At 33.3% G+C, this 144,179-nt stretch overlaps 10 protein-coding genes, 1 long non-coding RNA gene and 1 pseudogene across 16 annotated transcripts; 9 read left to right on the top strand and 3 right to left on the bottom strand.

Moving 5' to 3' along the window:
* Nucleotides 1-5,116: 5,116 nt before the first annotated feature.
* On the top strand, nucleotides 5,117-16,370 carry LOC123905788. Its single transcript, XM_045955515.1, has 7 exons — nucleotides 5,117-5,305; nucleotides 9,914-13,276; nucleotides 13,366-13,451; nucleotides 14,367-14,558; nucleotides 14,670-14,891; nucleotides 15,201-15,325; nucleotides 15,792-16,370. The coding sequence occupies exons 1-7, from the start codon at nucleotides 5,303-5,305 to the stop codon at nucleotides 15,863-15,865; spliced, it is 4,065 nt and encodes a 1,354-aa protein (XP_045811471.1). The 5' UTR covers nucleotides 5,117-5,302; the 3' UTR covers nucleotides 15,866-16,370.
* Nucleotides 16,371-18,145: 1,775 nt separating this feature from the next.
* LOC123904124 lies at nucleotides 18,146-21,659 on the top strand. The gene is made up of 2 exons (XM_045953816.1): nucleotides 18,146-18,248; nucleotides 19,008-21,659. Exons 1-2 carry the CDS (start codon nucleotides 18,246-18,248, stop codon nucleotides 21,657-21,659), a joined length of 2,655 nt encoding a protein of 884 aa, XP_045809772.1. The 5' UTR covers nucleotides 18,146-18,245.
* Nucleotides 21,660-22,984: 1,325 nt separating this feature from the next.
* Nucleotides 22,985-27,653, top strand: LOC123905787 (annotated as a pseudogene).
* A 3,320-nt stretch (nucleotides 27,654-30,973) lies between these two features.
* LOC123905786 (ABC transporter C family member 10-like) lies at nucleotides 30,974-36,238 on the bottom strand. Its single transcript, XM_045955514.1, has 11 exons — nucleotides 34,621-36,238; nucleotides 34,221-34,541; nucleotides 34,050-34,136; nucleotides 33,324-33,911; nucleotides 32,870-33,034; nucleotides 32,386-32,680; nucleotides 32,068-32,273; nucleotides 31,672-31,977; nucleotides 31,513-31,585; nucleotides 31,200-31,439; nucleotides 30,974-31,075 (listed from the first exon to the last, which is right to left on the bottom strand). The coding sequence occupies exons 1-11, from the start codon at nucleotides 36,052-36,054 to the stop codon at nucleotides 30,978-30,980; spliced, it is 3,813 nt and encodes a 1,270-aa protein (XP_045811470.1). The 5' UTR covers nucleotides 36,055-36,238; the 3' UTR covers nucleotides 30,974-30,977.
* Nucleotides 36,239-41,141: 4,903 nt separating this feature from the next.
* LOC123905785 (ABC transporter C family member 10-like) lies at nucleotides 41,142-48,540 on the top strand. Its single transcript, XM_045955513.1, has 12 exons — nucleotides 41,142-41,644; nucleotides 41,901-43,972; nucleotides 44,169-44,489; nucleotides 44,574-44,660; nucleotides 44,749-45,324; nucleotides 45,399-45,563; nucleotides 45,664-45,958; nucleotides 46,048-46,262; nucleotides 46,359-46,664; nucleotides 46,736-46,799; nucleotides 46,965-47,204; nucleotides 48,254-48,540. Exons 2-12 carry the CDS (start codon nucleotides 41,933-41,935, stop codon nucleotides 48,364-48,366), a joined length of 4,422 nt encoding a protein of 1,473 aa, XP_045811469.1. The 5' UTR covers nucleotides 41,142-41,644; nucleotides 41,901-41,932; the 3' UTR covers nucleotides 48,367-48,540.
* A 6,367-nt stretch (nucleotides 48,541-54,907) lies between these two features.
* On the top strand, nucleotides 54,908-63,131 carry LOC123905784 (ABC transporter C family member 10-like). Of its 2 annotated transcripts, XM_045955512.1 has the most exons (12): nucleotides 54,908-55,197; nucleotides 57,186-59,179; nucleotides 59,255-59,575; nucleotides 59,657-59,743; nucleotides 59,864-60,439; nucleotides 60,522-60,686; nucleotides 60,761-61,055; nucleotides 61,150-61,364; nucleotides 61,455-61,760; nucleotides 61,834-61,897; nucleotides 62,253-62,492; nucleotides 62,748-63,131. In XM_045955512.1, exons 2-12 carry the CDS (start codon nucleotides 57,218-57,220, stop codon nucleotides 62,858-62,860), a joined length of 4,344 nt encoding a protein of 1,447 aa, XP_045811468.1. In that variant the 5' UTR covers nucleotides 54,908-55,197; nucleotides 57,186-57,217; the 3' UTR covers nucleotides 62,861-63,131. The 2 variants fall into 2 exon arrangements, with proteins under 2 accessions (XP_045811468.1, XP_045811467.1); XM_045955511.1 differs by having other exon boundaries at nucleotides 54,929-55,197; nucleotides 59,255-59,743.
* Nucleotides 63,132-65,325: 2,194 nt separating this feature from the next.
* Nucleotides 65,326-68,212, bottom strand: LOC123905783. Of its 2 annotated transcripts, XR_006808501.1 has the most exons (7): nucleotides 68,149-68,212; nucleotides 67,693-67,791; nucleotides 67,042-67,111; nucleotides 66,627-66,669; nucleotides 66,193-66,287; nucleotides 66,058-66,107; nucleotides 65,326-65,620 (listed from the first exon to the last, which is right to left on the bottom strand). It is a non-coding gene; the product is annotated as an uncharacterized LOC123905783 (long non-coding RNA). The 2 variants fall into 2 exon arrangements; XR_006808502.1 differs by lacking the exon at nucleotides 66,627-66,669.
* Nucleotides 68,213-75,571: 7,359 nt separating this feature from the next.
* On the top strand, nucleotides 75,572-80,869 carry LOC123905782 (ABC transporter C family member 10-like). Its single transcript, XM_045955510.1, has 11 exons — nucleotides 75,572-77,053; nucleotides 77,263-77,583; nucleotides 77,673-77,759; nucleotides 77,838-78,422; nucleotides 78,502-78,666; nucleotides 78,900-79,194; nucleotides 79,307-79,521; nucleotides 79,615-79,920; nucleotides 79,992-80,055; nucleotides 80,136-80,375; nucleotides 80,596-80,869. Exons 1-11 carry the CDS (start codon nucleotides 75,587-75,589, stop codon nucleotides 80,706-80,708), a joined length of 3,858 nt encoding a protein of 1,285 aa, XP_045811466.1. The 5' UTR covers nucleotides 75,572-75,586; the 3' UTR covers nucleotides 80,709-80,869.
* Nucleotides 80,870-84,678: 3,809 nt separating this feature from the next.
* LOC123905780 (ABC transporter C family member 10-like) lies at nucleotides 84,679-93,829 on the top strand. Of its 3 annotated transcripts, none has more exons than XM_045955506.1 (12): nucleotides 84,679-84,879; nucleotides 87,840-89,898; nucleotides 90,072-90,392; nucleotides 90,519-90,605; nucleotides 90,697-91,284; nucleotides 91,366-91,530; nucleotides 91,660-91,954; nucleotides 92,040-92,254; nucleotides 92,349-92,654; nucleotides 92,730-92,793; nucleotides 92,880-93,119; nucleotides 93,369-93,829. In XM_045955506.1, the coding sequence occupies exons 2-12, from the start codon at nucleotides 87,859-87,861 to the stop codon at nucleotides 93,479-93,481; spliced, it is 4,434 nt and encodes a 1,477-aa protein (XP_045811462.1). In that variant the 5' UTR covers nucleotides 84,679-84,879; nucleotides 87,840-87,858; the 3' UTR covers nucleotides 93,482-93,829. The 3 variants fall into 3 exon arrangements, with proteins under 3 accessions (XP_045811462.1, XP_045811461.1, XP_045811463.1); XM_045955505.1 differs by having other exon boundaries at nucleotides 84,679-84,884; XM_045955507.1 differs by lacking the exon at nucleotides 84,679-84,879 and adding an exon at nucleotides 87,442-87,700.
* Nucleotides 93,830-101,815: 7,986 nt separating this feature from the next.
* On the top strand, nucleotides 101,816-107,965 carry LOC123905781 (ABC transporter C family member 10-like). 2 transcript variants are annotated; one of them, XM_045955509.1, is made up of 13 exons: nucleotides 101,856-102,119; nucleotides 102,228-102,406; nucleotides 102,497-103,974; nucleotides 104,164-104,484; nucleotides 104,571-104,657; nucleotides 104,828-105,412; nucleotides 105,495-105,659; nucleotides 105,894-106,188; nucleotides 106,328-106,542; nucleotides 106,645-106,950; nucleotides 107,022-107,085; nucleotides 107,172-107,411; nucleotides 107,694-107,965. In XM_045955509.1, the coding sequence occupies exons 2-13, from the start codon at nucleotides 102,250-102,252 to the stop codon at nucleotides 107,804-107,806; spliced, it is 4,026 nt and encodes a 1,341-aa protein (XP_045811465.1). In that variant the 5' UTR covers nucleotides 101,856-102,119; nucleotides 102,228-102,249; the 3' UTR covers nucleotides 107,807-107,965. The 2 variants fall into 2 exon arrangements, with proteins under 2 accessions (XP_045811464.1, XP_045811465.1); XM_045955508.1 differs by having other exon boundaries at nucleotides 101,816-102,119; nucleotides 102,228-103,974.
* Nucleotides 107,966-126,473: 18,508 nt separating this feature from the next.
* Nucleotides 126,474-129,739, top strand: LOC123905779. The gene is made up of 2 exons (XM_045955504.1): nucleotides 126,474-127,062; nucleotides 129,443-129,739. The coding sequence occupies exons 1-2, from the start codon at nucleotides 126,632-126,634 to the stop codon at nucleotides 129,546-129,548; spliced, it is 537 nt and encodes a 178-aa protein (XP_045811460.1). The 5' UTR covers nucleotides 126,474-126,631; the 3' UTR covers nucleotides 129,549-129,739.
* A 1,464-nt stretch (nucleotides 129,740-131,203) lies between these two features.
* LOC123905778 (plastidial pyruvate kinase 2-like) lies at nucleotides 131,204-139,975 on the bottom strand. Its single transcript, XM_045955503.1, has 12 exons — nucleotides 139,573-139,975; nucleotides 138,160-138,447; nucleotides 136,434-136,599; nucleotides 135,781-135,915; nucleotides 135,589-135,699; nucleotides 135,399-135,487; nucleotides 134,884-134,946; nucleotides 134,622-134,797; nucleotides 133,976-134,078; nucleotides 133,713-133,861; nucleotides 132,097-132,205; nucleotides 131,204-131,431 (listed from the first exon to the last, which is right to left on the bottom strand). The coding sequence occupies exons 1-12, from the start codon at nucleotides 139,795-139,797 to the stop codon at nucleotides 131,324-131,326; spliced, it is 1,722 nt and encodes a 573-aa protein (XP_045811459.1). The 5' UTR covers nucleotides 139,798-139,975; the 3' UTR covers nucleotides 131,204-131,323.
* Between the last annotated feature and the right edge of the window lie 4,204 nt (nucleotides 139,976-144,179).

Below are 144,179 nucleotides of genomic sequence, written 5' to 3'. Positions count from 1 at the left end.
GATGCTGGATCGCGATGCTGTAGCATTATAGTACAGCATACTGAAGCTCTGTTTTCGTGCAGAATTTTTATTTCAAATCTGAGTCAAGATTTGCTTCAATTATATATTCAGGCACGTGCGTCTGGGCAAAACGAGCCTTGCTCAGCAAGTTTTATTGAAGTCGGTTGAAGGAATGTTATTTAAAACAAAAATATAATTATATTATATTTTTAGCGTTTTTTTTGTTTGGTACAACATGAATTATATTTCTGGAAATAATTTAGGGTTGGCCACAATTCCTACAGCTGTATTTGTCTGAAGACCTAACTTGGACATCAAGACAATTGAAGACTATAAATATGTGAAGCCTCAAGCTATTCAACTCATGTATTCTAAACCGTGTTCTTTACAAAGTGTGAGTTTTTAGGGTTTAGAGTTTGTGTCTTTTGTCAGCCTTTCTTGTGTCAATTTGATGCAAGTTTAGGACTGTGTTTTGGTTGTTAATTGTAAGCTACTCCTAAGCTTTGAAGCACGGAGTTAGTGTGTGTGATTCACTCATAAGCTTTTAAGCAAGAGTGTGGTCTAGTTTCTAGGAGAGTGTCTCCATCTTGATTATTATTATTGACAGCAACATGGTACGTGTTGTTAGAGGGAATTTGGGACGGGGTCTCATTATCTAAGAGGTTCTTAGATAGGATTGCACGGGTAGTGTCTAGGTGATAAGTCAAGTACCGGGTGTTGGTCGAGGGCTTTGAACTAGAGCTATTATAGTGGATTCATTCCTGGATTGGTATCCCCCAGAGTAGGTGACGTTGCACTGAACTGGGTTAACAACTATCTGTCTTATTTATTATTCTGCAATTTATTTATTTATTTCCTGTGTTCTGCGACTGTCTTGCTGCAACGTATGCTATAGCATCTTGTGCAGCATTGTGTTCACTGCGTGCCAGATTTCATCGATGAATACTATCAAAATATCAATTTTTCACAATTTTTAATAATACACAACAACAAAAGATATTCATGATTAAAATTGTGCATCGTCAAATGTACAGTGGTAAAATGTGACAATTATTTTGAGACGGAGGGAGTACCTATTTAGGGTCTTTTTTTTGGTACATATTTAGGGGGTTTTTTCTAATCAACCATTTCATAAATTGAGGGTATTTACCCATCAACCAATGAGATTAAACTATATGCAAGTTCACATGTGCAAATTCAAAAGTTTGTTATAAACTTCTTGTGGGTACCACATATAAATCTACTCATGTGACTTGTTTTTATTGGTTGATAGATACATATCATCAAATTATGAAAGGTTAGAGTTAGCCTCATCTTATTTAGGAGGATAACTTATTTTCGCCAAAAAGAAAAACTTGACCAATAAAATAAAAACCAAAAAATGAAGGGCAAAAATAAAGACTAAAGCTATAAGAAACGGAAAAAATCTATAATATGTAAAAAGTCAGACCTATTTATCTTTCTCTTTCTTCAAAAATATTGGCCTCTCAGCAACTCTACTATCTCCTTCATTTGACAATCAATGTCATTATTTCATTTACTTCTTATTAAAATGTCCAGTTTTTTCTCCCTTATTCTCACCGCAAAATTTAAGCTAAAATAAAGTCCCTTATTTTGAATTTCTTTTTTCAATTTTGAATCCCCCTCACAGTGTGTTATCCTCCTTTCTCAAATCACCTCCTTCTCTCGCCATCTTGACATTGAGACCTATTTTTCAAGGTCTGGTCTGGTGTACACATGGCATAAGGAAATTAATTCTCTTCTATGAATGATTTCACATTAAATTCTCATATGCAAATTTATTAAATGGTTGATCAATGTATAGTTGCGACCAAATTTTTCCTCTTCATGATTATATTTATCACATTAATTACATTAATTATTTGACCTTCATTTTTTTTTGTTTTTTGTAACCGGGATAATTTTTTAGCAACTTGAGGGGTACCAATCATTATAGCGTTTTTTTGCATTCACATAAATAAAGGGGATTTTTCTTTTTTTTACACTATAAATAAAGGCATTTTTTTATAAACAAAATAAAGGATAAACGGATGTTAAAAAATTTTTTAAGCAAAAGGGAAGTTAAAACTTAAAACCATGTATAACGAAAAAAAACTTAAAACCTTGTATATATTATAATTATAAAAGAAATTATAATAAAAGAAATAAAACGAATATGTCAAATTCATTGTGAATAAGTAATAAGTAATTAGCCTTTATTAGTTTATTACCATTTATCTCTTACCATTGACATGTGATATGATCCACAAATCACAATTAATTAAATATTAAATAGTTAATTTTTTTATTGTGTTGTTTCCATTATGTCTCTATTAACCTTATTTTGCTATAAATATAGCTTCTAATCTAATCGTAAGCATTTGTTGCAAAATATTGATCTTGCTTTAACCAATTTCATTTTTTCTTGTTCACAAATTTCATTTTTTTTCTTTCTTTTTAATTCTATCTATATTTATTTTTTGCGTATTGATTCTTTGTTTTGAGCTTGTTTGTTTATTTGATATTTTATTAGAATTTTCAAAGTTGCAGGTTAAAATCGGCCAACATGACACAATGAAAGATCTATCATAGGGTAAGTGGTGATAGTTTAGTGTCAATTATTAAGATTATTATATGCATCGGTCATTAAGATCATCACACATGAAATAAACGGTGGTGATAGTTTAGTGTCAATAAGTGGTGATAGTTTTAATCCTTCTAAGAGAAATACCCATGAACTTTTCTTCATTCAAGGATCCCAGGACCACTTGCTCAAGCTAAATGCTTTATGATATATATGTTCCTATAAGTTCAATATTTTCTCTATCAGTGTGTAATCTTCATTTTCAAAGGATTGTTTTAAAAATAATCACCAACGATTTTGACTTTCTCTTTCTTTAAAGAGAAATTTATATTTTCATATAAAAAACTTATGACTAAATTAAGAGAATTTATAAACGGCAATGTAAATTTATAAAATAGCCGTTCAAATAAGGTACTAATTTTAATTTATGAATATATATGTGTAATTTTTTATTTATTTAAAATATAATGACATTGATTGTTAAGGTACTAATTTTAATTTTTAATTCTATTTTATATGCAGATTTGTTTGGTAGAATGTTGACGGTCTCATCTAAGGCACGAGTTCAAGACATTGAATAGTAGTCCTTTGCTTTATTTAGTTGCGTTTGTCTTTTCAATTTGCTACTTATACATTTTAGAGATTTATGTTCGGCTGTTTCAATGTAATGTAACTTGATTAATGATGTAGACATATATATAACTTTTATTTAATTTCAATGCTTTTGTCGAATACATTATTTATGAGAATTTTTTATGGCATAAGGTATATATGCTAAAATCGGAACACACACACCATCCAATAAGGCCATATAATAGAAAACTAAAAGAAAAGGATCCCATCATAGTACACCGTGTTCCTGGAGCTAAACAACAATAACCCCAAATCTCCTAAAAACTCAAAATTAGAAAATTATGTCGTGCAATTAAATAATTGAAGACTATTAATGTGTACGATTAAATAATAAAAAATTATGTCCGCAATTTGTGACTAATTTTTTGGGTCATGTTAACCTTAGAGTACATGTTAAGAATTCAAAGATCAAAATATTCTCTTAACGTTTGTGCATTTCATTTATGAAAATTTAAAAGTTGAATTAATTGCATGAATTTTAATAAAATAATTTTTATTTAAATCATTAACACGTGTTATTACACTAATTTCAAGGGAACAAGTTATAGGGTGCGTTTGATCTGCTAAAAAACAAGGGACTGGACAAGACAACTCCTGCTGTACTGTGTTTGATTTTAAAACTGTTACTGGTACTGGACAAACTGGGGGCCAAGAGACAGAACAAAACTTGGAATTCTTGTCCCCCACAGAACCACGGGACAACTTTTTGTCCTCAGCACAAGTTGTCTAAAATACCAAAATAACCTTTTGTCCACTAAACATCGTACAACACAAATTTTGTTCAATACCTTAAACGTTTGTCTTGTGCTGTTCTGTCTTGTACTGTCCTGTACTGTTCTGTCCAGTATTTATATTTTGCAGATCAAACGGACCCATAGCCTTTTACTATTTTTTTTCATAGTTATTTCACTTTAGATATTATGGAATTAATTTAACCTTTTTGTTTGCTCAGGGGGATTTATTTTAAGACATTTATTCGGGATTTTAAACTTTCATTCATATATTCATACATTGGCCTATTTTTTATGGGGCTGGTGTTAATTTTTTTGTTATTTATATATGACATTTTATGTTGTTGTTGATTTATATGAGTACTATATATTTATATTCATATATTAATACAAAAAAATTCATATATTAATAAGAGAATCTATTTTTATTTTATAATTTACGTGAGAATTTTGTATTTATAATTTATATGGCATGTATTTTTCCACATGTATTATTTTGGGGCTATATTTATCTAGCAGTCGAACTCTAAATTATCAGAGAATTCTTCCATGAAAACAAGAGGATTAATACAAAAAAAAAATATTATTATAAGGATTATACTTTTATTCATATATTAACACAAAAACATATTTTTTTATATGTCTAGCCCTACCTTGATGACTAGATGCTATTAATTTATATATAAAAAAAAACAACATATTTTTTTATAATTTATACGAGGTTCTATATTTATTTTATTTGGAGGATATTGATGTGAAAATTAACTAATATAATATATATTAAGATAATATTTTTAATATATTTTTGTTTCATATTTATTTTATTATGGATATTATGAGATCAATTTAACTTTTATTTGTTTGTTTGGGAGGCTTTTTTTAAAAGTTAAGAGACATACTTTATTTTTTTTAATTTATATGAAACCTACTCTTTTCTGTTTTTCTTTATTTTGTGATTTACACGGGAACTATATTTATATATTAGTACCGAATACTATTTTATTTTATTTTTGACAAATACAGGATCCTACTTTTTTTTATGTTATAATTTTTTATTATTTTTATTTGAAAATTATAAAAATTTTAACATTAAAATATTATCTTTTGTAGTCTCATTTTACCGTGGTTGGCAGAGTCCGGATACTAGTAAATAAAAAGACAGAGCTATAAGAAACGGAAAACCCAAAAATAAATAAAAAGATTGAGCTATTAATTAATGACAAATACTATACTATTTTCCAACGATACTTTCACTCACTCAAACTCAACTCGAACATAATATAGATTTTGCTTCCATACGGCAACATTCTGTCTCTGTTTCTGTCTCTGTACTATCTTCAATCCGACAGACACCATGGTTAGTGTTTTTTTCTTCTTTATTTTTTATTTTTTGTATAGTTGAATAGTTTAATTTGAGTTTCTGCATGTCAAAGTGTAATTATAGATTGTAGTTTTACTTTTTGTTGATTATATAGCTGAATTTTAAGAATCTTGTTTTTTTTTTGTTGATAAATATGTTTTTTGTTGTTGTTTGTAATTGGGGTGTTTTGGCAATATGAATGAATTCTGAATTAGGGTAAGTAATTATGAGTGAATTTTGGTAAAAAAAAAATGCTTTTTTTGAATTGGGGTTTTGGGAAAAAGGTTGAATTTGATTATTTGAAGAAAAGGGTGAATAATGCATGAACGGGTTTGGGAAGGGGTGAAAAAAGTTTTGAGAATCTTGTTTTGTTTTTTTTGTTATTTAAATATATGCTTTTTTCAAATTGGGGGGTTTTGGGAATATGTTTAATATGAATGAATTGTGGATTAGGGTAAATTAACATGAATGATTTAGAGGTTTTGTAAAGGGTTTGAAGAATCGGTGTAATTGAGACGGGAAAATAGATTCTAGGGACGAAACCGATAGAATCAAGTCTCAAAGTAGGAATTCTAACAAATTGAATAAAATTCGGTACAAATGAGATTATGCAAACATAAATGAGAGAATTTTGAGAGAATAAGATAATTGTTCATTGATTGATTTTCAAAGTGAGGCACAATGCCTTTAAATACAACCCTAAAGGATAAAAATGTAAAATGACATAAAATAAACTATTAATCTAATATTATTTCCTGTTACAATATCCTCCCCTTCAAACATCCTTGTCCTCAAGGATGAACAATCCCAAGTGCCATGTTTATGAGGCAAATCTTTCCATTTGATTAGAATTTTAGCATCTCGAACATTCCCCCAGTTGATCATCTTTCTGTGAAAAATAGCCACACAAGTAAACCGGTAAAAAACTAGCTGAGACTGCCTTGGTGAATAGTGTGCAGCAACCACAAATATAGGTGTTGTGAATAGCTTCAGAGCAAGATGCCAATAAACAGAAAACACCATTCTTTTTCCATTAGCCAAGGTAGTATATGTTGGATGACAATTGCAACAGCATACATTAAGAAGAGAGCATTGTTGGAAGCTTGTTATCTGATTAATCACATGTAAGTTCAATATGTGGTTTACCAATAAACCAAGAACAAATGCAACCAACTCTCCAACCTTTACAAAACCAATTTTAGAACTACACCTCATGCTTACATAACACTTTATAGCTAAAAGGTAAATTCCAGATGTTAATTTGAACACATTTCCATGAATTGAGTAGTTCATCATCTTCCAAACAATGTCCAAAGAAATCAAGACATACACCAATTCTATTTCAGCAAGATTAGAATACTCAATTTTGTAACTCATCAGAGCAAAATAAGAAACCAAGGAAACACAATTCAGTAGAGCTATCTCAACTATGATGGCACCATGAGTTTTATTAGAGTCTTCCAAAACCAATATGTCCCTGGCAGTAAAAACTAGATTGAAAGTATGTAGTCTATTGGTTAAATCTTGGCTAGTCAAACTCCCATCATCAACTATTAGGCACTCAACACTAGAAACATATAACATATATGGGAAGTAGAAACAAACTATGCTACATTTTTGCAACAAGAGTAGAAAAAGCAAGTCAACTACATGTATTGCTTCCATTAGCAGGGTTAACGTGATGTTATCTTCATCCACAAGGAGTGAATAAATTTGTTCACTCGAGTTTCTCAATTTCCGACAACAAGAGAATGAAAAGAGAATTGTGAATGACAAACCTTTCATCTCCAGAAGAAACGTTTGCACTTCCCTTTGACACATTTAATTGACAACCATAAATCTATTTTGGAAACTGATAATCCTCGGTACCCATGGCCATCCCGAAGCTGGTCCAGTAGGCTGCTCTACCATTGGTGATTCAACTGTTGCTGTAGCTTTTTGTGATTGAATCCAAGAAAAACCACGTGCATTAGACTTCGGAACTATCGCTCCACCAGGATCGAAATATCTATATCTGTTGAAATCTTTTAGCCGTCGCACCATAACTTGAACAAATGCTGTTTTAGTTGCTTGTTGTTGGTTCTGCGATGTGGGTTTCAACCTCTTTATGGGCATTTGATCAAACACTTGGAGGGTAGGTTGTAGCAAACTATAGGCATCAATACTTGGGTTTGCAGTGAAACCCTCCTTGAGTGACTGCGTCAGAACAATATTACGACCATTTAAGAAAGAGGAGTTGTGTTCAATATTCTTAATCTCCACGTTGGTCTCGAAATTTGAATCTGCGACTACTTCTTGTTCAACACGTGTCTTCTTTGTGTCGTCCTTGTCAGACAACATCAAATTAGAGAATTCTGGAGTTGAATTTGTGAGGGATGGAGATTTTGGTGGAATTGTTGTGGTTGAACTAGGGGTTTTCTGAATTTGCTCTGGTTCATGAACATTTGTGTTGTGATTGAATGTGTCTATACCTTGTGGTTTAGGAAGAAGTATGGTTGGGGTTGCAGTGTGGCAGTCAAGCTTCAATTCAGGAGCTTCATCTTTGTGTACCACGCCATCAAATTTACTGAAATCAATCTGTTGCTGCGTGAAACTTTCACATTTGTTTTCAACTTCTTCTTCATCCATCATTACTATCTGAATACTTTTATGATGCCACAATTGATGTTCAAAATTAAAAGGTTTATCACATATGAAACATAAACCCATTTCCATCTTGTCTTCCACATCAAGTGCATTCAAAACTTTCACCAATTTGTGTTTGGCAGTCATGATGCGCGCGCCAAATTGAAGGCTCTAGATACCAATTGTAACGGGTAAATAGATTCTAGGGATGAAACCGATAGAATCGAGTCTCAAAGTAGGAATTCTAATGAATTGAATAGAATTCGGTACAAATGAGATTATGTAAACATAAATGAGAGAGTTTTGATTTTTGAGAGAAGAAGATAATTGTTCATTCATTGATTGATTTTCAAAGTGAGGCACAATGCCTTTAAATACAACCCTAAAGGATAAAAATGTAAAATGACATAAAATAAACTATTAATCTAATATTATTTCCTGTTACAGTAATTTTAGATTTTTATAAGCCTGTAAATTGCGATGCTGCAAAGGGGGTTTGAAGAATTGTCTAAGATGGGGTTTTGGAGTGCATGAGATGAATGTTGGTTGTTGAATTATTGAAATTTTTTTGTAGATTTGAAAATATTGTTGTGTTCAATTTTATAGTTTACTCAATTCTGTGTAATGGAAGAAAATTTTAGTAAGTTGGTGTGTATAGTAGAAGTCTTGAAAGTTTTAACGTTGACGAAAATTGCTTTGTTTGAAACAAGTTGACTTTGTCTCTTTGTACTGTGAAGTTTTGTTGAAATTTTGCAAAATCTAAATGACAATATCATAAATATCACAATATGTGAATGAAGATGCTTGTAGTAAATTAGTAAATGTCGAAATGCTAGATTCTTTGTTGGGACTTGTGATCGTAGTGAAAATATTCCTGCATATCTAGTTGAATCTGAATGTGAATGCTTCTCAAAATCAAAACTAGGACTAGTCTGGAATTGGAGGTTAATTTCAATGTGGTTTGAGTAGTTTAGTTTGTTTATGAATGGTAGAATCATTTAAATGATTTAGTGTAGGGGTGTACGTGGGCCGGATTGGGTTGGGTTTGACCAAAACCAAAACCCAAACCACATATGGTACTCCGGGTTGGGTTTACTAAAATAACCACCCGTTATAACATTGGGCCGGGTTGGGTAAATCTACTAATTTTTGGGTTGGATTGAGTTGGGTTGTGGGTTACCCAAATTATTTTTCTATTTTTTTATATTAAATATCTAAATGTTGAATCATAATATTTTTTCATAAAAAATAACTCAAATCAATATATTTTCTTGAAAAATAGGGTAACTTTTTTTCACTATAAAAAATAATCATCCATTTTTTTGTGTAAATCTACTAATTTACGGGTTGGATAGCGTGTTATCCAAATGATTTTTTTGCTTTTTTTAATATCAAATGATTAAATCATTAATCACTATATTTGTTTATGAAAGTTATTCAATTTTTTAAAATTTTAAAAAAATAATGCGAAAAATTATTATATTTGTTCATAAAAATTATTCAATCTTTTTATATTTTCGTAAAAAATAGTATAACTTATTTTCAATATAAAAATATTTAATAATCAAATGAAAAAATCTTTAGTATTTTCATAAAAAAATTTCAAAAAACATAGCACTAGTGGGTTAGTGAGTTTTTTGGGTTGGGTCCGGTTTTACCCGAAACCCGATTTTTTTAATGGGTTTTTCATTTTTGAAATCCATATTCACCCACTTGCCCGACCCAACCCACTTTTTGGGTTGGATTGGGTGAGTTTGACCGGGTTGACCGGGTTTGCCCAACCCATGTACACCCCTAATTTAGTGTTTGAACCTTAATGCAAGAGAGTGGAGGTAGTTGTTTCTGAATGTTGTCACGACTCACGATATAATTCTATGCACTGTCATGAATCAATTCTTTCAAATGCTTAAGTTGTTAGGTGAATGACATGATTGGTTTTATATCTAACACATTTCTTCGTGTTTAAATGCTTATTTGCAGAATGGAAATTGTCAGAACAATTATAGTGGTGGTTGGAATGATGCGCCATTCAATGGTTTCAATCAAGGACAGTTTAACTATAATTGCCATCAAACACCGACACAATATGCCGATAACATGAACTTACCACAACAAACACCGGCACACTATGTTGATTACAAGCAGTTGCCACATCAAATGTCGACACAATATATTGATAACATGCAGTTACCGCACCAAATGCCGATGACATATGTTGATAACAGGAAAATACCACATCAGACGCCGATGCAAAATGTTGATAACAGACAGTTACCACATCAGATGCCGATGCAAAATGTTGATAACAAGCAATTACCACATCAGATGCAGATGCAAAATTTTGATAACAGCCAGTTACTACATCAGATGCCATCGCATATGCAAATACAGTATGTTGATAACAGGCAGTTACAACATCAGGCGCCGATGCAAAATGTTGATAACAGACAGTTACCACATCAGATGGTAATACAAAATTTTGATAACAGCCACTTACTACATCAAACGCCGACGCAAATGCAATACGTTGATAATAGGCAGTTACCATATCAGACGCCGATGCAAAATTTTGATAACACTCAGTTACTACATCAGACACCAGCGCAACATGCAGATAACAGGCCGTTACCACCACATCAAATGCCGGCGCAACATGTAGATAAGAGGTCGTTACCACCACATCAAATGCCGGTGCAACATATAGATAACAGGCCGTTACCACCACATCAAATGGCAGAGCAACATGTCGATAACAGGCAGGTTCCACATCAAATGCCGACGCAACATGTTGATAACAGCCAGTTACCACATCATATGCCGATGCAAAATTATGATAACACACTGTTACTACATCAGACGCCGGCGCAGATGCACTATGTTGTTAACATGCAATTATCACCTCAGATGCCGACACAACATGTAGATAATAGGCCGTTACCACCACATCAAATGCCGGAGCAACATGTAGATAACAGGTCGTTACCACCACATCAAATGTCGGCGCAACATATAGATAACAGGCCGTTACCACCACATCAAATGCCGGAGCAACGTGTCGATAACAGGCAGGTTCCACATCAAATGCCGATGCAACATGTTGATAACAGCCAGTTACCATATCATATGCCGATGCAAAATTTTGATAACAGACAGTTACTACATCAGACGCCGGCGCAGATGCAATATGTTGATAACATGCAGTTATCACCTCAGATGCCGACACAGCATGTAGATAACAGGCCGTTACCACCACATCAAATGCTGGCGCAACATGTAGATAACAGGCCGTTACCACCACATCAAATGCCGGCGCAACATATAGATAGCAGGCCGTTACCACCACATCAAATGCCGGAGCAACATGTCGATAACAGGCAGGTTCCACATCAAATGCCGACGCAACATTTTGATAACAGCCAGTTACCGCATCAAATGCCGGCGCAACAAGTAGATAACAGGCCGTTACCACCACATCAAATGCCGGCGCAACATGTAGATAACAGGCCGTTACCACCACATCAAATGCCGGAGCAACATGTCGATAACAGGCAGGTTCCACATCAAATGCCGACGCAACATGTTGATAACAAGCAGTTACCGCATCAAATGCGGGCGCACTTTGCTGTTAACAGAGACTTACCACAACAAACACCTGAAGACCATGCTGATAAGAAGTGCTTACCTCCACTTGTACACTGTGATATTTGTGATATTACGATGATTCCCGAGTGTTTGAAAGAGCATGATAATGGAAGGAGACATCAAAGATTGTTATTAGAACTACGTCAAATGCCAGAAGGCTCTGCTGATAAAAAGTGCTTACCACAACAAATGCCAAAAGTCACTGCTAATAAAAAGCCCTTACCACATGAAAATCGGGAATGCTATGATGATGGATTGTGCTTAACCCCACTACCACCACTTGCACACTGTGAAATTTGTGATATTACAATGATTCCCATGTGTCTGGAACAACATTATAATGGAAAGAAACATAAAAAAGTGTTATTAGAACTACGCAAGCAATCAACAACACATAAAACTTCAAATGAAGAAGAGAGTAGACATATTCAAGATTCTCAAATTAATCCAGTAGTGCAACCAAGGAAAGTTCCAAAATTTACAAGGAATCACATCCGTGCAATGGTTTCCAAGGGCAAGAAATTTCTAGCTGAAAGGTCTAAAAGGAAAGTCAGGGATAACATGAATGCAAAGGATCGTGGCTTCAAGCGCAAGATTGGAGGACCAACAGGAAGTAAGTACATGAAAATGAATAATGGGAAAAGAAGGCGCGTGAAATCATCAAACCCTGAGGTCAATGCTCTGTCAAATTCAGTCGAATCTCTAGTCGAATTACCTGAATTAACACCATCATCAGGATGTGTCGCTTCTCTTAAAACGGCACCAATCCCCGCTGAAGAAACTAGTTTTGAGCTACGGTCACAACATGTCTCAGCCTCACTGTCTCAAGAGTCCAAAGGCAAAGAACATCACAAGTTTCAAAATACTGTGGAAAAGATTGATCAGCCACAATCAACTCCGGTTGAGTTGAGTGCCTCAACAGGGTCTAATAAGATAGAATTTATGAGCAATGATTTTGCAGCAATAGCACCACTACAAGTCCCTGCAACTTCTCAGGTATTCACACCACCAGCGGTGGGATCAAGTTTTAAACCCAAAAATCATATTGATTCAGAGAGAGAAGTAACAGAAGCCAAAGAACATCGTGAGATTCAGAATCGTGCTTTGGAAAGAAGTGATCAGCCAGACACAATCTCAATGGAGTTCAATGCCCCTACTGGTTCTGATATTAATACCTTGATGGAAGATTCATGTTCTGATTCTGGTGCAGTAGTAATAGCGCTACCTCAGTCTCCTATTGCTTCTCAGGTATCCACACCAGTAGCAGTTCATAATGAGATTCAGAATCATATTGTTGATTCAAATGATCAGCAGCATTTAGTATCAATGGAGTTGCAAGACCCTGCTGGTTCTATAACTAACAATCAAACCGAAGTTTTGAATTCTGATTCTACCGCGATTGAAGTAGTTATAGAACCACTTGCATCCGCACCGCCAGATGCATCACGTTCATGTTTTGAAGCCCCAACTGAACATGGTCTACCTACTGAAATTGAACCTGAAGTATCGGAATCCGTAGCATATTTTGACAGCCAACATCCTACCGAGGAAACAAATATTGAACTGCTACCATCACTCTCGATGGAGATTGATGCTCTTTCAGAGGTCAGTGCTGAAACTGAAACTGAAATGGAAGACGGAAGTTCTCAAGTGGAAGTGGATGTTGTCGCTACTGAGTCAGAAACAACTAAGTTGCCTCAGGTATTTCTCATATTCTGGTTTCCATTGGAAGTATCAAATAATACAACTTTTATGAATCATTGCAGTAAAACTTTGCCTACTTGTTGCAGGTATCTGTTTGTCTTACATGTGGTGATGAAGGCTTTGAAGAGGCAATAGTATATTGCAACAAATGTCAAGATTGTGCACGGCATAGGTACTTTTTACTTACACTTTCCATATACTATCATTACATGTACATGTAGCATATTTTAATCATTTTACTTTGCTGCACATGCAAGATACCACCACTTATAACCCATTTGGGGTTGGTCTAGTGGTGTTGGCTTGGGTCCTTGGAGTATGCTTCTCTCAAGGTCTCATGTTCGATTCCCCCTGGTGCCAATTTCGGTGAGCTAAGTCCATACAGAGCAAAAAAAAAACTCTGGCTTTAAATGGGCCCCCCGCAAGTGAGCGGTGGGATTGGTCCCCTTGGATTAGTCGGTGCTAAGGCCGGATACCAAGTTTAAAAAAAAAAAAGATACAACCACTTATATTTCTATCCAGAGATGTGACTCCAAAGAATATTGAAATGAACACATTGCTTCACATCACATCAATACCCTGAACCTCTTTTATTTTTCATCTTAATTGTTAGATAAAGCAGAATTTATATTTTAGTAAAGATGGATGGTAGCAGACACATCTATTGTCTGTATCATTTGCCAATGTTTCTAATGCATCTATTCTATAAGAAAAAATAACTGTGTGAATACCACCGTTCTATATTCATTTTTTGTATAGTTGGTAAAAACTCATTACTCATTTGTATTAATAATACCATGAACTTCCATCTATTTTTTTTGAACAAGCCATGAACTTCCATCTTTGATGCACTGATATGTGAAATTTGGTCTCGCATCATATCTGATATGCCATCCATCGATATGTATTGCGCTGTGTCGGATGCCTTTTTTAAAAATCACTATTCTGTTCCATTTCTGCATCATAAACGTAGAGATTTGTGCATGCTATTTTATTTTTCCCATCATATGTTTCTAAATATTAATCTTTTGCATTTCACATTCTTGAATGCCATTTGGCCTTATAGATTTCAACGTCAACTTTTCAGGTATTGTTTAGATGGGCCTGTGGTTTTTACAGACGAGGTTATTTGGTTTTGTGAGGATTGTGAACAAGAGGTAGTAGACGCGGATTATCCCGATGAAGACACTACAAATTCAGAAAAAGGCGAGGTTGATTCTATTATTGAGGACTGTGTGACTGTTGTTGATCCACAGCCTGTTGCCGATCCAATCTGGAGGTAAGAAATTAATTTTTTGTAACTTCTGTTGCCGTCTTTCGGTATTCAAATGAATTTTTTGTAACTGCTACGGCGAAAGCATTGTCTGAAGTTGAATTTTGTGCATAATAGGGGAAGTTTACAGGTTTTCCATAAAAGCGACGATAAAACCACTAGACTAATGGGCCATTTGTCCACTTTAGCATGCCTTAAAGTTATTGAGGAGACAAGACATCTCCCTAATGTGCTTAATGCAGACTTGCTTCAAAGATCAGCTGTGTGGCCTGCAAGTTTCGCAAAATTTGGAACAAATAATCAGAGCATTGGCCTTTATTTCTTTCCTCAGAATGAAAGGTAACAAGTTTAAGAATATGTTTGATTTGATAATTTTTTTTTTAAAGAAAAATCTTGTTTATAGAATTAAGCTATACGGACAGTTATGTCAATTATTAACGCGTTAACTGTTTTTTATAAATATATTTGAAAATAAGAAACAATGTAGAAATAAGATATTTTTATAAAAGTTAAATTAAAAAAATATAATTTTTTTTACCAAATCATATAGCTCTGATATGATTACTCCATGCTCATATATGATATTGTGTTTATTAAAACAATATTTTGTTTACTAGTATTGAATTAAATGTTAATGTCTTCTCACAGGTTTGAGAGATATTATGATCAACTAGTTGATGAAATGATTTCCCTTGACCTTGCCATACGAGCTAGGGTTGAAAAAGCTGAGCTGTTAATTTTTCCTTCTACAATGCTCCCAAGCCAATATAAGAGTGAGTTACATTACATTTTATTTTTTTGACAGAAACATAATTAACTCATTTCATTCATAACTACAATATGACATATGATGGTGAATTTGGAAACTATCATACAACAATGATGCCCTTGTTCGAGGCATATAACACAAGCGCTTATCATGATAAGCGTTTATGTATAGGCTTATATAAGCTATTTTTATAGCAAGGATAAGATAAAAGTAAAAAAATACTTTTTTATATATGCTACAAGCCATTTTTAGAAGCTATATTGGAGAACTTATGAAAATAAGTTGAAAAAAACTTATGATAATTGTTATAGGCTGTTTTCATAAGTTCTCACGGTCTCACAAATCTTATGTGAGTAGATAAACTCAAATAAGACAATCCAAGCGGACCCAAAGGGTTACTTGTATTAAATTTAGAAAAAAACTTATTGTTGGTTATTTGTGTCTAAATATTTGAGCTACTCAATTTGCAGGATTTCAATCAAAGTATTACTTGTGGGGAGTATTTAAAAGAAAACAAGCAGCAAGCACGATCAAAGATTCATGATACTGGTTCTGGAAATGTTGCCGGTGTCTTAACATGACATTAGTCTTTTGAATAGTTTGAGTGTACTAGTGATGTTCTTTGTAATGTGTACCTAACCATAGTTTATTTATATGCTTGTTAACAGTTTTACTTAGATGTTTTCTCTTCGGGACCCCGTGTTTCTTTTATACCCCTTGCATTTGTACTAAAAAAAATTCGGTTTCTGCGAACCGAAGTTTTTATCAAGGGCAAAATTGGAATATTGGGGGTATAAAAGAAACACGGGGGGCCCGAAGAGAAAACATCTTTTACTTATCATATCAAGACCAATTTAACCATGATATCCTTTTAAAGTCAGGCCAACATTTGACCATCCTGAATGGTTTAGGCCCCAATTAACATTAGCGCCACTTAGCGCAATTAGACAGTGATCAGATAAACATCTATCGAACGTCAACTGTGAGAAATCAGACCAAGATGCCAACAACAATGCTAGTAATAAAAATATATCCAACCTTCTCATTGACGATCCATCTGATCTCGACCATGTGAAGCGATCACCAACTAATGGTAGATTGACAAACTCTGCATCTTCGATGAATATTTGCAAAACTTTTGTTGAATTTCACATCATTAGAGTCCCCATAAATATTTGCACAAAAACTCACTTCCAGTTTAGTTTCATGACAAACATTAGGACTTTTCCCTGTCATCAAAGCTTTTGCTTATTTTTTTGTTCTCTTTTACCATGCGTTTGATCCCCTAAAAAACAGGGGACTGGATCAGACAACTTTTGTTGTATCTTGTTTGATTTGAAACTGTTTATTGGACTGTAGCAAGGGACAAGACAATAACACGAATTTTTGTCCCTCACTGAACCACATGACAAATTTTTGTCCACAATACAACTATAAAAAATACGAACATACTCATTTTATTTTTGAATATAAAAATATTATCGCCCTATCGTTCTTCGGAACAGTTTTGTCTTGTCCTCTATTATCTTGTTTTGTCCTGTACAGTTCTATCCGGTCATTGCTGTTTTACGAATCAAACGCACCCCTAATATTATAACAATGGGTCCCCTTTTGACAAATGATCTTCTTGACAACTCATTCACACTTTTTGACAATATACACCAACTAAAAATTGTCACTCGCTACTTAGAGTGCGAAAAGTACTGCTCGCATCCTAGAAAGCGAGAGGGTTAGTTTGGTCATTTCAGGAAAAGGATATCCAAGGCGTGCGAAAAGATGGATTCTAAACATATTATCACATGTTCAACACCAACTTTTTTTTTGTCGTGGAAAAAGAGGACAAAGCCCAACCAACTAACCAACGTTTGATTCAGATCCCCTTCTACACTAATTGTAACTATTGGATCTCTGTTGTTGTTTTTTTATCCGGACTAATTTATTTTTCTTTATAATCTCAACCATTAGATTAAGGTAGAAGAAATGGTAGAACACATTAAGACAGAAGGGGATACAAACTCACAAACGTTTCACTGTTTTATTTTTGTTTATTTTATTTATTTATTATTAGTTTTTGTTTTATTATAAAGGTTTTTATTTTTTGTTAAAGATATAGTTAGTTAGTAATTAGGAGATTAGTTAGTAGTTTGTTGATCCCTATATATAGGCTTTGATGTAACATTTTACACTTACTTTTCTCATTAGTAATATTTTTCCTCGGTCAATATTACACACTTTTGAGCTATTCTCTTCTTTTCCAATGAATGTCGTGTTTCTTAACATTTTTAAAGTGAGTAGATATGCATCGTCGGTGTAAATTAATTTTATACTAAAAATTCAATTACATGATTTATTATTTTATATCGTATCATTTAAGTGGGACAATTATTTGATTGACTAGGATGATACGATAGAATATAATTTATCGGGAGGGGGCGGGAATCACTTAATGTCAGAACTGACTCCCGAATCAGATTCAACTGGTGGTGAAAGCCAAAAAAATAAAATAATTAGTTGATTGGTAAAATTATTTTACACAATTTGTAAAAAAAAAATTATTCGTTTTTTTCGGATTTTTTTAAGTGTAGAAGCTAAATTTTAAAATACACTGTTGCAATTATATGATCAATGTAAAATTATTTTATATCTTTAATGGAAAGATTGAGAATATTATACTCCAAATCAACAATGTCAAATATTACAAAAAATAATATCTTTAATGCATATGCAATTTTCCTTTTAAATGGAGTACTAATAAATATCCTTAATTACAAAAAATAAAAAAGAATAATTTTTTTAGTCAAACCCTTTCAGTAATGAATGAGTTACCCTCTTAAATTATTGTGTTACCCTCTTTTCTTCTACAACACTCTCACTCTTCATTCTCATCCTTCTTCTTCCAGAAACATACCCTTCGATTCAACACAATGGTTAGTGTTTGTTTCTTTTTTTTGTTTTTTATTTTTTGAAATTTGCCTACCAATGTTTTTTTTTGGTAAATAACGTACGAACAATGAATGAGTTTGTCAACAACATAGTACTAAGGGTCTGTTTGGTTCAAAAGAGTGGGAGGGGAGGGGAGAGATTTTTATAGAGGGGAGGGGAGGGAAGGGGAGGGGAGGGTAAACTTTTAATTACAAGTGTGTTTGGTTCAAAAGAGGGAAGGGGAGGGGAGATGAGGGATTTTAATTATAAACATGTTTGGTTCACGAGAGGAGGGGAGGTATTTTAAAACTAATTTACCTATTTATCCTTATAAACAACATTAAAGAGTCTACAAATCAAACCATATATTCACAACGATTTCTCAAATTTTATGATACATCTAACAAAAGGCTATATAAAATTTTAAAATATTTATAAATACATTAAAATAATTTATTCCTAATTATTAACATAAGTGGCAACTGTACAAAAAAAAATAGTAAAATATAACCGCAAATAATACCAGGAATTTTAAGAATGTTTTTCCTTTTGTCTATTTTCTGTTAACTTTTTTTAAGTTAATTTTGGTAAAAACATGTTTTTTTTTTTTTGTGAATTCTGAATTAGGGTAAATGATGTATGTACTGTATCATGAATCAATTGTTTCGAATGCTTAAGATGTTAACTAAAAGACATGATTGGTTTTATATCTTACACACTGCTTCATGTTTGAATGATTTTTTTTTTTTTTTTTTTTTTTGCAGAATGGAAATTTTCGAAACAGTTATAGAGGTGGTTGGAATGGTACACCATTTGACAATTTCAGGCGGGAACAGTTTAACTACAATTACCAAATTCCTCATGATTGGCGTTTCTACTATGCTCATGATATGCACTTAACATATCAGACGCCGGCACACTACTATCCTGATATGAGGCCTTTACCGTATCAAGTGCCGGCACACTATGCTGGTAACAGTCACTTAACACATCAAAGGCCGCAACACTATGCTGATAAAAGGCACTTATCAAAGCAAAATCCGAAACACTCTGCTGATAAAAAGCCTCTGCCACAACAAACGCCCGAAGACTTTGCTGATAAAACGCTCTCACTGCATAAAAAGCCGGAAGACTTTGCTGATAAAAGGAACTTACCGCATCAAAAGCCAGAAGACTATACTGATAACAAGTGCTTACCGCAACTATGTGAGCAATCAACGAAGCTTAAAACTTCAAAAGAACATCATGTGATTCAGAATTGTGCTTTGAAAAGAAATGATCAGCCGAACTCAAACTCAATGGACTTGCATTCCCTCGCTGGTTCTAATACTAGTGCCTTGACTAAAGATACATGTTCCGGTTCTGATGCAATAGGAATAGCACCCCCACAAGGTCCTGTGACTTCTCAAATTAACTCACAGACCAAAGTAAAAGAAGGGAAACAACATCATGAGGAGGTTCAGAATGGTGGTGTCAAAGACTGTGCTGCTAAAAAGTGCTTACCACGTCAAATGCCAAAACCAACTATTCCTTCTGATAAGAAGTGCTTACCACCTCAAATGCCAAAACCAACTATTCCTTCTGATAAAAAGTGCTCACTACGCTGTGAATTTTGTCATGTTACGATTTCTCCCAATTATTTTGAACAGCATAATAATGGAAGGAAACATCGAAGAAACTTAAAATCAAAGGAATGTAAAATTTCAAAAGGAGAAGTGAGTAGACATATTCAAAATTCTCAGATGAATCCGGTCTTTCAACCTAAGGAAGTTCCAAAATCTATGAACGATGGGCGCCCTGTTGAAAATATGAGTCAATTCAGGTGCAAGGAAGTTCCAGCTGAAGGATGTAAGAAACTCGAGGATCACGCTGTTGCAAAGGATCAAATGCCAAAACTGACTATTCCTTCTGATAAGAAGTGCTTACCACATCAAATGCCAAAACCAACTATTCCTTCTGATAAGAAGTGCTTACCACCTCAAATGCCAAAACCAACTAATCCTTCTAAGAAGAAGCGCAAGAAGCGTGCACCACTCTGTGAAATTTGTCATGTTAGGGTTCCTACCAAGGATATCGAACTGCATAATAATGGAAAGAAACATCGAAGAAACTTAAAATCAAAGGAATGTAAAATTTCAAAAGGAAAAGTGAGTGGACTTGCTCAAAATTCTCAGATGAATGCAGTAGTTCAACCTAAGGAAGTTCCAAAATCTATGAAAGTTGGGCGCCCTGTTGAAAATATGAGTCAGTTCAGGTGCAAGGAAGTTCCAGCTGAAGGATCTAAAAGGAAACTCGGGGATCAGACTGTTGCAAAGGATCACGGTTTCAAGGTAAAGAAATTGAAAAATGAGTCTCCTAGTTTCATGAACAAGAAAGTTCCAGCCGAAAAAAGGAAAGTCAGTGATAACACTGATGCAAAGGATCATGATTCCAACCCTGAGATTGGAGAAACATCAGGAGCTAAGTACATGAAGATGAATAGTGGGATAAGAAGGCCCGTGGAATCATTAAAATCTGAGTCTCCACATGTTTCAGCCTCACTGTCTAAAGAGTCCAAAGGCAAAGAACATCAGAAGTTTCAAAAAACCGTGGAAAAGAATGATCAGCCACAATCAACTCCGGTTGAGTTGAATGCCTCAGAAGGCTCTAATAGGAAAGAATCTACGAGTTGTGATTTTGCTGCAATACCACTACCACAAGTACCTATGAATTGTCCGGTATTCACACCATCACCAGCAGTGGAATCAAGTATTGAACCCTCAATTCAAACTGATTCACAGGTCGAAGTAGAAGAAGGCAAAGAACATCACGGCGTTCAGAATTGTGGTGTCGAAACAAATGATCAGCCACAGTCAATCACAATGGAGCTTCATGCCAATGGAGGATCTGATATTAATACCTTGATCAAAGAAGATACATGTTCTGATTCTGGTGCAATAGTAATAATTCCATCACAATCGCCTATTGCTTCTCAGGTGGCCACACCAGTAGCAGCAGTTGAATCAAGTTATGAACCCGAAAGTCCACAAGTTAAACAGACAGAAATGTCAGACGACAAAGTTCATAATGAGATTCAGGATCATACTGTTGATTCAAATGATCAGCAACAATCAATCTCAATGGAGTTGGACGACCCTGCTGGTTGTATGACTAACACTCAAACAGAAGTTGTGAATTCTGATTCAGCAGTAACAGGAATAGTTATAGACCCACTTGCATATGCACTGCCAGATGCAGTATGGTCAGGTTTTGAACCCCTAACTGATACTGAAATAGAACCTCAAGTATCGGAAGCCGTAGTATATAATGAGAGCCACCAACCTATCGACGAAATAGATATTGAACTGCCACCATCAGTTTCAATGGAGATTGATGCCGCTTCAGAGGTTAAAAGACTTATTTATAAATATATTTAGTGATTTTTTAAAGAAGAGGAAATCATCAAAAGATAAAAAAAAATTAAAAAAAGAGAAAAGAGAAAAGAGAAAATAAGAAAATAAAAGTAAACACAACAAATATTGATATAAATTATGTGAATTTGATTCAATTTAAATCAACTTGATATAATTTGATTTTTTTTTTTTTTTTTTTTTTTTTTTTTTTATTAAAAAGTTGATGGTTTATAAGTACCACCAACTTATTTACAAAGAAAATACTACAATTGCTGCTGCCAAGGATCGAACCCCTGACCAACAGCCTACACCCGCTCAGTCAGCAAATGCCAACTGAGCTACAATGTCTTTCTATTCTAAAATAATAATTGTAAATTCCTTTTTTTAACAATAGAAAAGAAATTCTTTTATATTATAATTAAGATCTTCAAGAGTGTCTTATATTTTTTTTTATATTACCAATTTTTAACAAGTAAATAATATAATTCTTAAATAATATATTGTGGTCGTATCGTATCGAGAATTTTAAAAAATTTCCCGTATCGCCGTTTCGGCATCGTGTCACGTATCCAAGCTTCATAGACTGAAATCCTAATGTCAACCAGAAATTGACCGAATTATTGGCCAGATCGGAATTGACGCAGTTCGACACCGACAATTATTCTCATCCTCTTAGTGTTTAATATCAAATCACCGCTACGATATCATATAAAAACAGCGAAATCGCGTTTTGAGGCACTAAACACGTGTTTGCCTTTGCCCACCGCCAAAACAAACAGACGCGTAGTAATTTGAAAAGCAATTTTAGCAAACGCATAAGCTAAGAATTCTTGCGTCAACTAAACTCACGTCTAGATGTTAGAATTGATTCTACATAAAAATGCCAAACCAATATTTCAACAAGTCTAACTTACGTGAGCTTTTTGCAGTTTAATAATTTTGCACAGTTTAGAACTTTTGCTCATGTACTTAAACTCATTTCCAAATTATGAGTTTGGTGCGGTTTTGGATCTCAGCCGTCTGATCAAGATCGGACATCTGAGATCATTTGATGTTAAAAGTTATTTTCTGACAAAAGCTAATTCATACCATTTCATTATATAAAAGTTGTTCAATACAAATGGGAGAATGGGTTAGAAGGGGTTTAATGGGTTAGAAGGGTATAATTAGGATTCAGGGGTGGCAAAACGGGTTAGACCCGACGGGCCGGCCGTTTAACCCGCCATTTTTGGCGGGCCGGGCATGGGGTATAATAGATAGAAGGGGTTGAGAAGCTAGAAGGGGGTGCGAAGCTAGAAGGGGTATCGCAGTAGAAGGGGTTTTAAATCTAGAAGGTTTAAACTCATTTCCAAATTATGAGTTTGGTGGTTTTAAATCTAGAAGGGGTCTCCCGTTAAACTCATTTTCAAATTATCTCTCGCCCACCAAACTTCCTCTTCCTCTTTAAAATCCTTTCTCTTCAATCACACCTCATTTCAATCTCGAAGAACCACATCACACAATGAACACCAGCCAGTTCAACGGTAACGCAAGCGGCATGCCTTCTCAGACCACTCAGGGCGCCGACGACTCTCCCTCAAAGGTAATCTTTCCATTTTCTTCTTAATAATCACATAACTCGCAGCCTATTAGATTACTTTTCAAAAGATGTATGTGATTTCGAAGAAAAATAAGGCTTAATTTAGTAAATTTATTCATGTTTCATCTTAAATCAAGAAAATTAATTACACTTAACTAAATTTCTTAAACACAGCATAAGTATTTTTTTTTTCCTTATAAATGTGACCGGAGGGAGTAATTCGCAACGCCAATTAAATGTTTTCATAGTTTGCATAGTTTAGTTTGCACAATTGGTAAATTTATATGTTTTGGGTTTTGATATTTTCTGGTTAATTTATATGTTTAGGGTTTTGATGTGAAAATTCATTGGTTCAATGTGTTTCATGTACTTCTTTTCTTCAAATGTTCATCTAGATTTTAATTTTACCTGTTGCGGCCCGTTGCGATCAAAACGTCGTTGCGTTGCAGAAAAACGCCGCTGCGTTGCAGTTTCGTTGCGGCATCGCGTGTGATTTAAGTTCACACCACAATTGCGGTTGCGATGCCTACCGCATCTGCAATATTGCGGCCACATCAGGTGATGCGGTCCGCAATTTAAATTCTTGGTTATATGTCGATTATGTTAATTCTGTTATTGGTTAGTTAGCAAGACTTTTTTCTAGAATTAAGGTTCTTCAAGTTTGTTATAATTATGTTAATTATGTTTGTATAATTGGAAGATTGTTTGATTTGATCTTTCTTTTCTAGGGTCAAAAACCAAAAAAGAAAGCACAGGAAATTAAGCTCACAACAAGCTTAAAAACGATCGCAAGCCTCGAGTTATCCGATGATAAAAAGCTAATTATGGAAAAATCTATTTTTTACAAACTTTTACAGGTGAAAAGTAATAGAGAGAGCTCTGCAACTCTCATATCAGGGTTATGCAATCTATATAACCCTGTGAGTAAAAAATTTGTTATGAACCATAATGCCTCACTCTCTTTCTGCGTAAGAGAGGTAGCTGATGTCCTACGTATAGAAAATACCGGGACCGATTACTTTTTTCCTAAAGAAAAGTCAAGACATGCCGAATTTCTGCAAGAAGTTCGAAATATTGCTAATTTGCACGGTAAGCTATTCACGACAGCAAATCTCAAATCAAAATTGAAAGACATGCTTGTTAATGATGATGAAAGTAGGCTGTGTTTTAGAAAACTTTTATCGTTTTTTATAGTTGATCAATTCTTAGTATGCTCGGGCGACCCCAAGAAGCCCGCTGGTAAGTCATGGGGGCCAGTTCAAGATATAGATGCGTTTGATAAAATCAATTGGGCACAAATTGTCTTTGAACATACTTGTGATTCTATAACACGTCTGAAAAATTTGATGTGTAGTCAACCGACTAAGCAACATTATTTTGCAGGGTTTGCTCCGATTCTGGAGGTATGTTTTGTCCAACTACTTTCACAATTTTAATAATTTCATTTTGGATTATTTTAACAATTTTCTTATATTATGTTAGACAATTGTGTATCAAAGAATCCCGACAATACGGCCACAAGAACTGAATAATTTTTCTGATTTGCCCATCGAGAAGTACGGTCCTCAAAGAAAGGACCTTCGACCAATATTGGTTAACCTTACTGCCAAGGAGGTACACTTGTATAATTTTTGCGTGTGTGTGTGGTTGTTGTCATTAATTATTTAAAGTACATTCATTTATTCAATTTGTTTGTCTTTTTATTTTTTCAGATAGAGCCATGTCAGTGGTGTGCAGATGAAGTACCCGCTGATATGTCGGGGGAGAATGTATATGATCAGCCTTCATCCGATGCTAGCTCTAGCCTTTCAATTCCTGCTAATGTGGCAGATGACATTTTGGCTTCCAAGGCAGGGGATGTTTTAGCTTCCTCTTTGATATCTCTGTCCATCGGTGATGTGGCGGAGGATGTTGTTGAACCTGGTTCTGTGAAGGAGAATGTTGTTGAGCGAACTGCTATGGTGGAGGTTGATGTTGACCATACTGCTGAGTATGATGTGGCGGGGGACGTTTTAGCTTCCTCTTTGATATCTCCGTCCATTGGTGATGCATCTGCTGTGCCTCCACATCAACCTAAGGATGGTGAGGTGGCGGAGCAAGCTGAAGTGGAGATGGATGTTCTCGCTGATGAGTTGGGGATAATTCAGTTGCCTCAGGTGTCTGTTTGTCTTACATGTGGTGATGAAGGCTTTGAAGAGGCAATATTATATTGCTACAAATGTAAAGGTTATGCCATCCATAGGTACTTGTTACTTGCTCTTTTCTTTGCTGCAAATTTATGATGCCATTTTATGAAGTTGTAGTTTCACGATCGTAAATACATTTTGACCTTATACACCTCAATGTGTCATTTTCAGGTATTGTTTAGACGGGCCTGTGATTTTTACAGACGAAGTTATTTGGTTTTGTGTGGATTGTGAAGAAGCGGTAATAGACACAGATTATCCTGATCAAGTCACTTCAGATTCAGAAAAAGGTGAAGTTGATTGCAGCGACAGATGTGTGACGGTTGTTGATCCACAACCTATTGCTGATCCAACCTGGAGGTAAGAAACTTGTTTTGTAACTTCTGTTACCGACTTTTCGGTATTCAATGAATTCAATGAATTTTTTGTAGCTTTAGGTCGAAAGCGTTGTCTGAATTTGAATTTTGTGGATAATAGGGGAAGTTTGCAGGTTTGCCACAAAAGCGATGATAAAATCACTAGACTAATGGCCCATTTGTCCACTTTAGCATGCCCTAAAGTTCTTGAGGAGACAAGACATTTCCCTAACGTGCTTTATGGAAACTTGCTTCAAAGATCAGCTGTGTGGCCCGCAAGCTTCACGAAATTTGGAACAAATAATCTGAGCATTGACCTTTATTTATTTCCTCAGAATGAAAGGTGAATTTTGCACAAACTTTTGAACATGTTTGATTTGATAAAAGTTTTGTTTTTATTTCTTGTTTATAGAAATTTTACTTTTATATTCATTTTCAAGTATTTGTATAATTAAGACATCAAAAACAATATTTTTATGCACCGTCAGTGTGAACTAGATCCATACTGACATTCGATAATAATTCTCTATTTTGCCTCATCAATCCACTTTTGTAACTGTTTTTTAAAATTGATGGATGTCAGTGTAAAATTAAGTTACACTGACAGTTATGTTATGTCCACTATATGATAGCCTCTATATGATATATCCATGCTCATATTTAAACTGAGTATTGAATTTAATATTATGTTTTTTTACAGCGCTGAGAGATATTATGACCAACTAGTTGATGAAATTATTTCCAACGACCTTGCCATAAGTGCTCGGCTTGAAAATTCTGAGCTTTTAATTTTTGCTTCTACAATGCTTCCAAGCCAATATAAGAGTGAGTTACATTACATTACATATATATACTGTTTCTTCATTTAAACTTTGTTGTTGGTTAATTGTGTCTAAATTTGAGTTACTAATTTTGCAGGATTTCAATCAAAGTATTACTTGTGGGGAATATTTAAAAGAAAACAAGCAGCAAGCACCATCAAAGATTCATGATTCTGGTTCTGTAAATGATGCTAGTGTCTTAACATGACATTAGTCTTTTGAGATATTCTTACTTAGTGGTGTTCTTTGTAATGTGTTATCTAACGAGGATGGGCTCAAACACAAAAGAGAAGGGCAAACTTTAAAATGTTAAATCTTTGCATATTGCATCTGTTCTGGTTTTTGCATTGTAATAAGGTCGGTATAAGAATTGCAGCGATGTTCCAAAAGCGCGGTGGTTGGGAAGCGGGAAGTGTTATAGGATTGATTCACAGTTGCAGAATGTTGTGTGTGCTGTTTTCTTGTCAAGTATCGTCGTAGTGGTTGTATCTCATAATGCCTTGTCCAGAAGTCTCGGGTCTGAAGCTAGTTATGCTTCTCGCGCCCTTGATTTGTTAGTGGCATTGGCGAGAGATCCCATTGCCGGCGCGTAGTTGGTTCGAAAGTGGTGTGTTCTCGTTTCAGGCTGCGTGTAAATGGGTGCTTTAGTATCTGCTTGGCTGCTTCGCAAGTAGTGTTCAAATCGTTTGCGACACGGCAAGGGATCCCAATGTGCTGCATAGAGTGGATGGGTTCACTGAGTGCTCTGCTTCAGGGCCTTCTGGTGTGGAGCTGTTTGTCATTTTTTCATATGCAGGCATGGCTAATTGGTGTGCAGCTACTGTCTAATGAGTCTTAATATAATAGTGTTGCTTCATACCTTCTGTGTAATTGTACTGGTGTGGTGCATATAGCTTTTTGTGTCATGAGCTTCAATGAAATTATTAAAACTTGTGGTGCATATAGCTTTATCAATGAATTAATTAAAACTTGTCAATGAAGTCTGCATCTTCAATGAAATTATTAAAACTTGTCATTTTCTCTTCAATAAAATTATTTAAAAGAAAACAAGCAGCAAGCACCATCAAACAAGGTTGTTAGAATAGAGTATTTACGTCAACTCATTTAGTTTAGGTGGAATCGAAACGTAAACTCAACTCATAAACTCGTAGAGTTTATGTCACATATATCTCTGATATTAAGAATTTTATTTTTAGTCTAGAAATTTAAGTGTGATGAATATTAATTAAAGAAAATATAAAAAAAAATTAATATATTATTTATTTTCAATTAAAAAATCTATTTTAAATATTAGATAATTCACATTCAATTGATTTTCTCTAATTCTCATGAATTAATTATGACTATAGTCATGCATTTCAATATTAAATATTGTTGGTGTTGTTTGAAAATATACATGTCGAAAAGTCCTGATTTTCTCAACAAAAAGCACTAACAACTATATACCCATCAATATATCTTGTAAAGAATAATATCTCTCTTTATTTTTTTCATGTATTAAATATGTCTCTTTAAATCATGCATGTGTCATGTAAGAATGACTATTATATATATGATAGAAATATAAAGTGATTGTATTGTAAATTTTAACTCCTGTTATTTTATTTTTACGAAACCCCTATTACATTTATGTATCCATTATTTATTAAATAACTTATTATATTTAGATTGCATAAAATTTTGTACTCTCCCTCCGTCGCTAATTATAAGCAACCTTTCAAGTAAAAAATTTGTCCCTAAATATAAGTCCCTTTTCGATTTCCTAGACACATTTATTATTACTTTTCCAAACATAACCCTACTTTACATTGAAATACATAAAATTAACTACAAACACATCTTTTTACAAAGGACAATATAGTAATTGTAATACCCAAAAAGTACACATTTATTACACTACGAACTTTTCTTAATAAGCGTGAAAAATTGCAAATGAGGCTTATATTAAGGGACAAAGGGAGTAATATTCTATTATTTTATCAAAATATAGTTACTGATCTAACATGTTGATCATAGTAGGTTGATGGTCAGCAATTCGTCGTCAAGCAAGCAGTTGATCCACCCGGGGGGGTGTTGTATATGCAGACGCTCCGATGTTTAAGTCAGTAAAGAGCTCAAGAGATACAAGAGAGAAAAAGAATAGAATGAATAGAATATCCGGCTCTCCTATGTAGGAGAGCTTATATAGTTACCCCCAACGCTGAACCAAAGGTCACCTTAATGGGCTGTGTGGAGCATGCCCATTAAGAGCGACTGCCAGGACTTGTCCTTAGATCATGGGGAGAGAGGTTACTTGCTCCTATCATGGTGACCGTTCCACGATGCAAGGATAGTGGATATACTCTAAAGAGCATGTGTCCTTAAGAGGAGGAGCACGTGTTATGCCAACGTGTCGGGGAGGCCATATTTTGTTGGGCCGTCCTCTTGTGATCCGAGCAGGAGTAGATTTGGGCCAGCCCTTGGTCCAATCCAGAACAATTAATTATATGTTTCGTGTGTCATATGTTTTCATCTATTCTTTTGTATTTTTTTCAATTTCTTATTTTGGCACACATGCATAAAAATAAGGCATATTGTTGAAAACACACGAGTACTCAAAATTCTTATTTTTCTAACGAATGTACTCCCTCCATTCCCTGGGAAAATTCACATTTAGAATAATTTATGTATTATTAATATATTATATACATTAATGGTTATTCATTGAACCTTATAAGAAAGAAACGGATGAAGTATATTATTATAAAAAGTATGTGTCAAAAATTGTTACTCCTCTAATTATTAACATGTATTATTATTAAAAAATGTCTTTTGAGATTTTGAATCATTAGGTAAAAACATGCGAATTTAAATGATTTTACTATAGGTGAAAACATGTGAGTTTAGATGATTTTCCTGATTTTACACAGAGTGAAATCATTTAAACTCGTTTTGACTTGTAATTTCATTCAAAACTTGTTTAGCTTTGATTTAACACGCAAGTCATGCATAAAAACATAGAATCGATAGAGTTTGTGTTTTAAAACGAGATTTTAACGACCTTGCCGTCAAAGATTCATGATGCTGGTTATGGAAATGTTGTTAGTGTTTTAACATGACATTATTCTTTTGAATAGTTTGAGGACTAGTGGTGTTCTTTGTTTCAATGCATAGTTAGTAGTAATATGTACCTAACCATAGTTTATTATGCATCCTAAGAGTTTTAGGAGTTTATAGAAACAGATTAAGTTAGTCAGAGAGAAAGCTAGTTTGATTTTGAAAAGTTTACAAATATTGACTTAGGTAGTTTGAAATGAGTGAGCCGTAACTATTTTGTATAATAACTCTATTAATGTCTATGATGATATGATCATGTTATTTATCAATGTAATTTTTGAGCAAATTTTGTTTGATATGGTTAGGTTGTTATTTGAGCTAGAGTCAATTTTGTTTAAAAATTCCATTGATACTCGCTCCGTTCTCAAATATAAGTAAAGATTCTCATTTTAGGTTCATTATATGATTGATGTATTTGGTAAAAAAATATAGATTAGATACATCAATTGTTTGGTAAACTTGAAAAAATAAATCTTTGCTTATATTTGAAACCGAAGTGAGTAACTTATAAGGCGAGGACGTATTTTTTACTAACCTTGGCTTAATGTCCTTTCCTCAAAGTGAGGAGTGGACTCGGTCCCTGCTAATAGAAAATTGGTGAACAAGTTAGGTGATTAGTTTGTACAAATTTATGGTCCTTTAATCTCATGGAATCACTTAACTCACATAACCATGCTAGAATGAAAGGCATCTTTTGTAAAAAGAAAAAGAAAAGAAATAAAAGGCATATTCTTTGTACTTTCATTATCAAGATTCAAAATGTCAGTACAAGATAAAAAAGATTGTAATATATTGAGTAATTGTTTGTTTGTACATATTGTGAATCCATGACATCATGGACAATCACAATCAAATGTGGCCGAAATCACAATCGTGTTGCAGTTATGTCGATGTCAAAGGCCAAGTAGCCACATACTAGTCGTTGACCTTTTTTAGAAGCGAGCAACTTTTTTAGTATTAACCCTCTGGTTCTCAAAGAAAGGGGCTCTGATAATTTATAGTTCGGTCCACATTCTATAAACCACACATGATTCCAGAAGTGTACTTCCGGACGGAAAAAAAAACTGTGTTTTTGTCCAGTTATATACGTATCTTCAGCAATCTTCATTAGATAAGCATTGGTACAATTTCACTTTTCATCCAATTTGGTAATGCAGCCACAAAAGATGAACATGTAAGAGGACTGTTATTTATTGCTGAAGTGTAACATTATTATACTTTGATTTGATTCAAAGAGTTTAGATCATGATAAATAGATAGAAATAAATTATACACTTTAGATCATCTACAATAATCATTCTCCACTACTGAAAATGAGACCAATATTCCTTAACAAGTTGTCCAAACAATGATTTTTCTCTCTTCATTAACTTCATTGGCTCATCATACTCAACCAATTTTCCTGTAAAATAATCAAATTAATCTTCACATTATTATATTTATAATTACTCAAGAACACATATGAAAATGTTCGTACTGTTTAATTACTAATCCAATGATTTACTCGACATTCAATATGAACGTACCGTCGCTTATCGAAAGAACCATATTGCAATTCATCACAGTCGGTATCCTGTGTGCTACTGTGATCACTGTACAATCAGCAAACTCTTTTCTAATGGTATTCTGAAGAATCAAATCAGTTGCATTATCGATTGACGCAGTTGCTTCGTCAAGCACCAATATCTTACTTCGCCTCAAAAGAGCACGCCCTAAACAGAATAGTTGCCTTTGTCCAATGCTCCAGTTTGATCCATCTTCGACAACTGTATAACATTTTAATCGATTCTCAGTAGATGTTCTTGCAGAAACTTAAGTAGCTTTACTGAAACGTTGAACAAGACAGCGTAACTGAGGAATCTAAGCCGCCTTTATCTTTGACAGACTCTCGCAACTGACACTTTTGAAGAACCTTCACATGCAAGCAACTATTAATCCATATTTGCTATGATAAAATAAGTTAAATTTTTTTATAAATTAAATATAATTAGTAATTACCTCCCATATTTCTTGATCAGAATGTTGAGATAAAGGGTCTAAGTTATATCTAACTGTCCCAATGAAAAGGGTAGGATCCTGAGGTATAATACCAAAACTTGACCTCAAATCATTAAGGCCAATAGACGAGATGTCTATGCCATCAACTATAATTTTGCCACCCGCCGGCTCCACAAGACGAAACAAAGCACCTATCAGAGTGGATTTTCCGCTGCCTGTTCTACCAACAATACCAATCTTGTGCCCTCCTTCAAATGTGCAAGTGATACCGTGAAGTACAAGTGGTTCTTTCGGCCTGTATCGTATCTGACATTGTATAAAAACAAACAAATTATTTGGTTTTTTTATCTAACATTTTAAATGTAATAACGAAACGTATAAAATACTAATGAATACCTGTAAATCGCGTATTTCTACTTTGCCTACAACTGGCCAATTAACTGGAGGACAATTTCCTTCTTGATCCTCATTTGGTATATGAGTATACTGGTTTATCCTTTCTACAGATACTATATAATTTGCCATAATGCATTGGCTTTGAATTGAATATACTAAAGAACCATTTAGAGAAAGGCCATAAGAAAGAGCCATACCGATAAATCCTGAAATAATCGAGGCTGGAAATAAGAAACTTGCATAACAAAGATAACACTGTTAGAGATGAAAACATATAGTTTTCATGATAATTAGAAAACTCAAACAATGATGTCTCACCAGATGTTAAGGTCCCAAATGGAAGCATAGCAATGCAAAGTGCCGCAGAGGTAAGAACAACGGCATACACTGTTTCTACACGTTGGATAAACCACTCATTTGAGGCAAAACTGTGAAACAAAGCACTGGCATTGACATCAATTAGATTAAAATTGTTTTCGCAAAAACGATCTTCCTGCTCAAAAGCCCTTATTGTCATAGCTCCAGCAAAAGTTTCAGCTACATGATTAGCTACAGAGGATTTTGTTGTTCCATTCATCCGCATAAGTTGTTTTGCACAGGCATAGTAGTGTCTCTAGTAAAAAAAAATCATATGAAAGTTGATAAAAAAGAAGATACCCTTTTGCATTGCGAAAAGAAGATACTACTAAGATCTAGAGCAAATGGTTGGTGCGTAGCGGGTGTGAGTATTGTAAACTTTGAAATACCAGTTCGATTCCTAATCATAAAGAAAATAAAATAAAATTAGAGAAAAGTGAATTACCTGTAACTTTACAATAACATAAGCCATTGGTATAGTGACAAACAAGACTTGCCAAGTGAAGGATGTTAAAACTATAAGATCCATGTAACAACTTATAGTTGATCCGACGACATAAGTGAGGTTAAATGAGATATCAAGATCCACAATGCTTAAATCAGATGAAACCTAAATAAAGAAACAAGTTAAATTATAGACAAAACACTAATTCATCGATTATATTTAGGGTAACCAAGTGGTTAGCGAGCTCTAGTTAAAGACGAAATCATTCAGGAGAATCCGAGTTCGAATCTTGACTACAATCATTAGCCAGACTTTACATACCTCCCGACTGAACTCCGATTACTAGGAGCCATCCTCTTAGGAATCGAAGTGTTGAAGAATAAAATGTACCAGAAATGCTTTTAAAAAAAAAAGATTTTTAACATAAGATTGAAAAAGTGTTTAATATGCTTACCCTACTAAGTATCCTTCCCAAAGGTGTAGAGTCATAAAAAGACATCGGTGCTCGAAAAAGAGAGTTCATTAGCTGTGAGAATATATGTTTTGATGATTGAAAACCCAATAGAGCAGCAAGAAGACTTCTGATTATCATGAAAAAATTAGAGGTAACTCCAATCAACAAGTAAACTACAACCAATTGTAATGTGTTGACTTGAGGATCGTCAACACGGGAAGCCATCCACGAGTTTTGCAATATCTGACAAATCACAAACATCAGGTGAGAAAGAGAACCGAGAAAGAAGTATAGATAGCCTCTTTTTTGATTGAGATATTGTAAGTAAGGCTTCAACCCTGCGTCTCCTCGTTCCCTCTCTTCTTGCATAATTAATTGATCTCCGTTTAAAGCTTTAAACGGCTTCTCCGTAAAAGTTTTCTGAATCTCTCTATCAGAACTTGAATGTCTTTGCGATGAAGTAACATCTACAAGTCGACCAGAACCAGCAGTCTCTTTGTGAGCATTGACAAGGTCCGTAAATTCTCGGCTAGAGGTCAGTAGATCATGGTAAGGAGCAGCTTGCAGGATTTGTCCATTTGACATCAACTGTAAAGAATTGTCCATCAATCAAAGTTACATAAAGATAACTTCAAATTTGTTAAATATTTACAATTATTAGTTTCATGTAGAAGAATGATTAAATAAAAAGGAAAAAAACTATTGCCTTAAGATAAAAGTAACTACCAAAACAGAATCAAATGCAGGGAGAAAGTCAACTTGATGAGTCACAAGAAGGACTGTCTTTCCGGCAAGTCCTTCCAATACGTATTCCTATAAAGTTTCAAAGCAATCTTTCAGTAAAAAATGATTCTTAAGATATAACTGATGTTTTCGAAGAAAGGAAAAAGTCGTTACATTGAATAAATTAGTGGCAGTGTGCGCGTCAACAGCACTGAATGGATCATCCAAGAGATATATATCGGCATTCTGATAAAAAGCTCGAGCAAGTTGAATTCGCTGCTTTTGACCCCCGCTTAGATTTACACCTCTCTCTCCTATCTCGGTTAGATTACCATATGGAAACAACTCAAGGTCCTTCATCAGTGAAGACCTATGAAGTGTTTCTTGATACCTTTGAACATCCATAGCTGATCCAAACAAAATATTTTCTTGTATTGTTCCTGTTTGTATCCATGCTGTTTGAGAAACATAAGCAAACGTGCCATAAACTTCGATCTGTAAATTACAAAAGCGAATATGATATCTAGGTTTGTGAGTGTTCTCCATAAGTATAAAAGGTAAAAAAAAAACTTACATTTCCGTTAGTATTAGGAATTTCTCCGAGAATTGCTGCTAAGAGAGTTGATTTACCTGAGCCAACTTCACCACAAATGGCTATCTTTTGTCCAACACTAGCCTTTAAATCTATGTTACTTATTGTCGGCTTCAATATATTATATTCCCATGAAAAGTCCGCAGATTTGATTAAAATTGAGCCCTTTAACTTCTCATCGAAGCAACTCTTACTAAAATTTGAACTCTGCAGCTCAGGCGCGTCAAGGAATCTCACAATCCGAGAAAATGCAATATTTGCTTGAATGATCACTCCAATAACATCTGGAATGGTTGAAATCGGATCTTGCAAAAGGAGTATTGTTGCAACAAAGGTGAAAATATTATTTGCATGTAAAGGAACTTTCAAAAAGTAACATGCCCCGAATGTTGCAGCAGAGATGAAAAACGGCGAAAACCAAAACAAAATGACATTGTATGCTTTTTGTAGTAACACTGAAGATAACCATTTGAGTTCAACGTATCTTAAGCCTTCGATAGCATTTTTAAAATGCATTTCCCATGCATATAACTTCAACACTTTAACATTCACTAGAGCTTCGGAACTAGCCTTCAACCTTTCATCTTGCGCCACAAGAAGATTGCTTAGAAACTTATGTTGTAACTTTGCCAATGGAGTATTTAAAATCACAGTCAAAACTATCACTACAAATGATGCAATTGTCGCGAGCCCAACTGCACGAAAAATAATTACTAATGCGATACATAGTTGGAGGGTTGTTGTCCATGTATGGTGAAACCAAAATGGAAATTCTCCAATTCTATAAGCATCCACATTCACATAATTCATTATCTCACCACCGGAGTGAACCGATCTAGCAGCATTGGATAACCTCATTTGTTTCTTATAAACGGCTGCAATGAGTAATGATTTAATTTTCATACCAATAAGTCTAGTGCGAAAATACCACTGCCTTTGGGATAGAGATTCTAAAATCTTCGTAAACAAAAGCGAGATGGCTAATACATAACTTTCATATTTCGAACTTTTATTACCCTCGGCCACCAAAATAAAGGCATTCAAAATCACAGGACAAGAAGAGATTGCGAGTACCTTGAGTAATGCAAAGAATGCCGATATCAAAATCTCTCTACGATGGCACAAGATTATTGTCCATAAAACCAATGACCGTGATGATTTGTCCTGCTGCTTCTGTCTATTCAGTTGATCTATAAACAATGCATAACATTTTTCTGTTCGGTCAGACTCTCGCAACTTTGGCATATCTTCGTCCTGAAGTGTTTTCTCTTGACCCGTTTTCATCAACGGATTCAACCACCAAAATGACATCAAACTAAAGAATCCAACTTTGGCAAATGGGGTTACATGATTAACATGGTCAACTTCATTTAGCTGGTAATTTAAAGGGGTATATAAACTTTCATCAATTTCCATGTAAGTTTCTTCATATTTTCTTGCTTTGTATGTGCAAAAAATCAGCAAAAATGCTCCGAAAAAAGATAAAACATCTAATGCTACCTTAATGCAAAATTCTCTTACTATAAATGCATAAGGTAACGAAAAAACACAGAAAATACCCGAAACAAAGAATATAAGAAAAGAACACAGCCACAACCATGCTTTTGGAAGTTGTTTTAGTACAAGACTTGTAGTCGAAGTAACTAAAATCCATGTGAATCCATGAAGAAGTTCTAAAAGCACAAATTAAGAGGAAAAACAATCAGATTTTTTCTTAACTTTTCTTCTAAAATCCAAATTCCTAAGCACAAATGCAACAAACCAATGCAGCCATTGGTTATGGAAGAAACTAGCTGCAACTTTGAATGTCCTTCCTCTCTTATGAAACCGCAAAATTGTCCCGACAAGGACTTGTTCTTGATCAAAACAGCTGATAGCATGATCAACAACAACAAATCAAAGCAAATTATCATCAAATTGTTGGTGCATGATGAAGGATTCTTCAGAACCTCGAAATCGAAATGGATCAAAGGGTTTCTTCCACAAATCATGTTCCAAAAGTCCTCCATTTTATCTTGTCAAACTCTGTAAGAAAATCATTTCTTTATGGTAAAATCTGTCTTTAAACATGTAACATACTAAACCAACATCCATCAATATAAAGCTTTATGAATCATTTAACTTTAAGAAATACACACTAAAACAAATATGCCAAGTGCACCATTGAACATTAATTGAAGAAAAAAACACAACAAGCGTATTTTTTGAGTACGTAGACAGAGTGACAAACACCACCTGAAAACTCACACATATACAAAGGAAAGATTATGAGTTTGAACTCCGGTAACAACATAATATAAAATGTCAAGCATCACAATCTCTTCATTTTTAGTTGAGCCAGGTCTTACGAACAAACATACCAAATATTTAACACTACAAGAATAATAATATGAAAAAATGAGATGATAAAAATAGTAACAATGCATGCAACAAAAGAAGAGGAAAAAAACATAGAAAATTTAAATGGATTTCCAGTAACTTACTTGTTATTGATACTTTGAAGTGTGTGCTTATGAACGAGACAACAATCTGTGTATATGTAATGTAAGTGAAAACGTGTCTTTGTTGTCATGTGGGAACATATACATTAAAGCTATCAATAAATTGTTTTGGTGGATTTTTTAATGACATGTGCTAAACCATATATCCTTATCCTTATATGGTAGTACATATTTTAATAAACTCATTGACTTTGGACAATTTTTTTTTATATAATAATAACCATGTGAATATCTTTGATTAAATCACTATTTTTAATGAAAATTCTAAATGAACATTTAAAATCTTAATTTTGAACACATCGAACTTGGTTATTTTGTTAATTTGTAAGGACAAATTTTACAGTAAATAATATAATTTAGAGACTAATTTAAAGGTAAATTAGGTAGTACAAGTTAACAGAAGGATTAAGGCATTAAGCATCAGTGTAATTCAAAATTAAGATAATTTTGTTTGTTTGCAAATTTCATGAAAGTAAATATACAATATTTTTGTCAAGTAGTCTGATGGACAGAATTCCACTTTCTAATTGTGACACTTGACACACATACTATTTTTTAGGTTACCAACTGTCTAATTCCCTTCCGATCATAGTTCTGGGGATCGAACCGTGGTGCATCCTATCAAATTCAGCGTCAATCACCACTAAACCAACTAATGATTATTAATTGATAACAGAACCATGACAACACCTCTCACATAATTGCCGGTTGTCGCGTTATTAATGAATTCAACACCTCTCACATAATTGACACCAGAACCATGACAATCCCTCTTTCTCCGAGATTTCCTGTTTGTGGGAATTTGCCACAGTTTCCACGGTAATCAATTTTAGTTATTAGATTCAAATTGGACGGTCCAGATTAAATATATATAAAGTTACAACAATAAATTAATCTTGTTCGTTGATTCAGATGGGACGGTCCACAATAAGGCATTTCATTAATAATAATAGAGGCAATATAAATAGGAATTACATCAAGTATTGCGAGAAGCATGAGATAGAGCTGCTCGTGCAAGAGCATGAGCGCTTCCGTTTGCTTGTCGCATAGCAAAGACAACTACGTAGTCTAAAAAATTTGAGAGAAAAGTACGACACTTATTAATGATAGAACCATACTCCGATCTATTTGGTTTGTGACGTTTTACATCCTCCACAACCATTTTACAATCCATCTTAACAATCACTTTGTCATAGCCTAACATTGCAATCCATTCGAGGTCTTGAAGTAAACCCCAAGCTTCTGCTTCAGCTGGTGTAAGAACAACATTATGGTAACATGAAAAAGCTTTTAGAAATTCACCTTTTTCGTTACGCAGACACGCTCCCTTTCTCTTCCGGTGTAAATACTGCAACATCAATGTTACATTTACAAACGATGTCGTTGGTGGTTTCCATGATGCTGGCTGCATACGGTTACTGTGATCAGTGTTGTTGCGCTGTCCATGATGCAGGCTGCATCCTCAACAAACTATAATATAAACCTTAGACAAAATTATTCTTGACTGGTCCTTAGATATCTTAACAGATATTTTCTATTCTAACAATGTGTCTCAAAGATCCTTCCTCATGCGCCTTGTGCAGGACCCTATTTCAACCATCGCAAATGTTATTAGCGTGATCATTCAAGCCAATACATGAAAAAATGTGAGATGATGAACTGCATAATTTGTTTCCACCATGCAGATTAAAGAAATGCACATTTGAAGGAGGGCACGAGATAGATTGGTATCTTTGGTAGAACAAGGGGAAAATCAACTCGATCTGATTGGTGTTTTGCTTCTTCTTGTCAAGCCAATAGGAGGAAAAAATTTAGTTGATGGAATAGACAAAATTCGAGATATTTATAGGGATGAAAAATTTATTTAACCATTTATTCAACTATATCTAGACTTCACTATTCTTACGTCAAACAGAATTTTTCCCAAGCCATTAGGTTTGGTCTGATGGTGAGGAATTTGAGTAGTATGCTATAGGTTCCGGGTTTGATCCCCGATTCATTGTAAAGCGAAAAAAAAAAAAGAGAATTTTTCCCAAAACATTGATGCATTGCAAGACATTAAAAGGAGGGAATTCTCTTTGACGTTCATTGTCATTTTGTGTGACTTTAACATCATTTGATTGTAGTTTAACTCTTGGCAATACCACTACTTTAGGGTGCGTTTTATCTGCTAAAAAACAGGGGATTGGACAACTTTTTTGTATCTTGTTTGATTTGAAACTGGTTATGAGACCAGACAAATTAGGTAGCAAGGGACATGACAAAAACAAGATTTGTTTTCCCTCACTAAACCACATGACAACTTTTTGTCCGTAATACAACTATAAAAAATACGAAATACCCATTTTATTTTCGAATATAAAGATATTATCGTCCTATATCTCTACGGTACAGTTTTATCATGTCCTGTATTATCTTGTTATGTCCTGTATTATTTTATTCTGTCATGTTCTGTCCAGTCCTTACTATTTTACGAATCAAACATTCCTTTAGTATCATTTAGTGTGAGATCCAACATGGGTCTTTGTGCACGACTATTTTTATTTATTTATTTATTTAAAAAAATTGCAAAACCAAAAGGTACACATATTTTACAATTTGTTCTGTTAAGAAATATCAAATTTAATATTAAATTCTTAAAATCTTAGATATCGATTGAGGTGAAATATATTTTATAAAGCATTGTAAAAAATTTAATCTGACTTAGCAAGTAGTGTTTGTTCTTTGGAAAATTTGGCGCCATGTTTTCGGATTTGGTGGGTCATATTCAAGTATAGCATTTTCGTTGAAAGAGTCATCTTCATCGTTTCGTGAGAGATTAGGTTTTCTGACTCTCTTAATGTTATCTAATTGATCTTGGATATCTTGAATGTACACCATTGTTATGGAAATTTGATTTTTGATATGAAGAGATTATTGCTAAAGAATTGGAATGTGTATTTGCCATATTTTTCGGCGAAGAAAATCTAGAGACTAATTTTTAGCTAAGAAAATGAGGTGACACTTGCTGCAATAATCTCCTTTGTTGATAAAAATAGCATATATATATATATATATATATATATATATATATATATATATATATATATATATATATATATATATATATATATATATATATATACGCCTTAAATACATCGCTTTTTAGTTACCATGTTATAGGTTTGAAATTTTCACCACCGTTAAATGATGACTATTCTTTATCTGAGGATTACATAAGGTGAATTCTTTCCCTTTCAACTGAATTTTCTTCATGCACAAATCAGGGATTGAATCCATGACTACTTATTTAAAAAGTTCAAATATTTTACCACTTAAATAAATTCATTGCTGATTTACAATTAAAAAATGAATGGTGCTGTTCCACACAAAAAAAATGATAGTGCGTACAAAATTTAAATAATGAGTACCCTTTGTGTCATCTTAAGAAAAAGTAGAAAATGACAACAGATTTTGTCGTAGAATCTTAATGCAAGAAACAGGAAACAGACAAATATAACATATAAACAACATTAAAAGGATGTTTGAACAATATAACATATATTTTGTGTATTTCAGTTCAAGCTAGGTTATAAATATAATAAAAAAAAACACAAAGTCGTCGTCCGATCTAACAATTTCAACATTCATAAAAGGGTGACAGCCAAATAGATTAGTGAAAATTAACCATCAACAATGGATATTTTGCACCTATCAATCAATCTATCATCTACAAAGTACATACACATATTCTGAATACAATATCAACGTTGACATGCCGATACCGATAATAATTTGAAAAAAATGAAATAATTAAATGTAATCATGTGTATGTAGGTATCAGACATTGCCGTATCAAACATTGCCACATATCAGACATTAAACATTTAAACACATATTTGATCAGAGATGTCAGTGCTACAGAGTCTATCACGTAATAACAAATAAAAATATCAATCAAACTTTAAGTAAATTATTAATATGAGCATGGTTAAATGAATGATGCTCTTTTCACTAGCTTCCAAGCACTTTCATTTTCACCACTTTCAACAAAAGTAGAAGAAAAGTACTAATATCCAACTTTATAGTATTATTTTCTAAGAAGCTGAAAACACAAATTTGATTGGTAAAGCAACAGTACAAGTCCTACCTATCATTCTTCATTCATATTCATTTCACATTACATATCCATTCTTGTAGTTTTTTCCCTACTGTTTTGAGGTCACTACACTGATTTTTAAGAATATTCTGTACTATTATGCAAAGTTTTCAAACTTGACTGAAAAGCTGAAAACCGATCTTGTTGGATAGATTGAAAGGTTTTCTAATATTTATGATCGGACGGCTATGATCGATTATAGCATCCTGCTGTAACTGCGTTTAATCCTTATCCTTACTTACATAAGCAAAATGCTGTTTGCAAAACTTTTTCACTGTAGTAGATACACATGAAACCTTCCACAAACTAAAAACTGTTCTCTTTGCAACTTTATCAGTGTAGCAGAACAAACTGTTCACATTCTAAGGTATACTATTTGTTTTAGAATTTTTGTGTTCTTATGAAAATCAACATAGTGGTGTTTTTTGATACTATTAAACATATGATGATTTTTTAGCTTACTCTCTACTTACCGTATAACTCAAGCTTTGACAAGAAGAATTGTTCCTTTCAGAACATTTTTGCCTATGGCAGTTTCAATCATTTGAATAAGTTAAATTTTACCACAAGAGGTTGTTTTAATATTTCAAGCATTGAAGATTTTGTTTCCATTTATGTTACAGGTTTTGAAAAGCAAAGAAAATTTAAAAAGAAGATGAAGGATTTTCGGAGCCTAATTGGCGGGGACTCTAGCTGTTCTGAGACTAGAGGAAATCCTTTCTGTTATGATTTCAAGAGTTTGAAAGATCCTTCTTCATGCAATAACTATTTCTTGGTAATTTTCTTTGATTTGTTCTTGCTGATTATGCTGTCATTCACGATGTTCCTGAAGTCTTCCTTGAGACCCTTTTGGAGTCAAGTAAGATATTCAAACTTGCAGCTAGTTTCTGCTATAGCCAATGGCTCTCTTGGTTTGTTGCATTTATGCTTAGGAATTTGGGTTTTAGAGGAGACATTAAGGAAAACTCACAAAACATTTCCTCTTAATTTGTGGTTGGTAGAATTCTTTCATGGACTCACATGGTTGTTAGTAGGTTTAACTATAAGTCTTCGGAAAAAACAACTTCGAAGAGCATGGTTGTGGCTATTTTCTATTCTCGCATTCTTTGCTTCTGGTATATTATGTGTTTTATCCATGTCTTATGCAATTGAAAGAAGAGACTTGTCCCTCAAGGAAGCTTTAGATGTTATAACTTTTCCGGGATCAACTTTGCTTTTGTTATGTACTTACAAAGTATGTAAACGTGAAGATTGCGATGCAGACCGAGAAACTTCTGAAAGGCTTTATGTTCCCTTAAATAGCGACTTCGATGATGTTTCTCAATGTCATGTCACGCCATTTGCCAAAGCTGGATTCTTTAGTAAGATATCATTTTGGTGGTTGAATCCATTGATTAAAAAGGGACAAGAAAAAACACTTCAAGATGAGGATATCCCGAAGTTAGGAGAGTGTGAACGAGCAGAAAGTTGTTATTTGTCATTTGTAGAACAATTAAGGATACAAAGAGAAAAAGAATCATCATCACATTCATCGGTATTGTGGACGATCATAATGTGCCACCGAAGAGAGATTTTGATAACAGGATTCTTTGCTTTGCTCAAGATACTTGCTATATCTTGCGGCCCTCTACTTCTGAATGCTTTTATATTGGTTTCTGAGGGTAATGAAAGTTTCAAATATGAAGGTTATATATTGGCTATATCACTCTTCTTCATAAAGATCATAGAATCCTTAGCACAAAGACAATGGTATTTTCGCAGTAGAATTGTTGGGATGAAAGTTAGGTCACTACTTACGGCAAACATTTATAAAAAAACATTAACGCTATCCAATTCTGCTAGATTGATTCACTCTGGTGGTGAGATAATGAATTATATAACCGTGGATGCATATAGAATTGGAGAATTTCCATTCTGGTTTCACCAAACATGGACAACGATCCTCCAACTGTGTATTGCGTTAGTAATTCTTTTCCGAGCAATTGGACTAGCAACAATAGCTTCAATGGTTGTGATAGTTCTCACAGTGCTTTGCAACACTCCACTAGCAAAGTTACAACACAAGTTTCAGAGCGAACTTATGGTGGCACAAGATGAGAGATTGAAGGCGAGTTCTGAGGCTCTTGTGAATATGAAAGTGCTAAAGTTATATGCATGGGAAAACCATTTTAAAAATGCTATAGAAAAGTTAAGAAATGCGGAACTCAAATTGATATCTGCAGTGCAATTAAGTAAGGCGTACCTTCTCTTTCTCTTTTGGACCTCGCCGGTGTTGGTGTCTGCTGCTTCTTTTCTAGCATGTTACTTCCTTAAAGTTCCTTTGCATGCAAGTAATGTTTTCACTTTTGTAGCAACTCTACGCCTAGTTCAAGAGCCAATTACAGGTATCCCGGATGTAATTACGGTGATCATTCAAGCAAAAGTTGCATTTGCTCGGATTAGTAATTTCCTTGAGGCACCAGAACTACAGAATGCAAATTTAAAGAACAGGCGCTTTAATGACAACCACAAAGGCTCAGTTTTAATAAAATCAGCCGACTTTTCATGGGAAGGTAATGTATCAAAGCCAACACTAAGAAACATAAATTTGGACATTAGACGCGGACAAAAGGTGGCTATTTGTGGAGAAGTTGGCTCCGGAAAATCAACACTTTTAGCAACAATTCTAGGAGAAGTTCCTAATACAAAGGGAACTGTAAGTTTTTATTTCCTTTATATTCATATAATACACTTGTAATTCATGTGATACTCTAATTGGTTATAGCTTCAATGATATTCCTATTTTTCTTTCAGAAATTTGAACTTATTACAATAAGTCTTATCATATACCAGAATGTCTTATCATATAAATTCAGCTTGCTGAAGTGAGTTTTACCTGTCCATGATTACAGATTGGTGTATATGGGAAGTTTGCATATGTTTCTCAAACTGCATGGATCCAAACCGGTACAATACGAGAAAATATTTTGTTTGGATCTGAGTTGGATGATCAAAGATATCAAGAAACACTTCAAAGATCTTCATTGGTAACGGACCTTGAGTTGCTTCCATATGGTGACCTCACTGAAATAGGCGAGAGAGGAGTTAATTTAAGTGGAGGTCAGAAGCAGCGAATTCAACTAGCTCGAGCTCTTTATGAGAATGCTGATATATATCTCTTGGATGATCCATTCAGTGCCGTTGATGCACATACTGCAAAAAGTTTATTTAATGTAATGATATTTTTTCTTTACATTCTACATGTACATGTCAACTGCGCCATCTTTTTACTGAAAGATTGCTTTGAAGCTTAACAGGAATATATCATGGACGGACTCAAAGGAAAAACTGTCTTACTCGTGACTCATCAAGTTGACTTCCTCCCAGCATTTGATACTGTTTTGGTAACTACTAATTACATTCATCTCAAAGCAATGATTATGTCATCGTTCATCTTGTTGTCAGTGTTTGACTATTTTATTTTCTTTACAGTTGATGTCAGACGGGGTAATCCTACAAGCCGATCCATATAACCAGCTATTAACCACAAGCCGAGAATTCCAAGATCTTGTCAATGCTCACAAGGAGACTGCTGGTTCAAACCAGCCTGTGAATTTTACTTTTACACAAACTTCTAAAAAGGTTACACAAACTTTCGTGGAAAAGCAGATTATAGAAACAAATGGAAATCAATTAATTAAGCAAGAAGAAAGAGAGAAAGGAGACACAGGATTGAAGCCTTACTTACAATATATGAATCAGATGAAAGGCTATATATTCTTCATTGTGGCTTCACTTGGTCACCTTATTTTTGTGGTTTGTCAGATATTGCAAAACTCATGGATGGCTGCTAATGTTGACAATCCCCGCATCAGCACGTTGCAGTTGATTTTAGTTTACTTCCTACTTGGAGTTTCATCAGCATTTTTCATGTTAACCAGAAGTCTCTTTGTAGTTGCTTTGGGTCTTCAATCTTCAAAGTACTTATTTTTACAGTTGATGAACTCTCTCTTTCGAGCACCGATGTCTTTTTATGACTCTACACCATTGGGAAGGATACTTAGTAGGGTAAGAATAATACACAATTTAACTGTTAAATGCAATAGCAAAAATAATAATTTAACTGTTATTTTCTTGATTAGGTTTCATCTGATCTGAGCATTATGGATGTTGACGTCCCATTTAGCCTCACATTTGTGGTGGGAGCAACTATGAATGTTTGTTCTAGTCTCGGAGTTTTAGCAGTTGTCACTTGGCAAGTATTGATTGTGGCTATACCAATGGTTTGTGTTACAATTCGCTTGCAGGTAATAGTGAACTTGTTCTTCTTTGAATAACACTGACAAAACTCATAACTTCAAGAGAAAGCAAATATCGATAAAACATATGTTTTTGTGTTTTAAGCAGAGATACTACTTTGCCTCAGCAAAAGAAGTGATGCGGATGAATGGCACAACAAAATCCTACTTAGCTAATCACATAGCTGAAACTGTTGCCGGATCTGTGACAATAAGGGCTTTTGAGGAGGAAGATCGTTTTTTTGAGAAGAATCTTGATCTAATCAACATTAATGCTAGTGCATTTTTTCATAATTTTGCCTCAAATGAGTGGTTGATCCTACGGTTGGAAACAATAAGTGCAGGTCTTCTTGCCTCAGCAGCGCTATGCATGGTCATACTTCCAACAGGGACTTTCACCTCTGGTGAGAATTCGGTTATTTTCTTCTATCTTCAAACAATATAATTAACTCTCCTTATGAAAATTACTAAATTTCAATATCCTTCATTCTAGGATTCATTGGTATGGCTCTATCTTATGGCCTTACACTAAATTCTTCCTTAGTATTTTCAATTCAAAGTCAATGCACTATTGCAAGTCAGATAATATCAGTAGAGAGGCTAAATCAATATATGCATATACAAAGTGAGGCCGAAGAAATAGTCGAAGTAAATCGTCCTCCTCTGAATTGGCCAGTTGCAGGCAAAGTAGAAATACAAGACTTGAAGGTAATTGGTACTTTATTTAAAAAATTTGAAGCATAATGTTCAGAAAAAATAGGAGTTGAAATGAAGTGCATAATCTGTTCTTTCCTACCATTTTAGATACGATACAGGCCCGATGGACCACTTGTTCTTCATGGAATCACATGCATATTTGAAGCAACTCACAAGATTGGTATCGTTGGCAGAACAGGCAGTGGGAAATCCACTCTTATTAGCGCTTTATTTCGTCTTGTGGAACCGGAAGGAGGAAAAATTGTAGTTGATGGAATAGACATCTCATCTATTGGCCTTCATGATTTGAGGTCACGATTTGGGATTATACCTCAAGATCCTACCCTTTTTCACGGGACAGTAAGATATAACTTAGACCCTTTATCTCAACACACTGATAAAGAGATATGGGAGGTAAGATATACTACATTCTATTTAACTTTGCTTTGGATAGAATTGTGGAATAATTCTTATACAATATGAAGGTTCTCGGAAAGTGTCAATTGCGAGAAGTTGTCCAAGAGAAAGACGAGGGCTTAAACTCGTCAGGTACGTACACTTTCATGTTTAATTGTTAGACTTATGCTGGAAGCACTTATTTGATACTGCCATTTAGTTTTTAAGTGTATTAACTATTGAAATTCTATTTATACCACTATTTTAATAGGACTAGAGAGTGTAATTAGTAATGATTAGTGAAAAATTGTTGAGCAGTTGTTGAAGATGGATCAAACTGGAGCATGGGACAAAGGCAGTTATTCTGTTTGGGGCGTGCTCTTTTGCGAAGAAGTAGGATATTGGTGTTGGACGAAGCAACTGCTTCAATTGACAATTCAACTGATATGATTCTACAGAAAACCATTAGAACCGAGTTTGCGGATTGTACAGTGATCACAGTAGCACACAGGATACCGACCGTGATGGATTGCACTATGGTTCTTGCAATCAGTGATGGTAAGTGTTTTCTTTTTTCCAGTTTTATTGTTCTTAATCTTATTTAACAAACACTTTCCAGTTTAATCCATAACTCCATAGCAGTTTTGTCAATGGTCGTTAGTGGAATATGGTGGAAGCCTAAAAATCTGGTATATAAACACGCCATTGCAGCCTATGGCACTGCCACGGTGGGCATCCGCCACACCATTCCACCATGGCTGCCATTTGACAACACTGTTCCATAGGGATTATTTCACATTTATGACAAACACCAAACATAAATGATAACCTGTTGTTGTGAATTTGAACCGAAAACCACACCAATAACCAATAGTAGAACTAACTATCTATAGTGTGTGGGACAAATGGATTGAAGCAACCAAATCAAACATGGATGGGCAATTTAAACAAACATGCTAAAACTACCGAAAACGATAAAGAACACGATAATTTGTTTACCCAATTCGGTTAAAACCAACCTACTCTGGGGGAGAGAGAGCTCTCCGTTCCACTATCAATAGAATATTTGATTACAATGAGATTCACCAGAAGAGTTATAAGATTTAGAGTTTTTCCTAAACCTACCATTTTCCCGAATCTCTCCCCGTGACCAAGAGATTCAATCAATAAGTGTTTACAAGATGAAAGAACGAGTTCCCAACCCTAGAGATTACCCAAGAGAAACCCTCTTAACCCTAGCCTTGATGTTGGTGAAAAATCCCTTTTCAAAACCCTCATTTTCTCTCTCATCCGCTCCCTCTCATTTTGCTGCAAAATGAACACAGCAGCATATATATGCAGATCTGCACACCATGCGCCATTGGCAGCAGCTGAAGCTGCTTCTGCGCCTCATGCGCAAAAAACATGCGCCTCATGCGCAAATGGCAGCAGCAACCATACCTTCTGTTTTCTGCATCATTCGATTTCCAAGGCAAATTCCAACACATGTAAAATGTGGGGTGTACTTGATTTTAAGACATGAAATCAGAAAATAGAAAAGTTAAGAACATGCTTAATAACTTACTTGATTTCTTCAAAGAAAGGAAAGCCTCTAACTATATTTCCAGGAAAATTGGCGGAGTATGACGAGCCAATGAGCTTAATGAAGAGAGAAGAATCGTTGTTCGGGAAGCTTGTCAAGGAATACTGGTCTCATTTTCAGTCTGCAGAATCGCATTAATGTTCACAATGATTTTTTATTCCAGCACTATTGTACTTGCAATAAGTCAAGAAATTGAGTAGATGTAAAATCTGTTCTGTTAGGAGACCTGTGAAATGGTTAAGGATTTAGCAGAATGTATGAACTTTATTGAAAGATTGTTGTTTTACAAAGTTTGAGTTCTTGATAATGAAATTGGACTATTATACTAACAATCTAACATAATCATAAGAGACGATATCACATCACAGTAAACAAGATTATTAGCATTAATCAGAGTCCTTTGACACCTTTTCTCAAGGAATCAAGAACCGAATTCATCGAGCAGTACACATATCTAGAAGCCAAATACGCCCACAAGTTAAATTACTCGTGAAACTACAAACGCTAGAGCTAATTCAATGCTGATTTGCTGCCTCATTCTCATCGAGCGTTCACAATCATTGGTGCAACTTGCAGCAGTTTTATAGTTCATATATCTTATATGGCCCTCATTTATTTTACATCAATGCTTATTACTTGACGACAAATTATAATTGAGATTTAACTAAACTTATTTTACCATATTTGTTAAAATCTCGTTTATCGAAAGGTTGCATAACTAAACTAGTTGATTCTCTTTCGCCTATCGGCCGGCTTTAAGCAACCTTCGCATTTCCTGCTGAGATCCTAAGTCTCCAGTATTAAGCTCGTGATCGTGAATTAAAATACTATGGATGATGGCCTCAGCAAATAAAAGCCAATATTACTCTCACAATACAACTGAGATTGAAGTACTTTAGTATTAAGGTTGGAACCTCAAGTTTAGGGTAACCTACTTAAGATTTACACCTACGAGTTTAGGTAGCCGTTGCAGTCCCCAAAACTCAGTTTGAACAAAAGCAACACGACACACTCTTTTCTTGAAAATTAAGTTTGGGCCTTTCCAACGGCTGCCCAAACATGCACGTCAATTATTCGTAAATGCGCATTAGCTTAACATCATCTAATCTTTTTTTGAAAACTTTGAATGCAGTTCTAGGACCGACTAATCCAAGAGGACCAACCCATCGCACACTTGCGGGGCCCATTTAAAGCAAGAGTTTTTTTTTTGTTTTGTATGGACCAGCTAGCCCACCGAAATTTGCACCAGCGGGAATCGAACCTGAAACCTTGAGAGGAGCATACTTCATGGACCCAATCCATTACAACTAGACCAATCCAAGTGGGTTAACAACTTAACATTATCTAATCTTACAAATGGGAGATCAGTTGAGTTATTACCAGTTTCTGTTATGCTATGAATCCATTTGAGTGGATAACAGATGATGGAATATAAACACTGGAAGGCCCAAATCCACAATATAAGCCTTTCACTGCGGCCTACAACAATGTCATGGGGTCATCCCACCACAAAATTCCTTCCAGCTGAATCTTTCTGAAGGGATGGTTCTTTCGAGGAGGTGGTAAGGGGTAGTGGTTCCCTTTTTTTTTTCTGAAAAGAAAGGTTATTTCTTTTTGTGAAAGATTTGGTGCTGATTTTTCTAACTAAATCAAGTCACAGACGGCGCCACTGAACTGGTTGCTCAGAAATGATGTGAGCTGGCAACGTCGACTTCTTAACGGCGACATCTCAGCTAGAGGTAGAGAATTGGTAGTGATGATGAGCTCGATGATTCTGACCTTTGTGTTGGAGGGGAAAGGGTACCTGCAATTCATGTTAGCACTCCGACGCTCAAGTCAGTAAATGAAAGATGTTTTAAAAGAGTGTAAATGGAGGCGTACCTAAGGATTGATGTATGATATTTATATGGGAGAATATTAGGGTTTACAATACCGTGGGGTCCCCCATGTGAAGTGGATCGGCCACTGATAACACATGTATTGTCCTTTCGTACGGGCACTTGAGGACGGTATTAGGCTCTTCACCTTTAGTTCGTGTTCGTTTGTATTCTTTCCGTGGTCATTCGCCACTGCATAGTTTTATCCCATTTTGGTAGGCCTTCTCGTAAGTTGGGCTTTTAGCCGATCCATAACAATATTCATGTTCGTAGCAGGGAACAATATATTATGGATACACGCAATGTACATCAAAGGCAAATGAATAAAGTAGTAGAATAACAAAATATCTAGCAGTCCAATTCTTAAATAGAATTAAAACTGGGAATCGAATGTCTTGGGTCATCAAGAGGGAACAGCCGGGGGATCATCCACATTTGGCATAAGAACAACTTCACAAGTGAGTTAGACACGACACTCTTACCCAAAATCTTAAGGTGTTAGGTTTATGAGTCATCTCACTTATAAAGAACACACAAAACCTTAAGGTTTTAGGTTTATGAGTCCTCTCACATATATAGTGTTCAACCTCTACTTTCTAAGCAATGTATGACTTAACTCACATTTGTCACAACAATTATATATGGAACTCGCGTTCTTTGGATTGTGAATGTGGTGCGGGTATGGTTGTTTTTTGTTGGATCTTTATCTATTTGATTGATTTTAACACTTTTTGGTATAGTTTGTTTTTACTGTATCTCGTTGATGTCCCTATAATATTTTGTATCTTTTGTTTTTATTTTTTAATCGAATCCAGGAATTGTAGATGGTTCACCATCTGCCTACTATTTGCTTAAAACAACACAAATAATATATAAATACAAAATTTATCTCTATTGATTTTTTTAACTAATATTTCCGAGGTACTATTTAGCATTACCTTGTTGTCATTAAATATATGACTGTTGTTGTCATGCATATCAATCATCATATACACCACCAACCATCTACATGTTCATGAATCCATTCTTCTTAATTCTTCATGCACTTAATATATATTTTAGAATTATACATATCATATCATCGTGATAATAAATATTACATACGTTAGTTAAAAATTTGTAATTTTCCATTTTTTCTAGATAAATTATAATTTTTGCAGTTGTCACTTTGAACATAAACATAAATTAATTATTTCTCTTATTATTTATCTTCGTATTTTCTTTTATACTCACTCTAGTCCTAATTATAAGAAAATATTCACTTTTTAATACATTTAAAATTTGATGTATCTAAAAAATAATATAACCTAAATACATCAAATTTTTAATATATCTAAAAAGTGAATCACTTCTTATAATTAGGACCGGAGCGAGTATTTACCTTTTATATTTACCGCTTTTTCCTTTCTTTCAAGTTTTTTCATATATGGCGTCCCCAACAAACCATTACTGAATTATTTGGATTTGCCTTCTTTTTTTTTTAATTTTTTTTTTTGCTACAAGGATTTGCTTTTTTTTTTTTTTATCTTATGCAAAATAAATAAACTACCATTATTAAATTGTTTAGATTAACTAATTTTTTTATCTTATGCAAATAAATAAACTTTTATGTATTAGTCATAAGCTTCTCAAGATAATTTATGTAAAAACAAGTTATGAAGATATAATTTTCGTTAGTAAAAACTTAAGAATTGTACATAACAACTTACATTTAATAACAACTAATTTTCATAAAATAAAAAATAAGTCAATTCAAGCAGACTTTAAAGCAAAAATCAAGTCTCTAACTATTTACATATATTGTTAATAAAATTAATAAGTCCTCATGAGCTTAACTCAATTGGTAGAGATATTGTATTATATATGCAGAGATTGAAGTTTAAACCCCAAACAAATCATTAAAAAGAGAATTTATATAGTCACTGAATTACTTGATTAAAAAAAATAAAAAAATAAAATAAATAATTAATAAAAAGTGGTAGATAATCTTTTACTCCCTATAAAGTCGAATCATGTCATGATAAGGCCCCAAATTTGGGAGACAATTCTCTCCATTGAAATATCGTTATCATTGCCTCAAAAGAATTGTTTAACATGATCCTATCTTTAAATATAAAAAATAAAAAATACAATTTATCTTTCAGTACCTACCAAAAAAATTTTATGGACAAGTTTTTACACTTAGATTATTTTAAGTTTAAATTTTCAATACTATTTTATATTTATCTCACACACGACTTTCTAAAATATGTTCAAAAATTGGTTAGAAAAATATGTTCAAGAAAACTACTTAAGTAGTTGATTCATGTATAATTAGGGATCTTATTGGAATAATTCAGCTAACAACTAACCGTTCAAGAGAATTTAAATTTAAATAGTTGGTTAGAATAATTTTTATTAGACTTTACTTAAATTCCGACTATTTTTTTTTTCAAAAAATTCCGACTATTTATAAATTATTATTTTCTTCGGTCCTTTTTATAAGAAATAATTTGAAAAAAAATTTCTTATATATAGGACCGGAGAGAGTAAACTCTAACAATAACAACATTTCAATCATACCTGTTGGGAGAAAAATAGAACCGTTAATTAGTTTTTTTTATTTTTTATGGAAGAAGTGTTAATTAGTTGGTTAATTTGAATTTTTTTAAAATATTTTAATATCTATGTTATGGAGACTCCTCCTCTAGTAAATTTTAAGTTTTTTTTTAATGATTTTTCCAAAATTTGAATGCCTAAGAACATTCATATAGTTGAGTAGATATTTTTCGTTATCGTACTCTTTTATTTTTATTTTTTTGAAAATGCCCCTGTTTTGTTTTTTATAAAAAGAATATATTTGTTTTCCGTCTTGCCCAGTGCCCACAATGGAAAGGAAATTGTGAAATGACTCATTAAACATATAAAATATCCATGATGCACTAATATTAATTAACAACCATACACTTTGTCAAAAAAAAAATTAACAACGATACACAAGATATGCAACTCACACACGACTCATAGTATTTGATTGCACCACCTCATAGTATTTGTCAATATCACATTTTTCATTTTATATAGACACACACATAGTCATGTTCATGGAAAGGTGATTGAAATTCAAAAGTATCTGTTACCAAAAAAAATAAATTCAAGAGAATCTGTTTCCACATTAAAAATTATCATAACATCACATTTTTTATTTTATTTTTATATTAGATCTAATCGATTTTTATGAAATTAATTGTACGTAAGCTAATAATCAGAGTCGTCCTAAATAGTTTAGAAGTTTTGATCAAATATTAAAAATAAATCTCTATTAAAAAAGAAGGACACAAACTTCAAAAGAGTAATGTTTTATTTATAATGTTAAATATTCTACAATGTATGAATCAAATCAAGGACGTTTTTTTATTCAACCGCTGGAACACTAATACAATTATTAACAATATATATATCCAAAGACGTTTTTTTATTCTTGAAAAAAAATTATAAAAAAAAAAAAAATCTTAATTATTAGAGAGATTTGATTGGTTAAAAAACTTTTTTTTTTATAAAAATGATTTAATAAAAACAAATCTTTTTTTGTAAAGATTACCTACATCACCTCCCCTCCCCTCCATCTACCTCGAACCAATCGGGCCCTTAAAGTTTTGGGTGAAAGGGTGGTATCAAAGTCACCGTTGTGGTTGTTCAAGGACCAATGTGTTGATCCAACCTCGTGGTGTCAAAAACTCAAAAGTCACTTTTGTTTGCTCAAAGCTCAATGTGTTGATCCAACCCAGTGAAACAATTTTCATTTTATAAGTCACTTTTGTAAAATTGAGTTAAACTCAACTCAAATTTCTAAAATGATATTAGAGTCAATTCAAGATCTATTGAATCACCTACTATCAAGTTATCGGGATCAATCATATCATGCTCCAAATGTCGAATCTTAACTTGAAACTATATTTATAAATACGATAATCTTCGCTTTACAAGTCTTAGATTTATGAGATTGAGTTAAAGACAACTTAAAAATTTTAACACATATATAATCATGCCATGAATAGCCATATCAAACCAATGTACTAATTAAAGGGCAAAATTCATGCCCACCGAACAAAAAAATCATGGGCCTCAATTACTATTACTTTTGTTATTTTAATAAGACATTTGATCTCACACACAACAAATACATGAACGAAAATCTACCATTTCATGGAAAACAATTCAGAATCATGGAGCAAAATTACAAACAATAAAAAATCTGATGGGGGAGACCATAGAATTTTTGTTTTTTATTTATATTAAAAGGCAAACTAATATATTTCTCAGATATTTTAGCCCTTTATATATATATATTCTATTTTAGCCCTTTATATTATTTTCCTTGGTAATTTAGTAGTCTCTCTCAAAGTTTTCCAAAATTTATATTGATGAACAATTATTGATGTGACATTTAAGTAACTCTTATAGCTAATACAACAATTTGTTTTACAATTAAACATTAAAACCCTAAAAAAAATTATATAAACCAATCATTACTAGGGACCACGGTTCTATCCCCCGCAACTGCGATCAAGAGGGTTGAAACCAAATGATATATATGCATAACTGACCTCCAAACCAGATTACAAAGTCCAATGGACTGGACACTTGTGTAGAAAAAAGAATCATAAGATTTCAAACTTTAATCAAAGGTCTTCTTCATTTGAGATATTAATTCTTCTTTTACTGACTATTTAATTTATTCAAGTTGCCAGTTTCCTTAATTAATTAATTAGATTCACCCTTTCACTCATCTTATTTAAGTAATCAAATAAAAAATTGACACTATATTAACCATTGTAAAAACAATCAAACACATGATTAACCATGTTCAAATTGTTACTATATTAACCATTGCAGGACTAAAACATATGTTTTTGAACAAGACTAAAACATATGATCTCTTGATTGTTTCATTCTCCACCATTAAAAATCATGCTTGCTTATATAATATGTAACTTGCCCTCATTAGGTGAAACATTTTCAATGCCCAAACAACAAAATGAAAACAAACATGGAGACATGTCCCTAAAGATTCTCCAATTCAACAATACTCAATTTTCACAGTTGTCACTAGGTAATTAAGCTTCCTTTTGTTGTTTTTAATAATATTGCTTTTTATTCTCAATGGTCTCTATTAATTATAATTTTTATTTTATCATAAGTACTAGAACAAGTATATACTTGAGTGAAGCCACTAGGTTTGGTCTAGTGGTGAGGGGTTTGGGTAGTATGTTATAGGTCCTGGGTTCGATCCCCAACTCATTGTAAACAAAAAAAAAGTATATATACTTGAGTGTGTATAAGATCAATGGGAGTATGGGACGTACCGTGGAAGCCCTAGTTACTGAGATTAAGCTTATTTGAGATACTATGTATTTATGTATATTTTTTGTAATTTCGTTTTGGTCTATATTTTCTTTGTTTGTATGTGATATGGACTATGTAGTTATTTCAATAGATTTATTCCAATATTGCTTTGAAAAAATAGTGTAAATTAACAAGTTATGTATACAATTATTCAACAAGTTAAAATATTTTGGGTAAAAATGTTTCTTAATAAACATTTTGGTATTTAATAAAAGCAAAAAATTGATATCTGCCAAAAATAAATCGAATGAAAAAAAAAAAACATCTACTGCGGAATTTCCTGCTGATTTAGTGTCTGTTTGATTTATTTTTTATTTTGACATTTAAACGTGCATCTGATCTATTTGACAATTGAAAATAATGAAATCTCTTATATTTAACAAAAAATAAGGTAATTTTTTTATCACAGTGTCAGACATTTACTTGAGATTAGAGTACAAGGATGTTGTCTTCTATTCTTTTTTTTTAAAAAGAATACAAGACAAAACATCTTGTACTCTTGCATTCTTTTAATAATTATGTTATGAAGATTTTTTTTTGGGAGGCTTCGAGTTTCATCTTTAATGATATTTTTGGAACTTACATATCTAAAAATATCTATGTATCTATGTTGTTTTTTTCCGTTTGTTAGGTGTTAACCCTCTTTTCTACGAAAAAAACAAGTCTAAAAGAATGGGTTTAATTATAATTTAAATCAGTGATATGCTCAAACAAACGGGTGGTTAAGTGTTAAGTGTTATTGGTAGTTAAGGTATGATAATATGAAATTAGAATACCTAAAATTATAATTATTATAATCATCGTTATTGAAATCGAAAATATTGAAATCACCGATATGTTAGATTAGGTCTTCCTGCTTTAGTATTTGGGGTTCTCAATGGAGAAAACATCAAATGAAAGTATTTCGACGTGATAGTAATTAAAGCGAATAATAGAGTCAATTTATTTATAAGATCGCAACCTTAGTGCTACTCATAATGTACCCTAGAGGTTGGACTTCCACTTTGTTCTACACAAATTAGAATTAGTGTCACGAAGCCTATTATTATTGATCATAATTATTGAGCCTAAACACCGTCAAATGGATCACACTAACATCAATCCGCTTTTATTACAACCAAAACCCATAATTAATTATAGCCCACAAAATATTAAATAATATCCTAACAGTTAATTATTTTCATTTGTTTTGATTGGGTGTCAAGGTTTTTCAAGACAAACCAAATTGCTTTAGCCTTTATTTTTATACAAAAAAATAATCATACAAAACTATTCACAGTTAAAGATTATCATTATAAATGTGTAACAACTTAATTTAAATTTTTTTTTTACTAACTTAATTTTAATTATATAGTCATCATATCATATATGTCATAAAAATTGGAGACAGGCTAAAAATGCACCTTAAGGACTCCTTATACTTTCAAATTTACATAGTAGGTAGTTAGTCATTATAAAATGCATGTATTTGATCATTTATCATCTTTTATTAATCAATATGAATTCTACTAATTTTTTCTCTCTATCAGACTTATTTTTCTATGACATGAATCTTCATCTCTTTGATCCTATGACTTGTAACATGGTATCAAAGCGATATCATGCTTAGGCCTACTAGGGGATTCGAGATTCTTGTTCGAATGAGTTAAACTTTAATAAAAGAGGTTTCATATTCGGTTTCTTCTTTTGTTACAGATTTTCATCAGTAAAAAGAAGCTAAAAAGAAGATGGAAGATTATTGGAACATGATTTGTGGAGACTATGGTTATGATTTCAAGTTTATAAAAGATCCTTCTTCATGCATTAACCATTTGTTGCTCATTTTCTTTGATTTGTTCATGTTAATGATGATGTTGTTCATCATCATGTTCCGAAAGTTTTCCTCGAGACCCATTTGCGGTCAAGTAAGATATTCAAACTTGCAGCTAGTTTCTGCCATAACCAATGGCTCTCTTGGACTGTTGCATTTATGCTTAGGAATTTGGGTTTTAGAGGAAACATTGAAGAAAACTCACAAAGCCTTTCCTCTTAACTGGTGGTTGCTAGAACTCTTTCATGGCCTCACTTGGTTGTTTGTAACTTGTGCTGCAAGTCTTCAGATAAAACAACTCTCAAAAGCATGGATATGGTTATTCTCCATTCTCATCAGTTTTGTTTCTGGTTTATTATGTGCTTTATCCATATCCTATACAATTGGTAGCAGAGAACTATCCCTTAAGGCAACTTTAGATATCATATCTTTTTTAGGAGCATCTTTGCTTCTGTTATGCACATACAAAACATGTAAAAGCGATGATGCTCGCAGAGACACATTCAATAGCCGGTTAACCCCATTTGCAAAAGCTGGATTCTTTAGTAAGATGTCATTTTGGTGGTTGAATCCATTGATGAAAAAGGGTCAAGAAAAAACACTTCAAGATGAGGATATCCCAAAGTTAAGAGCGTCCGAACGAGCAGAAAGTTGTTATTTGTCATTTGTAGAAAAATTAAACAGACAACGACAGAATGAACCGTCGTCGCATTCAACAATTTTTTGGACAATAGTTTCATGCCACCAGAGAGAGATTTTGATAACAGGATTGTTTGCTTTGCTCAAGGTACTTGCTATATCTTGCGGCCCTCTACTGCTAAATGCCTTTATATTGGTTTCTGAGGGTAATGAAAGTTTCAAACATGAAGGTTATGTATTGGCCATATCCCTCTTCTTCATAAAGATCGTAGAATCCTTAGCACAAAGACAATGGTATTTCCGCAGTAGAGTTGTTGGGATGAAAGTTAGATCACTACTTACCGCAAAAATTTATAAGAAAATATTAAGGCTATCCAATTCTGCTAGATTGATTCACTCTAGTGGCGAGATAATGAATTATATGACAGTGGATGCTTATAGAATTGGAGAATTTCCATTTTGGTTTCATAGGACTTGGACAACAATTCTCCAATTGTCTATTGCTTTAATAATTCTTTTCCGCGCAATTGGACTAGCAACACTAGCATCATTACCAGTGCTAGTTCTAACCGTGTTCTGCAATGCCCCACTGGCAAAGTTGCATCACAAGTTTCATAGCAAACTTATGGGGGCACAAGATGAGAGATTGAAGGCTAGTTCTGAGGCTCTAGTGAACATGAAAGTGCTAAAGCTATATGCATGGGAAACACACTTTAAAAACGCAATAGAAAAGTTAAGAAATGTGGAACTCAAATTGCTTTTTGCGGTGCTATTAAGAAAGACGTATGTTGTCTTTCTCTTTTGGACCTCACCAGTTATGGTATCTGCTGCTTCTTTCCTAGCATGTTACTTGCTGAAAATTCCTTTGCATGCAAGTAATGTTTTCACTTTCGTAGCAACTTTACGCGTTGTTCAAGAGCTAATTACAGGCATCCCGGATGTTATTGCGGTAATCATTCAAGCAAAAGTTTCATTTGCTCGGATTCGTAAGTTTCTTGAGACACCAGAACTGCGTAGTTCAAATTTCAATAATAGGGGCATCAATGACAACCTCAAAGGCTCAGTTTTAATAAAATCAGCCGACTTTTCATGGGAAGGTAATGAATCAAAGCCAACACTAAGAAACATCAATTTGGACGTTAAACACGGGCAAAAGGTGGCGATTTGTGGAGAAGTTGGCTCAGGAAAATCAACCCTCTTAGCAACAATTCTTGGAGAAGTTCCGAATACAAAGGGAACGGTAAGCTTTTGAATTACTTTTCCTTCAATTCAGTCGTAATATTGCTGGTGTCTGATTCTCTTTTCTGAACTGCAGATTGATGTTTATGGGAAGTTTGCATATGTTTCACAAACAGCGTGGATACAAACAGGTACAATACGGGGAAATATTTTGTTTGGATCTGAGTTCAATGATCAAAGATATCAAGAAACACTTCAAATGTCTTCACTGATAAAGGATCTTGAGTTGCTTCCCTGCGGTGACCTCACCGAAATAGGTGAGAGAGGAGTTAATTTAAGTGGAGGTCAAAAACAGCGAATTCAACTTGCTCGAGCTCTTTATGAGAATGCTGATTTATATCTCTTGGATGATCCATTTAGTGCTGTTGATGCACATACTGCAAAAAGTTTGTTTAATGTAATGTTAACTTTTCTTTACGATCTACATGTATACGCCAACTGTCATTTTTTACTGAAAAATGTCTTTGAAACTTCGCAGGATTACATCATGGAAGGACTCAAAGGGAAAACTGTCTTACTCGTGACTCATCAAGTTGACTTTCTCCCAGCATTTGATACTGTTTTGGTAATTTCATTCATTTTGTGTAACCACTTGACTATAATAGAGCTCTCATATTTGCAACACTTTGTTCTATACAACATACTAGGTTAAGGTTTTATAGTTGTCATAAATATTTCATTACAGTTAATGTCAGATGGTGTAATCCTACAAGCTGGTCCGTATCACCGCCTAATGACCGAAAGCAAAGAATTCCAAGACCTTGTCAATGCTCACAAGCTTACTGCGGGTTCAAACCAGCTCGTGAATCTTACTTTTTCTCAGGCTTCTAGAAATATTACTCAATCTTTTGTGAAAAAGCAGTGTGAAGAAACAAATGGAAATCAATTAATTAAGCAAGAAGAAAGAGAGATAGGAGACACAGGGTTCAAGCCTTACTTACAATATCTGAATAACACGAAAGGCTATATTTTCTTCTCCGTGGCTACATTCTGTCACATTGTTTTTGTGGTTTCTCAGATTTTGCAAAATACATGGATGGCTGCTAATGTCGACAATCCCCATGTCACCACGTTGCAATTGGTTTTTGTTTATTTCTGGATTGGAGCTTCTTCAATACTTTTCATGGTGATCAGAAGTCTTCTCGTAGTTTTGTTAGGTCTTCATTCTTCAAAATATTTATTTTTGCAATTGATGAACTCTCTCTTTCGAGCACCGATGTCTTTTTACGACTCTACGCCATTAGGAAGGATACTAAGTAGGGTAAGCTTATGAAACAATCATTTTCCTTGCTATGAAATGCAATAGAAAACAAAAAGATTCTAACCATTTTTTCCCTGTTTAGGTCTCATCTGATCTGAGCATTATGGATCTTGACATGCCATTTAGCCTCCTTTTTTCCGTCGGATCCGCTATAAGCTTTTATGCTTGTCTTATAGTTTTATCAGTCGTCACTTGGCAAGTGTTGATTATTGTTATACCATTGGTATATGCTACAATTCTATTACAGGTAATGCTAACTCTTCGATTTATTTTATCAAAAAGTTATAGCAAATACTTCAATTCAATTTTTCTGTCAAGCAGAAATACTACTTAGTCTCAGAAAAACAAATGATGCGGATGAGCGGCACAACAAAATCTTATTTAGCTAATCATGTAGCTGAAACTGTTGCTGGCGCCGTGACAATAAGGGCTTTTGAGGAAGAAGATCGTTTTTTTAAGAAGAATCTTGATCTAATTGATATGAATGCTAGTACATTTTTCCACTGTTTTGCCTCAAATGAATGGTTGACGCAACGACTTGAAACAATAAGCGCACTTGTTCTTTCCTCTGCAGCACTTTGCATGGTTATACTTCCACCAGGGACTTTCACCTCTGGTGAGAATTTCGTTATTTTAACCACTGAAATATCATTGTTCATAGCGTCAATCTTCTTGTGCAAATTACTAAATTTCAATATCTTTCATTGCAGGATTTATCGGTCTAGCTCTATCTTATGGCCTTTCATTAAACAATGCCTTAGTATTTTCAATTGGAATTCAATGCCGTCTCGCAGATAATATAATATCAGTAGAGAGGCTAAATCAATATATGCATATACAAAGTGAGGCAAAAGAAATAATAAAAGGTAATCGTCCTCCTTTGAATTGGCCAGTTGCAGGCAAAGTCGAAATAAATGACTTGAAGGTAATTCTTACTTATTTTCAAAATACGAAGCCTCATTTTCAGGTAAAATGGGAGTTGAAATACATAATTTTTTTGTTTACACAATGTCAGATACGATACAGACCCGATGGACCACTTGTACTACATGGAATCACATGCACATTTGAAGCTGGTCACAAGATTGGTATTGTTGGAAGAACGGGCTGTGGAAAGTCCACTCTTATTGGTGCTTTATTTCGTCTGGTGGAACCAGAAGGAGGAAAAGTTGTAGTTGACGGAATAGACATCTCGTCTATTGGTCTTCATGATTTGAGGTCACGTTTTGGGATTATACCTCAGGATCCTACTCTTTTTAATGGAACAGTGAGATTTAATATGGACCCTTTATCTCAACACACTGATCAAGAGATATGGGAGGTAAAATATTCAACATTCTATTATTTTGTTGCATTGCATAGCAAATGTGAACTAATAATTGGTCAATCTGAAGGTTCTCGGGAAATGCCAACTTCGAGAAGTTGTCCGAAAGAAAGAAGAGGGTTTAAACTCCTCAGGTACATTTTCAAGATTGATTGTTATAGCTATATGCTAGAAGCACTTCTTTCATACTACATTCGAATCTATTTATATGAGACATTTAGGTTATTTTTTTGTTCCTAATGTGAAAAATTTAGTATACATTTTAAGTCTATTAATTATTGAAATTTCATTTATACCCCTCTATTTTAATTTGAGCTATAACTTAACTAGAAATCATCTTCCCCGTGCAAATAAGCATTAACGATATTTTCGGTAAACATGTTGGTAATAACTCTTTTGAATGTGTTTTCTTGGTCTTGGTAACTTTGTTTTTATCTTATAGGACCGGAGATAATAGTTAGTATTGACTAACGAAAAATTGTTGTACAGTTGTTGACGATGGATCAAACTGGAGCATGGGACAAAGGCAGTTATTTTGTTTGGGGCGAGCTCTTTTAAGGAGAAGTAGGATATTGGTACTGGATGAAGCAACTGCATCAATCGATAACTCAACTGATTTGATTCTACAGAAAACCATTAGAACCGAGTTTGCGGCTTGTACAGTGATCACAGTAGCACACAGGATACCGACTGTGATGGATTGTACTATGGTTCTCTCAATCAGTGATGGTATGTTTCTTTTACTATCCCTCTATCTCATTTAACAAAAACTTTTAAGACTAATTCATAACTCGATAGACATTTTTTAATGTTGATGATAAATACTGTAATCTTTTATATAATTATGTGCACAAGTTAAGAGTGAAAACTTCAAACAATAGTTTAAATGATAGCATGTAAATTCATGAAAAAGAAAAGATTTAGAATATGTTTTCACTTACTTGTTTTCTTCAAAGAAAGGAAAGCCGCTAACTGTATTTTCAGGAAAATTGGTGGAGTATGATAAACCGATGAGCTTGATGAAGAGAGAAGAATCGTTGTTCAGGAAGCTTGTCAAAGAATACTGGTCTCATTTTCAGTCTGCAGAATCGCATTGATGTAAAATGTGTTCTATTCCGCGACCTGAGAGTAGAAAACCAAACCTGAACTTAGCTGATCAACTGGAAAACAATTTGAGTAAACCAAACCGAACTGTCTCTACTTCACTCCAAAACGGACCAAACTGAATTTACAGTTCGGTGCACGACAGTTCAAGTTTCTCAACTGAACCAAACTGAATTGTACCATCTGTAGAATGATGTATGAACTTTATTGAAAGAATCTTGTGTGTTTTACAAAGCTTGGGTTCTTGCTAATGAAATTGAACTATAATCTTGAGAAATATAAGGATTTACACTTGCTAATCCACTTTGTTTTTTAAAAATATGATCCACTGAAAAAGCAGAAATGAGAGTAAGCACTTAGCAGGTTCATGTGTGGAGCTTCATGTTTTGGTTAAACTACTTACGATTTACACTCATGTGTGGTAGTCGTCGGGATATCCTAAATTCAATTTGCACCACAACTTGTTGGTGCAAATTGAAATTGAGGCCCTCCCAGCGGCCGCACAAACACAAATATGTTGCTCATTGCCTCATTCGCTAAACATCGTATATTCTTACAATTTTGAGTGATCAGTTAGAGTCCATTCGAGCAGTGTTGTTGTTGGAGGATTGTGGAAGACCAAATATACAATGCAGCCTATGGCGCTTCAATGGTAGACAGGAAATTCAGAATCCTTGGTTGCCGCAGTGGTCGCTACAATGCAACACCCACTCTCCACTTCCTCTCACGCACATATTCTCAAACATCTTATAAGCAATCTTTTTATTTGAAGAAATTGGTATTAGCTTTGACATAAACAAGCTCTTGCTCTATTCCATTAGATTCATTGTGTTATGGAGAGATTAATTGTGTTAATTTCTATTTATTTCCTCTTAGTTATTTTTCTTGCTCTATTCCATCGAATTTTATAATCCAAACTATACCTGTAAATAGAACAAGAGTTCTATTATAATAAATAAATTGGAAAATCATTAAATTATCATGAAACACATTTGTTATTATTAATGTTGAAATATCTATCTAAAATGTCAATTTAAAATAGTAATACAAAATTATCAATGTAAATGTCAACTTACAATAGTAAATCTAAGTTATGTTATTCATAGATTTAGTAGTATAAATACTATCCTTTGGATCATGAGGAATTTCGCTACCTTAGGACCGTTATAGTTACGGCCGCCGTTCACCGGGGCTTCGGTCGCCAGCTTCCCTGTCATCAGGTCACCAACTTCCTTAACCTTCCAGCATTGGGCTAGCGTCAGCCCCCATACATGGTCTTACGACTTTGCGGAGACCTGTGTTTTTGGTAAACAGTCGCCCGGGCCTCGTGACTGCGACCTCCTTAGGCAACGTTTTTAGTGGTTCTGACAACAATTTTCAACGGTTGTCAGAGGCAATAAATGGTGTAGTGTATGTGTGCCTAAATGTATTTTATTTGGGTTTGTGCCCATCTAAGAGTTCCTCTAGCTGATGATGATGATGTTGGTCTACAACAAAGGAAATCATTTGATTTGATGTGTAAAGAAATGGGAGGCAGAACTAACTTGAGATATACTCGCCTTGATCGCTCCTCTATTTATAATATATATTTATAGTATTATAACTAGATTAATAAATTGTATCATTAAAGAATACTTAAATATCTGATTTTCTTAACAGTTAGCACGACGGAAGTGATTTACCACCACTAGGTATATATCATCTATCTTTATTACTTTAATCTTATGATGATTATTATTCGCCTCGGTTATAAAAAACTGACAATTTGTCAAGTGATTTATAACTAGAATGACTATTATTATTATCACTATTTTACCCACTTATTATAGAAAACTGACATCTTGCCAAGTGCTCTATAATAAGCGTGAGTGTTATTATTTAAATTTTGTGTGGAGGTCTAAAATCCTCATAATATCACAAAAGATTATTTTTTATTATTAATACTAATTTTTATACTTAATGGAGGTGTTCAAAACTAGAGCTGTCAAAGGGGCCGGGGGCCAGGTCATATAAAGGGTTCGGCCCGGTCTAGCCCGTTAAACTTCATGGCCCGATCTGATAAGCAAAAACCTACATGGTTCGATGGGCCGACCACTAGTAGAAAAAAGCTTTTTTACATCTGGCGAAAACCACTTTTTACATCTGAACAATTTCAGATGTAGGCGCACAAGACTTAGTAAGTATACACGTTTTACATCTGGCGTAGTCAGATGTAAAAAAACACTTTTTACCTCTGACCAAGGCGAAAATCAAATATTATTTTTTTAAAATTAAATTGGACTTTTTACATCTGACCAAGTCCACCAGATGTGAAATCTTAACTTTTTTTTTTGTTAAAAACCTGCGTTTTTTTTTTTATATATTTTAAATCTTTTTTTTTATTAAAAAAATCTAACCCACAATGCCAACAATATAACATAACTTGCATCAAGAACATAATACTAAAATTCAACATCCATAGCCAAATTCAACATATATATATATATAGTAATAATATCATTAAAGTACAACCACATTGTAATCCAAAATACAAAACATCATAATAATTAATACTAATCCATCCAAAGTACAAATTAAAACATCATCATAACTAGTCAATTGTAACTTCACACAAACCTAACTAGCTCCTAATCTTTCTCGTCGGCATCATCATAATCTACCTCAGGATTATATAGTTCAAGAAAACAAGTTGCCCAGCGGTCTCGCAAATCATACAGCTCATCCTCTGTTAATGCCGTGGGATCATTGAACACCTACAATATGTAAATAACTTAATTCATATGTAAACTACAATATGTTAATTAATGTATGGTAAATGAATCAGCATAGCCATTTAGTGAACCAGCATAGCACAAAAATTGTGAACGCTATAGCACAAAAATTGTGAACCAGCATAGCACAAAAATACACCAGCTGCTGGAGCCAAAAAAGGTGCCCAAATAGAAATGCACAGCAGGAAAAAAACAAGCACAGCAGCAAAACAACAAGCACAACAATGACCAGCAACCAAAATAGAAATGCACAGCAACCTATATATCATCATTCATTCACTACTAAGTATACAAATGTCTTCCTATCATCATTCATTCACTATACTAAAGTATACAACTGTCATTAACTACTTAGCTAAATGCACTAAACTATGAGTCTCATAGAAAAATACAAATTCATTACATAGAAAAATACTCACAGTCATGATGTCGCCAGCATACATAGCCAAAGGATCATTTTTCTTTTCACCTGCAAATGTCAAAGACAATGAAACAATTACTACTACAGGTAGTAACATGCAATAATGCAAAAGGAAAGATATGCAGATGCTTACAAATTTTATAAGCAACTGAAGGAAGGTGCAGGGGAAATCAAGATATCATATTGATCCAATGTCTCCTTAATGCTATTCCTTATAATGGTTCTCACCTGTAAACATACAACACACATAAAACGTCTTCTTGTAGATCCCAAACCTCTAAACAAAAAATGAAATTCAGATTATTGATAAGATAACCTACGAAAAGAAGCAAGAGTCTAACTATCACAACAATATCTATGTAACATTATATTCTAAGAGACACAAAAAGAACAAGAGTGGATGTATATTGTGTAAGGATGAAATCTTGAAACATTATAAATTTCTCTAAGCATTTGTGTATTTATCTGAGTCCTGTGATACTGAATTCATCGTCATTGGTTGAAGACTGAAGACTCGAGAGGTAGATCAGATACACCAAGAAATACATAAAATAAAGTTAGCAGTACCTATTGTAAAGTTAGCAGTACCCATCAAAATTCCCATTTTCACCTGAAATGTATTAAACATAGAAAAGTCGTGCTTCAAGTAAGCATTTAGAATGTCCACCAAAAAGAACTGAAAAAGCTAAGTCGTGCTTCTGTTTTAATTTATTTTCTTTTTCCCCTCTATACAAATTAAATCCAACCAATATATACAAATTTCTTAACACAAATCACAAAACCTATATACCAGTTTTCAGAAAATAGATAGTCATCACTCTCTTATTACTTTGCAGACCACAAAATATACAAATTTTGCAGTCTCCGCAGCAACATCGCGCAACAACATTGACAGTGTGACCGCGACTGTCTTATGAATTGACTAATATTCACTTACTAATCACAATGAGAAATAGTTATACATGTTGCAATGAAAACTAACCTCATCAGTCTCTAGGCCAGTTGGGTGATTGGTTGCTTCAACAAGAAACTTCTCAGCTCCATCTTCAAATCTATATATGGAAGAAAAAAAAAATGGTATTGTATTAGTTATAAAAGTCTTTAATTTGGAGAAACTGAAAAGGTATTAACCACATCAAATACAAAGACTAAACTGCTAGCTCGTTCTTCCGATCTATGGAGAAAAAAAAAGAATATTATGTTTCCAATTTAGTCTATCATCACAATTTTTTGCATAAAAAGTATTAAACACAACACATACACAAGTGTATCCAACACTCAATTTGCAATAAACTCCTATCATAATATTAATTTATCAATCTCAAGTGTGAGACAAAAATTAAAAAGGTGCAATCCCTAACGACACACTATGTCTTTGTACTAGTTCATGACAACGAGAGCACAAAGGAAAAGGAAAATTAATGTAACTTCAAGCTAGGAAATCCTTAATGTCTTTCTACTAGTTCATGACATCCTTTAATTTATTATAGTTTGAAACAATGAGACAACAAACAAAGGAACTGTCAAGAACATAATACAAAACTGACAAGACAAATATGGAGATAAACCAGAAAGTGCAGTTGGTTTACAAGGGTTATTGCGATATGGAGATAAACCATAATAATATCTCAACCTTTTAGTTAAGAATCCATTTGTACTTCCCATCGATACTTCCATAGCAACACTTTCTCCACACTTACACCAATTAACTTCAGGAACCTTGGCTCCACTCCTAGTTTCAAAAATAAATCACATCAACAGATATGCATATACCCACATGATTAAGACATTGTTTATTTGGATATAAACAGCTTCATAAAGCACTCATCATATAAGCTATTTCTATCATAAAAGATAAAATAAACTCAAACCAAAAATAATTATATAACTTCAATACTAGACAAAAAAATCATATAATTATGAAAAAAATCACTATCATATAATTTACCTTCATAATTTCCACTATACCAGACAAAAAATCACTTGAAACTTTAAATGAAATAAAACTAAGAAAACATAAACAGATCTGACAGAGTTCCAAACTAAGAACATAATTTTAAGAATAAAAATTGAGAAATAGAATCAGTACCTGTTTGCGTTTTCAGTCGGAGAGCTTCGATTCGTGACGAGAGAGAGCTTCAATTCGTGTATACGTACAGAAAAAGAAATTGATGAATATACAGAAAAGGAAAATATTTAAAAAGGAATAAAAAAGAAAGAAGAGTACCTGAATCGATGAAGGTTTGACAATAGTGAAAGAGAAAGACAAGCTTCGATTCGTGAGAGCAAAGGCTTCGATTCGTTTCAATTTGTTTCAATTCGTGAGAGCGGAGAGAGGCTTCGATTTGGAGTTAGGGTTCAAGTGAGAAGCTTCGATTTGACGAGTGAGAGAGACAGAGGACGACTGCGAGTGATAAGGCGGTGGTGGTGAGTTGTTTTGAGGTTGCTGAGGGTTCAATCGATGGTGGTGGTGGACGACTGCGAGGGTTTGTTCATGGCTGAAGGTTGTTCATCGAGACTCGAGAGAGAGATTGCGTTGATTTGTTTTATTTTTTTGTATCAGATTGCGTTTTTGTTTAGTCTATATCTAAATTCACTTATTGGTTCCAATAATTTTTTTTTTTTTTTATTCAACCTGACTTTTTACTTCTGTGGGTAAATATGGCCAGATATATATATATATTTTAGATAATTTTCGCCATAATTACAGGATTGCCACCGCGTTCACTTATGTTTCTGGTACATTGACACCAGATGTAAAAAGTCTTGTCTATATATTTTTTACTTCTGTGGGTATTGAAATCAGATGAAAAGACTACTCCATATAGCTTTTCACATCTGACATATGTTCCTCAGATGTAAAATGTTTATGTAATATGTCATTTTTCTACTAGTGGACCCACTAATTTTCATTATATTTTTTTTAAAAAAAAGAAAAAGAAAAACACATTTAACTTAATTTATGTTATATTTCTCAACTAAATATCCAAGAAGATAATTCGTATCCTATATTTTCTCTCACGATCTCCCAAACAACAATATCTTCCTCTTTATTTATATCTATATCTATACTATATATAAAGAGAATACACGAGTTTTGGTGTGGATTTTTCATAATACCAACAATATCCTTAGTTTTTTTAGTAGCAACAAAAATCTTTTATTAACAAACTCACTATAACATAAGACATATCTTTTTTTTTTTTACATAAGTTAGACACAAACGTGTCTGCCTGGCCCGCTAGTCCTCATAAAAAACAAACAAATCTCTAGACATAAGTTTTTTGTTAATAAAAGATTTTTGCTGCTAAAAAAAAATCTGTCTTATGTTATATTGTGAGTTTGTTAATAAAAGATTTTTGTTACTAAAAAAAAGGTATTGTTGGTATTATCAAAAGTCCGCACCAAAAAAATGTATCCTCTTTATATTATATATAGATATAGATTATTATTATTATTTCCACCTCGTATCTCGGTATAAAATCTACTTCTAACATAATAAAATTAATTACTACCAAATTTATTAATTTATCCTTAGTAGGTTTAACCATATTCCAAGTTTTATATTCTTCATTGTAATTTAACTAAAAACAATATAAAAAGAATATAAAATAAATACAATAAAAAGATGATATGCTTAAAATAATCATATTTCAAGTTTTATATCCTTCATTGTAATTTGACTAAAAAAATTTTTAAAAAAAATATAGAAAGAATATAAGATAAATACAATAAAAGTATGATAGTCTTAAAAATAGGAATAAAATATATTATAGATAGGAACAAAACAGAAATAATAACAATAAAACGATAAAAATAATAAAAAAAGATTATATATGAATATATACATAAAAATAAAAACAAAATATAACAATAAAAAAATTATAGAATTTTTTAAAATATTTTTTAAATTCTTTGAGGGGCCGGCCCAAAAGCCAGTGAGGCCGGCCCATGACGTCCCATGAAAAAGTCTGATCCGCTTAGCTCAGCCCGATATGGGCCGACCCCTTTTTTTGAAGCCCGCCCGTGTAAAAGTATAGGATTAATGGGCCGACCCAATAGTCCGACCTATTTTTACATCTCTATTCAAATCCCCATCTATATTACCAACTTTCATACTTAATGCAGGATTAAAATCCCCATATGTATGAGTAACTTTTTACACTTAATGGGGATATACAAAAACCTCATCTATAATATTAAATGAAGGACTAAAATCCTCATCTATGATATTACTAACTTTAATTCTTATTGAAAGATTAAATAATATTGTTTCACAAAAGACTTATAATTAAGTTGTGATATTTGATATTATTTAAATTATCAATATGATTTATGTTCATTAATTATATATGTTATTCTCTTCATTTGTGCATATTAAGAGCTAGATGATTTTTAACACACTTAAAATATTTTTACTCATTCTTTTTTTTTGTTTTTTTATAAGGCGAAGAGCATCTTGACATCATGGAAAATGCAAGCATCGCTCCCGTCCTGTGTCAATATCTCTTTATTATATTAAAAAAAGAAAAAAATATATATACACAAAAACTGGGGGGACATAGGCCTAACACAGTGAGTCCACACCAAAGCGCGTAGGACAACGAAGCAGACAAACTTCTAGATAATCCTAAAAGACTAAATAAAAGTTCTAAAAGTTTAAGGCGAATGAACCGACTGTCAACATGGAAATGGTCCACGTACCGCTACTCCCTGCTACCAAGTATCAAGCAATGGTGGTTTTTTCAAGCTAAATCGTTCGAAATCAAGGAATGATACGGATATTGAGATAGATAGACAATATGAAAATTTTTCTATCAACCAGTGACGAAATCTTGATGAAGGCAACTCAGAACCAATCGAAAGCCAGATTGAGGAATGGTCACTCAACGAATCTGAGCACCACGAGCAAAAAAAACCATTGGCACGGCGAACGACTACGACCGTCAACACGCAATATCTACGCACCGAGCCATTTCGAACGATATAGGTCCATTTAGCTCGCGGAAGCTTCCAGCAAAATCAATTCCTCCAATAACCAATGTTTATTTGTCATGTGTATGCTGTAAAGAGAAATACATATGTTGTAGTATTAAAACACCATTACCAACAGTTCAATATCAACTGACGAAACAAAGTTGAACTGCCCAAGCTGATTTATGGCAAGAAGGGTGAAGCAAAAACCATCAAACAAACCAGAACCGTGAACTGATTTTTCACCGTTTTCAAGTCTGTTACTTCGATGGCTATTGTCGGTCCACAAACAAGAAATCAAGAGATGAATACATGCGAGCAACAAAATTACAATTATAGATAGAAATCCATAGAAATCCAATGATCCCAGATTCCCAAAGCAACTTTGGAATCCCTTTGTCATGCTAGTACACTCGGGACGTCTCTGAATTTTAGGAGGCTTTGTGCAAAATATGAAAGTAGTCCTTTAATAAAAAATATAATTTTTTTTAAAAAATTGTCGATTTAAATTGCATATAATAAAAAAAAATCATTCTTGTAAACCTATAAATTATCAATATTAAATCAATTGCATTAAATTAAATGGAACAAGAAATACAAAATAATTATCTTTGTGTGTGTGTACACACACACGAGTATAAATATACTTACGAGTATAGATAACTAATCTATTGATACTCATATGATATTTTAAGAACATTAACAATATATAACTATTATTTTAGAACTTAAAAATTAATCTATTAATGTACATATAATTTTTATAGATATAAATAATATATAAGTAATATTATAGGACCTCAAAATTTTGAGTTAACAGCTCTTAAAATTTTGAGTCTCAATATCATCGCACACCTCGCACATGGGTGCAAGACGCCTCTGAGTACAATCACCCTGCGTTGTAAAAAATATAAGTACCGCAATGGCGAAAACACCCTTGAGAACTATCAGAAGTTCAAAACCATCAAGACATGGCTATTTGCAAATTGCAAGAACACAGACCTACCTCCACCACCAACTGTCAGAAGTTTATTTTAATTGATGTAACAAATATTATACGTGTTTGATTTTTACAAGAGAACAATATTTATTATTAAACATCATCATTTATGAATGAAATGTCATGTCATAATTTTATTGCCGTAAAAAAATAAAAAGTTACAACCTGCATAATATTGCAAGGAAAAGAAACTCAAGGCCACTAACAAAATATCAGCAAAAGAATAGAAACTAAATCCACCATAAGCCAACAAACTTATTAGAAGAATTGAATGTTCATACCTGGAAAGATTCAACATTGAAATTTTACCGCTAATTAAGGCACTTTGTCACAAGAACCTGCCTCATTTTTTCTCCAAATTCTGAAGTTGTTAGGAACAATATTACTTTGATCGAAATCAACTGGTGTCTTTACACCATTGTAATGTAAACTCATCTATTTCATTCGTGTGCCACGTCTACACCTCTTTTTTGTAGGCTGAATATCATTCTCACTTAGTAAAAACAGTAACGGAGTACATATGGTACTACACATAAGTTTTGTCTATTTATTATTAAACATCATCATTTATGAATGAAATGTCATGTCATAATTTTATTGCCGTAAAAAAATAAAATTAAAAGTTGTCATTGTGTAAAAAATAATGTAATATTGTACTCCCTGCCACATTATATATGACCATATTTTTTTATTAATAGATAAAAAGAAATATTATTCCCTCTGTACCGCAATATATGTCGTTTTGATATTTTTACACATATTAAGAAAGATAATTAATGTTGTATGGAAAAAAAAGAGATTATGAGTTGATTTACAAAATTGTCCTTCATTTATAGTTAGGGTTGGGAATAGGCCAGGCGGCCTACAGGGGTCTTCGGCCTGGCCTGTATAAGTCTGGCATAGCCTGGCCTGGTTATTAAAAATGTCAGGCTTAGGCTTTGAAAACGGTCTGTTTACATAAATAGGCCAGACTTAGGCTTCTAAAAAGGCCTACGAAGCCTGATAGGCCGGCCTGTTTATAATAATTATTATTTATATAATATTATTATTTATATCTTATAAAAATATATTATTTATATAAACATTATTAGCTTTTAATTGTTGCGACTTTTCGTAATCGTATTTGTTATTTTATTAGTTTTTAATTATTGTGTTAATCATATTATTAGCTTTTTATTAATGTTGTAGAAATTATAAAAATTTAAATGTGAACTTTTTAAGGCCTGTTTAGCCTATTTAAAAAAACTATATAGAGTAGCTTTAATGTAACACAGACTTTTAAACAGGCTACAAGGCCAGGCCAGACTTTTAAAAGGCTCAGGCCAGGCCAAAAAAAATAACATTTGATAGGCCACAGGTAAGGTTCAGGCCCGAAAAAAAATCGTAGGCCAGGCTCAGGCTTGTCAAGGCCTGGCCTGGCCTGGCCTGTTCCCAAGCCTATTTATAGTATGGAAAGAATAAATTGAAAAATTAAAAGAAGAGAAAGTAATAAATAGTTAAGGGTATAATAGGAAAAATAACATTAAATACTTTATTGGTATTATAAAGCGACATATATTGTGGTACAATTTTTTTCCCCAAAGTCACATATATTATGGTACGGAGGGAGTAGCATATAAGATGTTATTGTATTGTATTCGTTTCGATAGGTATTTTTAAAAGGGTCGTGTCAAACAGTGCTCCCGGGGCACTTGTTAAGCATACCTAAAAAGAAAATAAAAAATAAAATTTATATTGAAAAGACAACTTTTTGTACTTTTGAGGCATTAAATGCACGCATTTCAAGACAAATATTTTAACATGGGGCACTGTTTAGCATTTTCTTTTTTAAAATATCAAATTTTTATAATTTTTACTATTATATAATAAAAAAATATTAATCGTCAAATTTATGCATTGATATGCATGAAACAATTAACTATAAATCACTCATTATGAGACGGACCCAATAGCCTACATGTGATACAGCAGGTCCCTGCAGTTAAATACAACTGCAGGCAATCCATTTCCGTTGTTTATAAATAGCAACTAACACATAGTATTCTTTTAGACGATTTTCAGCACAGGTTTCTCACTAATTCATATTAATTTAAAGGTTTCTCATGAAACTTGCTTTGATTATTTTATTATCATCACATTACACTTTCATTCCTTTTGTTATTATAATGATGAATTCAACACATTGATTTTTGTTCATCTTAATGGCTCTTTGTCCTTTATGTTTTCTTTCCAAATCTCCTTTTCTTCTCTCTATCTTCTTATTTGTTCCTATACTAATCAAATGGTTTTTAGAGTATCATTTAGTATCTGAAATTCCTTGTTGTATACACCGAATGATATGTAAATATTTACTTTACTTAAGTACATTGTTTTTTTAAAGCACTTGTGAGTTGTTTCCATTTGATGTTTGCAGAAATCATCTACTTCTCCTTGCAGTGATACACACAGTCACCTGTTCACATTTTAATAAGGTATAATAACTTTTCTTCTTCTTTTTTCTTTGTTTTTTGTTTCACGTTTATAACATCGATTCTTTAAGTTTTTTAGGTAATAAGTATGTCTTTTTAAAGCATAAAACATTTGTATTGTTATTTGTTATCCTTTTTCATGCGTCTGCGATAAAAGGTGCATATGTGGGCGTTTTGGTGATTATGTGGCCATTTTGGCGCTTATGTGGCAACTCCAAATTAGTAATTTACATTTTTTTAATTTATTTTTGTTAAAAGTAAAATTTCCAAAAAAAAATATTAATAAAAAAAATCTTATGTGTTTCATCATCTTCAACCTGACATCATCAAAGAGATACCTAGTTTTGTCATTGGTGTAGATTCAAAGCTGAATTTCTTAGACTTTGCAACTGACATTGTTAACATTTAAAAACAAAAATTTAAAGTAATAAACAATCACCAAAAACATAAAATAAAATAAAATAAAATAAAATAGAAATGAACCTTTTATCGGAGATAGATGGAAAAGGACAACGATGCAAACATTATGACTTAAGGGATCTATTTGTAATTTAAAAAACTTAGAGAACCAATTTGATACAAAATTTAAAGGACATTTGATTGCATTTGACCTTTGGATTATTTTCTATGTTTAAGAATCTTTTTCTTCTTAAAATCAACTTTTTTTTATATATTTAAAATTTATTGGTGATCTAATTTAAAATCAACTTATTGGTGTTTCCTATACTGTTAGATACCACTCCCTCCGTTCCAAAATATAAGTTACTTTGGCCTTTTTACTCATATTAAGGAATTGTTAACTTTTGTGAATGTTGTCAAAAATTATAATGTTTTTCCTCTTTTACCCTTAACATAATATTTAAAGCTTTGTAAAAGAAAAAAAGACTTAATAACTTCTCCCTTCTCTCTCATTTAAAGCATGACATGGGAAAACTAAAACAAAATATGGAAAAAGAGAATAAAAAGGGTAATTTAGGAAGATCAACAATAATTATACATTGATATTGTAAAACGATTTACGTTTTAATACAATTTTTTTTCCAAAGTGACTTACATTTTGGAACGGAGACTATGCTAAAAAGAAGATGAAGGATTTTTGGAGCATAATTTGTGGGAACTCTTCAAATGGTGAAAGCCTTTATGATCCTTTAAATGGCCAGTTAAATGAAGTTGATACTGTTAGCAATGTAACACCATTTTCCAAAGCTGGATTCTTTAGTAAGATTTCATTTTGGTGGTTGAATACGTTGCTGAAAAGAGGTCAAGAAAAGACACTTCTCGATGAGGATATCCCCGAGTTAAGAGAGTCTGACCGAGCAAAAAGTTGTTATTTTTCGTTTGTAGAACAATTAAACAAACAAAATCAACACGAGCCACCATCACATTCTTCGATTTCATGGACAATAATTTTGTGCCACCGAAGAGAGATTTTGATAACAGGATTGTTTGCTTTGCTCAAGGTACTCGCTATATCTTGTGGCCCTCTACTTCTAAATGCTTTTATATTGTTTTCCGAGGGTAATGAAAGTTTCGAATATGAAGGATATATATTGGCCATATCACTCTTCTTCATAAAGATCATAGAATCCCTATCACAAAGACAATGGTATTTTCGCAGTAGACTTGTTGGGATGAAAGTTCGATCACTACTTACTGCCGCCATTTATAAAAAAATATTAAGGCTATCGAATTCTGCTAGACTGGTTCACTCTAGTGGTGAGATAATGAATTATATAACTGTAGATGCTTATAGAATTGGAGAATTTCTATTTTGGTTTCACAAGACTTGGACAACAATTCTTCAACTGTGTATTGCATTAGTAATTCTTTTCCGCGCAATTGGACTAGCAACAATAGCCTCATTGGCGGTGATAGTTCTCACCGTGCTTTGCAACACTCCACTAGCAAAGTTACAACACAAGTTTCAGAGAAAACTAATGGTGGCACAAGATGAGAGATTAAAAGCTAGTTCTGAGGCACTTATGAATATGAAAGTGTTGAAGTTATATGCATGGGAAACCCATTTTAAAAACGCCATAGATTACTTACGAAACACGGAACTCAAATTGTTATCTGCAGTGCAATTAAGAAGAACGTACCTTGTCTTTCTTTTTTGGACATCGCCGATGTTGGTGTCTTCTGCTTCCTTTTTGGCATGTTACTTCTTGAAAGTTCCTTTGCATGCAAGTAATGTTTTCACCTTCGTGGCAACTTTGCGCCTTGTTCAAGATCCAATTACAGGCATCCCAGATGTTATTGCAGTGGTTATTCAAGCAAAAGTTGCATTTGCTAGGATTGTTAATTTTCTCGAGGCACCAGAACTGCAAAGTGAAAATTTTAACAACAGATGCTTAAATGATAACATTAAAGGCTCAGTTTTGATCAAATCGGCTGACTTTTCATGGGAAGGTAATTTATCAAAGCCAACACTAAGAAACATAAATTTGGACGTTAGACGCGGACAAAAGGTGGCTATCTGTGGAGAAGTTGGCTCAGGAAAATCAACCCTCTTAGCAACAATTCTAGGAGAAGTTTCAAAGACACAGGGAACTGTAAGTTTTTATTCCCTATCTGTTCATACAATACACTGATAAATCATGTGATAGTCTAATTGGTTATAGTTCGGATAATATTCCCATTGTTTTTCCGCAAATTCAACGTACTATAATAACAAAAAAACAAATGTCTTTTCCCACAATGTAATATAAGCTAAATGGATACACAATAATGTCCTATCATATGTTTCCTTTTTGAATTACAGATTGATGTTTATGGGAAGTTTGCATATGTTTCTCAAACAGCGTGGATACAAACAGGTACAATCCGGGAAAATATTTTGTTTGGGTCGGTGTTTGATGATCACAGATATCACGAAACACTTCAAAGGTCTTCACTGATAAAGGACCTTGAGTTGCTTCCCTATGGTGACCTCACCGAAATAGGTGAGAGGGGAGTAAATTTAAGTGGAGGTCAAAAGCAGCGAATTCAACTTGCTCGAGCTCTTTATCAGAATGCAGATATATATCTATTAGATGATCCATTTAGTGCTGTTGATGCGCATACTGCAAAAAAATTGTTTAATGTAATGACATCTTTTCACATAATACTTTTACATGTCTAGTGTGATGTTTTTTAATTTTTTTTATTGAAGACAACTTTGATACTTTGCAGGAATATATCATGGAAGGACTCAAAGGGAAAACAGTCTTACTCGTGACACATCAAGTCGACTTCCTCCCAACGTTTGATTCTATTTTGGTAAATTTCATTTTGCAGCACTCATATTAATTTGACTGATTTCAAACTAAATTATGGTTGATTATTATTCATTTATAGTTGATGTCAGATGGGGGAATTCAACAAGCTGGTCCATATAACCATCTACTAACATCCAGTCAAGAATTCCATGACCTTGTCAATGCTCACAAAGAGACTTCGGGTTCTGACCAACTTGCGAGTACTACTTTTCCGCAGAGACATTCAACTTCTACAAAGATTACGCAGGCTTTCGTGTTGAAGCAATTTAAAGAACCAAATGGAAATCAATTCATTAAGCAAGAAGAAAGAGAGAAAGGAGACACAGGATTGAAGCCTTACTTACAATATTTGAATCAGATGAAAGGCTATATATTCTTCTTCGCGGCTTCCCTTTGTCACCTTATTTTCGTTGTCTGTCAAATATTGCAAAACTCATGGATGGCTGCTAATGTTGATAATCCTCGTGTCAGCACGTTGCGATTGATTTTAGTTTATTTACTCATTGGTGTTTCTTCAGTATTTTTCTTGTTGATCAGAAGTCTACTTTTAGTTGCTTTGGGTCTTCAATCATCGAAGTATTTATTTCTACAACTGATGAACTCCCTCTTTCGTGCACCGATGTCCTTTTACGACTCTACACCATCAGGAAGGATACTTAGTAGGGTGAGTTTAATAAACATTTATTTTCCTTCCTCTAACACGGAACGAGTAAAATAGTATTTTAACCGTTATCATTGTTTAGGTTTCGTCTGATCTGAGCATTATGGATAATGACATCCCATTCAGCCTCACTTTTGCAGTGGCAGGAACTCTAGTTTTTTATTCCAGTCTTACAGTTTTGGCAGTTGTTACTTGGCAAGTCTTAATTGTGGTTATTCCGATGGTTTATGTTGCTGTTCGATTGCAGGTAATGAACAGATTCTTCTTTGAATAACATTGTAATTTTTCATAAAATAACAGTTAGAAAGGCGTCATGCTTAACTAAATAATGTTCAATCCTTCATAAGTATATGGGCATGTTTAAAACTTTTAACCATTTTTCAACTTTTATTTTGGGTAAATTTTTAATAACTTTTTATATAATCTAAATTTTTGCTTAATTTTGTATATTAAGTAAGGTATATTGTGTCTTTTAAGCAGAGATACTACTTTTCCTCAGCAAAAGAAGTAATGAGGATGAATGGCACAACAAAATCATTTTTAGCTAACCATGTAGCTGAAACTGTTGCTGGAGCTGTGACAATAAGAGCTTTTAAGGAGGAGGTTCGGTCTTTTGAGAAGAACCTCGGTTTAATTGATATTAATGCTGGTGCTTTTTTCCATAGTTTTGCCGCAAATGAGTGGTTAATCCAACGGTTAGAAACAATCAGTGCAGTTGTACTCACCGCTGCGGCACTTTGCATGGTTATGCTCCCCACTGGAACATTCTCCTCGGGTGAGAATTTTTTCGTAATAGTCTTTACGATATTATTTGTTTTTATCCTAAAACAGTAACATCAGTTATCTTGATGCAAGTTTCTAAATATCAACATAGACTTTCATAACAGGAATTATTGGCATGGCTCTATCTTATGGCCTGTCACTAAATGCTTCCTTAGTATTTTCAATTCAAAATCAATGCACTCTTGCAAATCACATAATATCAGTAGAGAGGCTAAATCAATATATGCATATACAAAGTGAGGCAGAAGAAATAGTAGAAGAAAATCGTCCCCCTTCGAATTGGCCAGTTACAGGAAAAGTAGAAATAAATGATTTGAAGGTAAATGGTACTTAATTAAAAAAAGCGCAGCATAATGGTCAGAAAAAATACAGCTCGAATGAACCTAAAAAAATTTTGTTTTTACCATGTCAGATACGATACAGGTCCGATGGACCATTTGTACTTCATGGGATTACATGCACATTTAAAGCACGACACAAGATCGGTATTGTTGGAAGAACAGGCAGCGGGAAATCAACACTTATTAGTGCTTTGTTTCGTCTTGTGGAGCCAGCAGACGGAAAGATTATTGTTGACGGAATTGACATATCATCCATCGGCCTTCATGACTTGAGGTCATGTTTTGGGGTTATACCTCAGGATCCTACACTTTTTAATGGGACAGTAAGATATAACTTGGACCCTGTATCGCAGCATACTGATCACGAGATATGGGAGGTAAAACATGCTTAAATTTTTTATCTTTGATATGCATAGAATATGTGGACTAATTGTTGATCAATATGAAGGTTCTTCGGAAGTGTCAATTGCGAGAAGTTGTTCAAGGGAAGGAAGAGGGTTTAAACTCCTCAGGTACACTTCAAATTTGATTGTTATAACTCTGCTACAAGTTCATTAATATTAGTAATGACTAGTGAGAAATGGTTATCTAGTTGTTGAGAATGGATCAAACTGGAGTATGGGACAAAGGCAGTTATTCTGTTTGGGGCGTGCACTTTTGCAAAGAAGTAGGATATTGGTGTTGAACGAAGCAACTGCTTCAATTGATAATTCAACTGATATGATTCTTCAGAAAACCATTAGAACCGAGTTTGCGGATTGTACAGTGATCACAGTAGCACACAGGATACCAACTGTGATGGATTGCAGTATGGTTCTTTCAATCAGTGATGGTAAGATTTTTTTCTATGTTGATGAAAAATTTTATTTTTCTAATATGTGGACAAGCTAAGAGTGAAAAAAATTTAAGTTTTACCGACACATACTTGATTGGACACACACCAAACACGATGTTGTTGAGGAGAGGATACACTTGCATTCAGCTAGTTGGAGTGTAATAAACAATGAGGTTATTTGTTTTCTTGAAAGAAAAGCCTCTGACCGTGTTAACAGGAAAATTGGCGGAGTATGATGAGCCGATGATCTTGATGAAGAGAGAAGAATCATTGTTCAGGCAACTTGTCAAAGAATACTGGTCTCACTCTCAGTCTGCAGATTCGCATTGACGCTACCAGAATTATATTGCACAATTCACTATTGTTCAGCAATACACTATTTTAGTATAGAATGTTATCAAATAACGCCTATTATGGTGTTATAACGCTTTAGCGTAGTGTCTGTTGTGGTGCTATAGCAATTTAGCAGAGCAGAATTTGAACAAACTATTATTTTCCACGACCTAAGTTAATTGTTTTGGTGACAAATGTGATATGTGATTAATAACACTACTTTTTTTTTAGCACACATTATACTTTTCCAACACATGCCTCCAACTTAGGTCACAAGCTAGCGTTACCAATCTCGACATTAATATAACACTACTTATGAGTTATTAAATGAGTTATCTTCTAACTTGTGTCACTTTCTATGTTTCTCCTATGAGTTGTATCTTTAATAATGAAACCTTGTTAATTGTTTAGAGTTCCACACACTCTCAATAAAGCTGTTTGTTACTTTTTTGCCAGTAAATGAAGTGGCAAGCACCACTAAAAGTCTAAGACTCACACACAACTACAAAGTCTCGGGTTTGAGCCTGGGTAAGGTGTCCAGCTAAACAATATCGGCCGGCATTATCAATTTAGTTAGGCTTTATGGACAAGTTCTTTGAGTTTTTGTTACCTCTCCTCAGTATCCGTCAAGGACCTACTAGTCCGGGATAATCCCACCGTCCACTAACAGAGCCCAATTGAATTCAAAGCGAAGTTCTGTATGGACTGACTCAACACAGAAATCAGCACCGAACCTAAAACCTGAAGAGGAGCACACTTTTAGTCCCAAGCCTACAACTCTTACCTTTTGTTACGCTAAGAATGATTACAAAAATTCTTGATTATGTAAAATTGTCATTCTCCAACATTATGAATTGTTACAAATAGGAACAATGAGTTTAAGAAAATAGTAATAATGCTTAAAAAAAATTGAGAACAAGCAACAGAAAAACAGAGAAATGAGTTTGTCGCTGAGGTCGGAGAAGAAATCGTCAGTCATCTGAAGAGGGAAGAATTATCCATTTGAAATGAATAAAACAAAACAAATTTTCTTTATTTAAAAATATCAATTTGAAAAGGGCTAACTTGAAACCTAAAAATAAACGTAAGAGACCAAATAAACGTAAGGACCAAATATATAGTTAAGCCGAAACAAAATAAGTTTAGACTTTTAATTTTTCTTTTAATAAAAAAAAACTAAAATACAAGCAAAATTCATGTGATACCTAACCCCATCGAAGATACCCGAACCTCGTCGGGGATACCTTATTCCTATTGAGTATGGGTTTTGAGTTATATTTTTTATCCCCGCTTGAAATTGAGATGGGTTTGGGAAAACCTGAACTTTATAGATTTAAGGAGGACAAAATCTGCCCTGCCCCATGGCCAAGTTGGATTTAACCTACATTGTTTCTCAATGAGATTCGAATCAAATACATCATCCGTCCCAAAATGAGTGACACATTTGACTGTTTCACGTATGTCGATGCATAATTTTGACGATTAATATTTTTAATTGTATAATAGTCAAAATTATAAAAACTTGATACTTTAAAAATATTCATCACAACGAATCCAATAACATCTTATATGCTAATATTTATTTTTAAAAATATAGTCAAAACAAGTTATATGCATAGTATATATAGTCAAAATGTTCACTCATTTTGAGGTGGAGGGAGTAATGGATAATAATGTTTTTATGGTGGACCAGTCACGAATAACATTATAACGAATACAAATTTTACAAAATTCACCGTTGGATTGAAAGTTTAGATCATATAGATCATCCATAGAAAAATTTAGAAAAATTAAAAATTATTTTATATGTTATTGAGATTTGAGACACATCAAGATTAACGGTTTATTAAATAACGTAAATCTTGACGAGTCTCAATAACATATCAAATTATTTTCAAAAAAATTTAAAAAATTTATGAATGATCTATACAATATAAATTTTCAATCCAATATTAAATTTTTTAAAATTCATATTCGGCAGATCACTTGTCCACGGTGGACCCGTAGTATTAGCCATCTGCCATGTTTTCAATACTAGGGAAGATGTTACTTTACATGATGAATATGGTTGTCCATATGTTGGTTAAAACGTCCTTATTATGTTCACCCCCTAGTACTCTTTTAAAACATTATTAGGAGGCATGTGTGATGTAAGAGACAAAGGTCACATTATAATGATGATGTCCACAATTCTGAAAAAGAATTCATTGGACAAGTGTATTTAGATCCCTCTCTAATTTTGAAGTGTATCAATTGCAAATCTTCAGGACAAAGTGTAGTTTTAGAATTAGGTGAATGTTTCTGGAAAAGCTAAGGTGAACTTCTATGATAAACTCAATAAGCTACAAAGTGTAGTTTTAACTATTTTGTAAATTTCATCCTTCATCTAAATATTTATTTCTTCCGGTCACTATTATAAATAAAAAACTTAACTTTTAAGTTTATGAAAAAATAATGTAATATCTAGTCAATAATATAAATTAAATATATTATTTTTCAATGAACTTAAAAAATAATTTTTTACTTATAATAATAACCGAAGGATGTATTAAATCAACTTTCAAAGTTTTTCTATTCAAAATCTAACCTTCCTACCCTACTTGTTCTAAGTACTAAGTGCTCCCTCCGTCCCAAATTATAAGAGAAAATAAAAAAATCACACTTATTAAGAAAAAGTAAAATATGAGAATTTGAAATATGTTTTTGTGGGTTTTTCTGGGAATAAGTTGCATAGGAAGATGTAAAAACAATTTTTATTGGTTGTTGTTTATTGAGAAAATGGTAGAGAGAGAAAATTAAATGCAATTTGCATTTAATTTTATGAGAATAAGGAAAAAACATTCTTAAAAATGACTTTCTCCCTTATAATTTGGGACAAAAAAAATGGATTTTTTTTCTTATAATTTGGGACGGAGGAAGTACTAACTATGCAATAACTAGACATGTATTTAATATGCTTTTAAATCTAACATTCCTACCCCACTTGTACTAGCACGCTATACGTTGTTGTTTGCGAGTATAATTAATTAATGATTTTTCTTTATTTTAGAATTAAAATAATTATTTAACGGATATCAATTTGATTAAAATAGAATTGCGAATTTTTTATTTTTAAATGATATTGTTGACAATTATTAAGATTTTTAATAATTTTAAGGGTCATGCTAACTAATGTCCCTGGACACTAGTTAAGGAACTAAAAAGGGAAAGAAAAGAAAAAAATTGCATTGAAAAAACAAAAATTTAAACTTTTAAATGTTGACTTCACAAATTTCAAGATAATAATACTATCTTTTTTTTTTGGTACATATAATAATACTATCTTTAGTTGCCTTAACCAGTGCCCCTGGAGCACCGGTTAACATTTTCGTAATTTTAAATACGATCCACATTGGACCACATCGTAACATTAATTTTATGTATAAATTTTTTTTTTTACAAAACTTTTGTGTATAAAAATAACATATCCCAAAATGCTAAAATATCATGATTTTACCAACATTTTAAGTATTTATTGACCTGTTTTTCTGATATAAAAACTTCAACTATTTGTAAATGTTAGTTTTTATCGGTAATTAGCCAATTTAGCTATTTTCACCTATTTTCCCTTATTTTTGTAGGTTTTATCAGTTTATTGGAAAAATGGAAGCAAACAGAATTACATACTTCCAAGAAATTATTATTGAATCCAAGAAATGATGAGGCAAACTTTTGTCCTATTGTTTAAGAGATAAGAGAGTTTCTATTGGATCAAAGAAAGCTTACTGCAGCACTTTTTTTACTATGAAGAATATATTATCATAGGTAACTAAGCACCGCATTATCACCGAGAGCTTAACTCAATTATTAGGGACATCATACTATATGTGCAAAAGTCGGAGATCGAACCCCAAACACTCAATTTATTCACTTTTAAGGTGAAATTTCTAGCCTCTAAATTACTTAATAAAAACAAAAAAAAACTAAGCACCGCCTTGTTCAAGTTGTCTAAGCACTACCTAGTTACTTCCCAAGCCTATAAAAGGAATGCAAGACCACTCCATTTGGGGCATTCATTCTTACAAGCAGAAGCCACAAACAGTGGGGGAAGGAAGAAAATTACTAAGAGATAGAGATCAAGAGGAGCGTCAGAATCATTGATGTTATATTTCCATCTCTTTCTCGTATCGTAAGGTTATCATACTTATATATAACTAATTCTATTTGTTATTGGGATTAGGTTGAGTTAGCTATGAATAGGGGTGCTCAAATCCAAACCAATCCAAATAAAAACCGAAAACCGATCCAAAAAAACCGAAAACCGCAAAAAACCGAAGTTTTTTGGATGTGTTTGGATGTTCTTTTGTAAAAACCGCTGGATCGGATCGGATTTCGGATTGATTTCTTAAAACCGATCCAAACCGAACTAAACCGCATACATATATTTTAATGTTTATTTATCTTTTCATTAGTATAAATATATATATTGCATTAACCTTTTTTTTCATTTTAAATTTTGTTAATACTATATGTTAGTTTAATTTAATCTATTTTTTTTTCTTTTTATATGTTTCGAATATAATTGGTAATTGTCATTCCAAAATATTAATTTTCAATATATTATATGTTATATTTTACATCAAACTTAATATTTATTTTGTCAAAAATGTCAAACTATTATTTTGTAACGTTTTTTATAATATTTATATTTATTAAAAAAAATTACAATTTATAATTTGGATATCCAAAAACCGATCCAAATTAAACCGCATAATATTGGATCGGATTGGATCGGATTTTTTTTATTTGTCATCCAAAACCGAACCAAACCGCAAATGAATTTATTTTTGGATCGGATGAGTTTTTGCCTCAAAACCGATCCAAACCGAACCGCGAGCACCCCTAGCTATGAATCTATTTGTAATCTTTTATTACGGATGGTTATATATAATCTCTATTTCGTTTATATTGACGGTTTAATCCTATGCTTAATGTTTTTTCGACGAAAAACTCTGAAATTGATTATTTGACTCATAAAGTTCTAGACATAGACTTTTTGCTTAAAAGACCTGAAATAAATTCATCCGTGAATGCTAATTGCTAGACATAGTGTTAGATTCACATTCACGTACACTATTGGATCTTAATGCTAGTGTATTGATTAATCGCTCGAGGAATTAGGGGTTGATAGGTAAATTAGATCTTTCGTCGTGATCCAGGAACGAAAACGTATGATGAACGATAGGTGAAAATATAGTTGAAATTTGGAAAATATATAATAGATTAAGAGATTGCATTGGAAGAGTAGTTAACAAACACAACTCTTTCTCTATACTTAAAACAATATTAATTGTTGAACAACATTGATATCACACTAATCCATGTAGATACATATACAAAAATACTTACTTTTGATATTACATCAGAAAAATAATTACACTCGAATTTACTCGAACTATTCATCTTAAAAAACTATTAATCTCCTGAGTTCAATTTTTATTTCATGTGAAACTTTGGTTTCAATATTTTTCTATTATCACTTCACATGTTCAAAGTTTATTGAATACTCCTACTTTTTTTCCTTTCTTTATTATAATAATACATACATTGATTTCTTCATTTTCTTTTTGGTCAAAGGATTTAGGCCCTCAATAAGATGCATCAAATGCAAACTAGTAACAATAGAATGCTGTGATCAATCACAACCATTCAATTATAAACCAACACCAAAATAATTTTATATAAAAAGATACGATTTTTAATTTAAGCTGTCTGATCTCAAATCAACGGTTAAAATTAAAAATAATATAAAGCTACATGTAACTGTTAATGGAGTGAATTCATGTCCCCTAATTATCCACGTTTAAATTTAATGGTCCTACAGCAACCATATTATGTAAAGCCTTCAAATTATAGTTGCAAATTTAATAGTAAATCTAAATGATAGTGATTCACTACCCAACCACTTAAAATATCAATAAATACAACTATATAATAAAAATGTACTATTCACAGAAATAGTCAAAGGATTTTTGACCATCTGATTAGAATCAGATGGTCCAAACCTCGAGCTCAATAATTTTTTAGAATGTTTAATCAAAATCTACTTAATATTAATGACACTATAATAGTGGCTAAAAATTTCACTAAATGAATTATCCGATGTTCGAACTCCAACCTGTATATATAATACAACGTTCCTACCAACCAACCAACCAACTGAGCTAAAAAAAACTCACGTGACCAAATTTTAACTATCTTTGTTCCTTAAGATTAAAATGTTGAGCTTTGGGTGCGTTTGATTTGCTAAAAAACAGGGGACTGGACAGGACAACTTTTGTTGTACTCTGTTTGATTTGAAATTTGTTATGGGACTGGACAAATTAGATAGCAAGGGACAGGACAAAAACAAGATTTTTTGTCCCTCACTAAACCACGGGACAACTTTTTGTCCACAGTACAAATATAAAAAATACGAAAATACCCATTTTATTTTCGAATATAAAAATATTATCGTCCTATATCTTTCCGGTACAGGTTTGTCCTGTCCTGTATTATCTTGTTCTGTCCTGTACTGTTCTGTCCAGTCCTTGCTGTTTTACGAATCAAACGCACCCTTAAGGTGACAAGTAGATATGAAACATTATTAAATTTATCCGTGCATTACGGGTCAATACTTGATATTTAGGATTCATGTGTAACTTGCTATGATTATTTTTCTATTATGACTTCTCACGTTCATTCTTTTCTTATATTTTATTGAATTATTTTTTCATCATAATTATATTGAAGTCTATATACACACTCATTTCTTCTTTTTCTTTTCAGATAAGTTACATTATTTTATTTCCATGAGAATTCAACTATATTAAGGGTCTCATATGTATCCTTAAACTTTTCTATTCCAACTCTCATTTTCTTTCTAAGAAATAAAAACAAGTTGCATGTAATTGTTGGTTGTTTCCATTTTATGTTTTTCATTCACAGGAGAAAACTGTTCACATTCTAAGGTTTTTATTTTACCTTTTATTTTATTTTCTATGTTTTAGAATTCAAATTAGTAATGAACTTTTTTTCTATCATTTTCAATATGTATCTGACAAAATATTCAATACAAAAGACATGATATTTTTTCCATTTTTGTAACAGATTTTGAGCTAAAAAGAAGATGGATGATTTTTGGAGCATGATTTGTGGAGACTATGATTGTTCTAAGAATGAAGAAAAGTCTTTATGTTATGATTTAACTCTTTTGAAAGATCCTTCTTCATGTATCAACCATGTCTTAGTTATTTTCTTTGATGTTTTAGTGTTGATATTGATATTCATCATGATCTTAAAGTCTTCTTTGAGACCCTATTGGAGGAATCAAGTAAGATATTCAAACTTGCAGCTAGTTTCTGCCATAACCAATGGATTTCTTGGGATATTGCATTTATCTTTAGGAGTATGGTTTTTAGAGGAGAGTTTAAGAAAAACTCACAAAGCATTTCCTCTTCATTGGTGGTTGCTAGAACTCTTTCATGGTTTCACTTGGTTAGTTGTAAGTTTAACCATTAGTCTTCGGATAAAACAAATCGCAAAAGCATCGATGTGGTTTTTTTCTATGCTTATATTCTTTGTTTCTGGTATATTATGTGCATTATCCATGTCTTATGCAATTGAAAGTAGAGAATTGTCACTCAAGGTAGCTTTTGATATTATATCATTTCCAGGAGCAGCTTTGTTGCTTTTGTGCACATACAAACGATGTAAATGTAACGATACTGACAGAGAAATTGATGATGATAGTCTTTGTACTCCTTTGAATGGCGAGTTCAATGAAACTAATCTTACTAGCCATGTTACTCCATTTGACAAAGCTGGATTCTTTAATAAGATTTGGTTTTGGTGGTTGAATCCGTTGATGAAAACGAGTCAGGAGAAAACACTTCAAGACGAGGATATTCCAAACTTGAGAGAGTCTGACCGTGCAGAAATTTGTTATGTGTCGTTTATGGAACAGTTAAACAAAGAAAGACAATGTGAAACATCGTATCAGTCATCGGTTTTATGGACAATCATTTCGTGCCACCGAAGAGAGATTTTGGTAACCGGATTCTTTGCATTGCTTAAGGTACTCGCTATATCTTCTACTCCTTTACTTCTGAATGCCTTTATATTGGTTGCTGAGGGTAATGAAAGTTTCAAATATGAAGGTTATGTGTTGTCTGTATCACTCTTTCTTATAAAAATCATAGAATCACTATCACAAAGACAATGGTATTTCAACACTAGACTTGTTGGGATGAAAGTTAGATCACTACTTAATGCAGCCATTTATAAGAAAATATTAAGGCTATCCAATTCTGCAAGAATGATTCATTCTGGTGGCGAGATAATGAATTATATGATCGTTGATGCATATAGAATTGGAGAATTTCCGTTCTGGTTTCACCAGACATGGACAACAATCCTCCAATTGTGTATTGCATTAGTAATTCTTTTCCGCACAATTGGATTAGCGACACTAGCATCATTGGCAGTAATAGTTTTTACCGTGATTTGCAATTATCCACTAGCAAAGTTACAACATAAGTATCAGAGCAAACTTATGGTGGCACAAGATGAGAGATTAAAGGCGAGTTCTGAAGCTCTTGTGAATATGAAAGTGCTGAAGTTGTATGCATGGGAAAAACATTTTAAGAATGTTGTAGATTTCTTAAGAAATGCGGAACTCAAATTGTTATATGCAGTGCAATTAAGAAGAACATACAATACCTTTCTCTTTTGGACCTCTCCAATGTTGGTGTCTACTGCTTCTTTTCTAGCATGTTACTTCTTGAATGTTCCTTTGAATGCAAGTAATGTTTTCACTTTTGTGGCAACTGTGCGCCTTGTTCAAGAGCCAATTACCAGTATCCCAGATGTTATTGCGGTGGTCATTCAGGCAAAAGTTGCATTTGCTCGAATTGTTAATTTCCTTGATGCACCAGAACTGCAGGGTGAAAAATTGAAGAACAGATGCTTCAATGATGACCTCAAAGGCTCCATTTCAATAAAATCTGCTAACTTTTCATGGGAAGGTAATGTATCAAAGCCGACACTAAGGAGCATAAATTTAGAGGTTCGACATGGCCAAAAAGTGGCTATTTGTGGAGAAGTTGGCTCAGGCAAATCAACCCTCTTAGCAACAATTCTTGGAGAAGTACCTAAAACACAGGGAAATGTAAGCTTTCTACTCCTATACAAAGTATTTTTCCAATATGTCGTATCCGATAAATGGATACACTAAAGTGTATAGTGTCTGATCATATAAATTTAGCTTGATGTATGGAATTTTTCTGTCCTTCATTTCAGGTGTATTATTATTGACTTCTGAATCTCCATTTTGAATTACAGATTGATGTTTATGGGAGGTTTGCATATGTTTCTCAAACAGCATGGATACAAACAGGTACAATACGGGAAAATATTTTGTTCGGATCTGAATTGGAAGATCAAAGATATCAAGAAACACTTCAGAGGTCTTCACTGGTAAAGGACTTTGAGTTGCTTCCCTACGGTGACCTAACCCAAATAGGTGAAAGAGGAGTTAATTTAAGTGGAGGTCAAAAGCAGCGAATCCAACTTGCTCGAGCTCTTTATCAGAATGCTGATATATATCTATTAGATGATCCATTTAGTGCTGTTGATGCGCATACTGCAAAAAATTTGTTTAATGTAATGACATCTTTTTTCACATACTACTTTTTTTTTTTTTTTTGATAGGAAACAAACTTTCACATACTACTTTTATATATCTAGCTAGTGTCATATTTTACTAAAGATTGCTTTGAAACTTTATAGGAATATATCATGGAAGGTCTCAAAGGGAAAACAGTCTTACTTGTGACTCATCAAGTCGACTTCCTCCCTGCGTTTGATTCTGTTTTGGTAATTTCTTTCATCTGAAAGCAACAGTTATGGCACTGTGGCCGATTTATAGGTAAATTATTGTTGATCAAGTTTTTTTATTTATTTCCAGTTGATGTCAGACGGGGTAATCCTACAAGCTGGTCCATATAACGAGCTATTGACGTCAAGCAAAGAATTCAATGACCTTGTCAATGCTCACAAGGAGACTGCTGGTTCTAACCAGCAGCTTGTCGATGTTACTTCTTCTAAGCAATATTCAACTACTAGAAACGTTAAACAAGATCTCGTGGAAAAACAGTTTAAAGAAACAAATGGAAATCAATTAATTAAGCAAGAAGAAAGAGAGAAAGGAGATGCAGGGTTGAAGCCTTACTTACAATATTTGAATCAGATGAAAGGCTATATATTCTTCTCGATGGCTTCGCTTTGTCATATTCTTTTTGTTACTTGTCAGATATTGCAAAACTCGTGGATGGCTGCTAATGTTGACAATCCGCTTGTCAGCACATTGAAATTGATTTTAGTTTATTTCCTTATCGGTGCTATTTCGACAGTTTTCTTGTTCACCAGAAGTCTACTTGTAGTAGCTTTAGGTCTTCAATCATCAAAATATTTATTTTCACAGTTGATGAACTCCCTCTTTCGTGCACCTATGTCATTTTACGACTCGACACCATTGGGAAGGATACTTAGTAGGGTGAGCAAAATAAACAAATTTTTCCTTCCTATGAAATCAAAGAGAAGAAATAACATTCTAACTGTTATTTCAAATGTTTAGGTCTCATCGGATATGAGCATTACGGATCTTGACATTCCATTTAGTCTCACATTTGCTGTCGGAGGAACCATAGTTTTTTACTCTAGTCTTACAGTTTTGGCAGTTGTCACATGGCAAGTCTTGATTGTGGCTATACCAATGGTTTATGTTGCTATCCGCATGCAGGTAAATGAACTTCAAATTATATTGCAATGGCGAAATAGTGTTCACTCTATTTTAAGTATATATGGACAAGTTTAAAACTTTTAACCGTGCTTCATCTTGTTTTTGGTATATTTTGTGTGTTATGAGCAGAGATACTATTTTACCTTAGCGAAAGAAGTGATGCGGATAAATGGCACAACAAAATCATCATTAGCTAATCATGTAGCTGAAACTGTTGCGGGAGCTACAACAATAAGGGCTTTTGAGGAGGAAGATCGTTCTTTTGAGAAGAACCTTGGTCTAATTGATATTAATGCAAGTGCTTTTTTCCATAGTTTTGCCTCAAATGAGTGGTTGATCCAGCGGTTAGAAACAATCAGTGCGGTTGTTCTTACCGCTGCAGCACTTTGCATGGTTATGCTCCCTCCTGGAACTTTTACCTCAGGTGATAATTTGGTCATTATTTTCTCTGAAATATCATCAAATTATTTGTTTTTATCCTAAAACAATAACATCATCCTTTATTCCAGGAATTATTGGGATGGCACTATCGTATGGCCTCTCATTAAACAATGCCTTAGTATTTTCAATTCAAAATCAATGCACTCTTGCAAATTACATAATATCAGTAGAGAGGCTAAATCAATATATGCATATACAAAGTGAGGCCGAAGAAATAGTAGAAGGAAATCGTCCTCCTATGAATTGGCCCGATGCAGGCAAAGTAGAAATAAATGACTTGAAGGTAATTGGTACTTATTTTGAAACTGTGAAGTATAATGTTGAGGAAAAAAGAAGTTTAAATGAACTGCATAATTAGTTTATTTTTATCATTTCAGATACGATACAGATCCGATGGACCACTCGTACTTCATGGGATCACGTGCACATTTAAAGCAGGTCACAAGATTGGTATTGTTGGCAGAACAGGCAGTGGGAAATCGACTCTTATCAGTGCATTATTTCGTCTTGTGGAACCAGCAGGAGGAAAAATTGTAGTTGATGGAATAGACATATCATCTATTGGCCTTCATGATTTGAGGTCGCGTTTTGGGGTTATACCTCAGGATCCTACCCTCTTTGATGGGACAGTAAGATATAATTTGGACCCTTTATCTCAACACACTGATCAAGAGATATGGGAGGTAAAATTTGATACAATCTATAATATATCTTGATTTTACCGAGAAAATATGGACTAATTTTTTTTCAATACGAAGGTTCTTGGGAAGTGTCAGTTGCGAGAAGTTGTCCAAGGAAAAGAAGAGGGTTTAAATTCTTCAGGTACACTTTTAAGATTCAATGTTATAGCTATGGTGAAAGTACCTTGTATTGCAAGTTAGTAATGACTAATGAAAACTGTTATCCAGTTGTCGAAGATGGATCAAATTGGAGCATGGGACAAAGGCAGTTATTCTGTTTGGGGCGTGCTCTTTTGAGGAGAAGTAGGATATTGGTGTTGGACGAAGCAACTGCTTCGATTGATAATTCTACTGATCTGATTCTGCAAAAAATCATTAGGGCTGAGTTTGCAGATTGTACGGTGATCACAGTAGCTCATAGGATACCAACTGTGATGGATTGCAGTATGGTTCTTGCTATAAGTGATGGTAAGTTTCGTTTTAGTTTTGCTGTCCCTAGCTACCTCAACTAATCAATAGATCCATATCCATTTTATTATGTTGATGATACATAATCCATTGCCAACAAAAGTTGGTTTTTCTTAAGTGTGCAAACAAACAAAGGTATTTTATTTAAGATTTCGGCCTTGTATAACACATAGATAGCATGTAATATATAAGGCACATGACTGTGATAAATTTAAGTGAAGAATATGATACCACTGACTGTGTTTTCAGGAAAACTGGCGGAGTATGACGAGCCAATGAGCTTGATGAAGAGAGAAGAATCGTTGTTCAGGAAACTCGTCAAGGAATACTGGTCTCATTTTCAGTCTGCAGAATCACATTGATCCTTTTCTGTTGTACTGGCAATATATCAAGAATGTGAGCAGGATGCAAAATGTGTTTCTAGATTTGGTTGGAAAAATAACAGAAAAGTGTCATATAGTGAGTTTGAAGGAAGATTCTAGAGTAAGGTAAGTAGGAGAAAAATTCTAAATTTTTAGAGTGAGACCAAGTGAAGGAGTTGCTCCATCGGTGGCGGTTTATTATTTTTGTATCTATTTTTTTGTTTACTCATTTTACATAGTTTTATTCTTGTATGTAGTTTTTCAATTGAATATTGTAACAATATCACTTCATCTGATATAGATCAGATATCAGTATCAATATTAATATTAATTTCGTTTTGTTTTATAGATTTTGGCCGTTATCAGATTAAATTGATGGTTTATTCATTATAAAACTTCTTGATAAAAAAATTCATCATAAAACTCATAAACTGCTCACCCTAAACGACACTTACTTCCGAAAACGAATGATTATATTGGTGTTCTTGTGCATATTTAAGGACGACAGTGGTGTGGTGACCCCGCGGTAGCCAGGGTTGCTTGCCTTTCTTTTATATTTAATTTTAAAAACACGTTAACAAAGCTTGTGCGCGGTGCAAGATTATGTTATTTGTGCATGTTAGATAAAGCCATTTAAAAAACAAACGAACCGTTAACATCATTGTATGATGTTTTATTCTTAAAACACACAAGGCTTTAACAAGATACAAAGTGAAACAATATAATTATAAACTACACTACCAACTGCATACACAAACATACACAAAAACAAACACAAACAAACAAGTTGATGTGAAAAAAATATTAAATTTAAGGATTCATGTGCAACTTGCTCTAATTATTTTTCTATTATCACTTCACACGTTCATCCCCTTCTTATAGTTTATTGAATTGTTTTTTCTTTATTATAATGAAGTCTTCATACACACTTCACATAAGTGTGCATTACCAACTTCAATGTGAGCAAATTAATATTTTATAGACAGTATTGGTAGGTAAATCAATTCTGCAGATATGATCTAGATCTCGTTTGCTTTGATTATTTCTTATAGACTTTATTATAATGAAGTCTGCATACACACTCTGATTTCTTTTTTCTTTTTTTTTACTATGATATAGAGACGAACTTTCTATGACTAATCTAACGTTTATTCAAGTATACACTTGAGATCAATTTTGTAGAGTGCAGGATTAATTTTAAAAGGGTCACAATTCAAACCCCCCTTTCTTGTGACTATTTCTTCCACTTCAAACATTTTTACGGCCGGACTCCGAGTTACATAGATCTATTCTTATTCTCGTTTGATGATCAAACTTCGAATTTTGATGATCATTTGTTTATTAGTCCAATTAGGTGATATTGAACGGTGAAATTGATAAAATTCGGAATCTTCTATAAAAATCGATAGTTTTAGACAAACTTCATGACCCTTTAGTTAAAACTAGGTTTTCGATGGAACTATTATAATGATCTGTCTATACATTTGGAGTCCGATGATCAAATTCTTTTTCTCATTTGTTTCCAATTAGGTTATACTTATATTGAACAGTCGGATTGATAAAATTCAAAATCGGTAATTTTAGTAAAACTTTATGACCTTTTTATTATAACTAGGTTTTAGTGAGACTCTTATTATGATCTGTCTATACATTTGGAATCCGATGATCAAAATTGTTTTTCTCATTTGTTTATTAGTACAATTAAGTGATATTGATTTAATTAATAAACATAGATAAATATTGGAAAAATTCTTACCTAGACACAATATTTAGGCACACATACATCAATAAAAAAATTAAAATGAAAATAAAATAATCACATCAATTTATATAATTTTAATCATTTTTTCTTTAATTTTTTTTTCTTGTGTGTGTTCCTAACACCTCTATTTTATTATTGTGTGTGCCTAAGCAAATATTTTCCTAAATATTGATAGATGGCTTTTTTTATTCAATTTAATTAATTTAAATTGAAAAAATATAAAAAAAAACTCCTAACATCATGAACATCAACGACACTAATAGCAACAACAACAACAACAACAACAAAATCATCACCAACAACGTCATCAACATCCACATCATCCTCAAGACCAAGAACTAGAGCTGTCAAAACGGGCGGCCCAGACAATTTCGGGCCGGCCCGGTCGGGCTTCGGGCTTATAATTATCGCGCGTCCTATTTTTTACTCATCCGCTATATATATATATATATATATATATATATATATATATATATATATATATATATATAGAGTTAGGATCCGTTGACACCAGGTGTCAAACTTTATTTTGACACCAAATCTAATCCATTAATTCATTTTAATCTGAGGGTTTAAATTAGGCAACTTAAAAAATCGTATAAGCACTATTTTTCTTTTTCCACCGAATCCCTAGTTTTGTGTTTGGTATCTCGGATCAATATATGCAACAAACGTTATCTCGTTTCTTTCTCCTTTTTTTTTTTTTGACAAATCGTTTCTTTCTCTTTGGTAAATCACTATATGGACATTCACCATCCAAAAACATTGGTTCTATTTACTGTTCATAGGTTTTATATTTGGTTAATCACTGTTTTTAATTTTAAGCAAATTTATTATGATGTTCAGCTATTATTTCTGGGTCTATCACTCAAGGCAGGTTAGCTATTATTGTTCAGCTGCTTAACTTCAAAATTGGTACTCTTCCTTTCTATTATCTTGGAGTTCCAATTTTCAAAGGGAAGCCAAAAGTTTGTCATTTACAACCAATTGCAGACAAGATTAAAATGAAGCTATCAGCTTGGAAGGCCTCTCTTCTATCTATGGCTGGAAGGGTGCAATTGGTTAGGTCAGTGATACAAAGTATGATGATGTATAGTATATCCCTCTATTCTTGGCCTGTTTCTTTGATCAAAGAAGTGGAGAGATGTATCCGGAATTTTTTGTGGAGTGGAGATATTGAAATGAAAAAACTTGTAACTGTTTCATGGAAGAAAGTTTGCAGGCCTCTTTCTCAAGGGGGTTTGAATTTAAGATCTCTCTCAAGCTTGAATAAAGCAACAAATTTGAATCTCTGTTGGAACCTTATCAACTCTCAAAATTCATGGGCAAATCTACTAAAAGATAGAGTCATCAGGAAAAGGAATATTATCCATCATCATATCTCTTCTTCCATCTGGAGTAGTATAAAAGAAGAGTTTTCAGTAATCACAGATAATACAATTTGGCTTCTTGGCAATGGTGAAGAAATCAATTTTTGGAATGATAACTGGTGTGGTACAATTCTTGCTGAGCAATTTAATGTTCCAGTTCACATCAGACAGTCTCTTACCTCCACTGTCAGTGATTACATCCTCAATGGCCAATGGATTTTCCCTCCTCAGATGCATCAACATTTCAGCAATCTTGTCTGCATGGTTCAGCAAGAGACTATTCCTTCGGAGACTTCTCAAGATAAGCTTATATGGAAACATTCAGATACAGGTGACTTACAACTAAAGGAAGCTTATAATTTTAAGCTGCAGCAGCTTCAAGACCTTGATTGGGCCAAAGCTATTTGGAACTCAGATATTCCACCATCTAAATCCCTTTTAGTTTGGAGGCTCATGCACAACAAAATTCCAACAGATGAGAATTTAAAGGTAAGAGGTTGTTTTATCCCCTCTATGTGCAATTTGTGCAGTTGTCATGAAGAATCCACTTTCCATATCTTTTTTGAATGTGATTATGCAATCAAAATTTGGTCATGGTTTGGTAGTTGTCTTAATTTAGTGCCGCATTTCACTTCTATGGACGACATATGGAAAATTTGTGATTTGAATTGGTCTCCACAATGTAAGATTGCAGTCACTGCTGCACTGATCAATTTACTCAATATTTTATGGTTTGTTAGAAACCAGGCCAGGTTTAACAACAAATTTATTAGTTGGCGCTCTGCTATCTCAATGCTAATTGCTAGTACTTCTTTGTCTGGCAACAATACTAGCAAAGTATCTTCCAATTCCGTTAGAGACTTTACTATTCTTAAGCATTTTAAAGTCACAATTCATCATCCTAGAATACCCGTGATCAAAGAAATTTTATGGAACCCCCCTCTACCTACCTGGATCAAATGCAATATTGATGGAGCTTCCAAAGGTAATCCTGGTCTTTCCTCTTGTGGTGGCATATTCAGAAACAATGCAGCTGATTTTATTCTTGGTTTTGCCGAACCTTTAGGAATTTCTACTTCCTATCAAGCTGAATTATGTGGTGTTATTAGAGCTATAGAAATTGCCCATCAGTTCAATTGGCATAATCTGTGGCTAGAGTCAGACTCTGCAGCAGTGGTCTCGGCTGTTAGTAATGTTGCTGATACTATACCTTGGTCATTAAAAAATAGATGGCACAATGCAATGGTTCTCTTCAGGCAAATGAATTGTATTGTCACTCATATTTGCCGAGAAGGAAACCAAGTTGCTGATACACTTGCTAATCAAGGTCTTACTTTACATTCTATTACTTACTGGCATGAAGCACCTATGTTTATTAGGGATAGTTATGTAAAAAACAAGTTTGGCGTACCTGTTTTCAGGTTTTGTGTTTCTTAAATGGAGTCTTGGTCTAGTCCCCTCCATTTATATCTACTTGTTATTATATATTTATATATTTTGGGATGCCTAGCATTTAGCTAGCATCTTTTTGGTTTAAAAAAAAAAAAAATTATGATGTTTTTAAATTTTCAAGTGGACCATTTTAATTATTTGTGTCAAGTTTTAACCGGTGAAAAAAAAAATCCATTCTTTAATGTTGCCGATGTTCAGGAATTTGTCAAAGAATTTCAAGCGATCCATTGCACTTTGTTGCAATTAGCTTCCTTTAATTCTAACTGTAATATTTTGATTGAAAGTGAAATAAATAGAAGAAAGAGGAGGAACCAGAAGAGGGGAAAAGAAACAGAACTGGTTTTCAGAGAGAAAGAACGAGGAAGAAGATGGAAGAGAGATGAAAGGGGAGAGATGTAGGTGCAGACCAAACACAAAATAGGGATTTAGTGTATAAAGAAAATATTGCGCTCAAGTGATTTTTTAAGTGGCCTAATTTAAACCCTCGGATTAAAAAGAATCAACGGGTTAGATTTGGTGTTAAAGTAAAGTTTGACACCTGGTGTCAACGGATCCTGACTCATATATATATATATATATATATATATATATATATATATATATATAATAATTCTCGCGCGCCTTATTTTTACTCATCCCCTATCTACGAGTTTCTCGCGCGCCATATTTTTACTCATCCACTACCTACAAGTTTCTCGCGCGTCATATTTTTACTCACCCGCTACCTACGACTTTCTCGCGCGCCCTATTTTTACTCTTCCGCTACGTACGAGTTTCTCGCGCACCCTATTTTTATTCATCCACTACGTACGAGTTTCTCGCGCGCCCTATTTTTACTCATCCACTACCTACGAGTTTCTCGCGCTCTATTTTTACGCATCCGCTACTTACGAGTTTCTCGTGCGTCATATTTTTACTCATCCGCTACGTACGACTTTCTCGCGCGCCCTATTTTTACTCATCCGCTACGTACGAGTTTCTCGCGCGTCCTATTTTTACTCATCCGCTACCTACGAGTTTCTTGGGTGCCCTATTTTTACTCCTCAGCTACTTAAGTAATGAACGGTGTTTTATAATTTATATTACAAACTAATTTCAAATCATGCAAAACAAATTATTTATATTTATATTTTATTTTATTTTTTTAATTTTAATTTTTTCGGACTTGCGGGCCGCCCGCGGCCCATTCGGGCTAGCCCATATTTTAATCGGGCTTTGTCGGACCGGGTTAAAAAGCCCGGAAATAATTCGGGCTAAGATTTTCAATGTCCGAGCCCGAAAAAAAAATCGGGCTTGGCGGGCCGGCCCATTCGGGCTAGCCCATTTTGACAGCTCTTCCAAGAACAACAACATCCTCTTGACAAGAACAAGACCCAAAACAACAACATATTCTTCACTTTCTAAATACCCAAACCGAGATCGAGAGAGAGATGGCACCAACATAGATTTCTTCACTTTCTGTTGAAATTTCTAGTAGCACCCAAATTTTACTATCTTCTTCACTTTCTAAAAAAAAAAACTATTTTCTTCACTTTCAAAATAATCAAAACGTGCTTGTCAAAAAAATATATAAATAATCAAAATGTGAAATTTCTAGTGGCACCAACATGGATTTGGCGATTCTTCATCTCTTTTCCGGTGCCGGAGAGTTCTAGAAACAACGGCGGCGACTGTGGTGGTTGTTGTGGTGGTGGTGGTGATAGTGAAGAAATGGTGGTATTGAGGTGGTTGTGGTGGAGGTCGAAAAATGGTGGTGGCAGTGAAGAAATGGTGGTTCTGTTTATGGTGATGAATTTGAATTTATGGATTGTAGATGAAGTTGAAGAATCGAAGAAGAAGAAGATGAGAGCATGTTCTTCATTGTTGTGCAAAGAAGATGAAGTTGTAGATCTAGTTAAAGGGGCAAAAACGTAATCAACCACTCCCCTCTTTAAAAAATCTGTTTTTCTTTTATTACAAATTTCATGGGCCCCACTCATCAATAAGAACATCCACAATGGTCTCTACGCTCAACACCACATTTTTCATTCCACATTATCTTCTCTTTCTTCCATCTCTTCATTCAACACTCATTCAATTTTTACCCTCTTCAATAGTTTTTTCATTCAACACTCTACCCCACAATTTTTTATTTCATATTCTTATTTAAATTTATATTTTTGTTTTTATGATTACATAAAATTACAATTATCGATTAAAATTAAATTAAAATAATTAACACTTAACGATTTATTTTTTAGTTTTTTGTAATAAAATCAAAATTTATTTAAATAATTTATACGATACAAATCATCTTAACTTAATTTAAAATACAACACACAAGTAACATAATTAGTGCGATACAAATAATTTAAAATGCAATGCAACACACAAGCAACATAATTAGTACGATACAAATAATTTAAAATGCAATGCAACACACAAACAACGTAATAATTAGTACGATACAAATTAGAAGAATTAGAATAATTTTGGCTGTTGAAATGGTTACTGGGATCTATTTCACCAAAAAAAGACTAAGGGCCCGTTTGGTGCGCATGATAGCATAGTGACAGGATAGGATATGAAACAGGATAAGGATATGATATGATAACAGCAGGATAACAGTTATACTCAGTTATCATATCCTATGTTTGGTGCACACAGGATAACAAACATGATAACTATTATATTTTGTTTTTAATACATACTTGCTCATAATAATATGATAAGATATATAACATATTTAATTGACAAAATTACTCTTGTAAAACAATTGTTATTTTTTTAAAATTATTTTGTAATACTTTGAATTTTATAAATAAAAAATATAAATATGTAATCAAATAACTTTATATAATTTAAAATAAAAATCATGAGAAAATAATCAAGTTTAATTTTTTATATGAATCATGATCAAATAAATAACTCAATAATATATACATGTTAGATAAGCCAAATAAATATATGATATATCTCATACGTAAATAATAAAACTATTATTGCAAAAAAATTATATTTAATTTTTTATAAAATTTAAATTAATATCCCTATTTGTCAATTTTTTAATAATCATTTTACTTTAAAATATTGTAATTTTAGTAAAATTTTGATTTTTTAGAATATATAAATTACAAAATTACCCCTGTGAGAAAATCACATATATATTTAAAAATTAATTATTTAATTATTTATATTTTATTAATTTTATTTTATGTATTTTAAATATACTTTATAAAATAAATCAGTAATTTTTTTTTCTTCTTATCCTATTCTGCTGGTAACCCAGCTCAAATTCAGGATAAGAATTATAACTAGAGAGACAAGATAGGATAAGCTTCAGGATTAACTTATCATATCCTGCTGTATCACCAAACACTGAATTGCGGCAGAATATGATACAGTTATCCTATCCTGTCTCTTATCCTGTGCACCAAACGGGCTCTAATACTTCAAGATTAACACTAATAGATAGATAATAATAAGATTAATATAGTGAAAAAATCAAATTTTTTTCTGTGTCCAAATCAAATGAACCAAGTCTCTATTTATATACAAAAAAAATCATGAATTTTAGTAAAAAAAAAAAAAATAAAAAAAATTTGCAACGAAATAATTGAGTTCAAAGTATTAAATGAATAAAAATCCAGCCAGCCAATAGCAGCCAGCCACGTGGCCGGATCTTATCAACTTTACAATCTCTCTGCGTGTGACACCGGTCACTCTCACATCCATCTCATCTTCAACACTTAATTAAACACTCATTGGAGCATGTTTGGTAGTTGAACCCCACTTTCAACACTAAAAGGAGCAACCTGCTATAGCAAGTAAAATAGAGGGGTTCATGGTTGGACCTCTTTTTTGGGGTTCATATTTGGGAGACCACAATATAAACTATGATTTCCAATTGTAACCTCTAATTAGTGTTATATGCCTCTCTCTTAAATCAATATCTTCCACTTTGTATTTATAATAATATTGGCAAACAGATCAACACTTGATGAAGTTATTTTGGTAAAATATTCCTTTTGGTCAAAGGAAGTCACAACCTCCACAAGAGCTTAAGTTACAACATGTATGAGAGGAAGTTAACTCTAATTAGTGATGAACATTGTTTTATCAACATGGATGAGAGGAAGTTTTCAATAAAAAATACATGATTTTGTTTCCCTTTTTGTTACAGAGTTTAAGCAGAAGCAGTAAAGATGGATAATTTTTGGAGCATAATTTCTAGGGTCTGTGGTTTTGTTGATAATGGAGGAAAACCTTGGTTGTTGCATGGACTCACTTGGTTGGTTGTAAGTTTAACTATAAGTCTTCAGATAAAACAAATCACAAAAGCACTCATATTCTTAGTTTCTGGTATATTATTAAGTGCTTTATCCATGTCTTTTACAGTAGGAAGTAGCGAACTGTCATTCGAGGCAGTTTTAAATGTTCTATCTTTTTCAGGAGCAACTTTACTTCTGTTATGCACATACAAAGCATGTAAATGTAAAGATGCTGACAGAGAAATTAATGAAACCCTATATGCTCCTTTAAAGGAAGTTGATCCTATAATCAATGTAACCCCATTTTCCAAGGCTGGATTCTTTAGTAAGATTTCGTTTTGGTGGTTGAATCCATTGATGAAAAGTGGTCAAGAGAAAACACTTCTAGACGAGGATATTCCAAAGTTAAGAGAGTTTGACCGAGCAAAAAGTTGTTATTTATCATTTGTGGAACAGTTAAACAAACAAAAACAAAATGAACCATCATCACATTCGTCGGTGTTTTGGACAATAATTTTGTGCCATCAGAGAGAGATTTTGATAACAGGACTATTTGCTTTGCTCAAGGTACTCACGCTATCTTGTGCTCCTCTACTTTTGAATGAATTTATATTGGTTGCTGAAGGTAAAAAAAGTTTCAAATATCAAGGTTACGTATTGGCCGTATCACTCTTGTTTATAAAGATCATAGGATCCCTATCGCAAAGACAATGGTATTTCCGCAGTAGACTTGTTGGGATGAAAGTTAGATCACTACTTACTGCAGCCATTTATAAAAAAATGTTAAGGCTATCAAATTCTGCTAGATTGATTCACTCTAGTGGCGAGATAATGAATTATATGATTGTGGATGCTTATAGAATTGGAGAATTTCCATTTTGGTTTCATAGGACTTGGACAACAAGCCTCCAATTGTGTATTACATTGGTAATTCTTTTCCGCACAATTGGACTAGCAACACTAGCATCATTGACAGTGATAATTATCACGGTACTTTACGATGTTCCCCTAACAAAGTTAGAGAACAAGTTTAAAAGTCATCTTAGGGTGGCACAAGATGAGAGATTAAAGGCTAGTTCTGAGGCTCTCGTAAATATGAAAGTGCTGAAGCTATATGCATGGGAAACACATTTTAAAAATGTTATAGATAACTTACGAAATGTGGAACTCAAATTGTTATCTGTTGTGCAAGTAAGAAAGGCGTACATTGTCTTTCTCTTTTGGATATCACCGCTGTTGGTATCTGCTGCTTCTTTTCTAGCATGTTACTTCCTGAAAGTTCCTTTGCATGCAAGTAATGTTTTCACCTTTCTGGCAACTTTGCGCCTCGTTCAAGAACCAATTTCAAGCATTCCAGATGTTATTTCGGTGATCATTGAGGCAAAAGTTGCATTCGCTCGGATTGTTAATTTTCTTGAGGCACCCGAACTGCAGAGAGAAAATATCAGGAAAAAGTGCTTCAATCATAACCTCAAAGACTTAATTTCAATAAAATGTGCTGACTTTTCATGGGAAGGTAATGCAGAAAAACCAACCCTAAGGAACATAAATTTAGACGTTAGACATGGGCAAAAGGTGGCTATTTGTGGAGAAGTTGGCTCAGGAAAATCAACCCTCATAGGAACAATTCTCGGAGAAGTTTCTAAAACAAATGGAACGGTAAACTTTTATCCCCAATACACTCCTAAATCATGTGATACTCAATAACTTGGATAGTATTCGTATATTTATTAACTGAACTGAATAGTTCAGATTGCATATTGACTGAAAATGAATTCACTGAACTCAATAGTTCAGACTGCATATTACATAATTAATCAGTGTCTGATTATATATTTTGAATTACAGATTGATGTTCATGGTAAATTTGCATATGTTTCACAAACAGCATGGATACAAACAGGCACAATACGTGAAAATATTTTGTTTGGATCTGAATTGGATGATCAAATATATCAAGAAACACTTCAAAAGTCTTCACTGGTAAAGGACCTTGAGTTGCTTCCCTACGGTGACCTCACTGAAATAGGTGAGAGAGGAGTTAATTTAAGTGGAGGTCAAAAACAGCGAATTCAACTAGCTCGCGCTCTTTATCAGAATGCTGATATATATCTATTAGATGATCCATTTAGCTCAGTTGATGCACATACTGCAAAAAAATTGTTTAATGTAATGACATCTTCTCTTCACATACTACTTGTACATGTCTACTATCATTTATTACTAAAGATGGCTTTGAATTTGAACCTTGGCAGGAATACATCATGGAAGGACTCAAAGAGAAAACAGTCATACTTGTGACTCATCAAGTTGAATTCCTCCCAGCCTTTGATTCTATTTTGGTAAATTCAATCATCTTAAGGCCTAGATGTAACCCTTAATTATAATTTTTTAATAATTTGAAGTACAATTTACATCCATAAAATTTGATATATTTTACCTCTTGTGCAACATTCATTAATGTGACAGATTTAGAACAAATACTATGGTTGAACAATTATATTATTTACAGTTGATGTCTAATGGGGAAATCCTACAAGTTGGTCCATATCACCAGCTATTGACCTCGAGCCAAGAATTCAATGACCTTGTCAATGCTCACAAAGAGACTAATGGTTCTGAACAACTTGCAAGTGCTACTTTATCCCAGAGACATTCAACTTCCAGAAAGAGTATGCAACCTTCTGTGTCGAAGAAGTATAAAGCACAATATGGAAATCAATTAATTCAGAAAGAAGAGAGAGAGAAAGGAGACACAGGATTGAAGCCTTACTTACAATATCTAAATCAGATGAAAGGCTACATATTATTCTTTACGGCTTTTCTATCTCACCTAATTTTTGTGGTTTGTCAGATACTGCAAAACTCATGGATGGCTGCTAATGTTGACAATCCCCTTGTCAGCACATTGCAGTTGATTTTAGTTTATTTCCTTATCGGTGGTTTATCAACCGTTTTTTTGCTCAGCAGATGTCTACTCGTAGTTACTTTGGGTCTTCAATCGTCAAAACATTTATTTTCACAGTTGATGAACTCCCTCTTTCGTGCACCGATGTCATTTTATGACTCTACACCATTAGGAAGGGTACTTAGTAGGGTGAGCATAATACACAGTTATTTTCCTTCCTATGAAATGCAATAGAAAAAAATAATATTCTAACTGTCATTTCAATGTGTAGGTCTCATCTGATCTGAGCATTATGGATCTTGATTTGCCCTTTAGCCTCAGTTATTCAGTGGGAGCCACTATAAATTTGTATTCTACTCTTACAGTTTTAGCAGTTTTCACATGGCAAGTCTTAATTGTGGCTATACCAATGATTTATGTTGCTATTCGCATGCAGGTAAGAAACAGATTCATCTTTAAATTATACTGCAATGGTGAAATTATAGTGGTCATTCTTTTTTAAGTTTGAACAAACAACCAAGCCTTATCCCACGAAGTAGGATCCGCAACATGGATCAAACGATGCCATAATGTTTTAAACTTTTAACTATTCTTCATCTATTTTTTGGTAACTTTTTAATAATTTTTTTATATATTTTAAATAATTCTTGCTTGTGTGTATTTTAAGCAGAAATACTACTTTGCTTCAGCAAAAGAAGTAATGAGGATGAATGGCACAACAAAGTCCTCATTAGCTAATCATGTAAATGAAACTGTTGCTGGAGCTGCAACAATAAGGGCTTTTGATGAGGAAGATCATTCTTTTGAGAAGAACCTTGATCTAATTGATATTAATGCTAGTGCTTTATTCCATAGTTTTGCCTCAAATGAGTGGTTAATCCAACGGTTAGAAACAATCAGTGCAGTTGTTCTTACCGCGGCAGCACTTTGCATAGTTATGTGCCCCCCTGGAACTTTCACCTCAGGTGAAAATTTGGTCATTATTTTATCTAAAATGTCATAGTTTGAACAATGTAATTATCCTCAAATTATTTGATTTTATCCTAAAACTATAACATCATCTATCTTGATGAAATGTCTAAATTTCAACATCCTTTATTTCAGGAATTATTGCCATGGCTTTATCTTATGGCCTTTCACTAAACAATTCCTTAATATATTCAATTAAAAATCAATGCACTCTTGCAAATCACGTAATATCAGTGGAGAGACTAAATCAATATATGCATATAGAAAGTGAGGCCGAAGAAATAGTAGAAGGAAATCGCCCTCCTCTGAATTGGCCAGTTGCAGGCAAAGTAGAAATATATGACTTGAAGGTAATTGGTACTTAGTTTAAAAATGTGAATCATAATGTTCAGGAAAGGCGCAGCTTAAATGAACTTATGAACCACACTACTTGTTTGTTTATACCATGTCAGATTCGATACAGACCCGACGGACCACTAGTACTTAATGGGATCACATGCACATTTAAAGAAGGGCACAAGATTGGTATTGTTGGAAGAACAGGCAGTGGGAAATCGACTCTAATTAGCGCTTTATTTCGTCTTGTGGAACCAGCAGGAGGAAAAATTATAGTTGATGGACTAGATATATCATCTATTGGCCTTCATGATTTGAGGCTAAGTTTTGGGATTATACCTCAGGATCCTACTCTCTTTAATGGGACTGTAAAATATAATTTGGACCCTTTATCACAACACACAGATCAAGAGATATGGGAGGTAAATCATGCTCATTTTATTTATCTTTGTTTTGCATTGCAAATGTGGATTAATTCTTGATTAATATGAAGGTTCTTGGGAAGTGTCAGTTGCAAGAAGTTGTCCAAGGGAAAGAAGAGGGTTTAAACTCCTCAGGTACATTTTCAAGTTTCGTTGTTTTAGCTATGCTGGAAGTACATTTTTTCTGAAGTTAGTATTGACTAGTGAAAAATTGTTACTAGTTTGTGAAGATGGGTCAAATTGGAGCATGGGACAAAGACAGTTATTTTGTTTGGCGCGTGCTCTTTTGAGGAAAAGTAGGATATTAGTGTTAGACGAAGCAACTGCATCAATTGATAATTCTACTGATCTGGTTATGCAGAAAACCATTAGAACTGAGTTTGCAGATTGTACCGTGATCACAGTAGCGCACAGGATACCAACTGTGATGGATTGCAGTATGGTTCTTGCTATAAGTGATGGTAAGTTTTGTTTTAGTTTACTGTCCCTCACTACCTCGACTAATCAATAGATCCATATCCATTTTCTTATGTTGATGATACATAATCCTTTGCTAATACACGGACAAGGTAAGAGTGCAAACAATAGAGTTTATCTGACACGCTCCAAACTAGGTTATTTATTTAAGATTTAGACCTTGTATAACACAGATAGCATGCATGTAATATGTAGGGCACATGATTTTTACACTTGAAATATGATAAATTTAAGTGAAGATATGATGCCACTGACTGTATTTTCAGGAAAACTGGCGGAGTATGACGAGCCAATGAACTTGATGAAGAGAGAAGAATCGTTGTTCAGGAAACTTGTCAAGGAATACTGGTCTCATTTTCAGTCTGCAGAATCGCATTGATCTTTTTCTCTAGCACTAGCAATATATCAAGAAAGTGAGCAGGATGCAAAATGTGTTTCTACATTCTAGAGTTGGTTCGACTGGGAAGAGAGCACATGTGACAAAGACTGAGTGGGAAGGAAGATTCTAGAATTAGGTAAATAGAGGGTGAGGCAGTGGGAAGGATTATGACCGAAAAAGCACAAGCGGCTTTGTTTTCTACATTGGAAACACAGCTTTCACATGGATGTCAAAGAAACAACCGATTGTCACTCTTTCCACATGTGAGGCGGAATACGTGGCGGCCACTTCATGTGTTTGTCATGCAATCTGGTTGAGAAACCTATTAAAGGAGTTAAGTCTGCCGCAAAAGGAGCCGACCAAGATATTCGTGGACAACAAGTCAGCAATAGCTTTGGCAAAGAACCCAGTCTTCCATGATCGAAGTAAGCACATTGATACACGCTATCACTATATTAGAGAGTGTGTCTCTAACAATGATGTGAAGTTGGAGTACGTGAAGACAGATGACCAAGTAGCTGATATCTTCACCAAGCCTCTCAAGCGTGAACACTTTGTCAAGTTAAGATATTTACTTGGAGTAGCAAAATCAAGTTTAAGGGGGGGTGTTGAATATGTAAATTGATTTTGGGTTTGTTAATTTTGGGCCTTAGGAATTTTAAGCCCAAACTTAGTAATAAGTAGTAAGTCTAAAGAATGTTCTAGAGATATGTAGAAATAACTAGTAGAAGTAATATGTAGTAGTAGAGAGAAGTGTGTAGAACTCTCTCATAGAATTATGTAGAACTCTCTCTTAGAAGTATGTAGAAGAGTCTCTAGGAGTATGTAGAACTCTCCCTTGAAGACTATAAATAGGGGAGAGGTAGTCATTTGTAAACCTAGCCAAAAATTACAAACACTCAATAATATAAGTAGCATTCCCTTCCAACAAGTTTCATATCCTCTCTCAAATACTTAAACACTTTCTCCACCTATTAAAGCTTCCTTCCAACAAAGTGGTATCAAGAGCTTGAAGGTCCTCTTAAAGATGGCGAATAGTGGTGTTCCTCTCCAAGTCCCGATGCTCACAAAGAGCAACTACGACAATTGGAGTCTGAGAATGGTGGCTCTCCTTGGCGCACACGACGTGTGGGAGATAGTCGAGAAAGGCCTTGTAATCCCGGAGAATGAAGGTACTTTATCTCAAACTCAAAAGGATGGTTTGAGAGACTCAAGGAAGAGAGACAAGAAGGCTCTCTGTCTAATCTATCAAGGATTAGATGAAGACACGTTCGAGAAGGTCTCGGGAGCAACGACGGCTAAAGAAGCATGGGAGAAACTTCGAACTTCTTACAAGGGAGCCGATCAAGTAAAGAAGGTACGTCTTCAAACACTAAGAGGAGAGTTTGAAGCTTTGCATATGAAAGAAGGTGAACTTATCTCTGATTACTTCTCAAGAGTTTTGACGGTTACTAATAATCTAAAAAGAAACGGAGAGAAGTATGATGATGTAAGAATCATGGAGAAAGTTCTTAGATCGGTAGATCCAAAGTTTGAGCATATTGTCACCGTCATCGAAGAGACAAAAGATTTAGAGGACATGACAATGGAGCAACTTCTTGGGTCGTTGCAAGCTTATGAGGAAAAGAAGAAGAAGAAGAAGGAAGATATCGAGGAGCAAGTACTCAAGACACGACTCGATTCACCTAGAGAAGAACATGGTCGGAGCAACCAAAGACGAGGTGGCGCTCGAGAACGTGGACGTGGTCGTGGATATGGAGGCGGACGAGGTTGGAGGCCTAATGATGACAACAACCAAAGAGGAGAAATCTCATCAAGAGGTCGTGGGAGAGGATCTCCAAAACCAAGGTACGATAAGTCACGGGTTAAATGCTATAATTGTGAGAAGTTTGGGCATTATGCTTTCGAATGTAGAGCTCCTAGCAATCATAGAGTTGAAGAGAAGGCCAACTATGTTGAAGAAATAAACCAAGAAGATGGAACATTATTGTTGGCACACAAAGATAATGAAAGAGGTGGAGATAATCAATGGTACCTTGATAGCGGTGCAAGCAACCATATGTGTGGGCGAAGAAGCATGTTCGTAGAGTTAGACGAATCAGTGAACGGGAACGTGGCTTTCGGAGATGAATCAAAAGTGGCAGTGAAAGGTAAAGGAAACGTTCTCATCCGTTTGAAAAATGGGGATCATCAATTTATTTCCAATGTTTACTATGTGCCAAACATGAAGAGCAACATCTTGAGTCTAGGACAACTCTTAGAGAAAGGTTATGACATTCAATTGAAGAATAATAATCTTTCTATAAGAGATCATTCAAACAAGTTCATTGCTAAGGTGCCAATGTCGAGAAATAGAATGTTCGTGCTCAACATACAAAATGATGTTGCGCAATGTCTCAAAATGTGCTACAAAGAAAAGTCATGGCTTTGGCATCTTCGCTTTGGGCATCTTAATTTTGGAGGATTAGAGTTGCTCTCTAAGAAGGAAATGGTCAGAGGATTGCCTTACATCAACCACCCCAATCAAGTATGTGAAGGATGTTTACTTGGAAAGCAGTTCAAAATGAGCTTCCCTAAGGAGTCAAGCTCAAGAGCGCAAAAGCCGTTGGAGCTCATACATACAGATGTGTGCGGTCCGATCAAGCCAAGATCACTCGGTAAGAGTAACTACTTCCTTCTCTTTATTGACGATTTTTCAAGAAAAACATGGGTATACTTTTTGAAGGAGAAATCAGAAGTGTTTGAAAACTTCAAAAAGTTTAAAGCCCTGGTTGAGAAGGAAAGTGGCCTCGTGATTAAAGCCATAAGATCCGACCGAGGAGGAGAGTTCACTTCAAACGAATTCCTTAAGTATTGTGAAGACAATGGCATTCGACGACAACTGACGGTACCAAGATCCCCTCAACAAAATGGAGTGGCAGAGAGAAAGAACAGGACAATCCTTGAGATGGCGAGGAGCATGCTAAAAAGCAAGAGACTACCAAAGGAACTGTGGGCAGAAGCTGTTGCGTGCGCTGTTTATCTATCAAACCGTTCTCCGACAAGAAGCGTGTTGGGAAAAACACCACAAGAAGCATGGAGTGGAAGAAAGCCTGGAATTTCCCATCTAAGAGTCTTTGGAAGCATAGCTCACGCTCATATACCGGACGAGAAAAGAAGCAAACTAGATGACAAAAGTGAAAAGTACATCTTCATTGGTTACGACGCCAACTCCAAAGGCTATAAGCTCTATAATCCTGATACGAGGAAGACTATCATTAGTCGAAATGTCGTTTTCGATGAAGAAGGAGAGTGGGATTGGAAAACAAGTAATGTGGACTACAACTTCTTTCCACAATTTGAAGAAGATGATGTGGAACCAGAGGAACCAAGAGTAGATCCCGCTACCCCTCCGGCTTCACCAACTCTGAGTTCTGAAGAAGGAGAAAGCTCTAGTGAAAAGACTCCTCACTTTAGAAGTTTGCAAGAGATTTACGAGGTAACCGAAAATCAAGACAATCTTACTCTTTTTTGTCTATTTGCGGATTGCGAGCCCATGAATTTCCAAGAAGCATTTGAGAAGAAGACTTGGAGAACTGCCATGGACGAAGAGATCAAGGCGATAAAGAAGAATGAAACATGGGAGTTGGTCTCACTTCCAAAAGGGCACAAGGCGATAGGTGTAAAGTGGGTGTATAAAGCAAAGAAAAACTCCAAAGGAGAAGTTGAAAGATACAAGGCAAGATTGGTGGCAAAAGGATACGGTCAAAGAGCCGACATCGACTATGACGAGGTATTCGCTCCAGTTGCTCGATTAGAAACTGTTAGACTAATCATTTCATTGGCAGCTCAAAACAAGTGGAAGATACATCAAATGGATGTCAAGTCGGCCTTCTTAAATGGGGTCCTTGACGAAGAAGTCTACATTGAGCAACCACAAGGCTACGAAGTCAAGGGAGAAGAAGAAAAGGTCTTGAAGCTAAAGAAGGCACTCTACGGGTTGAAACAAGCCCCAAGAGCTTGGAATGCTCGAATTGACAAGTATTTCCAAGATAAGAACTTCATCAAATGCCCATATGAGCATGCACTCTATATCAAAGCGCAAGACGGAGATATTTTGATTGTGTGCTTATATGTAGATGACTTGATCTTCACGGGGAACAATCCAACCATGTTTGAAGAGTTCAAGAAAGAGATGACAAAGGAGTTCGAGATGACCGATATTGGATTAATGTCTTACTATCTCGGCATTGAAGTGAAACAAGAGGATCATGGAATCCTAATCACTCAGGAAGGTTACGCTAAGGAGGTACTCAAGAAGTTCAAGATGGATGATGCAAACCCAGTTAGCACGCCAATGGAATGTGGAATCAAGCTATCAAAGCACGAGGAAGGTGAAACAGTGGATCCATCACTCTTTAAGAGCTTGGTTGGAAGCTTACGATATTTAGCATGCACGAGGCCTGACATCTTGTATGCGGTCGGAGTTGTAAGTCGATACATGGAGCATCCAACAACAACTCATCTGAAGGCAGCAAAGAGGATTCTTCGCTACATTAAAGGTACAACAAACTTAGGCTTGTACTACTCTGTTTCTGATGATTACAAGCTCGTAGGATATAGCTATAGTGACTGGGGAGGAGACGTGGATGACCGAAAAAGCACAAGCGGCTTTGTTTTCTACATTGGAAACACAGCTTTCACATGGATGTCAAAGAAACAACCGATTGTCACTCTTTCCACATGTGAGGCGGAATACGTGGCGGCCACTTCATGTGTTTGTCATGCAATCTGGTTGAGAAACCTATTAAAGGAGTTAAGTCTGCCGCAAAAGGAGCCGACCAAGATATTCGTGGACAACAAGTCAGCAATAGCTTTGGCAAAGAACCCAGTCTTCCATGATCGAAGTAAGCACATTGATACACGCTATCACTATATTAGAGAGTGTGTCTCTAACAATGATGTGAAGTTGGAGTACGTGAAGACAGATGACCAAGTAGCTGATATCTTCACCAAGCCTCTCAAGCGTGAACACTTTGTCAAGTTAAGATATTTACTTGGAGTAGCAAAATCAAGTTTAAGGGGGGGTGTTGAATATGTAAATTGATTTTGGGTTTGTTAATTTTGGGCCTTAGGAATTTTAAGCCCAAACTTAGTAATAAGTAGTAAGTCTAAAGAATGTTCTAGAGATATGTAGAAATAACTAGTAGAAGTAATATGTAGTAGTAGAGAGAAGTGTGTAGAACTCTCTCATAGAATTATGTAGAACTCTCTCTTAGAAGTATGTAGAAGAGTCTCTAGGAGTATGTAGAACTCTCCCTTGAAGACTATAAATAGGGGAGAGGTAGTCATTTGTAAACCTAGCCAAAAATTACAAACACTCAATAATATAAGTAGCATTCCCTTCCAACAAGTTTCATATCCTCTCTCAAATACTTAAACACTTTCTCCACCTATTAAAGCTTCCTTCCAACAAGGAGTTGCAAGAAGCAGTGCTCCAGTCATTATCAGATATGCCCTCATTGGATGCATGCGTAAAAACGTTTTAGACTGTCAATGTATAGCAATTAATCTCTTTTTTAAAGGATTTAATTCATAAAAACGACGGTGTAAAATTATTTTTCACATCTATTCTATCAAATCATGACATGTAGACATTTGAGCCTATATCTTAGGAACAAACCAATAAAGTGACCCTATAATGTGATTTCATTGGAAGCATGTGTAAGTGTAAAAATGTTTTACACTGTCAGTGTATAGAAATTAATCTCTTTTTTAAATCCCATCAGTAGTCAAGTATTAAAAACCTACATAAATCCCATCAGTAGTAACCTAATCATCAGTAGTAATATATATATATATATATATCATTTTAGATAGTTAAAAAAAAAAATACATGAAAACAAGTTCATTTGTGTCAAAGCCAGACTAAAATGACATTTGGTCCTGTTACCCTACCGAAATTTCATCTTGGTTTAGTTTTTCTTGTTGGCTCATCATGGTGGCGGATAGTACAATATCATTTCAAATTGTTATATGACTCTGGAAATCAATGGCACATTGTTGGCATCAACGCCTGTCATTTCTATATTTCTTTTTTGCTTAGTGTACGTGTGTGTATTTGAAAACTCTTTAAAATTATAGTAATGAAAAGAAAAAATGGAAAGAACAAATGAAAAGAATCTCAACTCGATCTTCAGCCATTGAGTATATTTGATTTGAGAATTACTCATATGATTTTTTAATGATTTTGAAATTAATCAGCCGTATGACTCGAAAATTAATTTAGTATAGGTTCATTTTGACACTATCTCTAATCTCATCCAAAATACAGAGTGAATTCGTTTGCTTGATACTTATTCTCAAGTCTCAGTTTTCCAATTAGAGTGCAAGTACAAGGAATGGCTAATCATGATATGCAACTTAATGTTATAAGTCATTCTAAACTATCAACTTAATTTATATATTTAATTATGTTCTTAACCACATGAACTTGTATATATCATGCATGCATTCAAGTTTTGTTTTAATTCATATCGTTTTTTTTTCTTCATTTCTCATGTGGGGCGGCATCTTCCTATATTGAAGAGGAGGGTACTGTTTCTAGGAAGTTATTTCACAAATTTGTAGATTGCTTCGGCTCCAATAAATTGAACATCAAGACTCATTACGATCATGACTCCATGGATGTTTGCGTGTGTCGCTATGGTATAATAATCCTCATAAATGCATATTTATTGCTCATAACCTTTATATGTTCGTTTATTGGATGCATGACTGTCATAATCCAATGGGATGTCAATTTCATAGGTTTCATTCTTGTGGTGTTTTTTTTTTGTTTGTTGCCATATTTTTGTTCGGCTATAAACTGGATAGTTTAATAGAGCAACAACATATAGGGTTCATTGAGTGAATGATATTGTGATTTTTTTAATTGAAAGTTTTACTTTTACTCTTGTGATTGGTTTTAAGGTCTACATGTGTCGAACATTTAAGATCTTCAAAAGACTTAAAGACATGTGGACTGATTTAAGGGGCCGTTAGCAAGATGAGCACCACAATCTCTTAAGAAATGCAGGAGTTTCAAATTTATATATCGGTGTACAAAAAGTTCATATACGTTAGAAAATAATTATTAAGAAATGAAGTATATGATTGAAACTAGAAAAAGAAAAAGAAAAAAAAATAGAAATTTCAATCATATATTTCATTTCTAAATAATTATTTTCTTACATACTAGAACATCGACCCCTGCGGTGCACGGGTCTAATTAACTGTAAGGTATGTAATTATAAATTAGATATGATAATTGCAATAATATAAGGTATATGAAATTTTTTGAGTAACATTAAACGATAGTTCAACAATAATTTTGGGTAAATATTCATACAAAGGAAGGTATATTATAGAAGACTTCCTTATAGACCACATTCGAAGTCTTAGTCGTATCTTCGCGTCATCGTCGATGATCAATATTTTTAATTCTTCTCTAGAAGTAACTCTTGAAATCGCAACATACAACTGACCATGTGAAAACACTGGCGACAGAAGATATATCCTTACATGCTTTAAAGATTGTCCCTGGCTCTTATTAATAGTAATCGCAAAAGAAATCATTAAAGGAAATTGTCTCCGTTGAAATTTAAAAGGAATTCTTACGTCAGATGGTGTCAGGAAAAAATCTAGGTATGAAAACCTGATCACCAATATTACTTTCTGAAATAATTTTTCCTTCAAGAGCACGTTTTCCCAATCTTGTAATAAGAAGTCTTGTTCCGTTGCATAATCCTAATATTTGATTCAAATTCCTTAATAGCATAACAGGAACTCCAACTTTAAGTATCAACTCGTGATTTCGGAGTCTCGACGTAGAAATCATTTATTGTGTCGACTATTGAATTTTTAGGAGCTAATATAGCTCTATTTTGGAAACACGTTATATCGTTCATGTTTTGTAAAAGTTGGGGATATGTGCTTTCAACGATAGAAGCAAAAGGATCACCTGAATTTGGAATCAAAAAATCTGATGAAATGCCAAGTTCTAAATGATCGTTGTTGTCATCTTCAATTTTTCCATCGCCAACACCCAAAACACATTCAGAAAACAACCTTCTTTGATCCGGAAAGGTTAAGATACATTGTTAGCAAAAGAAACAAATGTGAATCAGTGATTTTTTTTGTAATTAATAATATAGTCACGTTGATATATACCTGAAGTCAACTACTATTTGCATAAATATCACCTTGATATATATATATATATATATATATATATATATATATATATATATATATATATATTTGCAGTAATACGATCAACCATACTCCTCAACATGAACAAACTTTTAAGTTCAGAAAGACATAAAAAGAAATATTTTTCTTAGCATGTTTAGTTAAAAAAAAGTAACTTTTAAGTCCAATGATTTTTTCCTTTCTGTAAAAAGAAACACTAAGAAAATGGTTAACATGGTTAGTTAATTAGTAAAAAATATTGAATTAGGATAAAAAAAATGTAAATTTTTTCAAAAAATAAAACACTAAGAAAATGTATGATTTGATCATTTGCTAGATTTCTAATTATCGATTTTTAATTGTTTAAACTGTGCAATGTAATTTGATGGTGTTTAATTGTTGTATGAAATTTTTCCTATGAAAATTGATGCTGCTTATTAATTATTGCACATAATTTTAATCACATTTGGTATACTTGCCATAATGGTTGAAAATATTGTCTTAATTGTATTAGTTTTTAATAAAAATTGCAAGATAAAAGTGGAGGAAAAACAAATTAAGTTTAGGGTTTGCTTGTGTATACAAGCTTATAATATAAGTGGAATTTCGCTGAAAATATTTTGTGATGAATAATATAGTCAACAATAATTTTGATATGATATCCTTCAAAAAAAAATAATTTTGATATGATATACTTTTAAAATTGATGATGTTTATCAATTATTGCACATAATTTTAATTACAATATATATACTTGCCATAATGGTTGAAAATATTGTCTTGCAATGAAATGTTGCGGGTTCGAATCTTAGTCGAGACAAAATTGTATTATTTTTTAATAAAAATTGCAAGATAAAATGGAGGGAAAACGGGAAAAGCAAATTAGGGTTTAGAGTTTGCTTGTGTATACAAGCTTATAATATAAAAGATATGAAATTTTTATACACTAATTAATATATAAATTTAGAACCCGTACATTTCTTAAGTCATTGTGGTGGCTTATCTTGCTAATGGACCCTTAAATCAGTCCATATATCTTTAAGTCTCTTGAAGATATCAACTTTTGAAACATGTAGGCATTAAAATCGATGACAAGAGTGAAAATAAAGCTTCATATTAGAAAAAGTACAACACCACTCATTATTCCATGAACATTATTTTCCGTTGCTCTAATAAACCATTGAATTAAGCCGGAAAAAAATACCCCAACAAAAAACAAAGGCGCGAGCATGAAAACTATGAAATTCACATCATGTTGGATTAATACAATCATGCATCCAACAAATGAACATGTAAAAGATACGAGCCATGAATATGCATGTGTGAGGATTATATATAATCGCTTTTCCCCACGAGATTGATTTGGCATCAGTCTCTTGAAATACCATGGCTGCACACACAAACATCCATGCAGTCATGATCGTAAGCATATCCAAACGAATCTCAACGCTCAATTTATCGGGTCTGAAGCAATCTACAAATCTGTGATAAAACTTCCTAGAAACACCCTCCTCTTCAATAGGAATATGTTGCGCAACATTTAATTAAAATGAAGAAAATAAACGGTCTGAGGTAAAAAAAAAATTAAATGCATACATGATACATACAAACTCATGTGATTTAAGAAAATATAATAAAATATATAGATTACGTAAATAGTTTGGAATGACTTACAACATTAAGTTGTCCCTCATGATTAGTCATTCCTTTGCACTTGCTCTCTAATTGGAAAATTGAGACTTGAGAATTAAGTATGAAGCAAACGAAGTCACTATTTTGTTTTCGAGGAGAGTAAGGAAAATGTCAAAAAGAACATACGAGTGAATGGTTTTATACTAAATTAATTTTAGATTTAAGCGACTGATTTCAAAACCGCGAAAAAAATCATATGATTAATCTCTCTTGTCTTTTCCAATGTTAAAAAAATAAATAAAGCAAAAAAGTTGTCTTGGACCAAGGAGTGGACAATGGTCGCTGGTATATCTCAACTCCTGTTTTCTATTCAAACTTTTCTAACCAAACCTGCTAACAATGAAAACAGGAAAGGATCCGTCAAATATAATTCGGAGCCATCAAATATCACATTGTTGTATTTATATTCCTAAAATATTAGTAATGGTAAAAATGGAGAGGATAAAAAATGAAAAGGATTGGCACTTGAAGATCCTCCGTAGGCAAACCAAATCCTTTCAAGAAAATTTAAATTTTCAACAATGCATCTAATGTAGGTACATACGTCCAATGACAACAAAATATAAATGTAGACGAAAATGATAGTGCGTTGCCACATCATTTAATGAATGTGACACATCACGTGTTTTTAAATACCATGCATGATGTGTCGGTATATTATTGGATGCATGTGTAAAATAATTTTACACTGACGATGCATATAAATTAAATTCAAAATATAAATGTAGACGAAAAAAAAACTATAATATTAAAGAAACTTGTCTTGGTCATAACTTCTTTTTTTACATAGAGATGGCTAAACGCCCAAGAAGAGAGAACTACATGGGGACCAATCGAGGAATCAAAAATCATATAACTTCAGTTGTTAACAAATAGTTAATATGAGTTAGACAAGACTCATAATACACAATATCATCATCCAAAGTAGAGCTGTCAAAATGGGCTAGCCCGAATGGGCCGGCCCGCCAAGCCCGATTTTTTCCCGGGCTCGGGCCTTGAAAATCCTAGCCCGAATTATTTCCGGGCTTTTTAGCCCGGCCCGACAAAGCCCGATTAAAATATGGGCTAGCCCGAATGGGCCGCGGGCGGCCCGCAAGCCCGAAAAAATTAAAAATAAAAATAAAAATAAAATAAAATAAAATATAAATATAAATAATTTGTTTCGGATGATTTGAAATTAGTTTGTAATATAAATTATAAAATACCGTCCACTACTTAAGTAGCAGGAGTAAAAATAGGGCACCCAAGAAACTCGTAGGTAGCGGATGAGTAAAAATAGGACGCGCGAGAAACTCGTACGTAGGGGATGAATAAAAATAGGGCGCGCAAGAAACTCGTACGTAGCGGATGGGTAAAAATAGGGCGCGCGAGAAAGTCGTAGGTAGCGGATGAGTAAAAATATGACGCGCGAGAAACTCGTAAGTAGCGGATGCGTAAAAATAGGGCGCGAGAAACTCGTAGGTAGTGGATGAGTAAAAATAGGGCGCGCGAGAAACTCGTACATAGTGGATGAATAAAAATAGGGCGCGCGAGAAACTCATAGTAGCGGATGAGTAAAAATAGGGCGCGCGAGAAACTCGTATGTAGCGGATGTGTAAAAATAGGGCGCGAGAAACTCGTAGGTAGTGGATGATTAAAAATAGGGCGCGCGAGAAACTCGTACATAGTGGATGAATAAAAATAGGGCGCGCGAGAAACTCGTAGTAGCGGATGAGTAAAAATAGGGCGCGCGAGAAAGTCCTAGGTAGCGGATGAGTAAAAATATGACGCGCGAGAAACTCGTAAGTAGCGGATGCGTAAAAATAGGGCGCGAGAAACTCGTAGGTAGTGGATGAGTAAAAATAGGGCGCACGAGAAACTCGTAGATAGGGGATGAGTAAAAATACGGCACGCGCGAATTATATAATATTTATAGCGGATGAATAAAAAATAGGACGCGCGAGAATTATTAATGCTATTTATATAGTTGAGTTTGAGCACTAAAAGTAAAAAAAAAAAAAAAAAAAAAAGATAAACCGGGCCGCCCGAAAGCCCGACTACCCGTACCGGGCCGGGCTCGGGCACTAATTTTGATAGCCCGTTTTTTATCCGGGCTTTTTAGCCCGGCCCGACGAAGCCGGGCCGCCCGTTTTGACAGCTCTAATCCAAAGAACATCCAAGATTGGCTAACGTGTCAACACTTTTTATTTTTAATAATAAATACATGTGTGTGAAAAGAAAATAACAACAACATTGCCAAATTTGTACCGTATCAATATTTAATAAGGTTAATTTAGTAAAAATGTCATTAACAAGACAAAAATGACATATAGTCACGTGAGCATACAAGTATTTCTCCATAAATCAAGCTTTCCTCAATAAGACATCATAATATGCATATGCATTCATTTCTTCATATTCCAACTTCCAACCAATAAGTCCTAAAAATACAAAAAATAAAATAAAATAAATAAATTAATAATAAAAGAAGTAAATAGTTCTAATAAGTTTAATTAAATATTTTCTCAAGATGCTCAATTCCTCTTATATTCCATTAAAGAAGATTCATTGAGAGAATATGGAGGTGGAGGACCCTTGAAACAGATGTTATAGTTCCCATCGCTTCTTGCCAATCTTATTTGCTTCTTTCTTGTCTTCTTTGACAAGTAAAGGTGTAAAAGGATCTTCCAATGATCGTCTCGATTTTCCTGATTATCCTGGTCATCCTGATGAGAAGCAATGGAAATATGGTCTTCAACACACGCATTCTCCTTATCGTGTTTTTTTACCATTTATCATTACTCATTAGTGTCATTTGCCTCGACTTCATGAATAGAATATTCCCCCATCTATAGAGTGTTTGTTCCATGATTGGTGTTCCCTTGAACCTTCTCTTGTTGATTGGGTTGCTCATTATTAATTCTCACGTTGATATCTCTAACAAGAGAAGGTTCACAATAACACAATAACACAATAACACCAATCTTTGAACAAGCACTCTTCGTGGGGAACATTTTGTTCATGAAAACAAATGACCCTAAGGAGATTAATATGAACGTGTTGAAGAACATATTTTGATTGATTCTCATCAAGATGATCAACATAATCAAGAAAACTGAGACGATCAAGAAAAAGGAGAGAAAGAAACAAAAACAAACAAGTAACAAAACAAAAAAGTAAATATAGAGAGGAGTTATTTTGTGGCATAATGAAATGATGAGTATGACTTTGGTTTTATAATGAATTTTTTAGATTAGATTGAAAACAATGACATGCATAAACACTTAAAATGAGGATAGATTCATAAGTGCTTATAAATTTCGTTCTCCCTCTTGCATGTGAAAGTGGAAAGAGGGACTGATTTGACAAATTAATTTGAATATATGTGATCTAAATTTAAAAAATGATAATTTTGAAGGGTCTCATTTTCTAAGTTGTTGAAAAAAAGTGAAAAGTTGTTTTTCTTTTAGGTGGCAATAAATGGAAATTTTTGTAGATGGAAGGAGAAAATAAAATATAGAAATAACCAAATTAATGCTAGAGTTGGTAATTCATTCATAAATATCGATTTTATAATGCTTTTATATTTAGAATATAGTAAATATAGAATTTTGTTTATAATACATGTACCAAAAAAAGAATTTTGTTTATAATACTACTTTAAAAATGAGAGAAAAATAAAATATAAGAAAATTAAATAAATATTGGAAATGGGTAACTCATTCATGAACATAAATTTTTAAAGCTTTTATTTTAGGATATTTAATAAATATAGTTTTTTTTACGTCAAGTATATAGATTTATATTTATAAGAATAGTGACAAGATATCTCCGTGAGTTTAGCTCAGTTATTTACTTTTAAGATGGATTTTCTAGCCACTAAATTACTTGACAAAAAAAGAATAATTCAAACCTTGATATACATAGTTCAAACCTCCGCAACAATATTAAAAAGTGATAGTTAGTGTCGCTTCTTTTTTTTATACAATAGTTAGTGTAACTTTAATTAATTAACACCTTAATCAGTTCCTAGCTAATTAGTTGTAGTTTTAATAGTTTAAAGTTATAATTTGTCAATTATACTTTTGGGCTATGTTTGGATTAATAGAAGATAATGGAGCGAAATTGAATGGAACATAATGGAGTGAAGTGGAATGGAGCGGAATAAAATATAAATCTCATTTCATTGTTTGGGTATTTTATAATGACGGAATAATGTGATCCATTCCATTGTGATTAGGAGGATTTCTTTAGTATTTCATTATTTTAGCTAGATTTAGTTTTATTATATTTAAGCTAGATTTCTTATTTTTATATTTCACCTAGATTAGTTATTTTTATATTTTAGGTAGATTTGTTATTTTTATTTAGCAAAATTTGTTATTTTCTTTTACAATCTTTTAGGAGATTTGTTATTTTTATTTTTCACTATTATTTAAGCTAAACTATTGTAGCCTTGAAAGCAACCTTTTGATTCAATAAGAATTACAGAGAATTTATCTCAAGTTTGGTGGATTCCAAATTACTCTTTCTGGTGGATTCCGAAAATCTGGTGGATTCCAGAGCCTTATCTGACAGGTTTGTCGCTTGCAAACCTATGTTTCATAATAGGATTAACGCTTGCTATTCCTTCACGTTTTCACGTTTTAGTACGGAAGCGTGAAGGAATAGCAAGCGCTAATCCTATTATGGAGCACGAGTTTGCATTTGCAAGCGACAAACCTGTCAGATAAGGCTATGGAATCCACCAGATTTTCGGAATCCACCAGAAAGAGTAATTTAGAATCCACCAAACTTGAGAGAAATTATCTATAATTATTATTGAATCAAAAGGTTGTCTTCAAGGCTACAATAGTTTAGCTTAAATAGTGGTGAAAAATAAAAATAACAAATCTCCTAAAAGATTGTGAAAGAAAATAACAAACCTAGCTAAATATAAATAACAAATCTACCTAAAATATAAAAATAACTAATCTAGATGAAATATAAAAATAAGAAATCTACCTTAAATATAATAAAACTAAATCTAGCTAAAATAATAAAATACTAAAAAAATCTTCCAACATCAGTCTCCTCTATCTCAAAAGAACTCAACCCTGAGTTCTCATCTTGATAAGGATTCTCAATAATTCTTATTGAATCAAAAGGTTGCCTTCAAGGCTACAATAATTTAGCTTAAATGATAGTGAAAAATAAAAATAACAAATCTGCTAAAAGATTGTAAAAGAAAATAACTAATCTACTTAAATAAAAATAACAAATCTACCTAAAATATAAAAATAACTAATCTAGGTGAAATATAAAAATAAGAAATCTACCTTAAATATAATAAAACTAAATCTAGCTAAAAAAATAAAATAATAAAATACTAAAGAAATCCTCCTACATCAGTCTCCTCTACCTCAAAAGAACTCAACCCCTAGTTCTCATCTTGATAAGGAGTCTCAATAATTCTTATTGAATTAAAAGGTTGTCTTCAAGGCTACAATAGTTTAGCTTAAATAGTACTGAAAAATAAAAATAACAAATCTCCTAAAAGATTGTAAAAGAAAATAACAAATCTACCTAAATAAAAATAACAAATCTACCTAAAATATAAAAATAACTAATATAGGTGAAATATAAAAATAAGAAATCTACCTTAAATATAATATTACTAAATCTAACTAAAATATTAAAATACTAAAGAAATTCTCCTATATCACATTGTTTAGAAACGGATGGAACGGAACAAGTTATAGTATTTTTATTCAATTTTATCCTCAATAAAACTATTATTATATATACAAAGCATCTTAATTTAATTTATCATGGCAACCAATTTTTTACCAAACTGTGTTAATTCAAAACTCAATTAAAAAACAAGTATATATAGGCCAACCTCTCAGTTTGTTATAGCTCAATTGTTTTTTTTTTTTTAAAAAAAAAAAACTAAAATGTGATATAAATTGTTAGTATACATTGCAAAAATTAAATTGAAGAATATACGTATATAAACATAAGTACAAGCAAAAGTTTCACAAAACAAAACTAATTAAGATGTCAAAATTTATTGACGATAGCAAGACTCATGCTGTAGCAGATGCCATAGCAAGACTCATGCTGGCAATCAGGAAAATGAAAGAAAATTTATTGACGATGAGGAAGCAACAAGCAATGAACAATGAGCACAAGAAACTGTATTTGGAAGGAAGAGGTAGCTGTAATGATAAAATAAATAGGGATATTAAGGTAAAATTTTAATTATAAAACTTCATTCCATTAGATACTTCCCAAATTGGGTGGAAAGGAAAATTGAAAGATTGGATGGTAAGGAATAAAATGTATTTCAGTGTGTTCCATTCCATTCATTATTTACAAATTCAAACAATGACATAACTATTAGGTTTACTCCTCTACGCAGTTCGAGGTTTCTCATATTTATTGAAATCTATGGCCATAGTATTTTTCATCTTTGAATTGAAATTGAAATACTACTTCAAATTCATCCCCTCTAAATCAGGTAGATTCATATCGGAAAGAGGTTGACAATTAGTTCTTTCAAAATTCACAATATTTTTCTCTATTAAAGGTCTTCAGAAGTCGGGTCACGAGGCGCAGACGCGTGATGCAGTTTTACAGATTTTTTGTGAAAATATATTTTCTTGGAGGACACTCTGACGTTGATTTGTTTTATTTTAAAACAAATTTGTTTCTAGGATTTTGGCATATATTTTTCTATAAATGGAAAGTGTTTTATTCATAGAAAAATAAGAGAGCAACTCAAGAGATTAGAGATGTAGGGAATCAATTAGGTTTTGTTGCCGACACAAGACTAAGGTTTTGGAGAGAAACAAGAGGTCTTGGTATAACTCTAGGGTTGGGCAAAGGAGATTGATTACACCTTGGAAAACACTAATCAAATTGAGTCTCTCGGCCACGGGAAGAGGTTGTTTTGGGTAGAATTAGGATTAATTCTTGTAACCCAGTTGGGAACTTTTTTGTAAAGTTACTCTTGATATAGTGGAACGGAGGGGCTGCTCTCTCCTCAGAGTAGGTTGTTTTGGCCGAACTGAGTAAACAAATTATCCTGTTCTTTCTTCTCCCTTATATTCTTTATCGTGTTATTATTATTATTATTATTATTATTATTATTATTATTATTTATTCTACTTTTTATTGATTGTCGTTCTATTGCTCTGATTTTATTATTGGCCTGATTTTATTAAGAATTCACAACACTCACTTGAAAGAGCATCTAGTGAAGATGTTAGAAGGAGAAAGATTACGATGATGAAGCATAGAGAGGATAGGGATTGCATGATGACAAACACACCAAATCAAGAATTTAATTTTTTTTTCAGGAGCATTCAGTTTCCAAATTTACTTTAAAGAAACCAATATGAAATAAAAAATGTCTCAAAATTTCGGTTTTTAAAAACCAAAATAATATTTAAACGATGGACTTATTCAGACATTTTTTTCTTTAAGGGACCAATGTGAAACAAAAAATGTCTTTAAGGGACCATTTTACTAAGAAATAAAAATCCTTCTATTCAATAATAAAAATTGTCTTATGTGTCTTGTACCAAAAAAATAAAAATAAAAATTGTCTTATGTGTCTACAAATTCTAGCTCAGAAATATCGAAATTGATAGTGTCGGACGCCACGACTGGAGTTCGAACCTTAGTCACTCCAATTTGTGTGTGCGCGAGTTTTAAATGATTTTGTCATTTCGTGTATATAAAAAAAAAAGTTAAAAATTGTCTACTTTATAGAAAGAAGAAAAAAAACTTTTTCTTCTACCAACAATGAACTAATTCAAATGATAAGAGTTTTGGACCTCTTAAGCAGGTGGTTAGAGTCAGAGTTTGAATTTCATACTCCTGCGTATGAAAATAATGGTACGGTGGACCACTGGACCACCTTCGCAAGTGGTCCATCGTGGACAAGTGATCTACAAAATACGAATTTTACAAAATTTATCGTTAGATTGAAAGTTTATATCATATAAATCATTCATAAAAAAATTTATAAAAATTGAAAATCATTTGATAGGTTATTGAGACCCATCAAGATTTACGGTATTTAATAAACCGTTAATCTTGATGTGTCTCAATAACATATCAAATGATTTTCAATTTTTCTAAATTTTTTCATGGTTGATCTATATGATATAAAATTTCAATTCAACGGAAAATTTTTAAAAAATCATATTATTTATAATGTTATTCATGACCAGTCCACTATCAAAATTCTTTGGCTAAATTGCAGTTTTGGTCCCCCGCGTTTCCTAATTGTGCGATTTTAGTCCCCCTAGTTTCAAACGAGCGATTTTAGTCCTCCACGTTTGTCACTTTTGCATTTCTTGGTCCCTTTGACTATTTTGACAAAAAAAATTGATGACATGAAATTTTGGTGACACATGTCTTAATTTTATTAGACAACCTAAAAAAAAATATTTTTACCAAAAAAAATATTTTTGTTTTTTAATTTTAGATTAATATTTTAACAAAAGAATATCACGTGACCTTCCTTAAATTTCTTAATTTTTTTTTTTAAAAAAAAAATATTTTTTATAGGTTGGCCAATAAAATTAAGACATGTGTCACCAAAATTCCATGTCATTAATTTTTTGTCAAAATAGTCAACGGAACCAAGAAATGCAAATGGGTAAACATGGGGACTAAAATCGCACAATTAAAAAATGTGGCGACAAAAATTGCAATTTAGCCAAATTCTTTAATATGACAAAATTACCCTAAAACTAAAACACCCCTTTGTAGGATAACACTCAAACAGTCTTCTACAAATCCTACTCTACTCAAAGTCTCAAACTCCATTGTCCAAAATCCCATTTCCTTCATCATCTTCTTTTCTTCCAAATTCATCACACAAATAACCAAAACCGTCACACAAAAAACCAAAGAAAAAAAAACATCATCATCAAAATAACAAAAAACATGTTCACCATTTCATCCTCAACATTCACAAACACCAATATCATCTCATTCTCATTCCCTTCTTGTTATTCTTCAATCTCTTCATTCCATTCACAAAATCCAATCTTTCACACAACCCATTTCACAAAACCACTTCTTTTTCAAAATCCACTTTCCATTTCCCTCAGAAAACCCATCACCACCATAGTTTTCTGCAAGTCACCTGAAACTTCATCATCAGAGTCAGAAGAACCATCAAACCCAGAAGATGAGTGGCTTCAGAAACTACCCGATAAGACTAAACCTCTTTACTCACATAGTTTGCCTTGTATTGAAGCATGGTTGAAGAGTTTGGGGTTTAATCAGAGTAAGGATGATAGGGCATTGTGGCTTGTGAATAAGGGTGATTGGCATGCTCAGCTATCTCTTGATGTCACTGACCTGTACATTAGGTTAGTTTCTTTCTTTTGAAGTGTTTCTTTTGTGTTCTTGTTTATTTGTTGTGGGTTTTTGAGGTTTGGATGTTTATGTGGGTGATTGTATGAATCTGTACATAAGATGATATGCTATCTACCTTTGTGTGGTTCAAAATTGCTCAATTAGTTTTTGGTCATTGGCACTTACACGACACTGACTCATGTAGTTACATTCGATCAATTCCATTTCTTAAATTATTAATAATGGTTTGCACAGCTCAGTGCACCGACACTAATACCGCACACCGACACATGTATTTACATTCAGTCACTTTCGTTTCTTAAATGATTACTTGTGTCCATGTGTGATGTGTCATTGCACTGACACTGACACGGCACTGACATATCTAGTTACATTCAATCATTTCCATTTCTTTAATTATTAGTGGTGTCCATGTGTCTGTCTCGGTTAGGGTGATTGAGATTGGATATTTAAGATAGAATTTGGTGAAGAGTTAAACTTCTATTGAATTTTGTAAGTAGCAAATGTTTTAAATCGCAGTTGCGTCATAATTGTTGATATAGGGGAGAATCACGATCAAATGTTGCTGGTGTGGCTTCAATTATGATCGCAGAGACAAAAACCTTAATGTGACCACTCAAAATGTGTTTGTCGAACTTTTTCTACAAATTCTTAGTTAGTTAGTAGCATAAAGAATTTGTTTTGTCTAATTGAATAAGCGACCTAGTTGCTAGAAGATAAGTATGCTATAATCCCAATTATGAACCATGGCATTGGAGCATGAAAGTAACATCACTTATGTGACTGACTATCAGTGGTTATGGTCCACTCTGTAATCATCCCGATCAAATTCTGCCAATGCGGCTTCAACCAGTCACAGCAGAGACATCAAAAACCTTAATTTGACAGCCTAATTTTTGTTTACTGATATTTTCTTAAAATGCTAAGTAGCATTGTTTTGCGCCATTGGATAATTTGACCCAGTTCCTAGAAGTATGCTAATACCTTTTCACAAGCACATTTAAAACTATAGAAGATCTATAAAATGCATTAAACCTTCTGTTTGTATTCAGAGAATGAGAACGACATAATGTCAATTTACAGTAGAACTCCCTTTATATAGGCATTAAAATGTTCCCCTACTCCTATGCTAATGACATTGTGGCTTGACGTATTCCCCTTCTCTGCCCAGGAAATTGGGGTTTTTCCATTTGGAAGCTCCCACACTCCCGAAAAATCGGGCCCTTTATCTAAGTTCTCCACTCCTAGGGGTGTCTCGTTACAGTAACATACAACGTGACTTATGTTCCTCATATCACTGACGCTAGGCAAATGTACATTATGTAATGTAATTATTTTAGGAGAGGTGTGTCAGTCAGAAAGTTTGCAAACCATATATGAATATACTTAATGTTTCTTTCTACTGAGAAAAATTGATATGATAGATAATTGGATCTTACAAATCAATTGTTTCCATTTTTTAAATGTGCAGAAGAAAAAAGAAGGAAATTACGTATATTACAATTTTAGAAAAACTGGTGATTCAATTCTTCTTGAAAGACTCAGCTGATTTTATAGAAGCCTTTGATGATAATTTCTTTGAGTGTCGTAGATAATACAATACTAGAATTTGTCTTGCATTTTTTTTATGAACTTGTTTACATTAACTTGACGTGTCAGGTGGCTGCGTTGGTGTTTTATAGGATAGTACTGAATATTGTGGAGTATTCTGTCTGATTGAAGAGGTTTCTAAACTGAATATACAGATTAGAGGAGCTTCTTGTGATTGATAACTTTCTACACGATATAAGAATAGCTACACTAATATTATATTCTAGTGATGCTTAACATCCTTTAGTAAGAGCCGGTTCGGATAAACTTTTCATTGAACACATACAAAAAAAGAAAAGTTGAAATGAGCTTACACCTCATTATTTTTTCATATTTTCCTTTATCTAACTTCTCCATCAGCATTTATAAACTTAAGACATGCTCATAGTTAGAAACAGAATATTTATCTCATTTGAGAAAGTCCTTTCTAATTAAGTGTTTATGTATAAGCTATTTGATAATAAAGTCAAATTGTTTTCATATAAGATATTTTTATAAGCTATAGCTATCATTGAGAGCTTATGGAAATAAGTTGAAAACAGTTTATCAACATGTCATAAGTTGTTTCTGAAAGCTCTTTCAAACAGTCTCACAAGCGCTTTGCCAGTAGATAAGTTAAAATAATCAAATCCAAACAGGATTGTATATAAATTGTCGATCAGTCTTGTAGCAAGTCGTATGTAAAATACATGGTAACATTTTATAGATTAATCGCATTGTATAAGTGTGATTTAAATTTCTCATTGTTGACATTGATTTTTTATTTTTTTTTATTTGGTGCAGGTACTTGAAGAGTGGACCTGGGAATCTTGAAAAAGATGTAGAGAGAAGGTTTAGCTATGCTTTGAGCAGAGAAGACATTGAGAATGCTGTACTTGGAGGACCATAGTCATTTTGCTTTCAACTCTTAAATATACAATACAGTGTTTAATTCCTTGTTGGAAATAGTTAGTCAATTCAAATGTTAAATCATTGATTTTATGTTAAATTTCATTCTAATGAAAAGACTAAAGAAAATGTTTTATGATGTCCATGATTTTGTAGATAGTGGAAACTTAATATTAAGTTGTCAATTAATTATCATGGTGTCCCCTTTGTTTCCCCTTAACATCATTTATATTTTGTTTGTGGCATTAACCTGCATACTTATCAACTTCTTTTCCTTTGGCTTAACTAATGCTCCGGCTTCATTCCATGCCCTTGCGAATCATGTTTTCCACTAATTTCTCGGACGATTTTGTGGTCGTCTTTTTTATGATAGTCCTACATTGGATGACCATTTCAACCTTCTCCAACTTGTGTGTTCAAGTGGTGAGGGAACAAAAACTTTACTTGAAGAGGGAAAAGTGTAAATTTGCTAATTGCTACTTTAAGAGTAGAGTACCTATATCTCATTTCATTTTTAGAGCAATTTCTACTAATTACCTCTAAGGTTTTGGAAATTCTTAATTGATCAAACTTTCTTAAGTAGTTTTATTCAAATTCAAATTGATCTTTGAAGTTGACTTTGCTGGTTATTATCGAAATTTTTTCAAGGATTATGAAAAGATTGCAAAACTACTTCTTGATATGCTTATGAAGGATAATTTCAAATGTGATAAACAGCTTATCTTTAGCTTTCCTGGCTCTTAAAGTGGTACTCACCTGTTATCTAATTCTAACTCTTCATATTTTTTATAGCCTTTTGTGCATAAAAAGTGATGCTTATGGTTTTAAAGTGGTTGAAATAAAGTTGGCTTAACTACATATTTGGTCTCTTACGTTTATTTTAGGTTTCAATTTGGTCCCTTACGTTTAAAAAGTATCAATTTGGTCCCTTACGTTTATTTTAGGTTTCAAGTTAATCCTTTTCGTTAGTTTTGTCACTTTCAACGTTTGAACAGTACACGTGTCACTGTGTCCAAGTGCCACGTGTCAGTCCACATATGCAAATTGACTGCCACATGTGACAAAATTGACGGAAAAGACTAACTTGAAACCTAAAATAAACGTAAGGGACCAAATTGATACTTTTTAAACGTAAGGGACCAAATTGAAACCTAAAATAAACGTAAGGGACCAAATGTGTAGTTAAGCCAATAAAGTTTATGCTCTTTGTCCTTTGAAACAAAATTTTAATGATTTTTATTTTTACTTTTTTTTAACTAAGATATTGGATTCAAGTAATTAATAAACTCCCTTAGGATGAATCGCTCAAGAGAATCTGAGTTCGATTCTTGGTGGAAATAGTTCTTGGCCTGACTTTATTTACCTCGGCGGCCGAACTTTAGATTATCGGAACCTCTTTCCTAAGGAACCAGAGGGTTAACAAAAAAAAAAAAAAATTCCACCAGAGGGTTAATGATTTTTTTTTTTTGAAATATAACAATACAAAAGGATTTCAAAGACATTATAAGTTCTGCAAATTGGTAGCTATAATCATTTCCATTTCAGTTTCTCACCAAATTGGTAGCAACATGCATTACAGTTTGTAAAAGCATAACAAAACAACAAAGAGAAAAAGAACTAATACCAATACTAAAATGAAAGAGAACAAGAAGCCTATGAAGGAAACAAACCAATAGAGGAAATAATTAATATGATGTTATTCTAAAATTAAACAAAATAAGTGTCATTAAACAATTATTAGTGTATTTTCTCCTTCCATTATTTCTTTTTTGTTTATCAAACTTTCCTGACTTGGATATTATGAGTGGATTGGAACCTCCAAATGGGTTGCCTACCACTTTGTACAAGTGCAACTTCTTCTCCTACCTTCACCATTCCTTGCTTCTGCATATTCAAACCATACAAATATGATTAAAAAGAAACCAAGAGAATTAGGACAAACTTAGAGTGTGTTGAATAAAGTCACTTTTGTTAAGTAATTTTTTTGGTGAACACTCTGGTACATATCTTATTTGGATATGTACAGGTATACCGCTAAGTGGATAATGTTAATAGATCCATAAATAGTGTTTAATATATAAAAATTAATGAACACTATTTATGAACCTATCAGAATTGTCCACCTCAGCAGATGTACCGGTACATATCCAAATAAAATGTGTACCGAAGAATTCACCAAATTTTTTGTTTTAATTATGTTTGTTATGTTTTTTGAAAAGGTCCATTCTTAAAGTATTGCATGCATGAATAGAACCAGACACAAATCTTAAATGTAAAAGTTTCCCTTATATGAGGATTTTAAAATAAGTTAAAACCATGTTTCATGTGGTTTAAACAAAAGCCTTTGTGATCACGATCTAAGACTCGACATCAAAGTTTTTTTTATATCTCCGTGAATATATTGTGACTGCGATTAAGGCCACGTCAGTTGCATTTTACTGCGTTCTCCGCAGTAAAAGAATTGCAACTATGACTTCGATTTAAAAATCTGGATAAAAGTACTATGAAGCTGTAATAACTGAATATATTTTTATGTCTTCCAAAGTTACCTGTAGGAAATCTAAAGCTCTTCTGAAAGTTTCTTCGGAATCATCGCTGAATTCCATGTATACAGGACAAACTCCTTGATACAAAGCCAATCGTTGTTGTACCCTCTTCCTGCATTTCCAGAAAAAGTAGAAGAATAATAAATTTGTCATAATATAAAAGAATATAGATGAAAAACAATTCTGATTTTACACATACACGTGTGAACAAAACGAAAGTTAACTCAGAATAAACTTCTACAATTAAACTGCTGGTAAAAAAAGTACAACATACTCTACTCGAGTAATGCTAGTGTCAATCTCTTACACACTCTTTTAACACACTCCAATAAAAATTTGTTTTATATTTATTTTATTTTTAATTATTATTTGGATTTCAACTATTCATCTTCTTCCTAATTCAGCCAAGAACGTGTGCTACTTGTTGTCTCTTCTCGTACTGCAATTTCTCAACAGCAACAACCAAATTTTCTTTTCGTTTTCCTAGTTCTCCATAGCAACACCCAAATTCACGAACACAATTTCCATATTTCCCAAATTCCCGTTGAAAATGAAATCAATCCACCAAACGAGTGTTATTATAGATCTGGAAAAAAAAAACCCTGCTAACTGTATTTTAGGCGAAGATGTTTCAAACATGGCAACAAGAGCTTCAAACATCAGGCGAAGATGTTTCAAAAATCTATAGTAAGAGCGTGCGACAAAGACTGCTAACTGTATTTCTTTTCCGAGATGTGCGAGACAGATGAAGAGTTAATTGAAAAAAAATATATTCTTTTATCTCAAATCTGTGAGCCTGAACAATGTTGTTGAAAACACAAATCAAATGTGTTTAAAGGGTAACAGAGGGGGTGAAAAACAAAGCTGGTTGAATTAGGGTGTGGGTATAGGAAAACAATTCACATGAAGAGAATTGAACCTAGACAATAAAATGGGTCAAGACGATGAATGGAAGAGCTACGGTGCAAGAAATGAAAGGGGTAATGGGAAGAAGAAGGTGATTGAGCTAATGGAGCAGAAGGTACAGATCAGTATGATAGGAGAAGGCTATGATGTCATGTTTTTTTTCCATACAAATTCATAAGTTATGTTAAAAAAAAACAAAGGAAAAAAGAAAGGAACTTGGACAACCGGTTTTCCGGTAATGAAACAAAAAGAGGGAATGATGTGGCTTTTTAAGATTGGAGTGTGTTACAGGGTGTGACCCTAGCATTACTCTACTCATGAATCTTAATGAAGCTGATACATTGCATCCAGTTTATTAAAAACGCAAAAAGACTCAGAATGCATAACAGTCGATAAGGGTAATAATCATGCAGTTTCGAACCTAGCTTGCAAACACATTCAACTAGGAAACTTATTTCAAAAATAATTTTTGGAGCAGGGGGAACTTATTATTAATTAAAGTGGCATCAACGGTCAATTTACAACCGTTCCTGATAGGAATTTGAACTCTGTCCCTTGAGGTTGCAAGGTCAAACTCTTACCAAGCTGAAACCTCATGGACATTCAACCAGGAAACTGAGAAAACTTCAAGTTAATATTTGAACGAATAAGGTAAAACATATATGCATGTACAACTTTTTTCATCAATAAGAGAGGGAAAGAAAATAACTCACTCATCTGTGAAAGCAAATATTGTTCCAGAAGGACGATAGTGGCTCAATAGGACAGCCATGAAACCAGTTCTAGTAAAGACAACAGTAGATGTTCCAAGGGTGTTAGACATCATGGTTGCATGGTATGCAAACATCTCACTCATATGGTTCTACATAGAACAAAATTAAAAATATACAATTTTTAGTTCAGATATTGAAATGATGAGAGTACCATGGATTAAAAAAAAAAAAAAAAAGTGATACAAAATAGATTGACTTTAGACCTTAAACACTTGACCAATATTAGGTGGCATTTGTCCACCTTGTATAGTGGCTTCTGTCCGCAACGCTACTGTGTGCATCACTTTCACTGCTTTTAGTGGGAACCTGCATTATAATAAATTGAATAATTCATTTTCCTCGATAATTAAAATAATCAATCAATTGAATTATTTTCACAGCATCAGTCCAAGCAGTTGCTTCTGTAAAATCTTAGAAACAAACATTACAACATATTTGTCAACGTTGTCGCTTGCATGCTTCTGCTAAGATACAATGACTATATTCCAAAAAAAGATGCAATGACTCGATACTACATTCAAGCACATAAATTCATAATCATTAATGCTAAATTGTATGAAATAACTCATGCACGAAAGACAACACGAAGCACTTGGCTTCTAAGTAGCAATCTCAATTTCATCCTTAGCCACCCTTCTACTATTATAAAAGCATCCTATTAGTTAAATTTTGATCGTAAAAACAGGTTTTTTAGCCTGTGTAAAACAAAGAATCAATACACAAGTTATGTCATTTTGGTGGTTAACTCCAGTAGGTCTATACAAAAGCTATTTAATAAAACCAGCGTTGTTTTGCTTTTTCTAGGGATGAAAAAACAAGTTGAACTGAAAGAAAAAGCTATTTACTTACTTCCCATGAGCAGTTTCTCCAGACAGCATTATTCCATCAGAACCTTCTCGAACGGCAATAGCTATATCTGATACCTCAGCTCTTGTTGGTGTTGGGTGAACAATCATGCTTTCCAGCATATTCGTTGCAACAATCACAGCCTTTCCCATGCTACGACACAAGTTAATTATCTCTTCCTACATTTACAGGCATTGGCGACTTTGAGACTTAAAAGATGAGCTTAAATTGATGTCAAGTTACATAAATGACACCAATTGATTACCTGTAAAAGAGGAACCTCTTCAATAGGGAGCTCAGCACCAAGATCTCCTCTGGCAACCATAGCCTAAACAAGATGTCAAAAGTAGTTACGTCAACATCGACATTCGACAACCAATATAGAAGCACTCCACAAACTTATCAACTATAATAAGAACCAAGGTGTTTGGATTGTCTTTTTTGAGCTTATATAAACGCATAAACATTTGTTAAACTATTTGGGAGAGCTTATGGAAACAGCTTATGACATGTCTAAGCTGTTTTCGGCTTATCTTCACAAGCTCTCCAGGATAGCTTATAAAAACACCTTATAGCTTATATGAAAACAATTTGACACTATTTTATGTTTTGTTATAGAAATAGCTTATACATAAGCACTTATATGATAACATTAATTAACTTGTTTATCCAAACAGGGCCTTAAGGCTAAAGAAGATTTCTTAATTTACAACATATTCGAAAGAATTCACATGATTAAGCAGCAAGCATGAAAAAATAATGCAGGGATTAGGGTAGCACCCCATCAGATGCAGTGATAATTGAATTCAAATTTGGTATAGAATCAGCGCTTTCAATTTTTACAATGACATGTATATCAGCACCACAGCCTGCAGTATTGAATTGAATGATCAAATCATCATGTTCATAATATAAATGTTTAAAAAAATAATCTTTCAAATTTTAAAAATATTTTTTGTTAGATATTTACTCTTCAAATAATTCTTCAGTTCGTGTACGACTTCGGCATCCTTAACAAAGGAAACAGCATAGAAATCAACTTTGTTATCCACTCCAAATTTGATATCATCCCAATCCTTCTCTGCAAAAAATCAACGTAAAGATTATATCCATAGGAAACCACTATAATCAACTAGAATGGATTAATGATATGAATTCTGACCAGTTATTGAAGGCAATGTTGCACTTTTTCCTCGAACATTCAAATGTCTCCTCGACTTAAGCTCTCCTCCATCAACAACTTCACATTTCACTGTTCTCTCTGTCTTAGACTTAACAACCATAGACATCATACCGCCTATATCATACAAGTATCATAAGTTCATTGATGTATAGTTTGTGTATAGCATGCATCAAACAGTTAACAAGATTTCCCTTTCACCAAAAAGTTCCACCATTTTTATAGAATAATAAAATGACAAGTGATTATATCGTTTGAGTGTCGAATAAGCTATTGACTATGTTGAATATTTTATATCTAGCCTATCATATTAATCTTTAGAAAAAATATCATGTATGTTTCAACGGTTTGGTTTATTTCAACAATTTGTTTCTTAAATATAAGCAAATTTAACTACTTCCACTCTATTTAATGATGTCATTCCTAAAATACTCCTCAACTAATATATGTTTTAAATTTTAATTTTCAATGACTTTTTATTCCCATTGAACAAGTTTTCATGAAGGGCATTTTAGGAATTACAATTAGTTTTTCGACTACATTAAGAAAAATAATTGTTTCTCAACTAACATTCTTGATAAGCGTAAGTAAGTATTTTGGGAATAGTTTGATGTATCAGTAGATAACCACCATACCATCAACAAGAATCATGTCCCCCACTGCTACATCATTGACAAAATCATCATAGTTGACACTGACACAATCCGCAGTTCCAACACCTCTCTGAATAGTAAAAGTGAATTCCTGCCCGGTTGTTAAATTGATTGGTTGTGGCAAATCCCCACTCCTAACCTCAGGACCCTAAAATTTAAAGAAAAAATATATCAGATATCATGTATAAGCAGCATGTTTGATACTTTGATATCATGTATATATGATTATCTTATTTTGGTTTCAAATCAGTTTAAAATCAAAATTTATAGAGAGCTTTTCAAGAGGAAAAAAAGAAAGAAGAAATAATCAGTAGATTTCAAATCAAATGTAGTTGACCAAGTGACGATATTCTAAACATGAGCGAACAATTACTTCATCTCGTTTAAATTTGTATTTGAAGTTTCTTACTTTATCTTGATAAGATTCTACATGTAGAATCCTTATCAGTAGTAGTTTTAACTTTTATTTCTTATCTTGGTATAATTCAGCATAACATTCCTTATCACTAGTAGTTTTCAGTTTAGTTTATTTATCTTGACAAGACTATGCATAACAGAATCCTTATCCTTAGTAGTTTGATTAGGACTTCTGTCAAGGATAAGGATGCTTGCTTTCGCATAGGTAGAAAGAAAGATTCTACTGCGTCTAGACCTATGATGGATAGGACATTCAAATGAATTCGGTCAAACATCATGAAGTAGGATTTGATCAACAAAATTAATGGCTCAAACATCCACATTAAATTATGGCATATGTATTTATTGATAACTGAGTCAAACAATTACCTAAATACCATAAAATTATGGTTTCATGTTCCAACAACAGGAAATAAAAGGAACGTAAATAAAATGTCAGCTACTGAACCACCGAATAAAGCACTGATCTTTGATCCCGGCGGAATTTACACAAGCATCACTGTCTTCAATCCCGGTGGAAACTTCACCATCATCATCTACTTCATGGTGCACTGTCTCCATTTCGTGTATCAGTCCCATCATACTACGTTTTCTGATCAACAACAACAATCCACCAAGTCTTTCTCTCTGATCGATGTTTGCAAGAAGAGAAAACAATGGCCAAAGATTTTCAGGTTACAATCTCTTGCTGACCCTGGTTGTCCAATTACATCTTCAGGGTCCAGGTCATATTTTTACAAAAAAGGACCTGAAGGTAGTGATTTAGTTGGTTCTCAGTATGGTGATATAAATTCTACTTTGAATTCGCAAGCTATTAAGTCACATGATGATGCTTCCTGTTTATGATTTCAGAAATATGGAAATATGCAGTTTGGTTATTGAAAGATTTGTTTGTTGGTTTATGCATAGTTATGGAAAATTAGACATTAAATCTTGATTTTTAATAGAATTTTGAAATTGCAAGTGGGTTGTCATTGTAAGTAGCTGGTTATTGTCGTCTGATTTGATCTCCCGATATTTTTTATTAAGTGGTTTCTGCAAGTTTCTAAATGGTAATGGTACATAGAAGCACAATGCCTGCATTTTTTTCAACAGTTTAAGCTTTCGAGTATTTGATGGATTGGAGATGAAGGTTTTATTTCGAGGCTTTAAAGAAAACATTAAACACTATAAAATGGAAAATTGAGAATTGCAGTCAATTATTAGCATTACGTTAAATCATTATTGAGGAAACTACAGAGTTAAAGCTCCTTAGAAAAAGGGGGAAAAGAATGTTGAGGTAAGAACAGACCTTAGTGTCGAGCATAATTGCAATAACATTGTCCTTAGATTGTGCATTATATTCTTTAACCAAGTCAATAACTTTCTGATGAGAAGCATGATCACCATGAGACATATTGAGGCGAGCAACATTCATACCAGCCTCAGCCAACTTCCAAATCATTTCCTTAGTATCGGTAGAAGGTCCGATAGTACATACTATCTTCGTCTTACGCTTAAACGTCGGCTTCGACCATATTCCATTTGAAGTATCACCATATGGCTGCACCCCACGTATACGTTGCAAATGCTCCTCAATCTAATCACCATGACATAAAACGGGTCAAAAACAGTTTTCTAAACAAAAAAGAAAACTCAAAAGAGTAACACTCCTTCCAATTTAGTTCATGAAGCATCATTGTCTCCTATTTAAGCAATCCCTATAATTTTATAAGTATTCATAAAAATTATAAAAATTTGTCTTGTTCTATGTAGCACCGATACTCCAAATTGAAGGTGTATCCGAACCTGTCAATGTCCAACACCGACACGACAAAGACACATGTGCTTACATTCAACTAGTTTCATTTTCTAAAATTATTACAGGTGTCGATGTGTCAGTCTCCAGTTTATGTGCTTCATAGGTCTAGTTAGTCCCTAACACCTTTTTGGCATATAAGAGCACTAATGTAACAAAATTTTATATACTTCAAAGATTATACTACTAAGGCCCTATTTTAATATCTTAGAATTGGGAGTTGGCTCAGTTAGGCCTAACTCAACACTACAAAACCGGCTCGTAAGGTGAGAATTGCCCTCAATTATAACCATAAATCTAGGCCATCTCGCAACCGATGTGAGACTCTTAACACACCCCCTCACGCCTAACATTATTGGACTTGGTGCACGGATATAATAGTGGATGGTCCGACGATAGCGTTAACCTGGTAGCAGGTGGCCCAACGGATCTTTGGAGAGGCTGTATACCATCTTAGAATATAGAGTTTGGTCTAACTCAACCCTACAAAACCGGCTCGTAAAGAGAGGATTGCCTTCACTTAGATACATATATTTAAGTCATCTCGCAACCGGTGTGAAACTCTTAACACAATAAACAAATTAATTTTCAGCTTATGGCATAAGCGCTTGTCTATTTTTATAACAAAAGATAAAATGAAGTTAAATTATTTTCCTATAAACTGTTTTCATAAGCTATCTTAGATAGTCTCACAAGTGCTTATGCCTAGATAAGCTCAAATAAGCCAATCAAACAGACCATTATTGTTAGAGATCTCCTAAAGTAGAATCAAATTCAAATGTGAGGGATTACTAAAACTCAAAAACCCACAACCCATTTCCATTTCTCGTCATTTCAACCATCTGGGCCATTCCCAAAACCTCAAATTTCCAAACTTTCACAACAAAAAACACCAAAAGCACAAACCTTTATATCATCTTCAGGTGAAACAGGAACAACTTCAACAGCAGTTGATTTTATAGCACTAACATGACATCTTCTAAACACCAATTTAGAACACTTATTCCCTTTTTGTTGGAACACTTTGGAAGCAAAACTTGGAACCTTTAACAACTTCTGAGCTCTATCATGTGTAGATCCAGAACTAGGAAGTGTGGTTTGAATGGATCTTGTGGCAACAACTTGAGACATTGTTAGAGAAAAAGTAGAAGATGAAGAGAGTGTGAGAAAGAGGTATGGAAAGTGGGAGAAATGGAAATGGTGATTTGGAAGATAGGCAGTAATGCGGCGGAGGTTCTAAGGAGAGAAGGGAGACCTCGGTTGCATCGAATGTATTGATAGTGTGATGATGATTTTTTAAACTTGCACTGTGTTATTTTTTATTTTTATTTTTATTTTTTTTGAAAACTTGTACTGTGTTTGTGAGCTGAAAAACAATTTTTTTTTTTTAAAAAAAAAATTATATTTTAGAATTTAGATCCATTTGGATTAAATTTCTATTTAATTTTTTTGAAATTTTTAAAGGTTGAAAGTTAAAACTAATTTTAATTTTGAGCTATGAAATTTTTAAAAACTAAAAAAAAAATTGAATATAAACATTAAAAATTAAATATTTTAATTCAAATAAATGACTCATGCCGTTAGATTTGAAAAATAATTATAATATTATTATTATGAATATATGGTATAATTATTTAGTAGTATTTTTTTTTTTTTACAAGAAAAAGGAAAACTTAGTGGTAATTTTAATAATAGTAGTTGAAATAGATTGTCATTAATAGATGTTTGTTAGAGTGATGATTGATGGTGTTGATGGCGTGGTTGTCGGTGGTGGTGAACGGAGATGATCAGAGTCAAGGCCGGCCCAAATTGGTTAGTAAAATAACTGTTAGATAAAAGATGTAATACAAAATTATATCAGGGGTTCTTTATCTTATTTATTTATAATATTTTGGTCTTTTATCTATTATTTGTAATATATAGGTCTTTTATCTTTTATATTTGTAACATTTTGATCATTTTCTAATTTTTCATTAAAAAAAATAGTGATGTGGCTTGTCATATCAGATAATTATATTTTTTAAAATATATATTTATTAAAAATAAAAAATTTGAAAATAGGATGAAGATCTTTATCATTTTCATCTTTTTCCTTTGAAATCTTCACCCTATTTCTTGAATCTAAAAATTGTCTATTCAAATATACTTCCAAATATTATGAATTTTCATCTCAATCTTTTTCTAAACACAAAAATCAAAATCTCAAATTCTCAATAAACCCTAAAAACTCATATTCAAATTAAAAAGTGGAAGACAGTTCTATGGTTAATCCTTGAGCAGATAGGCTAATCCAATAACAACATTTGTTACTCTTTCAACACTGTTCCGTTTTATCGCCGTTAATTGTCACGCAAGACTCGCCGTAACTACCTCTTTTGGCACCTCTTATTTAAATTCCTAGACTTGCTTTGAACTGTTTTGCATTTCTGGAATCTATCTATATATTGTGGGTGGGTAAAGTGGCAGAAATTTGAAGACACATATTGAATTTCAAAAAAATCAATTTTAAACGGTGGACTTGTGTTGTGTTGTAGTGCAGCTTAAATGTGGAAAAAAAAGAAACCTGGAAACATCTAACTTCAATAAAGTTTTAATTTGAATATGGAGTTTTTAGGCTTTATTGTGAATTTGGAGTTTTGATTTTTGTGTTTAGAAAAATATTGAGATGAAAATTCATAATATTTGAAGGTATATTTGAATAGACAATTATTAGATTCAAGAAAAATGGTGAAGATTTCAAAGGAAGAAGATGAAGATTATGAATATCTTCATCCTATTTCTATTTTTTTAATAAAAATATATTTTAAAAAATATAATTATCTGATGTGGCAAGCCACATATTTTTTCATTTAATAAAAAATGAGAAAAATGATCAAAGTGTTACAAATATACAAGCTAAAGGACCTATATGTTACAAATAAAAGATAAATGATCAAAGTGTTACAAATAAATAAGATAAAGGACCCATGATGTAATTTTGCCAAGACGTAAAATAACTTTATTTATGCACATATTAACATGTTAAAGAAAAGGCTAAACAATACTTTCTTTATGCAAGACTATTTTAATTAAGGTTTAATTAATAAAATGGTCCCTTAAAGACATTTTTGGTTTCAGATTGGTCCCTTAAAGAAAAAAAGGTCCAAATAGGTCCCTTAAAGAAAAAAAAGTCCGAATAGGTCCCTTAAAGACATCTCCGTTAATCAGTTTGGTCCCTAAAAAGAGGTCTAAATAGGACCAAACTGATTAACGGATATGTCTTTAAGGAACCTATTCGGACCTTTTTTTCTTTAAGGGACCTATTTAGACCTTTTTTTCTTTAAGGGACCAATATGAAACCAAAATTATCTTTAAGGGACCATTTTATTAATTAAGCCTTTAATTAAAGAAAAGGCTAAACAAAACTCATTGGTGCACATGTTAACATGACCCAGCTTATTTTAATTAAAGAAAAGGCTAAACAATACTTTCTTTATGCAAGACTAAACAATACTCTTAGACAATAATTAAGTATATTAAATCAACACTTTCTATAAAAGATTGTAAAAGAAAACAATAAATCTAGTTAAAATATAGTAAAATCAAATTTGTACTATTTTCGTTTATGCGTCATTTCGTCTTCAATCCGGCGCGGCCAACCTTCCTACATCGGTCTCCTCTATCTCAAAAGAACTCGACCCCGAGTTCTTATCTTGATAAAGAGCCTCATTTGCTTGATATTGGCTCATGCGTTTATCATAGTAGAAACTTAGTACCGATTTTGCTTTAATTGCCAAATTCTTTCTCGTTGCTTGATTGTTACTTTTTGTTCTTTCTTTAGTCTTGCCTCATACCGACTTTAGGGGAAACCTGATCTGATGCCAAGTGACGCAGTACAGAAGTGGGAAGGATCGGCAAGCGTTAATCCTATAACAAAACACAGGCTTGCAAACGATAAACATGTCAGATAAAACTCTGGAATTCACTAGAAGGAGTAAATAATTTGGAATCCACCAAACATAGAAAAATATCTATAATTTTATTGAATGAAAAGATTGTCTTCAAGGCTACAATAGTTTAACTTAAATAGTAGGAAAAATTTTTTTTTTAAAAAAAACAAGTGAATTGTGAGAGCAAGTGTTTGTCATCACAATGCATATACTACCCTCCCCCCCTGATTTCTGGACAACGAGCAAAGGAAGAAGAATGAGAGTTCCAAAAAAAATTGAAAAACCGGTTACCAAACAATTATTTTTGTTTTTTGTTTAATTCTAATTCAATTAAATTAATTTTTAAAATAAAATATGATGTGGCAAATAAGTGAATTGTGATTGGTTGTCTATGCAAAACACTCATTACACTGTTTTTTTACCATCTTTAAACTCTATTTTTTAAGCTTAACTTTAGTCCTACATAAAATTTTAATTAATATATAATTATATGTTCAAACTCATTGATGCATTATTCCTACAACTAATTTTATCATCATTATCATACCTTATAATTTTACCTTTGCCAATAATGAAAGGATAAAATAGAAATTAAAAAACAATAATAAATTAATGATTTGTACAAAAAGTAACGAACTCTAACAATAATCAAGAGACGTTTAAAAATAATTCTAATTTGAAGAAGAGTGGTTTTCACACTATAAATATCACACAGTTTTCTACTTCTACATAAAAACGAGAAAAAATATGACAAAAATTCTCAAATTTGTTTATGATATGATTATTTATCTTTTTATACCTATTATAATTAATGGTAAGTTGATAGGGACCTTTAGCATTTCGCTTCTTTATCTTATACACAAATATTTCATTTCCTATTATTAATATTTTTTTTTCCTATTTGACATCATAGGAATTTATATGTGCGAAAATGATAAAGATTGTCGAAAGTTTAGATGTGATCCTTTTGAAGTTGCGAGGTGCATAGGGATTATGTGTCAATGTGTGGAATCGTAAAAATTATTAATTTTAAAAATAATTTCATGGTACTTTCAAGAGAGTATATTTGTATTTACAATTATTTGATATTCACAAAATCATATTATTGCATTATGTAAGTATTGTTATAGAGAATAATGTCAGCACAATTAAAATTCTCCACTTTTTTTTTTTGATACAATAAAACTCTCCACTTTAATAAACTAAAGATATATAATAATACTATATGATTATATATATTATGTTGTTCTGCTTTCCCGATTTATGGTAAGACTGATGTCCATAAACTTTGTATCAAAATATATAATCATCCAACCAGATCATATAAACATTCAAATAGCAATTAAAAATAAGAAGATTAATTCATAAGTTTCTAAAGTAATAAAAAAACCATATTTTTCCAAAAACAACTAGAGTAACTCTCTTTAAAAATTCAATTCTCCTACAAGGCTACTTTAATATTAGGCCAAAAACCATATTAATTGAAGATGGAGCTGAGAAAAATTCCTCTCCATCACCATCAAATTCTTCTCCTCAAATACCATATTAATTGAAGATGGAGCTGAGAAAATTATTTGTTTTGAC

Source organism: Trifolium pratense, linkage group LG2 (genome assembly GCF_020283565.1).
Source record: "Trifolium pratense cultivar HEN17-A07 linkage group LG2, ARS_RC_1.1, whole genome shotgun sequence".
In the NCBI taxonomy this organism is placed as follows: Eukaryota; Viridiplantae; Streptophyta; class Magnoliopsida; order Fabales; family Fabaceae; genus Trifolium; species Trifolium pratense.
This window is presented reverse-complemented; position numbering and strand designations above follow the sequence as displayed.

What these genes read in the sequence shown, in the direction of transcription:
- LOC123905788 (XM_045955515.1), top strand. An exon ending in AAACAACTAAGTTGCCTCAG is followed by an intron (nt 13,277 to 13,365) that starts GTATTTCTCATA and finishes TACTTGTTGCAG; the next exon opens with GTATCTGTTTGTCTTACATG. An exon ending in TTCTTTCCTCAGAATGAAAG is followed by an intron (nt 14,892 to 15,200) that starts GTAACAAGTTTA and finishes GTCTTCTCACAG; the next exon opens with GTTTGAGAGATATTATGATC.
- LOC123905786 (XM_045955514.1), bottom strand. Translation starts at nt 36,054, where the DNA reads ATGGAAATTGATGAAAGTTTATATACCCCTTTAAATTACCAGCTAAAT. An exon ending in TTCCTAATACTAACGGAAAT is followed by an intron (nt 34,542 to 34,620) that starts GTAAGTTTTTTT and finishes TGTAATTTACAG; the next exon opens with ATCGAAGTTTATGGCACGTT. An exon ending in GGTTCTTTCGATAAGCGACG is followed by an intron (nt 31,076 to 31,199) that starts GTACGTTCATAT and finishes ATTATTTTACAG; the next exon opens with GAAAATTGGTTGAGTATGAT.
- LOC123905785 (XM_045955513.1), top strand. Translation starts at nt 41,933, where the DNA reads ATGAAGGATTTTCGGAGCCTAATTGGCGGGGACTCTAGCTGTTCTGAG. An exon ending in TTCCTAATACAAAGGGAACT is followed by an intron (nt 43,973 to 44,168) that starts GTAAGTTTTTAT and finishes CCATGATTACAG; the next exon opens with ATTGGTGTATATGGGAAGTT. An exon ending in CTGATAAAGAGATATGGGAG is followed by an intron (nt 46,665 to 46,735) that starts GTAAGATATACT and finishes TACAATATGAAG; the next exon opens with GTTCTCGGAAAGTGTCAATT.
- LOC123905784 (XM_045955511.1), top strand. Translation starts at nt 57,218, where the DNA reads ATGGAAGATTATTGGAACATGATTTGTGGAGACTATGGTTATGATTTC. An exon ending in CAGCATTTGATACTGTTTTG is followed by an intron (nt 59,744 to 59,863) that starts GTAATTTCATTC and finishes ATTTCATTACAG; the next exon opens with TTAATGTCAGATGGTGTAAT. An exon ending in ATGCTACAATTCTATTACAG is followed by an intron (nt 60,687 to 60,760) that starts GTAATGCTAACT and finishes TCTGTCAAGCAG; the next exon opens with AAATACTACTTAGTCTCAGA.
- LOC123905782 (XM_045955510.1), top strand. Translation starts at nt 75,587, where the DNA reads ATGAAGGATTTTTGGAGCATAATTTGTGGGAACTCTTCAAATGGTGAA. An exon ending in TAGAAATAAATGATTTGAAG is followed by an intron (nt 79,522 to 79,614) that starts GTAAATGGTACT and finishes TTACCATGTCAG; the next exon opens with ATACGATACAGGTCCGATGG. An exon ending in GGTTCTTTCAATCAGTGATG is followed by an intron (nt 80,376 to 80,595) that starts GTAAGATTTTTT and finishes CCGTGTTAACAG; the next exon opens with GAAAATTGGCGGAGTATGAT.
- LOC123905780 (XM_045955506.1), top strand. Translation starts at nt 87,859, where the DNA reads ATGGATGATTTTTGGAGCATGATTTGTGGAGACTATGATTGTTCTAAG. An exon ending in TACCTAAAACACAGGGAAAT is followed by an intron (nt 89,899 to 90,071) that starts GTAAGCTTTCTA and finishes TTTGAATTACAG; the next exon opens with ATTGATGTTTATGGGAGGTT. An exon ending in CTGCGTTTGATTCTGTTTTG is followed by an intron (nt 90,606 to 90,696) that starts GTAATTTCTTTC and finishes ATTTATTTCCAG; the next exon opens with TTGATGTCAGACGGGGTAAT.
- LOC123905781 (XM_045955508.1), top strand. Translation starts at nt 102,250, where the DNA reads ATGGATAATTTTTGGAGCATAATTTCTAGGGTCTGTGGTTTTGTTGAT. An exon ending in TAGGAAGGGTACTTAGTAGG is followed by an intron (nt 105,413 to 105,494) that starts GTGAGCATAATA and finishes TTCAATGTGTAG; the next exon opens with GTCTCATCTGATCTGAGCAT. An exon ending in GGTTCTTGCTATAAGTGATG is followed by an intron (nt 107,412 to 107,693) that starts GTAAGTTTTGTT and finishes CTGTATTTTCAG; the next exon opens with GAAAACTGGCGGAGTATGAC.
- LOC123905779 (XM_045955504.1), top strand. Translation starts at nt 126,632, where the DNA reads ATGTTCACCATTTCATCCTCAACATTCACAAACACCAATATCATCTCA. An exon ending in GTCACTGACCTGTACATTAG is followed by an intron (nt 127,063 to 129,442) that starts GTTAGTTTCTTT and finishes TATTTGGTGCAG; the next exon opens with GTACTTGAAGAGTGGACCTG.
- LOC123905778 (XM_045955503.1), bottom strand. Translation starts at nt 139,797, where the DNA reads ATGTCTCAAGTTGTTGCCACAAGATCCATTCAAACCACACTTCCTAGT. An exon ending in TTATCACTGCATCTGATGGG is followed by an intron (nt 134,947 to 135,398) that starts GTGCTACCCTAA and finishes CATCTTGTTTAG; the next exon opens with GCTATGGTTGCCAGAGGAGA. An exon ending in AAGAGGTTCCTCTTTTACAG is followed by an intron (nt 134,798 to 134,883) that starts GTAATCAATTGG and finishes CTGTAAATGTAG; the next exon opens with GAAGAGATAATTAACTTGTG.